Genomic DNA, 142,526 nt, shown 5'->3' with positions numbered 1-142,526 from the left:
GTGTCAGTGAGTGAGATCCTTGTTTTGTGCAGAGATGTGAAACATATAAATTGTCCGGTAATTTGTCACTATGGTTTAAGGCTGACAGGATATCAAAAGGATTATTTTAGTCAATGTAACCACATTGCATTAGTACGTGTAATGATATTATGGTAACAGGCGTTTAATCATATGAAAGAAAATGCTGTGTATTCTCTATTAGAAGCACCAAAAAACATTTAGTCAAGATTATTAAAGGTGAAGTGTATAGAGTTTAAGGCATCTAATAGTGAGGTAATAGTGCAGAATGAAACCATGTGAGCACTCTTCATCTAACCTTCACCTTCCAACTGTAGAGGCGACCTTCAGGTAAAGCAAAAGGTCAGTGTTAGCTGATAGCTGTATGCACTGTATGGTTAACTGGCAGCTGTACATATGGATGCAACTCAGGGACTTACCACAGGGAGTATATTGTTGTGCAATAGTGCTTAAAAAGTGTTACCATAGAATGGTGTGCCTTTATGCACTCAATACATTTGGTTATCAAAATAAAATATAAAACATTAATATTTAAAATATTAATATTAAATCATAACTTGAATTGGTTAAAGTTCTCGCGGGGCACCACCCTTCATAGAAGGGAAAAGATAGCCAATTTATTGATTAAGATCAGTCTCATTTAGATCTAGTTCAATTAGAAATCTCAATATATTACCATTAAAGATTATATAATGAACAGGGAAGTCTATGGAGTTCTTAACAGGGTTACTGTTGGCAAAATTCACTTATGCAATATTAATGAAATAACAATTGTGAAAGAAGAACATTTATTATGAACATAATAAAGTATAAAAACACAAATTACTAAACAATCAAACTAACTAATGACTAACTGACTAAATATGAGTGTGTGTGTGAATGTAAATTACGGGCCTCCCAAAATGGCTGACCAAATTTCACATCTTTCTAGAATGCTTTCAAAATGGTAGTTTATCCCCTAAGATAAGAGCCCCCCCCCCCTTCTTCTGAGGTGGCTTTACGGGGGTAGTTTTAATTAAGTGGAGACTATGCGTGTGTCTGTGTAGATGTTAATCAGATAATGCAAGAGTCAGAGAGACCTACAAAGGAGGCCTATGAAGGGCCTAACTAACAATTACTTTCAAATAACTTGTTGCCACAATATCAAAACACATATCAAACTTATAAACACACACCGATCAAATAAACAGACTTGCTTAGCATAGTATAATTATTAAGCCCAGATTATGTTACCAGTCCGAGGGAAAGGGGAAAAGAAGTTGCAGTCCAGTTGCAGTTCTGTGACGTCTCCTGGGTTTGTGGTCGTAGAGTTCTGCATTCGCGATTCTGTCGAGCCGTGTGCTCAGATGCTTGTTGAAGTTCTCCTGCAGGACATCGCGTCGCTACGAGGAGTTTTGTAGAGCTTGAAGGGCGAGGAGATTTCCTTGAGAAGATGAGCTGGGAGCTGCACCTTTGACCTCCGGTAGTTGGTGGGAAGAGAAGATTAGGCTGGGGCAGCCAGGCCCTCTCCTCAGCAATGCAGGAGAAACGGCTGGAAAGCCCTGCTGTCCTCGGTGGGTGGATGGAAAAGAGAGCTTGAGCAGCCTTCCGCCCTCGGCGGGATGGAAGAAGAGAGGAAGATTTTGGGAAGACCTCTCCTTATATTGGCCCCGGTGACCTCACAGGTCTTGGACCAGAGTGACCAATAGGAGTGACCCTCGTGGTTCTTGACACCTTTGTGTGACATTGCCCAGATCACAGGAAATGCAGCATCCTGTTACATCCTGGGAGACGGAGTTCCTTGACTGTCTTAAGACAAAGGGAACATGTGGCACTCTGGGAGACTGAGTTCACTCCAGAACATGCGGCTTGCTTGTTTCAAGTTTGACTGAAGGAGGCCTGTGGTTTGCACAAAAACCATGTCCCAACAATATATATATTCATATATATTAGGGATGCACCGATATGGAAATTCTTGGCCGATACCGATACCGATATTTAAAATAACAATCTGGCCGATAGCCGATACCGATACCGATATTTGTTTATTTTCTTTTTGTTGTTATTCATTCACCATTTTGTGCCAGAAAAATAATTAAATCATTATTTAAAAAGCACTATTTAAAAAATGTTCAGCCCTTCATCACTCTTATCTTTTAATGACACAAATTGAATCAGATTTATGAAACAATCTTTGATCTAACTAAACTTTATTTAACAGAGACATATAATGACAATTTTTCCGCAAGTTGAAATGGTTCCTTGGGATCTTAATGAAATGACTGTAACATATTTTGGTCAAAATACCACAAGGATTATTTAAAACAGCACCTTTTTACCCTGTCTAAAACAGCCCTGTTAAAGTATCATTATAGAGAACGCTCTTCTCATTCTTTTACGGTAGCAGTATTGCCCGTTTATTAGAGGTGTTACGGCTTCTGTGTGTATGACGTATGTTGTCAATTCCCTTGTTACCTGTGCATGAGACGGATGAATAGAGCCGGTGGACATGAGAATAAAGTACTTAAGCAGACGCTACGCTCATACTTTTTACACCAAGTTACACTGCGTGAGTCAAGATAACTTAACAAGCCCTCCTCAGTTTTACCTGTTTTGAGTGTCGGGCAGAAATCACATCGCGTCAACACCAACCGTGGCCCTTCGCGATGCTTGTTTTAATTAAACAGTCGGATTCCCCTGGTCCGCACCAGTTCTCAGTCAGCTGCTAGGCGCCAGCCGGAGGGTTCCCCCAGCGGTCGCCGTAGCTGAGGTGATCTGCGAGAAGGGCCCGACACGCGTCCAGAGTCGCCGCCGCCGACCGCCGTACCCGGTCCCCCGCCTTCCGCGATGGACACCGCCCAGCGGCCCCAGAGAAAGAAAGCCCCCGCACCAGCGACGCCGTTAGGTGCCACCGGATGAGGACCTCCCGGTGCCGCACACTGGGCCTCTGGCCGCGGAGAGGAGGGCGACGGAGCGACTGCTCCCCCAGCTGCGGCACGTGCCCAGCGGTTTTACAACAAATATGAACATCGGCCAATGATATCGGTGAAAGTCAAGTTTATTACCGATAAGCCGATATCAGTAAACGAGGCGAATATCGGCCGTTACCGATGTTCGGCAGATAGATCGGTGCATCCCTAATATATATATATATATATATATATATATATATATATATTTGCAACTGCAAATTGTAAATTAGTGTTAATAAGTTAATGTGTTTTATATGAACCTCAGTTTTGTCTGTTTTTGATACTAAAATCTGCCTTTTCACACCCATGAGGTAATGTTATTCTGACAATCTTGACAAAGTGTGCACTCCGAGCCAATTGGTCACTAGTTGAAGGAGACTACAGAAAGTTCCCTTTCAGTTGAAATGCTAGATTTTACTATGAATACCAGCTTATCCTGCATGAAACATATAATTGTGGACGATCCCATAATCACGCATTCTCTAAAGTGATTTCGAGTCTAAAATTCAAGCTACTTTCAGTCGACATCACGGAAAACATCAAGCTGTATTTACTCTGTCCTTAAGCTGTATTCTTGCATTTGGTTAATTATCAACAAAAGTGGTGCTGTAGGATAAACATATGATTTGTACAAAATAACAATAGAGCAGAAAAGTTTATAAAATCTAAATTTGGACTTTAAGGAACTGCATCAATCTTGAGTAAAAGAGAAACTAAAAAGAGGATGTGAAAATCATTGAAAGGCTTTCCTTGGCATTACCATACCATTACACCAGACAATTGGGTAATAGCCCCCACCCAGATTATTTGGAACCTGGTTGGGACACACTCGACAGTCAACTCTCCCTTCCTGCCAACATTTCCCCAACAACCCGATTGCTTAGATACATGCTGCACAACATCAGGAGAATACTTACGCCTCTCACTCTGAAGGCGGCACAGGTTTTGGTCCTGGCTCTTGTCATCTCACGCCTAGACACTGCAACTCCCACCTGGCTGGTCTGCATGCTAGTGCCATGCAGTAGCTTGACTGGTCTTCAACGTACCTAGGTTCACTCACACTCGACGCTCCCTTCAATTACCAGTGGCTGCCGCATCCACTTCATGACACTATTACTTGCGTACCGTGCTGCGAACAGATCGGGCCAAGTCTACATCCAGGACATGGTCAAACCTTACACTCCAACCCGTCCGCTCTGCTCTGCATCTGTCCCACATCTTCCAATGTAGGCACCTTGGTTAAGAAGATGATATCTAATAAAAAGACGTCAACTCTGGTGTTTATATTTAATATAATGTTTAAAAATATTAATAATAATTAAGTTTAGTTGCACTTATATGGCACTTACATGTAAGACTTTGTAGTTTGGCTGTTAAAAAGCTACTTTGACAGCTAGAGGTTTGTCATTGTGTCCTCTTTGTGTGCCAAACACCCAGGTCGGACTCATTGCTGGTCCCTGAAGACGAAACAATGTGTTGCCGCTGTCCGGCTGCATTGCACCATGATAAAAAAGATGCTTTAAGAAACAGCTCAGCAAGAGTCGCCTTACGGTAATTGCAGGTTTTATCTAGTTCAGTTTCTCCAGCTGCACGTTTGTGAAGTGTCAGTGAGTGAGATCCTTGTTTTGTGTGGACATGTGAAACATATAAATTGTCCGGTAATTTGTCACTGTGGTTTAAGTCTGACAGGATATCACATAGATTATTTTAGTCAATGTAACCACATTGCATGAGGCGTGTAATGATATTATTGTAACAGGCGTTTAATAAAATGAAAGAAAATGCTGTGTATTCTCTATAAGAAGCACCAAAAAACATTTAGTCAAGATTATTAAAGGTGAATGTAGAACTTTCCAGCAGGTTTAACCATTGCTTTACACATATATATATATATATTAAAAGTGATGAATGTTATGATTTGCTTCTGGGGTATTTGAGGAAACAATTGTGTGCATTTACTCCTTACTTTTGGAATGCAGGCATATTTATGTTATAATTCATATATGTTTAACAATGCCAGGTTATAGGTTTGTTTGTTATCATTCCTGGTCTCCAGAGAGTCTGGGTACGCATGCGTAGGTAGTCACAGTGTGTAGGTGGCCACGCCCTTAGGTTGCGTTTCAGTTAGTTGATGGTCAGGACTGGTACGCCTTGCCGGTGAGTGATTAACATGTCTAGTAATGTACAACAAGAATTAATAACGTGAACGTATAATTTCATTTGGTTAATTCTGGGTTGGTGTTTGTGTTCTGTTTGCAGGTTTACAACCTAATGTTCTGATGTACTGATGTACTTAAGTACTGACGTACGGACGTACTAAATGTCACTAGCTAGCGGTAGCAGTTAGGCTACCTAGCGTGCTTGTTGTGTTTGCGAAAGCAATAAAAGTTCTAAAAGTGACACGAGTGGTATCCGCCGTACTTGGCCTGACACCCTTCCAGTGGGGAATTTATTAGACTACAGCAGGTAGCTAATAAAAAACTGGACAGTTGTAAACCGCTATCGGAGCCGTGCCAGGAAGTACACGGACCCCGAGCGGAGGATAGCCAGCGCGGAAACGGAGACCCGGAGTCTGGAAAGAAAGCGGCCGGAATTACGCCACTAGAACGGAGGAGCCGAAGCCAAGAGCTAACGGGACCGTTAAAGGGCTGAATAATTCCACAACCGTGAGTAAGACTGTGTGGATAATATAACAGCTGCAGAGTTAAGAAAGTGACTTTGTAAACAACGCCGCTACCTGCCAGAGCAGCCGGCAAAAGACGTGTGTGCCGTTCGCGGACGATCCGTTTGTTTAGAACGATTCTTTGAACGGATCTTTTGTGTGTGCCGTTCACGGACGATCCGTTTGTTTAGAACGATTCTTTGAACGGATCTTTTGTGTGTGCCGTTCGCGGACGATCCGTTTGTTTAGAACGATTCTTTGAACGGATCTTTTGTGTGTGCCGTTCGCGGACGATCCGTTTGTTTAGAACGATTCTTTGAACGGATCTTTTGGACGAGTCATTCATTTTGAACGAATCTTTTGAAGAAGTCCTTTTGGAAAAGGTGATTCTAGTAATTCTGTACACCTAAAGAAGACAAAATGGCGGATAACAAGCCAGATCTAGAGAGCTTAAAGCGGAGGCGCTCCATTGCGCAACGAAACTTTACAACACGAATGAACCGCCTTGAAGTCAGTACTGGCCGTTTACGTGAACTTGACTTGTCAGAAGAGTTAATGAGATTAAAGGATGATTATGACAAACTCCTCGATGTCAGTAATGAATATATCGACGCACAGGGCCAGATAGACCCTACAGGTGGCGACAGCGAGTTGCGGGACGCCCTGGCGCGGAGAGACGCCAGTGAGCAAAAGTTCCTTGAAACTGAGGGCAAGATCATGGAAATGCTGTGGTCCAAGTATGCAGCGCCAGACATAGACGCTCTTGTAACACAGTTTGAGTCTGCTTTTGATCAGTCTGAGGCGCTCGGGAAAGGTAAAGTAGTGCCATGGGCGCGGCAGGGGTTCGAAAGCGGGAGATTGGATAGGAAACTCCATGGACTCAGAGAGGCTGTGTACACTTGGAGAGACTACCGGCCGCATGGGAAGGATAAATGGACGCTCTTTTTATCATTGAGAGAGGACAAGGAGCAACTGATGGATGAGTGGACATGTCAACGTGACAATGAGGTTAGGAAGAGGAACAGTACAGAACAGGATGAAGATGGAGGAAGTGGTGACGTGGTCAGTGGGCATGTCACAACAGCGAGCGACAGCCTTACAGCTGCAGGTAACATCACTTTCACCCAACCAGTAACCCTTGCTATTGCTACTCCACCTGTTAACACCCAGCCTGCTGTTGTCAATCCGCCCCTTGATGGGCAGGGAACTGTATATATTGCGAGCTCTCCTTCATTCATGTCCACTGACAGGGCAAGCATCACTACCAGCGCTGCTCAAGGAGCTACTGTCACTAGCCGACCTCAGAGCAGGTATGTAGCAGCTACCACACACAGTACTCCCCAACAGGCATTACAGCCCACCCTACAGTCACGATGGCCTGAGGATAGACTTGGTGTCAGTTTCGCCCATCCTCCAACCCTTGCCAGCACGCCACATCTGTTGAGCGTTCGTGCCGCTCCACCCGTCAATCTCAGCATGGGACAAAGTAGTAGCATGCCACGTAGCGACCCTGGTACGTGCGCCGGTGGGGATAACAGCTCTCAATGGGCCCGACCAAAAATAAGACTCACACCCATAAGTTTACCTAAGTTCTCCGGGGACAGGAGGGACTATTGGCGCTGGAAGGCTGAATGGGAGAGTATCCAGGCGCAAGCGGAGCCTACAGGGTCATGGGAATGCAAGAAACTTCACTTGCTAGACAGTATAGGAGAGACTGTGAAGAGTGAACTCAGACTGTTGCGTTGCAGGGATGCAAACGATATCTTCAGGGAATTAGAGAACCGTTATGGTGATAAAGCGCAAACGACAGAAGAAATCATGTTGGAGTTACAATCACGACCTGCTGTAAAGGACCACCAACCATGAGAGACGTTAGAGTTGATCCTAGCAGTGGAGAGGGCAACATTGGACCTCACAGACCTAGGGTGCACAGACGCTATACAGAATCAGCTAGTGATTCGGTCTTTAGAGAGTAAACTCCCCAATGTCATGAAAAGAGAGTGGCTCATGTGTGTGAGAGACCCTGTTAATAACGTCCACCCAGGAAACCGTTTCGACAGGTTCTTGATGTTCCTGGAAGACCAAAAGTCGTTGCTCGTGAGGTTGGAGCAGTTGCTGCCCAGCAAGCCATGGCCTGCTAATGCTCCTGAGAGACCAAGCTACCGGGAGAAACCAGGTGACAGATGGAGAGAAAAGAAGTCGTTCACTAAGTCTACAGCAAGTGAAGTCAAGAGAGATTCCAAGCAGTTACCATGTGCTGCGTGTGGCGATGGAGAACATGGAGGTAAACTGTTTCGCTGTCAAACTTTCAGGAAGGCCAGTCTGTCAGAGAAGAAAGTTCAGCTGAAAAAGGCAAAGGCATGTACAAAGTGCCTGGATGTTCACGGGGTCGACGGTGCCTGCACTCTAAGGTTCCTCTGTCGTAAGGAGGAGTGTAAGAAAGGCGACACTCCGGTGGACCACCACTATTTCCTCTGCCCTAAGGCACCAACAAAGAAGGATGCTGCTAAGAGGGAAAGCAAAGCAGAGGAAAAGAGGGGACCTCGTGGTCCGACAGAGGAGCAGGAGGCTGTGTTCGCCGAGTTGGGACTGACTCCCCGCCAGTTGGAAGCTGTCCGCAGGGCCTGTACCAACAAGGCAACGTCGAGAGTTTGTTCTGGCAAGGATCTGATAGAACAAAGTGATTTGAAAGAACATCCAGTCCTTATGATGCTAGTACCTGTCACGTCGAAGAGAGGAGACAGTCTTGGAGCCTTGGTCGATCTTGCTTCTGACACCAATTACATTACGCACCAAGCCGCGGAAAGACTTGGACTGGCCGGTGAACCAATTTCCCTTGTCGTGTATGGTGTCGGCACGATGAAGGTGAAAGTTGATACAAAAAGGTATCTTGTAACAATAAAAGTGTGGACCTCACGAGGAACCCTGAAGTTCCACGAGATGAGCTGCTACGGTATGGAAGACATAGCCAAAGTGGATCGAGTGGTGAGATCGGAGAGGCTGGAGCAGTTTTTCCCCGAAGCTAAGCCGGGAGAACTGGCCCGCCCAGAGAAGATCGATCTATTGATCAGTACTCGAGAAGGTCGATTAGCTCCACAAAGACTGCAAAGGGTCGGCGACCTGGTGTTGTGGGACGGTCCCCTAGGCAAGACGGTGAGTGGTGCGCATCCGGAGCTCTTCGAAGAAGTGGAGGTGACTACATGGCACTCGAAGACGCACTTCGCACACTCTATGAGGGCGGTAGCCGTCAAAGTTGAAGAACACTCCATGGGAAGGCCAGGAAGCCATTTGGAACGAGAAAGCAGTGTGGAGGTTCGAACGACAGCAGCATGCAATAAAGAAGTCATTGAGTGGCTAAAATGGGATAGCATCGGTGCTGCCTGTGATCCTACCTGTGGAGGGTGTCGCTGTGGAAAGTGCCCACCTGGAGGAAAGGAGATGTCCCTTGCTGACGAGAAAGAGCTGGAGATAATAAGGGCAGGTCTAACCTTCAGAGAGAGTGACACCCACAGCGACCAGCCACATTGGGATGCGAAGTACCCATGGAAGGAAAACCCAGCCTCTCTTCCCAACAACCGAAAGGCTGTGGAAGCAACTTTCCTGAGGGCTGAGAAGCGGCTCATGAAAGACTCCCTGTGGAAAGAAGCTTACATGGGGCAAGTCCACGAGATGGTGGGGAGGGGAGCTGCTGTTAAGCTTACTAAGGAAGAGATGGACAGCTGGAATGGCGCCGTGTGGTGGGTGAGCCACCTAACCGCACCAAATCCCCACTCAGTGACTACGCCGGTGCGCCTCGTCTGGAATAGTAGCCAGGAGTTCAGAGGGGTGAGCATGAATAGCATGTTGCTCAAAGGTCCAGACGTCTTAAATCCCATCAGAGCGGTGCTCCTCAGGTTCCGGGAAGGAGAACATGCAGCCATCGGAGACATCACCAAGATGTATAATTCGGTGTGGTTGGAGAAACAAGAGGTCCACGTGCATCGGTTCCTATGGAGAGACTCACCGAAAGATGAGATTGAGGATTATGCTGTCGTGAGGGTGAACATGGGAGACAAACCAGCGGGGTGCATCGCGCAGGTTGCCATGCGAGAGACCGCAAAGTTGCCACAGTTCTCTGATATGAAGGAGGAAAGAAGAGTCATTGAGGAAGACTCCTACGTTGATGACCTCCTCACGTCCCACAATGACCCACACTGTCTAGACAAGATCCTAGGGGGAGTGGAAAAGATACTGACAGCAGGAGGCTTCTATCTCAAGCCCTGGGTCAGGTCTGGTCAAAGTGGGAGGCGGGACGGGACAGAGTCCAAGCCAGTAACTCTGGTGTTGCCCAACCAGCTGGGGGAGGAAGATAACAAAGCCCTGGGGTTTGGTTACATCGTGCGAGACGACAAACTCTTTGTGATGGTCTCCATCAACTTCTCCAGAAGGAAGAAGAAGATGAGAACTGAGATTGACCTCACTGAAGAAGAAGTGGAAGTAAAGACACCGAACCCACTGACTCGTCGTGTTCTACTGAGTCAGATCGCCGGGCTGTATGACCCGATCGGTCTAGCAACACCTGTGAAACAAAAGGGAGTGATCCTTGTGAGAAGAGCCTTCCAGGAAGCTGGCAAGCTTACTAAAGACACCTGGGATGAACCTCTGTCTGACGAGCTCAGAGGGAAGGCAATTGAACTGTTCAAGGAGTATGCTCGTCTGAGTAGCATCAAGTTCCACAGAAGCCTCACGCCCTCCGACTGGAGGGGTAAACCTTGGGGAATTACATTTTCTGACGGGAGCTGTGAGTCCTATGGCGCTGTACTGTACTTGCGATGGGAGACGTCAGATGGTGTGGTCACTAGGCTGGTAGAGTCAAAGGCCAAGTTAACCCCCCTCGACCAGAAAGGTGACGCGGTCAAGGCTGAGGTCTGCGGGGCTGTCTTTGCTGCACGTCTAAAGGGATACGTATTGAAGCATGGACGATTGGACGTGGATAAGTGGTACCACTTCATTGACAGTCAGACGGTGCTGGGAGCCATCCAGAGAGAGAGCTACGGATTCCAAACATTCTTCGCGAACCGAGTCGGAGAGATTCAGAAGGCTGGGCCCGTAACTGACTGGTGGTGGATACCAGGCGAGGTCAACATCGCTGATCTAGTCACGAGGGGGTGCTCTCCCGAACTACTGGGTGAGAACTCTGTGTGGCAGAAAGGTCCCAAGTTCTTGTCTAGTCCAGTCGAGGATTGGCCCATGAAGTCCGCTTCAAAAGTGGCAGCTGAAACTAGGGAGATGGTGAGTAAACTCCAGAGAAAGGCCTTCTCGGCAACCCTCACCAGAGCTCAAGCCAAGAAGTTGTTAAATCCTGACAGTCCTGGTGGTGAAGATCCAATAGTCACAGATGGAGTTAGTGGGGCTCCAGCGTCTTTAGAGAATGGGCTGAAGTTGACCTCAACTGAGACCAAGGAGGCGGAGATGCTGTGGGGAGCCACGCTCATAGACCAAGTGGATCCAACAAGGTGCAGTTCTTTAGCTAAGCTCTGTGGAGTAGTCGGTTATGTCCGTAGAGCCGTGAAGAAGTGGCTGGCCTGTGTAGGCAGGGCCTCTATGCCAGCAAAGTGGGAGGCAGTACTGACAGTAAAGGAACGCAAAGCTGCATTCCAAGACCTATGCCTAGCCGCCCAGACGGGAGTCACGTTTCCTGTGACGACGCTAAACAGACTTGTTGTCAGCAGGGATGATTTTTCAGGGCTCCTGAAATGCTATGGTAGAGTCCAGGCCATTACTCAGGAAGAGACCGGTGTGCCCCTGGTCCCTTACAATGCGTGGATCAGCACCCTTCTCACACGAGAGGCCCATGAAGCTAACCACGAAGGTGTTGCTGGCACACTCCTCCGTGCGAGGTCTAAAGCATGGGTGGTGCAGGGACCAAGGATTGTCAGAAATGTCATTGACTCCTGTATGCACTGTCGAAAGGCCAAAGCGAGGATGTGCAAACAGGTGATGAGTGTGCTCCCCCTCGAACGAACTGAACCAGCCGCACCCTTCGAGTTTACGACATTGGACCTTTTCGGCCCCTATGTTGTTAAAGATACCATAAGGCGAAGAACAAAGATGAAAGTCTGGGGCGTGGTGTTCAGTTGTATGGCTTCGAGAGCAGTACATGCTGACATTGTGGAAGATCTGTCGACAGAAGGATTCCTGAAAACATACCAGCGCTTCGTAGCTCTCAGAGGTCACCCAAAAAAGCTCTGGTCGGATCAAGGAACCAATTTTGTGGGCGCCAGGCCAGTATTACAGGGGCTTTATGAGTTCCTAAGAAGCATCAACAAGGATCAGATCCAGAAGAAGGCGGGAGTTGAGGGAACCGACTGGATGTGGGTGTTTCACCCAGCGGACTCTCCCCACCGAAATGGGGCAGCTGAGGCAGCTGTCCGTGTACTCAAGAGAGCGCTAAGCAGTGTTGGCGAAGAAGGTAACTTGACGGCGCTAGAGTTCCAGACCCTCCTGTACCTCGCTGCTAACCTGTCAAACGAGAGACCAATCGGTGCCAGAGCCCAAGTACAAGATGAGACCGTGGAAGTCGTCACTCCCAACTCTCTTCTGCTCGGTCGCGCAGGACCCAGTGGGGACTCCCGAGGGTTTGAGTATCCAACGTACCCTGTCGTGCGACTGAGAGCAATACAGATCGAGGTCGACAAGTTCTGGAAGCGGTGGAGCCAGCTGGCGGGTCCGGGCCTCTACATCCGTCAGAAGTGGCACACGCCTGCTAGGAATGTTGCAGCGGGGGACCTGGTGTGGTTAGCTGACCAGAACGCACTGAGGGGCCAGTTCAGGCTGGGTCGAGTCGTGGAGGTGTGTCCTGACGTGAGGGGCATAGTACGAGATGTGAGGGTGAGAACATGTCAAAGCTTTCCAGTTTTTGGCGGACAGCCCAAGAGAGACCGAAGTGTGGAGAACTATCCCTCCACCATCCTCCACAGGGACGTTAGGAGGTTGGTGGTTCTGCTTCCAGTGGAGGAGCAAGAAGATACTTCCCCACCATGGTGTGTTTCGGTTGGTAAAGGACAGTAAAGGATCCCCACCATGGTGTGTTTCAGTGACGGATCAAGACCCCCCCACTACCATCCTCCCAGAGGTTGGTGGTGTGTTTCGGTGAAGGATCAAGACCCCCCCACTACCATCCTCCCGGAGGCTGGTGGTGTGTTTCGGTAAAGGAGGTTGTGATGTCATCAAGGACAATGTGTGTTGTTTATGGACATCAAAACTTCTATGAACCTATAGTTATTCATGTCCAAGAATGCAACAGTAAGTTATGTGCATGGTTGTGGAATGAATTTCACATGGGAAAGGTTAACTGTTTCGGTTATAGTGGCCTACTTGAATTCTAGAATCAGTAGGCCAAGTGGGAGGTGTAGAACTTTCCAGCAGGTTTAACCATTGCTTTACACATATATATATATATATATTAAAAGTGATGAATGTTATGATTTGCTTCTGGGGTATTTGAGGAAACAATTGTGTGCATTTACTCCTTACTTTTGGAATGTAGGCATATTTATGTTATAATTCATATATGTTTAACAATGCCAGGTTATAGGTTTGTTTGTTATCATTCCTGGTCTCCAGAGAGTCTGGGTACGCATGCGTAGGTAGTCACAGTGTGTAGGTGGCCACGCCCTTAGGTTGCGTTTCAGTTAGTTGATGGTCAGGACTGGTACGCCTTGCCGGTGAGTGATTAACATGTCTAGTAATGTACAACAAGAATTAATAACGTGAACGTATAATTTCATTTGGTTAATTCTGGGTTGGTGTTTGTGTTCTGTTTGCAGGTTTACAACCTAATGTTCTGATGTACTGATGTACTTAAGTACTGACGTACGGACGTACTAAATGTCACTAGCTAGCGGTAGCAGTTAGGCTACCTAGCGTGCTTGTTGTGTTTGCGAAAGCAATAAAAGTTCTAAAAGTGACACGAGTGGTATCCGCCGTACTTGGCCTGACACCCTTCCAGTGGGGAATTTATTAGACTACAGCAGGTAGCTAATAAAAAACTGGACAGTGAAGTGTATAGAGTTTAAAGGCATCTAATAGTGAGGTAATAGTGCAGATTGAAACCAAGTGAGCACTCTTCATCTCACCTTCACCTTCCAACTGTAGAGGCGACCTTCAGATAAAGCAAAAGGCCAGTGTTAGCTGATAGCTGTATGCACTGTATGGTTAACTGGCAGCTGTACATATGGATGCAACTCAGGGACTTACCACAGGGAATGCTTGACTTTCAAACATCAACAACAAATGGTCGTATTGCAACTCTTAGATGAATAAATGCTATGACATATAAAGAATAAGTTCATCATAAAATATGTAAATACTTTTCAGCGTAAAATAAAAATCTACCCCAGATGGTGCAGAAAATCTATATGATCCAAGAAGTTTTTTTACAGTTACTGTACAATAAGCCCTAAAGGGATTGAACGATTTTTCTGTGCAATTGTGGAATGACGCCAATATAACCTTAAGAAGGTGTAATTCTAATCTTTGCCAAAATCTGAAGGTTTGCTTAATTCGTCCGGTTTACGTCTGCCTCATTGCATCGGTTTTGTAGAAAAGGGAAACTGTAAAGATTTAACATTTGGTAAAGGTAGGGCCAATGTTAGTGACGGTAATTAGTATTTAGATAGTAAAAAACACAGACATTGTGAGGAAATATCAGCAATAGCTTCCATATGCTAATATAAAAATAATGTTATTAATTATTTATTAATATATTAATAATAAACTTTATTGGTATAGTTCCTTTCATATAAGAAATGCAGTTCAAAGTGCTCAACATTCAATGTAAATAAAAACATGTTCAACTGTAATTCAAAATAAGAAGGTAGCAGATTTAAAGAAACATAAGAACATATAAAAAAAATGTTTTTAAATCAAATTAAAATAAAAAATAAATTTTATTTTATTTAGTTTTTAAATGCATTAAAAGTAGGAGTATGGACCAGAGCAAGATCTAGTTAAAGGCTGAAGGAAGAGAGAAGTTTTAAGTTTTCTTTTAAAGACGTTCACTGAACTAGCTTTTGTGATATCTAGCGGCAGTCTGCTCCACAACTTCGGAGCATGATCTAGGATATTCTTTCTTCTGTTGTTGGGAACCTCTGATAGACTTGCTGCAGAGTGTTTAAGAGACAAAGTAAAGTAGAAAGTAAGCTACAGTCTAACCTGTGTGGCCCCTTGTATGTAGGGAGGAGAACCAGGAATCATACCTAACTTTAAGTAGCATGTAATTACCACAAGGAGGAGATGTTACCCTTCGTATTTATCACACAGCACCTTTAAAAGCTTCAGATGAGAATAGGAGACAACTGAAATATAATAATAATAATAATAATAATAATAACAAAAAGCCACACATTTGATAATCACCTTGAAATATATAGTATATGATATAACACTCAGGAATGGACCATTCTGTATTAGTATATTTTACTAAGTGGTAATATATTCTCATTCCTTCTTTCACCATTAGACAAGAAAACATATCTTCATATAATATCACAATTTAAATCAATTTCAATTTAATTTGATTATCCAGCACTTTAAAAACAAAGTTAGAAAGATCTAGACAAATAACAATCACACCCAAAAGTAACAACACATCAAAATTAAATTAAATTAAATTAAAATAAATTAATCCTGCGCAGTCCACTTCTGCGCAGGAGGTGCGCGGTTCACTTCTGCGCAGGAGGTGCGCAGTCCACTTCTGCACAGGATGTAAATACATTTTTATTAAAATTATATTTTAAATAAAATAAAAAAAACGAATAATAATCCTTAAAATATCAATAGGGCCTCACCGTCTCTCAGTGCCTGTCAGTGTTCGGGCCCTAATAATAATAATAATAAGCAATAAATAATCTCACATAAATGGAGGCCATTCCAAAGAGACACAAAGTAAAACAACCACCCACAGTCTTTGTGTAGAATAAAGCATCATGTTGTATTCTAATATTGATTGCTGTTATGTACACCATTAAGTAAATACCTATATGCGCAGTAATGAGGAGATTCCGTGTATTTAATGACAGGTGGTGTCGTGCCGTTGTTTACCCTGTGGGGGTCGGGCGAGCCCCGGGCAGCTGGAGCAGCGTGCGACGGCAGCAGCAGCAGCAGCAGCAGCAGCTGAATCAAGCAGACGCGGAGGAAGTGGCGGTTAATGCAGCTCCACACCTTTCCGGTGTAGCAGCGCCGCGACGACCAGCTCCACTTCCCGGAGAGAGACGAGCGCTGGTGGGGTTATCGAGGCAGGAGGGGGAGACAGGAGGTAAATCACCCGGCCTCACATGCATCCTTACACCCGGGCGGACGCGAGCCCGACGTTGTTCCAGCGCCGCTTGATTTTGTATCGTCGGATATGATCAGCTAACCGTCGCTAGCCACATAGCATACGCTAGCTTGCTAGGCAACCAAGCTAGCTCGTGTTAGCCGTCTTTAGCAACCATGAGCGGTAGCCGGGTAATTTGGCATGTCTGACCCTCCCTCTCTAAATCTCTTCACAGGGGGACCAGAAGTGGAGTCTCACGCGTGGACGCGTGTGTTGCTGAGTCACCGAGGATTGTATTTTTTTATTCCGGAGTGGACCCCCCCCCCCGTCCAGCTTCAGTGAACGCACCCGGCTCGGTGGAGTAACCGCAGAAAGCTGCTTTTTCTTGCGGTGAAGGGAACAAGGGCGCAGCCGGCGAGGAGGACATAAACGCCAGAAGAAAGTCACAAGTGCCGAGGCTTTTCTCCGGGCCTCGTTCTCTCTCTCTCTCCCACAAACACACACCGTGTCTGACATCTGCAGCTTTGACTCACCACGGCCTGTGTGTGTGTGTCTGTCACGCAGCGTTTTGTAGATTTTGGCCAGACACAATGAAAGTCAGGCAACACCTGCTGCCAAGTTGTTAGTGTTCAACCAAGCCATGTTGTGTGCAGGGCCTGACAACAGTGTGCTGCTCTGAACATAGATGTCCGAGCACTTCACCGGATCCTGACGCACAGACTCTCCAAGAAAAGGACCCCGAAGTATTGTTAGGTTTAGACATGAGTGTGCAGTTTTGACTCCCCACCCCTAGATGCTCCCTCTAGTTATGTGTTCACATTTAAACCCTTAATCAAACTGAAGCTCTAGATTTGAAGTCAATCATCATCAGCACTGTAGCTGACATTTTTCTCGTTAGGAACAAAATATTTATGCACAAGAGTCCAACATGGGGAAGATGCTGTCAAAGATATTTGGCAACAAGGAGATGAGAATATTAATGCTCGGACTCGATGCTGCTGGGAAGACAACGATCCTTTACAAACTGAAACTCGGACAGTCTGTCACCACGATCCCCACGGTCGGCTTCAACGTGGAGACCGTCACCTACAAGAACGTCAAGTTCAACGTGTGGGACGTGGGAGGTCAGGACAAGATTCGCCCCCTATGGCGACACTACTACACGGGCACCCAGGGTCTGATTTTCGTGGTGGACTGCGCGGACAGGGACCGCATAGACGAGGCGAGGCAGGAGCTCCACCGGATCATCAACGACCGGGAGATGAGGGACGCCATCATCTTGATATTCGCCAACAAGCAAGACCTCCCGGACGCCATGAAGCCGCACGAAATCCAAGAGAAGCTCGGGTTGACCCGCATCAGAGATAGGAATTGGTATGTTCAGCCCTCCTGTGCAACCACAGGTGATGGACTATATGAGGGCCTGACATGGCTAACCTCAAACTACAAATCTTAATGATTGAGTGCTGACTGTTTTAGGTCAAAACTGTAATAAAGTTGCAAGTAACAAATAACTTCTCAAACTGAGTATGGTTAAGAAAAAGTTGATGATTTCCCCATTTATTTTTTAATACCTTTACCCCACGACTAATTTATGTTAAACTGGGATATCTGGTTTACAGTTTGCTTTTTGCTCTGTAGCAAGCTTAAATCACATTCTATGTTTTTTGGGGGGCTTGATTGATGAATATTGGAATTGATCGCTCCAAATGTTAAAAAGCCACAGAGTTCACCGCCTTTGCCTCTTCTTTTTCCTGTTTTATATAATTTTTCTAACGGAGCGGAGGTTTTTATCTTTCTCGGACTGTGGCTTGTTTCAAAGTTCTTGGGCCTCTGTTGCATTGAACTTGGATCTTTGTTCTCTTTCTTCCAAGGTGCGATCTTTCATGTCATGTAGCCTCCTTGCAAAGACTTTGACACAGTACTGTGATGAAAAATATTTCTTCTCAATGGTATTGACAGCTGCGAGAGGAAAAAATCCACCATTGCTTAGATTTCATTGTCATCAGTCTTGACATCAGAGGGAAAAAATGACTTTGGACATGTTTCTTCAGCCCTCCCACTCCCCTCATGTGGGCCATAGTTAACTGATTGACCTTTCTTGTCACGTCCTGATACCTAATTGTTCTGAATATTCAACAACTAGGCCTCCCGTAACTTAAACATGCTTGTTGGGATGCATTTTGAATAATGGGTAACATGTAGTCGTTGACTCTATCTCTCCAAAGGAATGTCTTTCAGCTCTGAGCGCTCTCAATCTGATACCACAGTTGATTAGTCTCAGTATTGGGACATTATATGATAGCCTATATCTGTAGCATGAGTACGAAAGTACATTAACCCTACATCAGAGTCCATCTGTCGTGCAGTCAGAGGGAGCTGTGGACCGGTGAAATGTTGACTGACACCTTGTGTTGCAGCTCTTACTCCTATTTTGACTGAGGGGAACCATGTACAGAACAATGTCATTGTAATGTCTTATTAAAAAAGTGATTTAAAATCTGTTACGTCTCTGTGTTTTTAAGGATTAGAGGTAGCATAGTAAGATTTGTGAGAGTTTAAACTTAAAAAGTATAATAGTTTAATTTATTAAAAAGAAAAGTAGCTGAATTAATGAAGAGTAATTAAATAAAATGAGAGACTAAAGAATGCTTATAGTTCAAAGTCTGCAGTGTTAAAAGTGATGTTTAAAAAAAGAAAGGGTTTATGTCCTCCCTCAGTTGCCTCACCCACAAATAGGAAAATGTAGAAAACAGGAAGTCCAGCTGCTGGAACAACAGAACCACATGATGGTCTACATGAGACTCAGATGGGCAGTGAGAGAGATGATGTCCAGCTGAATTGAGAATTCTTTTTCTATGTTGTATGTTGGTTGTGAGCCAGGGTGGAGCCGAGGCTGAGCTGCTGGCTGTTACTTCCTGAGTTCACTTTTGGTTGGGACTGGCAGTACATAAAAAAAAAAAGTCAATTTGTTTTTATTCAACAAGACTGGAAAAAAGATAAATGTCAGAGCAATTGCACAACGATGAAGAAGTTATGATATTATATAATTTGGTGTTTTACTCCATTAAAAGTTGATCTGAGTTTGTCAGTTAACTACAAGTGAATCTATCAGAGCCACTACACCACTGAGTCACAGAGGAAGAATCAGAAGTTTTAGTTTCCGTTGAAGCTGATTAACGCCTGTGTTTTCACTTCTAACAATGACGGGATTGATGCTGACAAGAAGCCTGACTTACTGTGTTTGGGGCTACAAGAGATTAGTTCGTATTATTCCCCCGATTTCCAAGGATTTTTTCTGTTCAGCGTCTTTTGCTCTGTTTTACACATTTACAGAAAAACTGCCTCTGGCAAGTTTGCATCTACGAGGCTGGGTTGCACATCCTGTGTCTCTCATGCATACAACAAACAGATGTTTTGCAGCATTCAAGCTGTATCCTTGTGTACACATGCATGTGTCTGCGCCCACGGACCGTTTTGGGCCTTTAATCGTGGTGGCATTTTGCTGTGTGGAAAATCTGGTGCTTGGCAAGTTGCTGCAGAGGCCTCAGGATGTTTGCTTTAGGACCGCAGAGGTATCCGACAGACGGGTCCACACCAGTACGGAAGATGTTTCACACAACCTATGCACCATCATGCAGCCTATAAAAAGAGGACACACCCACCCACAGTGAAACTATTCACCACAAACAGTACAAGCGGAGAAGGTGTCAGAGCTGAAGTCCTCCCATTCAACGCTTATGGCAGCTTAATTGGGCTGTAATGGCCACTTTGGTTCCCACCACTTCATTTCGACCATATGATGGTCACAGCTTTATTCGGGGCAAGGACAGAAACTGTAAGCACGTTTGTATGAACGCTGCTCTGTAAGGATGAGACCTCCTGGCCCTCCTGTTACCCCCCATGCTGCTCGGCTGGAAGTTACAGTTCCTGAGTGTAGAGGTTAGGAAAGATTTTCAGGTCATAATAGGAAGCTCAGTAAAATGTACTCTGTGTAATGATTCTCATATTTCTCGCTTGTAAAGTGTCAAGCATTTGCAAAGGTGTGTTTTATTATCAAAGCAACAGGAACTTTAATGCAGTGGTTCTCAAATGAAGGCCTGAGTACCCGTAGGGGAGCTTGACACACAGCCAGGGGTCTGTGAAAAGTTTCTAGATTCATCTGTTGAAATTGTTAAGGTGTATGGTTTTCTGCGTCAATACAAGACTAAAATATTGACATTTCCCTGGTGTTGTTCTGCAACATGGATAATCAATAACAAGGGTCGCTGACCCTGTTGTCTTTTCCAACGGCTGTTGTGACGTTCAATTTTCTATTTTACAATGATCTAACTGTTTACATGTGTAGGAGACATATTGTTATTAATGTATTATTCAAGCGACCTGCAACAATTCCTGTGTCTAGCATGGGGTGTGTATCCCCCCCCCCCTTTTTACATCAGCATGAGTATTGACTTGGATTAAAACTGATATAGAGCTGAAATGCAAATGTCGATAGAGATTGTTTTAGCCTGAAAGTCCTGTTTTTAAATGAAAACGTAGTATTATGGATATAGCCTAAGTAGTGTGAACATGCAAAAAAAATGTGAAACTATTCTATGGGATGTACATGAGTTAGTCCTCAGTATGTATTCTATCCTGTACGAGGTCCTTGTCTGAGAAAAAAATTGCGTATGACAGATTGTCTTAAGCGACCGCTGCACTTCTTATTTGGGGCTGTCCCTACGACAACTGCCTGATGGGATCTCTGCCAGTGTGGCCGGGTGTTTTTGGTATCACACAGGTGACTGAGGGGGCTGAAGGTTTTCCATTCAGTTCCTTTGCTGTGATTTATTTAAAAAAGGAAGAGAGGCCAGAAATCGAAAGAGTCTTTATGAGCCAATTTCTGCAATACTGGAACACACACGTAATTTGTCTCTCACTTTGTCGCAATGATGGCTCACCCCTCAACCCAACAAAGATTTAAAAGAGCTCAGGATTAACTGTGCTGAGTGGCATTACAGATCCACTCCTGATGTGACGGCAGACCCAGCCGTGGTTATGTCTGTGGTTTTCAGGGGTGTGGTTTGTCCTCTTCAGGCATCTTCACTTCCTCTTCACCCCAGTTTCAGAGTTAGTATTTTGAGCAGGTATAAGACAACACTCAGTTCTGACTGTGGGGCTGTGAGTGCAGTCATTGCTGGGCCTAATGTGGGCCTACAGTTGGTACAGCGGCTACACCCAGCTCGATAATTACTGGGGGATTTGTGTTGTGTGCAGACACACGCACGCTGGTGCACAGAGGCCAACACGGTTATTAAAGCGATTTATTTATCTAGCGAATGTCAGGAGGAAACACCTACTCTGCAAGCCACAGTTCAGGGGCTGCTCCCCCTCAAGGACAGCGAAGCAGCCTCTTTGGTTACGAAAACCTCTGTGTGTTCTCTGTGAAGTTCACTCCTCTGCACCTCCAGCTGCCTCCTCCACCGAACGGTTAACAATGAACTCACGCAGAGCTCCGAGTCAAACAGGTCCGGAAGTGGCTGCAAGTTGTCTCAGGTTTCCTGCTGAAAAAAAACACAGTAAACGCAACCGGTTGCATTCACAGATGCACGCCTTCCTTTCATTAGGTGTGACTGGTTTTAACTGCAGGTGTTTGAGAGTTTTTACGTTTTCACATGAGGCTTCACCGCAGTGTGAACCCTCCCTCGAAAAAAAGCGAGGCTCTGAAGTCCAAGGTGCACTCTGGGCATCTGTCCAAAATACATTCCATTCGTATCTGCAGCTGAAGGTGACTCGCTGTGGTGGAATTATACTTTCAGACGACCAGAAAATGATTGTAAGGTGTTAAAGAGTCCAGATGACACAGCCAATTTGTGTTTTAATGGATATATAAAGTGGTTGTACAAGTTTCAGCAGCTGATAATCTCCACTTGTTGTTTCTCCACCTTCCAGTCGAGGTCCCGATACATTCTTTCAAATCTCTAATATTTATATTACACGATGTGATACTGTCGATGGATCCACTTGAGGATTGCAGCTGTGTGAGAGTGGGAACTATTTTGTCCCTGGACTCTTATGCTGTGTTTTTCCAGCTGTAACACTGAGTGTAAAGTGAATTGTGGCCGAATGACATCCATCGTACCTTCAGATGTAAGTCGTATTTCAGTAAAGGAGGGGGGGGGCTGGCATTATAGCTGATGCTGCAGCTCGAGTCCTCCTGAGTATTTTGACTGCGAGGGATTGGCTGCGAGGGAATCTAAGTGCATCTCGGCCCTGAATCAAATTGACATCCACTGCGTGTTTATGAGATCACTTGTTTGGTCACTGTATTTGCCAGAGGCTTATTCATACAGGACACAGATTACTGACCTCAGCTCTGTGGCATGTGTTGTTTTGGCTTTTACACAAGTTCCTCGGAGAAACACTGAACTGTGATTCTGATGCCGCAGTGCACAGTCACGTAAGACAAGAGTCCTTCAGCCAGCTGCCTTATCTGCCAGCCACATGGATTCACTCACACACAGTCTGACAGAATGATGAAGATCAACGCAAAGTAACCTCAGAAGGCCGCCGCCGCCGCCTCCTCCTCCTCCTCCTCCTCCTCCTCCTCCAGCAGCAGCTTGCCAACGCACTGTCACGCTCCACGACCGACTTCATCTGTGTATCCGACAAGATCACAGTAATTACAGTAGAGCCAGTGTTTCGAGTGACAGTGTGTCTGGATTAGACAGAGACACTTTTGGAGGAAATCTCAGATCCATGGGAAGTGCTGCTGTTGTTCAATCACACACACACACACACACACACACACACACACACACACACACACACACACACACACACACACATTCTCACAACACACACACACACACACACACACACACACACACACACAGAGTCCAGATTCAGAGTACTGAGAAGTAATGACTCAGCGATAGAAATGCTACACACACATGCTGCTCCCCTCCCCTCGGTGCTGGGCCACCACACGTCCTGATGATAACAAATGCACCATTGCACTGGAACATGGCCGTCACAGGGAGGTTGGTATTTCTAGCAGCGTATTGACGCTCACATTTTTACAAATGCCATGGTGGAGATAATCCCTCATTGATTATATACGTGTGTGTGTGTACTCATTTACTTTTTTACGTCTTTAGGACCTTTTCCGGACGAGTAGATCTCGTGATTTGTGGTTAGGTTGGTCATTAGGCATTAACTGGTCATGGTTAATGTTAGGGATACAGTTTTCATTAGGCTGCCCACAATGAATGGAAGACAATTCAAAGTCTTCCAGCATAAACACTGACCTTGTGAAGACTGGCACACCTCATTAGGACCAAAGTCTGGTCCTAATGAGTTCAAATTTCATGTGTGAGGTCCTGGGTAAGGAGCCCAACCCTACCCCCCTGCACTCTTGCACTCTTATATTTTTTATCGCTTTCTTTCCTTTCTTTTTGGGATAGTTAAGGTGAGGATAAGAAGCAAGGGAATACATTATACCAATGAGTGTCCTCACAAACATAAAAGTACAAGGTTGTGCGTGTGTCTTTGTGTGTCCAGCACTCACAGCCAACTGTGACTTATCGAAGTAGTCAGTGTTTGTGTTTTGTTTATTGATAAATGTCATTATTCAAATTCTGTTGAAGCAAAACTGAAGAGAGTTTGTCTGATATTCACTCATGTGTTTGAAAGCTTTGGATAAAATCTCATTGTGATGTTATTATCTCATTTAGGGGAAATGGAAGAAGGCAGCAAGTGTTCACAATATTATCACAGTACTGGGTTTGGGTTCCCTCTCCACTGCAGCACAGCTGTCTTAACAGCACCCCCGCCCTCCTCCTGTCCCCCTGCAGGGGGGTTGGTGTGAATGGCAGGGAGGGGGGCAAGGGTGGAGCCAGCATTGTGTTTCTATAAAGCTGGTGGTCCCACCAGGCTTTGCCTATCTGGCACCGTACCAGCTCTTGCTTTCAAATCCACTGACGAAGAGGGCCACCAGTTATTAACGTGGCAGTGTCTCATTACTGGAGATGGAGATGGAGAGATGAGGAATACAACACTAATCACATGCTCTAGTTTTTGGAATGCACCTCTGGCCTGTTGTCTCTTAAAGTTCAGCTTGTCATGTGACAGAGAGAAGGGCCAGCTCTCTCTTTTTTGCAGGAGCGGAGGAGTCACACATTCACACAGCCCGCATTCTATAATTAATCAGCCCAGTTTGATGTCTATTCTTGAGCCACTCCCTGATAGTTAGTGAGGAAATGAGTCGCTCCTTTCTGGAACAGTGTCCCTCGGCTCCAGGCAGCGTGATGATGGCGACACAAAGGACCCTCTGTGTCACTTGGCCGTGATGCATCGGAGTGGAGCGCACACCATGCAGGGCAGGCTGCTGGAGTCAGGCCCTCCTCCGTCCCATCTGGTTTGGAGAGGGGCGGGGGGGGGGGGGGGGGGGCTGCACTGCTGCCTCATGTTATCTGGTTTTAAAGGAACCTGCAGGGGGGATGCCACAGGGGGCCATGCAGATGTGTTATGTGTAGAATGTGCAGACTGGATTAGAGAATTGCACATGAAGCACCTGCGTGGTCATAAAAATGATCCACACACAATTTCATTATCCGTACTACAAAGAACAGGCAGTGTTGCAGTGGAGCTCCCTGCAGGTTCATTCAGTTATTGTACTGTCTCACTCCTGCTGCAGGTTTTCCACACAGGTTAAGAGTTCTATCCACTAACAGCACCATCTGTTGGCAGAAAAAATACCTATTATGCTCTTTCTGAATTTATATTTATAAGTGAAATACATATTTTCATCAAATTAGAGAGGATTAGATATATGATGGAGTCATATAGTAATAAGATGTCAGACCCCTTCCTCAAGTACTACGGAGAGCTGGACTTCACAAATATCTGTGAAGGGTTAATACTTTATTATCATTACATTTTGACATGGCAGACGACAGAACAAACCAACTACTGTTTGTGAGTCTATTGCCCTTTTTTGATTTGATGTTCTGCTTTCTTATATATATATATATATATATACACTTGAGGTACCTCCTGAGAGTAGCTTATTCCCTAATGCATCCGTCGACTACATCATTAAACCCAACAACTGGCATTTTTGGTATAAATATAAACTTATATGTATTTCTTTATTTTGAAGTTCATTTTTTCCGGCTTTTACCCATGTGCACTTTTGTTTGTTCACTATTTCACTGACATTGTATTCTTGTGCTATTTGAGAAAACAGTAAAACAGCTTCTTTTAGGGAAAAAAAGGAAGATGAAACCCATTCGGTCTGCAAGTTTAAAGCACATTTACCACATGATAAGTAAAGAATGCCTACGCTCACAATCAACAGTGAAGTGTATGGGAACATGACAGCGACGCCACTGCTTCACTGTGGGCTGTCCTCATTTATTCCCTGCATTCCCCTGTAGTGGTAGCCTAATTATCCAACCTCAAGACTATAGCTACACAACTTGAATTATCTCTGACGTTTGAGGCGGAAGAAAACACCAGAGAGACAGAGAAATAGATTCAAAAGGATTTGACTGGGAGTGCTTTGGGACGACAGAGGGATAAAATGTTAACATGAAGCATTATAGACCTCACAATAACCCTTCTGGGACCTGTCCCTTGCTACTGGGGGACACGGACTTGAAACCGGCTGTGAGGCAATTGAATTAGCTCGTCTTATCCTGGTCAAGTTCAGAGGAGATCTTAAGAGCAGGCTGATACCAGTGTGGCCGTCCAGCTGATCCACGCAGGAGTGGGAGGGCAGAGGAGGGAGTGATTATATTAAATGATCCTCTGCAGGTGTTTCTAATGTCTGTTTTTAAAAAGGCTCTGAGGCATTATCACTGACCGAAGCCTGCAGGGATACGTTCATCAGAACTATGATTCACCCGGACCACACCTCAGTGTTTCTCCAGTAAACCTTTCAGAATCACTGTTGGGACACACGGGTGAATAATGAATCTATTCGTTGGGGCAGGACGTTTGTGAAATATTGTGCATGAAAGTGCTTTTGCTGAAGCGCATTGGATGACAGCTCTGATGTTTTATGTGAGGGATGGAATGTGGAGTAACTCATATGCAAAATAAACTAGAATGGCCATCAGGAGAGCTCATACAGCCGCAGAGGCCAAACACTCCCCTTAGATTCATAAATTGAAGAACACAAGGTTAAAGAATATGATAAAAAAATTCCTGGATCCGCATCATAAGTTCAAGGGTTCTTCCTTGACCGATACATGGAAATCGTTTGAGAAGTTTTTGCGTAATCCGGCTGACAAACGAACAGACAGTGATGAAAACATAAACTCTGTGGTGGAGGTAATAACCTTCTGATTGTGATTAGAGGCATTGCTTCCATTCAAATAAGAAATATTTTCTGTTTCATGGGTCTGAGGCAACATGTCGTCACAGATGTTCCTGACAAGATCATTTCATGCAAGTTATCTTTCTACTCCTGGATCCCTACAGAGAAATACAAGAGAAGTATCTTACAATTATGTTTGCTAGATAATCAAAACTTGTTTCCCCATCATTCTACTATAGAGTGATCAGAGTATTTAATGGGAGCTTCAGTGTTAACCACAACCCCAGCCAACATCCGCATTAACATTTTGATTTGGTCGGAGCGTTGGAGGCCACCCTGCTCATTACACTACAGCTCCACTGTGTAAACAGAGTGCAGCATGAAAGGCGGCGAGGGGCCCCTGCATGCCTGTGGGAGTGTGGGGCGTACTTCATGGTTTATCCCTGAAAAAGAGCCATAATCTTCCAGCTAATCTAGAGCTGGGGTGGGAATTCCCCTTGCATTGAGGGCTGTAGCTGTCAGACACAACTCTGGCTTAATTTTTTTTTAAAGTGAGAAATCTAACATAAATATATATATATATATATATATAGATAGATAGATTGAGAATTTTAGTTATTATTTATTCTCCCATCTCTCAAGAAGGGTTTATCACTTTAATAATATTGTCTACACAACTATTAATATAATATTCAGTTGCACACTTTGAGCGTGGCTTGAATATTACTAATCTAATTGCAGTTTTATTGCACAGGCTTAACATTTTGACTTTTGGATTTTTAAACAACTGTCTGCCCCTAGTGCTCCAAATGGGAATTTACATACCTCATTCACAAATCTGACTGCAGCCTATCAGTCAGTATTTACTCCTTATTATGGAGGGTATCCAGAACATGTGAGAATATTTTCTACTTCTGATAAACATATGATGTGCATATTATTATCAACAACCAAATATTGTATTTTAAATTATGAACAACAGAAAAATGGCAGTGCTCATGCGCAGTCAAGTACTTTTTTCACGTTTTAATTGAGTGCAGTTAATTGAGGAGTTAGCTCTGAATCGAGGAAAGAGTAGAGACGTCTTCTTGGGTGACCTCTCCAGGTTAAACAACTCATTTTTATATAAGACAATCCGCCTGTGTGAAATGTCTGTGCTTGCACATGGGCCACGAGGCTGCCATCTGCTGTACCTTCACAGTCCTGCAATTACCCAGACCAGAGAATCTGGCTGATAATATCACGTATTTAAGTAATTTAATTCTTACATTGGGGTAAAAAAAATGTATTCCAATCACACACCAGGACGTATTCACTGATATATTTAAAAATATTTAATGATAAAAAAAAATATGTAGAAATGAAGATACACTGAAAAGTCTACCCACACAAACTTCAGCAGACAAACTTTCAGACTTTTTTCCGGATGTGCAGGATGTGGATGTCTGGACTATTGAACTCCGGGTCTTGTTTGTCTGAAGGGATCTCCTCAAACCTGAAGTGTTGTTCCAGCAACTAGAAGATGACACAAAACACCACAGGGACTAAAGAGATGAAAACTTCCTTAAATGTATATTTATTTGCTGGGATTAACGAATTAAAAATACACTATTTGATGCTCACCTCAAAAAATTGCCTCTCCACTTGTGGGTTGACGCCCTCGGTACGCTGCTCATAACAGCAAATGATGCAGGTGTCGGGTCCGGAGAGAAGCTTCAAGGTTTCCACAAGTGGAACAATCGACTATGGAGGAATAAGTGATGAGTCACAATGAGAAAAAAACCGCACAACAGTTTGTTCTTTCTTTAGAATTATGTTAATGATGGTGACATCTTGCAGAGTCAGTGGAACTGAAAGAAGAAAACTGGAATAAAATACCTGCTCATAATAGATGCAATCCGCCATGAGGACATAATGTGGAGAAGGCAAGAAGTCCGACACATCTTCACCCCTATAAGGAGGATGGAAATCACCATAGAGTCAACGGTTTATGTCTTACTATAGATTAATCATGCCACTGTGATGTACCTTTATGAATGAAATGCAACAGAACATAAAATAGGAAAAATACAAACCATTTCAGTACCTTGGCAGTTACGGATCCACCGCTGATGTGAGCCTGGTTCTCCTGGATGTTCACTCTCAGGAGGGTCTGCAAATCCTCCAGGTCTGTCACAGTCACCTGAGCTCTGTGGGAATTAAGATCTATCGATTATTGATTGTGATCAGTTAAAGTTATATTTGCAAATCAATAGGAGCAGATGGATGTGTAGCTTGACACACTGACCGGTCCGCCTCTCACCCCAGTGTCGCTGCCATCAGACCGACAACTCCGGTCCCAGCTCCTAATTCCAGCAGCCTCCTACCGGCCCACACGTTCACTCCTGCGGACGGATCGTGAAACTGTTTCGTCTCTAAATATTTGGCGAGAACAATGGCCGCGTCCCAGACCACACAGCCCACATCCCCCAGGTAGCACTGCTTCACTTTCAGGGCACAGCCGTCGTTCTTCTCGATTTCTCGCACAAAATATTCATTTTCATCAGCGTCCGCCGCCATGTTTGTCCGGGCAGGAACTTGAAAGAGAGAAGTTCCGGTGTGCGTTCATCTTCAGAATAAAAGCATGGCCTCAAAACAGCTGTGGAGCATGACACAGGATGAGACCAAATTAAACTCATTTTTATACAGACTAATCTCTACCTAACAAGCAATTTCAACTGTTTAGTACAGAAGTGCACATCTATTCATAAGAAATCACGACAGAAGATTAAGAAAACACAACAATGACACCATTCACATAATCACAAATATGTATTTACTACACAGGATAATTAGAACAAACCTCTTTGTATTAGATTTGAGTCATTCCTCGGGTTGATATTAATGTTTTTATGGAAAACATAACGTTTTTTTCCCAATCCCTTCCATGTCAAGTGACCCAGTGATTCTAAATATATCCAAATTCGTATCACTACACTGCATAATTAGAACAAACCTCTTTGCATCAGATTTGAGTGCTTCTGTTTAATATTAAAATATTTATAGAATGTGTATGTTTATCTTCCAAATCCCTTCCATGTCATGTGACCCAGTGGATCTAAACCAAAGCTGAATTGTGATATTACAATTGCCTACCCCACCTCACTGTCTAAGTGCCCCTGAGCAAGGCACCTTACTCCCCTAACCACTGCTCCCCGGGGCGCCGTGCATGGCTGCCCCGATAAATAGGACGTAGCTCTTTATAATGGATTTAAGTGCTTTTTCTGTTTTATTCTAATATTTTCATGGGGAAATAATTTAATAAATTAAAATAGCTTCCATGTCATGTGACCTAGTAACCACACCAATGGCGATAAACATGCGCAGTGACACCTACTGGCGGCGGGAATTTGCACAATCATCATGCTAACATTAGACAAGTAAATGCTAAGCTAACCGAGGAACTTCTTCTCTGTTGTCGGCCGCGTATTTAGAGTTGGACGTGATTCCTCCATTGACCTGTCTGTAAAATGATTCGCAGCAGCACAGAGGAGGTGACAACCGGCGGTGACGCCTCAGACAGCGGACACACCTGGGCGGCGTCCCCGGTGGACAGAGCCGGACTGAACGAAACCACCTCACACGGTCCCCGCTCCACCTCCTCCGCTTCATCCCGTCAGAGTTTTGATGGAGGCTGTTCGAGCTCCGGCCCCAGACCCACACTAACTCCAACCGGCCCAGGTAAACTGATGGAGGAGTTAGCAGGTAGCTAACATTAGCATGAAACCGTCTCCTTGACGGGTGGAGCCAGAAAGATACCACAATATGTGAACAATTCACTGTCAGGATGAAGACATTTGTCTATGTTTTGACTGAATTCATTTTCTATATTCATAATTGTTTAAATAACCGGGAAAATTCCAGATTCACAACAAGAAATGGATGGACTCCAGACCAAGTGTTAAACCGAAGACTCTTGAACTACATCAATCTTTCTTTATTTTGTGTGTGTTTATACTAGGGCTGGGCAATAAGGCCATGTCCCATCAGTCGATGTTGAGAATTATTAATTCATTAAAAATCATATTAAATCCCATTATTATATCTTCTAAGTTTAAGCACTAATGAGGACTTTCTTATATTGCTATTGATGACATTTATAGATATTATTTTACTGCCCAGTCCTAGTTTATACTGTAATTGTGTATGAGTTCCCTAATAAACAATACAACTTCCGGTATCCATCCACCCATTATCTATACCACTTATCCGTTGAGGGTCACATGGGGGCTAATCCCAGCTGCTGACCTTGGGCGAGAGGCGGGCTACACCCTGGACAGGCTGTCAGCGCATCACAGGGCTGACATATAGAGACCAACAACCATTTCATTTCAGATATCAAGTATCTATAGTTTGTCTTTCAAATGATAACGGGGACACGTTTGTTAGACTGTCGGACTTGTCTCTGGTCAGCGCACTGCCGTTGTATTTAATGACAAACGCCTCTCCTTGTATTTCCCTGCAACATAGGTCAGTTTCCTCATGGCGTCACAGGGGGAAGGATAAATCCATCAGTGTTTGCAACCACTTCGGACAGCTCCTCCTTCCGCAGCCATGTAGGAACACCCAGACTGAGAAGGACCCCTGGGGCCGCAGGCACACATCCTGCACAGACACCACTTACTGATCACACTGGTACTTCTTAAATTATTCGTAGAGTAAGGTGAATAATTAGCTGAGGCAGAGTTTCTCATTCAGTTTTCTCTCCTTTTTTACACAGCAACAAGTTGCTCCTCTGCGACTACAACCTCTGCTGCCTCTGTGATTGTAGCAGTGGTCGAAGGGCGTGGTTTGGCCAGGGGAGAGATCGGCATGGCCAGTCTCAACTTGAAATGTCCAGAGCTTGTACTTTGTCAGTTTGCAGACACTGGGACGTATGCCAAGGTAACCCATTCATTATAATATACAATAAACTACTATATTACATTATCTCTCCGCACTCAGAACTGACTCTGACACAGAGGAAATTCATGTCACAGTCATGTATTCCTCTTTTTTTAAGGTCATAAACAAGATTCACATCCTGGTGCCACTGGAGATACTGATGCCAGACACGGCGAGTGAGAAGGGAAAAGGGACCAAGCTGTTCAAACTCATCACTGAGAACTTCCCGGTACCAAACCACAATAGCTGTTATCAGTAAAACACCATTCTTTCTAACAAATACCCATTTTAACACAGACACTCACCCACTAATGTCCTTTCATCCACTCAGTCATTTACTCATTCTTACATTGAATTACTGTTACCTGGTTAAAGTGTATCCCATCTGTTGACATAGTGTGTCTATGGTGTGAGGTAATGTCTTCACGTCTCATTCATGTTCTTTCAGTGTGTTGCTTTCACTGCGATCCAAAGGAAGTATTTCAATGAGAGAAAGGGACTGGAGTACATTCAGCAGCTGTGCGCTCCAGAATTTGGCACCGTCCTCATGGAAGTGCAAGCTAAGTACGCCACTGTTTACAGTAATCCATATAAATAGTTATACTGTGGCACTATACAGCTTTTTACTGTCTTGCGTCATGATATTTCCCCAGATATTATTGCCTGGCAGCTGCAGCTGCTTTGCTGAAATACTTAGAGTTCATCCAGAACTCTGTCTATGCTGCCAAGTCTCTTAAAGTGAGCTTTAAAGGGAGTGAGCAGACGACCATGATAGACTCAGCATCTGCCACCAACTTGGAGCTGGTGGTCAATAACAGAGACCACAGGTATGATGAAAAGTAATGGCATGGACGTGAGAGAGTTGTACTTATATGCAGTGTCTGTGTGATGACAGATAAATTCAGTGGGCCTCTGTTGTTGCTTCTCTGGATACAGGAGCGAACATTCTCTTTTAGGAGTGCTTAACCACACAAAAACCCCTGGTGGTGCTAGAAGACTACGCTCCAACATTCTTGAGCCTCTGGTCGATGTGGACACCATTAACATACGACTGGACGCTGTACATGAGCTATTACAGGACGAGGATATCTTCTTTGGCCTGAAAAATGGTGGAGGAAGCACAATCAGTTTTCAATCACATATTAAATACTGTTATGTGAGCGCAACACAAGGGATTTGAATATCTGTTCTTTTACCCCCTCCAGCCATCGGTCATTTCCTTGACATTGACCAGCTGCTCTCGGTTCTCGTCCAAATCCCAAAGCAGGAAACGGTACGTACCGCACTTCAATTAGTCATGAGTGCAGAGGAGGGTTTCATTTCAGTGGAATGTCCTCACGTGTATGCGGGAATTTGTTTACTTTAAAATGCTGACCTAGCTAAAAGCCACAAATTCAGCACACTTCAAGTATTGTTCTGTCTTTTTCTTTTTGCGCCCTTCACAGTATCAAATCAATTTTTCTACAGGTTCAGGTTGCTGAGGCAAAGATCACACATGTCATTCAGCTGAAACACACATTGGATCTGGTGCCAAGGTTAAGGGTCTGTACATGTTGGTGTATGACATCAGTTAGAATTCATCCTACTGTCATTTATTAAATAGAAAAAAAGCTGTTTACTTTTCCTTTCACTGTTACGTAGTTATAATAGTAATGCCAACTCCTCTCAGATGGTGTTGAAGAACTGCAACACAGCTCTACTTAAAGCCTACAGCACCTCGCTGGAAGACACCAGGTACTGAACCTTCTGCCTGCGAAGTAAAGTAACTACTTGAAAACTGTCTACACGTGACTTTCACTGTGTGTTTCTGTTTGTGTCCACCTCAGGTTTGACTTGATCCTAGAGCAGATCAAGACAGTGATTAATGACGACACGACCTACCTGAAGGGGAGTCTGAACATGCGCACTCAGAAGTGTTACGCCGTGCGACCAAATGTCAACGAGTTCCTCGACATTGCCCGCAGAGCCTACACTGAGATAGTGGACGACATTGCCGGTGTTTGTTCTGGCTGTTAAGCAGATATGGTTGTCTTTTACAGTGATTGTAAAAAGCATTCATAGGTCAAAATGCCCATTAACTATCCTAGTGTTCCCCAGGGCTAGTGAACCAAATGGGGGAGAAATACGGCTTTCCAATGCGAACCAGCTTCAGCACAGCTCGAGGATTCTTCATCCAGATGAAGCTTGAAGGTGTGGTTCTGCCTGGAGGGAACCTGCCTCCAGAGTTCATCAAGGTACGGTCCAGCACAGATTCAGTAAGAGACCACAGACTAACAGATTTACAAAGAAAGTTGAACAGCAGCTTTGAATGAAGGAAGCTAAATTTTCCCTACAGTGGTCATAGTCTTTGAATCACAGAATGAAGAGTGTTTCATCACTTGTCACCTCAGGTATCCAAGCACAAGAACAACTACGGCTTCACCACTGCAGACCTGGTGAAGATGAACGACCGCTGCGAGGAGGCCCTGAGGGAGATCTTTCACATTTCTTATGTGTGAGGAAATCATGATCCTGTGACTCACAAACACTCACAGTAATGTACCGAACACGTTTCACTGTACCGTATGTTGAATGACTAACAAATTGATTTGTAAGGAGGTTGTCCTCGGCTGCACAATTTCTTAGCTGCGTAATCACAGTATTTCTTTGAATTATTGATTAGCTGGGTTAGTCTGATCAATTATTTGTGCGGTATTATTTCCCACCATAGATGGATGTGATTATGCAGAGGTCTTAAAATGTGGAGCCTATTAATTTTCCAAGTATATTTGAAAGTTACTCGGTTGCCAGAGATTTGAGGACCATATAACACAAAATTATTCTCCACATATAACATAAAAACTATATCTTAGTGGAAACAGACCAAAATAATCAATTATCAGCTCATTCATTAAAGATTGGTTAAGTTTTCATCTTGTCAAACCTGTCTAGATAGATTTTTATACTCCTCTTTTGTCCACCAGAGGCTGCTCTACGTTTGCCCTAATCTCTCCAGTGCTTTACGCCTGTTCTCACCTCTCTCTATGCAGGGTGATATGTCAACTGCTGAGCACCGTCCACGAGCACATCCACTGCCTGTACAAGCTCTCTGATGCTGTCTCCATGCTGGACATGCTGCTGTCACTGGCTAGCGCATGCACCATCTCAGACTATGGTAAAGACCAAGCTTTGTTACTGTCCATCAACAAGTCAGTTAAACTATGAAATGAACCCTCAGGTGTGATCTATTGACTGAGGGAGTACTGTGTGCACATCAGGCAGCACCTGGCCAACGTCCCACATGACAGCCAGAAAGGTCTCCGCAGAGGTGGACGCTCCGCTGGTTTCTTTTTCTGTGTGTGTGGGTTGTGGGCAGCACCAGCCCGATCAGCCACGTGGGTGGGGAGCGCTGGCCCTCAGCTGTCTGAAAGCGTCTCTCCATAGACACGTGCTGACGGCCTGCCCCCTTCCCTCGTTGCCAGCTTGTTCTCAGATCACCCTCGTTACATAAATGGCACTAGTGCGCCGACAACTCTTCCTAGCAGAGGAGCTAGCTGCATTTAAACACTGCAGACTCATCTCTCAGAATTCTGTTATTATACTGTGAAATCATATATGTATGAAATCAGATACTGTAATTTGGTATGTATTTTACCCAGAAAAGTTATAAGAGTCACAGTATATAGCTATATAGGTTTGTAATTTTACAAAGTAAAGTAATTTTTCGATTGATTTGTGTTTTTTTTCCTGCTGTGTCTGCCAGTGCGTCCAGAGTTCACAGACACTCTGGCAATAAAGCAGGGTCGTCACCCCATACTGGAGCGAATGGCTGGACAGCAGCCGGTATCGAACAATAGCTACATCTCAGAGGGCAGCAACTTTGTCATCATCACTGGACCCAACATGAGTGGCAAGTCCACCTACCTCAAACAGGTGGCGCTGTGTCAGATCATGGCTCAAATAGGTCAGCAGCAAACCTTTCAGCATCACACAAAAAAAAAAAAGTCTACTTTTAGCTTTTTGAGTAAATCTCCTTGTGTCATTGTTCCAGGATCTTTTGTTCCAGCTGACTACGCCTCTTTTCGTGTTGCTGATCAGATTTTTACCAGAATTGGTGTCGACGATGATTTTGAAACTAACTCTTCCACCTTCATGTTGGAAATGAAGGAAGTATGTTTCGTTCTTTCATTATATATATATATATATTTATATATAAGAAAATATAAAATTATCATTGACTGTACAATTACTCCCCAAAGATCTCTTACATCATCCACAATGCAAGTGACAGGTCCCTGATCATCATAGATGAGTTGGGACGTGGTACCGGTGCTGAAGAGGGCATAGGCCTCTGTCACTCAGTGTGTGAGTTCCTCCTCGGTCTCAAGGTACGGTCTCAAGTATTTGCCATTGTTGTCATGTAGCCACTCCTCTCGCTAGGATTAAAAAAAACGGACAAATTAGACGCCTGCTGTTTCAATCAATCATTTAACCCGTCATTATCTGATGTGGAACACCTCTTAGGTCAACAGTAAAGCAGAAATACAAGACTAGTGCACGTTGCCCTGTGTTTTAATCTTCAAGGCGTGTGCTGTTTGCAGGCGTTCACCCTGTTTGCCACGCACTTTCTTGAGCTGTGTCAACTGGAGTCTCTTTACCCAAACGTGGAAAACCAGCACATGGAGGTTCAGCACACGCGCAGTGTTAACAATGACGATGAGAGTGTGGTGTACACGTATCTGCTGAGTCGAGGATGCTCGGAGGAAAGACACTATGGTACAGAATTGGTGAAATCAAAGTGCGATTCTGTTGAAATTGGTTATTAAAAAGTAAAATAGCTTGTCTTTGATTTTCTAGGTCTGAGAGCAGCTGAAATGACTGCCCTCCCTTTAAGTTTAATCCAAGAGGCAAAGATAATAGCCTCTAATGTCAGCCAGCAGCTTTTGGTATGTTTCACAAATATCACACGTTATCTCTTTTACCAGTTTAATTTAATATAAACCAGTCTTTAGCCTCTTGGGACAGATGGCACTCGTGTTTTATTTGTTCCATAAATAATCCTGATAAATATCAGAGAAGTGCTTGACAAGACCTTAGGTGTGTCATTAATCTTTTAGGCCAAACATCATAGTGATCCAGAAACACAGAGGCAGAGAGCTGTGTACCACCTGGCCACTCGCCTCCTGCAGGCTGCCAGGAACTCCAGACTGGACCCAGACAGCCTGCGCATGTATCTGAAAGGCCTGAGGAAGCAGTTTGAGGCAGAGCTGCAGGCCGCAGGGCAGCCAGAGTCCATGGACGCAGAGGAGGAGTGACTGACTCAGCTTTACAGAGGGGAGGGACGGAGAAACAGCATATCACTGAGCATTTATTTATATTGGCTGGATTTGAGATCAAAATAGATTTACCTGTAAACCAATGGCCATCTAAGTTGCCATTATTACAAGTCTAACAAATGCAGTAATAGAAAAATAAATGTATCTTTTATTATTTGCATTAATTAGCTCTTTTGTGTTTATCTGTCTTTTTGTATATTATATTTTTTCATCAACTCATGCTGCATCGCATGTGGTTAGCTAACACACTGTCACTGGTGTGTATGGAAAGAGGGGGACCAGAGAATATCTGCTTCTTACATAATATAAAAATCAACGTTCAGGTTTCTTCAATAAGCTCCTTCAGCCAGGGAAAAATTTACATTACCAGATATTGGTGTGTTTGTGTTTTTCATTAAACAAGCTAGTAAAGCAATTGTTTTCAAAGCAATTAATAAATTGAATTTTTGTTCAAGTAGTCCCTTAATCTATCAATTATTTTTCAGTTTCTTTTTTGAAATAATTTTTGGTTAGTGGATTAATCCAACGTTATCCTAGCAATCAAAAACCATAACTTCCACAGTTAATGTTTTAATCGGGTTAAATGCATATTAAAGGCAATAACAGACAGAATGTAGGCAAATATGGCTATGATCTAATTTGGCATCAAAGCCGGGGGTTCATTAAGATGTTTACTGATATAGACACACACAGATCATTTCAATCACATTAACCTATTGTGAGGAGCACTTGGTCAAAATCTTGCATAATTTCAGACATTTAACACTGTTTTTAAAGATTTTGACTTCTTACTCAAACAGCTTCCTTGGATCAACCCTTTGGTAAGTAGATTATTTTCCACCTGACACTTGTTGAATTAAGCAGATTAAGTATGTTATTAATTATTAGAAAGTATGCTGTTACAATTTGAGCTTGGGATAAAAGTTTGGGAAAAGATATTTGTATGTGCCATTAGTAGTTTTATCTTCATATATATATCTTATTTAGGATATAGTGTGGTCTTATTTTTATTGCGTACAATAAATATATTCATAGGAGTAGTATTAGTGATTGAAATAAGCAATATTTATTGGTCTGTAATGTATCTTTGTTTGAAGCAGTAGTTTTAGCATTGGTGGATTTTCAAGATTAAATGACTGAGCTTGATGAAACTTCTGTAAACCTTTCTGCTACATCCCTGGGAACTGGCTGTGTGAGGGCATATGTGGCTTTGTGTCTAAATCCCGTCTTTCCTATTCTCCTGACAGACGTGAGAAATCATTATGCCTGAAAATGAGTTTGAAATCATTGAAGGGGAACTGATCAATTCCCCCACTACAACATACGAGGCACAGAAATTCCTGGGCTGTGGAACCAACGGACTGGTCATCCAATGCAGGGATGTGAGAACCAATGACACGGTGGCAATAAAAATGTTTAAAAGGAAGACAGACATTGAGTTTGCGAAGGAAGAGGAGGAAATCTTAAGAGCCTTGGAGGACCTCCACTCAGAATGGTTCAACGTTGTCAGATTGAACAGCTCATTCACCTACAAGAGCCATTATTGTCTAGTGTTTGAGCTCCTAGACATGGATCTGCTGAAATTCATGAAGATCAATCCGGGTAAACGCCTTCAGCTGAAGGAAATCCGCCCCATTCTGCAGCAGGTTTGTTTTTTAAAATGAAGTTCTTCCACTGACTGCTTTGTAGGGTGAAGGCTGAACGAAAAGGTGTCTGTTACATTATTTTATTTAAATAATGATAATTACAAAGATAAGTTAAATAATGTCCTTAAAGTCTAGAGATGGTGACTTGTGGAGGACACATGGACACCTTCAGTTCTTCCAATCATCACATTTAGTGTGTACAATCACTAGTGCTATGTATGTTGGTCTATCTCCAAACTATCTTATTAACCTGATCCTATAGTCGACTGTACGACTTTGGAATATCTGACTAATACTCAGTTGTTTCGTTTTTGGCTGCCATCAATGAATATATGTTGTTGATGAAATGAACTCAGTACTTCATGATTGTTATCATGTTATTCGTGATTTCAGCTGGCTACATCATTGGACTTTCTGAAAAGCGCAGGGGTCGTCCATTCAGATTTAAAGCCTGAAAATATTATGATGGTGGATCATGTCAGGCAGCCACTGAAGGTTCAAGTCATTGACTTTGGCTTAGCCTGCAACAATCCTGAGGAAAAGATAGGACACACCCTCCAGACCTTGTATTACAGGTATGTAACTGACAGTACAGCTGTATACCTGGGACAGCTGTGTTTGCTAAACTAAACAATTACAATTTAAAAAAGACCTGAAGTACTATATTTGTGTTTCTCGTCTTCTTCTAAGATCTCCTGAGATTCTGCAATGTGCACCTTTCGACGAGGCCATCGACGTTTGGTCGCTAGGCTGCATTGCTGCAGAATTGCTTATGGGCATGCCACTGTTCCCTGCCCAGGATGAGGACAGCTTGGTCAGTATCACCTCACTGCACTGCGAATACAACAAACAGGCCCATTTCTGCCGTGATGTTGATATATATCTATATACATATATAGATATAGATATATATTTATTCATTTTTAATCGTTACACACTTGATTAGAATAGGGAGAGAGTTTTCAGTAGAAGATCACTACTTTCTACTGTTTTATTAATGAGACAAACTAGAGACACTTCATCCAGATGTCTCAGTAATATAAGGGCACCTGATGTACCTGATCAACACTGATGAGTTTGCAAACTTGAACTAAACTAATTCTCCCGACATTGTGTTTTCTCCACAGATGAGGCTAATTAGGTTAAGAAAGGATCTGCATGAGAGATACCTCACTCCATACTGGTTCTGGCCAATACACTTGATGGAAAGCAGATTTATGGTAAGAAATTAGTTAGCAGCACTTAGCTGTGTCTATAGCTCACTAATCTAGTGTCTTTCCTTCAGTCTGTGTTTCTTTTCCCTTGTCATCCACTGCCTCGGGAGCAAACGATCTCAATGAAACTATTCTTCATTTCAGTCAATAGTATCAATTCTCGTTTGTGATCAACAGCCTGGATGAATTTTTAATGGCACAACATACCTTTTGAAAAACATTTGGCTTCATAATCCAAACACATGTAACAAACAATGTTTTTTTCTCATCCTGTTAAAGCAGATTAATCAGTCCTCGGGAGAAGACGCCAAAGCTGAACACTGTGACCTGGAGAGCTTTAACGATCTACTGGCACAGATGCTTATGACGAATCAGTTCGAAAGAATTGACCCAAGACTAATTCTGCAGCATCCATTCATGTCGATGAGCCACCTTAAGGGACGGTTCAAAAACAGCCTCTAGTGAGTGTGTGCTTAAACGGTCTGTATAAATCTGTGCTGACAGATAAAGGTAAAACAAAAAATTTTGATGAAAGGAGACTATGGTGTTTGGCCCAGCAACTTAATTTGTCTTCCAGTACAAAATCGTCTGAGGGTCTGATGGACATCTGCGAGGAACAGAGCTATGGCGATGGAGCACATATAGACCACACGGTCCTGCAAATGTCCCCGAAGGAGGACTCCTTAAGCAGCCCAGCCATGGAGGGCAGCCCTGCTGGGATGGGAGGGGAGAAGCATTCCTATTCCTTCTTGCAGAACTTCATCAGCAGTCGGAAAAAAGAAGAAATTAACGCAAAACTGAAAGCCGGGCAAAAGGTGGGTGTTTGAAATATCTCCCCGTCTTGAGCATTTTATATGGTAGAAGAAAAATTGAGCATTTTGGTAAATATTCTCTTTTTTTGCCCAGATTTCAATGGGAAGAATGATAAAACTCTCATTAACTGTAGAGCTGCCCCCAAGAGAATTTTACAATCTGCATTTTAGTCAAATGTCAAACCGCTGCTTTGAGATCAAGAGTTAAAAAAAATGTATCCACTTCACAGACCAGTCAACTCCAATCCCAGATAAAAGGGCCCAAGTGGGAAAACGGGTCCACCACAGTCCCCAAGAAGAAGAAGAAGAGGGACGACCCGACATCCTATTGCAACCCCGCAAAAAAGAGAAAGATGACCTTCAAAAAGAGCTGACGGACTGTCAGAGGCAGAACCATTTAGAAGCTGCCACCTCCAAATCAACCCAGGTGCAGTCCCTTAAGAGCATGAAGAGGGACGAAGAAGAGCTGCCAGTGTTGGACCAAACCTGCCCAGAAAAGACAAAGAAATTGGTTGAAACGCGGTTAAAGTGTCATCTGACAAACTAAACGCCAAAGCGTTTCCAGATAAGTTAGCACTTTCTGGTTGGAGGACGACTGTTCTATTGTCATATATTGTAAAAATGTGGTGGTTTTGTTTGCCCATGTGGGATATGACAAGAAATAAAAATTGCTATACCTAAAAAAAAATTGAAGAATTTAGTTTTTATTGCAGAGCAAATACTGTCATAATGCTGCTAATACTGTCCTGAATGAGAAGTAAACCTACATACTCCTATATTTGATATTTATGAATTGATATACTTTATATCATATTTTTATGATTTTTAGATTTTTAGATTTTTAGAAGAAAAAAAAGCTTACTCGTTAAACAGAGAATTTTGTTTCTCAACTGGATGCAATACGCTTCCGTAGAAGTGTCTTTTAAGAAATATTAAAGCTCGGTAGTCACATGTCTTCAGACTTTAGGGAAGTGCAGTGACCACTCCCCTGGATCGTTTTGTCTATTTAAAAATGTTTTTATAACGAGGATGTCCCGAGAAGGCGGGGCCGTCGCTCGGCCAATCGTACGTCTCCGCTCGGCGTGCCCCGCGTTGCAAAACAAGCGTCCCCTCGTATATTTTTTCATCAACTCATGCTGCATCGCATGTGGTTAGCTTAGCTAACACACTGTCACTGGTGTGTATGGAAAGAGGGGGACCAGAGAATATCTGCTTCTTACATTATATAAAAATCAATGTTCAGGTTTCTTCAATAAGCTTATTCAGCCAGGGAAAAATGTACTGTTCTGCCCCTCAAATATATGTTATGTTTAGTTTTGCAACAGCGCCCCCTTGGGGAAGTTCAGGCATACAATATTGCCAGGGGTCAAGTTGTAAATCACCCGGATGTAATCCGATGTTAATTTATCTGCGTCATATGTTATTTATAGACGGCAGCTCCACTCGTAATTTGTGTCATCCTTCTACAGCAGTGGTTTTCAATAGGTGAGGCGCGCCTCCCCTGGGGGGCGCCAAAGAGCCAAAGGGGAGGCGCGACACGAGACACTCGCAAAAACAAAATACACATCTGTATGCAGCTCTAGTGATATCGATAATTGTGCGTGCGTGTATTAGTTTTAAAATGCATCGTTTCCCTGTCCCAAGTCAACAGGAGTCAGCATTAAGGGAGGAGACAGGACCCAGCAAAAAACGTAGGAAAAATGATCTTGAATGCGTTTCTGGTTGTCTGTGGAGAGCGAGTTCCCCCAGATCTCCAATAGGGCTATGGAAGTCTTAATCCCCTTTACCTCCACGTACTTGTGTGTGTGTGGGTTTTCCACACTGACCGTGATTAAAAACAAATACAGATCAAGGCTGCAGGTGGAGGACGACTTGTGTATATTTCTCTCTGCACTGCAGCCCCGCATCGAACACCTCTGTGCATCAAAAGCGAGGCCTCATTGTTCCCACTGATATGGACGATTCAATTGAAAGTCAATGTTGTGTTGTCTTGAATCCATGAATTGGGTGGGCCATAGGGTTGATGCCGCTCGTAGCGCAAATGATGTGAATTTGACGCATTTTGTTTGTTGTTTAAATTTGAGGTTGTACGTGGCTGAAATCGTTAACAAATTTCATGAAAATATGTGAATCTGTTCGATCTGATAATATGCCGTTGTCGTTCATTGATCAGAGAGTTGTCCATTGTGCAGATTCTTTTCGAGACGATGTGCATCTCCTTCAAATGTGCGCTTAAAGCCCGGTCACACAGCACCGATCAGCCGTCGGATGTCGTTGGTTGTAGCTTTGGCGATTTGCTGTTGCAAAGAATCGTTTATGAATGCACTTTTAAAAAAGTTGTGGAAATAAAATGTCTTCAACATTACATTTGATTAGTTATTGAAAATCATCATTGCCTGGAACACACAAAAGATGGCATTTACTGAAGAGGCGTGTGTGGGTTAGGTCAGGCGGACGGGATTCATTTTTTTGGAGGGGAGGCTCGGCTGTCCTTACCTACTCTAAGGGGAGGCTCACATTCACCCAATTTGAAAACCCCTGTTCTACAGGTTAACGCATCGTCTTTTTACAAATTTCATTAAAGATCACGAAAATACCTACCGTGGAGTTTTTTGATTGTTTAAGCTGGTTGGATAGTTAGCGCCCGCGCTAGCGAGACCGACACAGTAAAAAGACGGCATTACAGCCGGTACGGAGGACGACGACATAAAACTTCAGGAGCTACGCAAGGAGCTAAGCGGCTAATCGGCGAGCTAAGTGGCTAACAACGGGGACGTGGACAGCCTTCACGTCAGCCTACACGCCAGCTTACCGCCTCATCTGATATCGATATATCAACAGACTTTGAACGACATGGACAACTCAACTAAAGTGAGTGCAGCGGCGAGCTCCATGTGCTCGAGCGCATCACGGGCATCATCCAGCTCAAAGGCTGGTTTAGCGGTGGCCATGGCCAGAGCAAAAGCTGACGGTGCACAAGCTAGAGCAGCACACTCCAAGAGGGAAATCTTGGAGTCGAGCTGAAAGTCGAGCAGGCACGTATACAAGCTACTCTGGATGCACTAAAGGAAGAAAAAGAAAGAGATGCTGACATAGCTGAAGCCAACACGTTACAAGCTGGTTTATTAGAACTTGATGTTGAAGTGCCCAGCAGAGGCTCTGGTCCAGTGTCACAGGAAATTAAATCCCAGCGCACTGCTGATTATGTGGAATGGCAAGCCGGCACAAGCACAGGTGAATTACCTATGAAAATAAATGACATTGTTGCCCCTCATCACAGTAAGCCACAAATAAACAATGATGATGATGTCAATCCAACACTGCATTCCCCAAGCAAAGGTCTTTCAAAAACACAACCAGCTGCCCCTGCCTACACTACGCCTCATCACACATCACAGGCTCCTGAGGATCGTGGATCAACACCACAACAGAACATTTATGATTATTCCCCACTTCCTGAGCAGAGAACGTCTTATGGATCCAGTTATAATCAGCCCCAAACAACTATCGATCTGGCTAAATATCTTGCACGTAGCAACCTAGTAACCTCAGGCCTCACCACATATGATGACCAACCAATGAACTATTGGGCGTGGAAAGCCTCCTTCCTGACTGCTAATGCTGGTTTAGATCTATCTGCTGGTGAAGAGCTCGACCTGCTATTCAAGTATCTGGATAAAGAGTCAGCAGAACATGCAAGAAGAATCAAAGCAGTCAACATCAGAAACCCAAATGCGGGACTTTTAATGGCATGGGAGAGACTTGAGGAAATATACGGCTCACCAGAGGCTATTGAACAAGCTCTCTTCAACAAGCTGGAAAACTTCCCAAAGTTCACAACAAGAGACCCACAGAGACTCAGAGAACTAGCAGATCTGCTGTTAGAGCTGGAATCCGCAAAGAGAGATGGCTCCCTCCCAGGCCTGTCATACTTGGACACCTCCAGGGGGGTAAATCCAATCATTGAAAAGCTCCCACACAACATTCAAGAAAAGTGGATGTCTTTTGGTTCAAAGTACAAACGTGATCATCGTGTCAGTTTCCCACCTTTCTCTGTATTGGTAGACTTTGTACGTACAGAAGCAAAAACTCGCACTGATCCCAGCTTTAATCTCTTCACGTCAGTCTCTATGGAAAGAAAGAATAAATGGGACAGACCTGTGAAAATGCCTGTATCTGTGCACAAGGCACAAGTTTCACCTCCAGAAAGATCTGAGTTCAGAGATGAGAAGAAATCAGCAGACCCGGACAAACATTGTCCCCTGCATAACAAACCACATCCTCTAAGGAAATGCAGAGGCTTTAGAGAAAAGAGTCTAGAGGAACGCAAGCAGATTTTAAAGGAAAAATATATATGCTTCTGCTGCTGCTCATCTACAGATCATCTCGCCAGGAACTGCTCAGCCGAAGTCAAATGTTTGGAATGTGGGAGCACCGGTCATCTGACAGCGCTCCACCCAGGACCTCCTGTCTGGAAACCTAAGACGTCCCCTCCCTCTTCAGAGCATGGCGGGGAGGAAGACAAAGCAGATTTCCAGGAGGTCACATCAAGGTGCACACAAGTGTGTGGTGAAGGAGTAAGCTCCAGAGCATGCTCCAAGATATGCCTCGTAAGCGTGTATCCAGCAAGACACAGAGGAGAGGCCAAGAAAATGTATGCAATGCTGGATGAGCAAAGCAACCGCTCCTTAGCACGCTCCAAGTTCTTTGACCTTTTCAAAATCTCAGGGTCCTCTTACCCCTACAAATTGAAAACATGTGCTGGTCAAACAGAAACAACTGGCAGGAGAGCCTGTGGGTTCATCGTGGAGTCAGCAGATGAGAGACTAAGTTTGCCTCTACCCACACTTTTAGAGTGCAACCAAATTCCTAATAACCGCTCTGAGATCCCTACCCCGACCGCAGCACGCCATCATACTCACCTGAAGAACATCGCCGACGTGATACCGTCCCTCGATCCGGACGCTGACATACTCCTCCTACTGGGCAGAGACATTCTCAGGGTCCACAAGGTCCGGGAACAGATAAGTGGTCCAGGAAACACTCCGTTCGCTCAAAGGCTGGACCTGGGATGGGTTGTCGTCGGTGACGTGTGCCTTGCAGGAGCCCACAGCCCATCAGAGGTGAGCAGCTTCAAGACGTCCATCTTAGATAATGGTCGGGCCAGCCATCTGCAGCTATGCAACAGCCAAATCAGGGTAAAAGAGATCTTCAGTCAAGCACCTAAGCATTCACATCATGCGGCACTGACCCCCACATACTGCTCAACGACACATCGTGATGACAGCTTAGGACAAACGATCTTCACTCGAACTGCTGATGACCACAAACTCGCGCCATCAGTGGAGGACATGATGTTTCTCCAGACCATGGAAGCTGAGTTCCATCAAGACAGCTCGAACAGCTGGGTGGGACCATTACCCTTCAGGTCACCAAGAAAAAGACTGCCTAATAATAAAAAACAGGCACACAACCGCCTTGTGTCTCTGCGGCGCACACTCGATAAACGGCCGCAGATGAAGGCCCATTTCATAGAGTTCATGGAAAACATGCTGAGCAAAGGACACACAGAAGTTGCTCCTCCTCTGAAACAAGGACAAGAGTGCTGGTATCTACCCCTGTTTGGCGTATATCATCCTAAGAAACCGGATAAGATCCGTGTGGTTTTCGATTCCAGTGCAACATATGAAGGAGTTTCACTCAACGAGGTCCTGCTCACAGAACCTGACCTCAATAATAGCCTGCTAGGTGTACTTATGAGATTCAGGAAAGAGCAGGTGGCCATTACTGCTGACATAGAACACATGTTCCACTGCTTTGTCGTGAAGGAGGATCATAGAGATGTTGCGGGTGGAAATCAAGGAGAGGAGTCGTCGTTCTCAAGTTGAAATTAAGCAAGTTTATTCAGAGGTCACAGGTCAGGAAAATGCGGTGTCCAGCAATTGGACATGCATGGGTCTCTAGTTCTATGCAGAAGGCTACACAGGAAGAAAGACGCTTAAACAGAGTGCGCACATAGATTATATCCTCTTGGAATGTCGCGTGATGAAGATGTCGTACGTGCACTCCGTTGTCGTGGTTACCAGAGGTGATAATGTTGCTGTATCAGTGCAGCTGCGTTAGTGTGCTGTCTGGGAGAGATTGTGGGCCAAGGTCTACTCACTGTCTCTGTGCGAACTGAATCAGGGAGCTGGGATGTGTGATATAAAGTGTTGACTATGAGTATGGTTTAAGGAATATATGTGGTGTATCAATAAGAGTATGTATTATGTGTTTGGTGTATGTCAATATGTGTATGTGTTATGTGTTTGGTGTTTGGTGTATGTCAATAAATCCCCCTTTCCACACCTGATAGGTGTGGACATCACAGGGAAGGCAAAGGGCAGAAAAGGGCAAGGCAGATAAACAAACCCAACTAAAGCCATGAGCAAAAAACACAACACCACAAATAAAATCAAAAAGAAACCTATACTCACTAAAACCCCAAAAATATAAACGTCAAAACATAGCTGTGATCAGAAGAATCACAGCCATCAAAGCTTGTGTCGAGAAGAAGCTCCCTTTCCTCCTAAGTCCACAGTATCACTTGTAAGGGAAAAGTCAACCGACCAGGTTTCCCACTACTCTGGCCTTGGCAAACAGGGAGTTTGCTACAGCGGACTGACCCAGAAGATAAGACACAGAGGAGGATTTCATATCTTTTTCTCACCACTTTAATGAAGCACCTCTCCTTTCTGTGGTCGTGCCCTGGGCCTGACCCTGTGTCTGAGTCAAAAAGAGGGGCTGTAAACACTCAAAAAGGCCAATTTGGGTCAAAACCGTGTCCAGAATAGGTTCATACATCACCATTTGGGGCTATGTGACTAATCAGGGGTCAGAGCGACTGAGGGGACAGTCTGTAACGCAAGAGCAAAGGCATGGTCAATATCTGGTAAGTTGTCATCATCTGAGCAAAAATGATAAGAAACGCAGTCTCTTATGTCCCTTGTCTCCTCAGAGTGTGCTGGCAGAGGCAGTTGTAATGCACGTTCAGTGTCATTCTTTTGTATCGCATAGTCTATGACACGGATGCACAGGGATGCGAACAGGGCTATGAACACTGCGACAGATAGTATGAAGGCCGCAACCAGTTTAGACCATTTGCCAAAGAATTTAGTCATAAAATCATCCCATGGTTCAAGCCAGAGTGTTCCTTCATTTCCACAGAGAGTGAGTGCAGTCTATGGAGTGGTTTAGATAACGTATCGTCTGCGGCTGTGCTGTTGGGGATGAACGTACAACATTGTGCACCTATCATAGCGCAAACATCTCCTTTCTTTTCGAACCATAGTAGATGAAATACAATCAGGAAAGCGATAAAGGTGGAAAACAGTACTGTCCCCCTCAACCCACATAACCCAGGGTGTCTGAAAGGATGCCAAGGTGTTTGCCTTGGTTCCATTTTTTTTCTTATTTTTTAATTAAAACACTTGCATGATACTGTGGATTTAGAGAGAAAATGTAACACAAGAAAGAAAATCAAACTGTAACACTGGTTAAATGCTCAAAATTAATAGAAAAATAGAAACATAAGGAAAAAAATAAAACTCCGGCGTCGGTTCACAGGTCCCGCCGAGAGGATCTTTATCAGTGTGTGAGAGGGGGTGTGGTGTAGCTCTGAGAGGTTGCTAGCACTTCAGGCTGTATCAGTTTTAGTGTGTCCCAAGTTCTGTGTGCTTGCTTAGGGAACTGGAGCGCTTAATGCCAAAACATAGCTGTGATTAAAAGAATCACAGCCAGCAAAACAAAAATGTAAAAACAAACAATTCAATTAATATAAAAGCGTCAACACAAAGCTGTGATTAAAAGAATCACAGCCAGCAAAACAAAATTAATAAAAGTCAATAAAACAGAGCATTTCAACAACCAAAGAGAAGAGCTAGATTCCCCTTCTCATCAAACCTCAGCATTGCCGAACAGATCAGCTGTTATTGAACTTTCACTGGGCTCATTTCATCGGAGCAGCAACTTCTCCAGACTAAAAACAAAAAAAACAAAAAAACATTGTTATCTCATTCTCACAAGGCCACAGTTGCGGATGAAACTTTTGTATGGGTGTAAGTGGCTTAAATATAATACAAACAGAGAAAGAAAAGAAAACAAATTGCACATTAACTGTACTTAGAGATGGGCTTTAAAAGGACACCTTAATGTGATGTAGTGAATCACTCATCCTTGAATTTATATTACGAATCCAATTAGTAACTTATGGAGTATTAAAATGGTCTTTACTATTAGCCCTGCTGTGTCAGGTAAAAATAAAATAAGATGTTAAATGATTCTTCTTTTTGTAGAACTTTTGAGGCCAAAACCTTTCTCCTGTCCTCTAATAGATTAGATGTATTGGAAATATCTGAAACAACAAATTTGTGCCAAAAAGTGTAATTTTAACAATTCAGTTTGGAATTCTTTACTTCTGAATGAAGCCATATTAAAACAAACAAACAAACAAACAAACAACATAGAAACAAACAACTACGCCTCTTTGTGATCTTAACGCCAGTTGTAAGCTGTAAGGCTTCTGGCCCTCCCCCTTTTCACCTTCTGCTGTGCACGTACAAAATCTTTCTATCCCACTTCTCTTCCCCTACTTTCTTTACCACTCAAGTTTTACATTCTATTATCCATCTCAGAGCAAGATATTACTGAATTGAAACATCTCACTCCTATAGATCTTTCTTATTCCTAAACATAGCTTTATCTTTCTCGTCCCTAGTTCATCTCTCAAACCTTCAGTCAACATTCTTAATCTTTTTCTTTGGCAAGTCCTTTACACATTTACCCTCACATCCATACATACCACATACATCAGATGGCAGGCGTATATCGCCTCTAGTCTAGATTTTGTATTATTTCTTTCTCTCTCAGTCAGACATTTCCCTCTCTGTCTCAGTCAGCAAGCTGACCTTGACTCTTTTTCCTCTCCTCCTCCATTTTTTATTTTTTTTATTTATTTTTTTTCAAATTAGTTCTTATTTCAGCCAATGGGCGGGAAGGTGAAGGTGCTGGGGTACAATGTGTCAGGTGGTGCCAAGGTGCGCCTGATTTACCTTTGACCTGGGCCGAGTGTGAAGTAACCTCCTTCACTTCGTACGGTCCAGTCCACCTGGGTTCTGGCCACTTTCTCTTGTGAACCTTAACTCTTACCCAGTCACCAACTTTTACCTTCGGTCCTGCAGCTGCCTCCGGATCAGTCGCCAGGGCCCTGGAGACCTGATTGGAGAGAGCTACAGTAACAGCAGTTAAAACCTTCATATAACTTGACATTTCAATGTACATCCAGGGGTGGCACGTGACCTCCATCCCTGGGTGGACCACGCATAACAACTCAGGTGTGTCTTACCGCCTGGGGATGACCTCATTGTCATCAACACCAATGGCAGGGCTTCAACCCATGTCATCTTAGTGTCTGCACAAACCTTCGCAATTTTGGTTTTCAATGTTTGATTGGCTCTTTCTACAAGGCCTTGTGACTGTGGATGATACACTGAGCCAGACTTGTGGTGTATGCCGAAGGCAGCCTCTACCTCTACTCAACGGGCTGCGCCTCAGCGGTCTCCCCCACAGTCACTTCTTCTAATTTGATATCTCTTTCTACATATAAACTTTGATAGTCCAATTGTTAGGCCCTTCCATTCCCTTTTTTGTGAGATTTGGAGGGCCTGTGAGTTAAACCCGTAGCGACATGCCCACACACAAACCCGTTAAGGTGCTTTGTTTTACAGTGTGTGTCGTCACGCCAACCCCCACATCATCCACCGTCGTGGAGCTATTTTACAACATGGGTCTGGCTGAATTTTAACTCCTTTTTTTTTTTCTCAGCTACTCTTACACCAACTCATTTAGACATATTTTACAGTGTAAGCTGCCGGTATCTTTTTCTCTCAGCTACTCTTACACCAACTCATTTAGTCATATTTTACAGTGTAAGCTGCCGGTATCTCTTTCTCTCAGCTACTCTTACACCAACTCATTTAGTCATATTTTACAGTGTAAGCTGCCGGTATCTCTTTCTCTCAGCTACTCTTACACCAACTCATTTAGTCATATTTTACAGTGTAAGCTGCCAGTATCTCTTTCTCTCAGCTACTCTTACACCAACTCATTTAGTCATATTTTACAGTGTAAGCTGCCGGTATCTCTTTCTCTCGGCCGGTATCTCTTTATTAAATATAGAAAAACACAATTGCTAAATACACAGCGTTTTCAGACCTTTCTAATTACTATTCTAAATTTAGCATATGCAACTTGTACTCACCCTCAGTACTACTGATCAAAAATTTGGTTTTTTTCCTATCATGACAATATGCAGATTTCAATTAAATAGGCTCTGCTTACCTTTTAATAGTACAGCGCTGTTTTGATCAGGTTCCCGAGGAGAGACAAGCCACGCAGGGCGGTTCTTTCCCGTCCGAGAGACGACCTCCTCCCCGACTGGTTGATTTCCACTCCGCTCTTTTCAATCGTATAAAACCATCCTCTGCTACCATTTGTTGCGGGTGGAAATCAAGGAGAGGAGTCGTCGTTCTCAAGTTGAAATTAAGCAAGTTTATTCAGAGGTCACAGGTCAGGAAAACGCGGTGTCCAGCAATTGGACATGCATGGGTCTCTAGTTCTATGCAGAAGGCTACACAGGAAGAAAGACGCTTAAACAGAGTGCGCACATAGATTATATCCTCTTGGAATGTCGCGTGATGAAGATGTCGTACGTGCACTCCGTTGTCGTGGTTACCAGAGGTGATAATGTTGCTGTATCAGTGCAGCTGCGTTAGTGTGCTGTCTGGGAGAGATTGTGGGCCAAGGTCTGTCTCTGTGCGAACTGAATCAGGGAGCTGGGATGTGTGATATAAAGTGTTGACTATGAGTATGGTTTAAGGAATATATGTGGTGTATCAATAAGAGTATGTATTATGTGTTTGGTGTATGTCAATATGTGTATGTGTTATGTGTTTGGTGTTTGGTGTATGTCAATAGAGACTTTCTCCGATTCCTGTGGTACAGAAACAACGACCTCACCTGCGACATAGTGGACTACAGGATGCGTGTCCACCTCTTTGGGAACAGTCCCTCTCCTGCTGTGGCCATCTACGGTCTAAGAAGAGCAGCCAAAGAAGCAGAGGCAGACTATGGCAGTGACGCAAGAAGCCTTGTTGACCGTGAGTTTTATGTTGATGATGCTCTAAAGTCATTCGATACTGAGGAAAAGGCCATCAGTGTCCTCAGGCGAGCACAGAAAATGCTTGCAGCATCTAACCTCAGGTTGCACAAGATTGCATCAAATCGCCCCAGGGTCATCGAAGCATTCCCACCTGAGGATTGTTCCAAAGATGTAGAGGGCCTGGACCTCTTTGCTGATGAGCTCCCCACTCAACGTAGCCTTGGGCTGTCTTGGAACATGCGCACAGATGCTTTCACGTTTCAGATCGCAGACGATCAGAAGCCGTTCACTCGCAGAGGAGTATTGTCTATGGTAAACAGTCTTTACGACCCCCTTGGATTCCTTGCACCAGTCTCAGTGCGTGGGAGGCTGATACTCAGAGACCTAACCATGCAAGCAGAAGGCTGGGACACGCCACTCCCCAAAGACATGCAAATGGACTGGATCAGGCGGAGAGAGTCACTCCAAGATTTACAGGAACTCCAGATACCACGCCCCTATGTATCTTTTTCTACTGCAGGTGCAAAATCGAAAGAGCTCTGTGTCTTCGCAGATGCGTCAGTGAAAGCAATTGCAGCTGTGGCCTACATTAAGGTGACAAGCCATGCAGGACAAACTGAGGTCGGCTTCGTCTTAGGGAAAACAAAGTTGGCTCCCCAGCCTGGACTTACAATCCCGAGACTGGAACTATGTGCAGCTGTACTCGCAGTGGAGATCGCAGAGCTGATAGTCGCTGAAATGGATGTAGCATTCGACAACATCACATACTACACCGATAGCAAGGTTGTGCTAGGATACATCCACAATCAGTCAAGAAGGTTTTATGTGTTTGTCCACAATAGGACCCAACGCATCCGTCAGTCACCATGTCCTGGCCAATGGAAGTACATCCATACGGACCTAAATCCAGCGGATGTCGGATCAAGATCCGTGCCACCAGCTCTCTTAAAAAGTACGTCATGGCTCACAGGTCCAGCCTTCCTTAAGGACATGTCCTCAAACCCATCTAAGTCTGAAGAGATTTACGACCTCATCGATCCTGCCCTTGACTCTGAGGTACGACCTGAAGTGACAACGAGCATCACACATGTAACCAAGCATGTGTTGCACCCTCAACGCTTCATACGCTTCTCAAAGTATAGCAATCTTGTAACGGCAATGGCACACTTGATCCACATAGCTCGCTCCTTCTCCCACTCTGCCAACAATAAGTGTCATGGGTGGCACATCTGTCACCCAACGGAGGAAGAACTGACAAAGGCCAAAGTGTGCATCTTGAGAAGCGTCCAAAACGAGTGGTATGAAGAGGAGCTGAAATGCATAGCCTTAGGATCCAACATTCCGTCCTCCAGCAGCCTGTGGAAGCTGCACCCTGTCGTGGGTAACAACGGACTTCTGAGAGTAAGAGGTCCCATAGGTCTCTCAAATCTGAAAATAGAAGAAACTCATCCCATCATCATCCCTGCCCGTCACCATCTGGCAACCCTGTTGGTCTGTCACTATCACGAGGAAGTGAAACATCAGGGAAGGCATCTCACCGAGGGTGCTATACGAGCTGCGGGATTGTGGTTGGTAGGAGCAAAACGCTGCATCAGCAGCCTGCTCTTCAAATGCGTCACTTGCAGGAAGTTAAGAGGAAAGACAGAGCATCAACAGATGTCCGACTTACCAGCGGAACGATTGCAGGTAGCACCTCCCTTCACATACATCGGTGTTGATGTCTTCGGACCATGGGAGGTTGTCTCACGACGCACAAGAGGCGGACATTCCAATTCTAAAAGATGGGCAGTAATCAGAATCAGAATCAGAAGTATTTTATTGCCAAGTAGGTTTACACCTACAAGGAATTTGCTCTGGTAATTGGTGCTTACAATTAACATAGAAACATAAAAACTAGGGCTGTGAAATGATTAAAATTTTTAATCAAATTAATCACAGGTTTCTATGGATTAATCATGATTAATCACATTACCGATTTTCTCGGAATATTTTTGTGAAAACAAGATTTATGACATTTAACTTTTCTTTTGTGCTGCAACTCAGCAGTTCTTCAGCAGTTATCATTGCTTTTCCATATGGAACATTAATATAATCTTCATCCTAAACAATATTCGGGCTCCTTAGCCATTGTGTGGTTGAATAAAACTTTTTTTTTTAAATCAAACAGAAATTATTTGAGCTTCTTAGCCATAGGATGGTTGACGTTTTTTTTATATTTTTTGTCACACAACCATTAACCACACCATGATACAATCTAATGCCTCTAAAGGCCCTCTTAGCTACTCGGTCTTTAGCCAGTTGGTGAGGCAAACTAACTTGTTCAAATTCTCTGACAGTAAAGCTGACCGCTTCTTTTGCACAATGTGTCCGGCGAGTGACGCCGGGTTCACACCGGACGCGGTAGCGACGCCGAAGCGCCGCGCATTACTAATAATACCACATACTTCTGCTGTTATCAGCCTGCAGTAAAAACGGCATTTAATCATTTTTTTTCAAGCATATACTTACTTGTTGCTCCAACATTAACTGCAACAGCGTCCCAACATGTGTCTTTTTTGGTGTTGTCTTTATACAACATATGCTGAGAATCAACAACTCAAGTTACTTCTCCACTTCAATGATTAATTTAATGTCATCCATGTTGAAGAACTTCTCCGCTGTTAGCTCCGGTAAATGTCGGGTGTCGAGGGTAAATTACGTATTCTCCACTCAAGCCTATGTGGAGAATACGTAGCCCCCCCCCCCCCCCTCTCTTTTTTATCTTTATGACTGTTTGTGTGGCTGTAGTGGATGGGCAGAGGGGGACATTAAATAATGTGGTTGGTAAAAGTGGTAAAATTAAAACTCCAAGACAACAGAACGTGAATACAAAGTATGGGATGCATATTTGATCATTTATATCATATAAAATATGTCATCTATATCGTTTAAAATAATTTTTCAGTGTGTTTCCTGTCGCGATACGCTCGCGTCAAGCGGAAAAAATAGACTCGACGCCGAAACGATCACTTCACGGCGCTAGGCAGCCGCGGCACAACGCTACGCTTCAGCCTCCGGTGTGTTCAGCGCTGCGGTTTAACATGGGAGTGGATGGGAGCCAGAGGATTGGCGCTGCGCTTACGCCTCGCATCGGCGTCGCTTCCGCGTCCGGTGTGAACCCGGCGTAATGCAGAGGCGGCGGAATTGGAAGGTCCTTCTGCGCATGCGTTAAATGCGTTAAAAAAAACAAACGAATTAATCCTGTAATTTAATCATAACGCGTTAACGTGTTATTTTTCACAGCTCTAATAAAAACGCAATAACATAAAAACTCAATAAATACAACATACATAGGAAAAGCAATACAAAATAGAAAACCAGTATATATTTACTCACTGTTTACTTCTTATTTACTCACTTTTTTCCAATATCTATAAAAAGTAACATTTATTTTGACATAAACATTTCTGAATAAAAATATATAAAAGATAAAAGATGTAAAAAGTGAAGTAAAAAGTGATATGCAAAATGCAAAACAGTAAACAGTGTCCGATTGCAATATGCAATGTAATGCAGTATAATATAATATGATATGATGTAATGTGTTAATTTAACACATCCTCAAGGTGTGGGGGCGGAATAAAAGTCTGAGTCAGGTGGGGGTCCCGGGCCTTGTTGATGAGGCCAACTGCAGCCAGGAAGAAGCTGGTCTTGTGGCGGGAGGTTTTGGTCCTGATGGCCCGCAGCCTGCAGCCCGAGGGAAGAACCTCAAATAGTTTGTGACCCGGGTGGGAAGGATCAGCCACAATCTTACCTGCACGCCTCAGGGTCCTAGAGGCAAACAGGTCCTGAAGAGATGGCAGATTGCAGCCGATCACCTTCTCAGCAGAACGGATGATCCGCTGCAGCCTCCTTTTGTCGTTTGCAGTGGCAGCAGCGAACCAGATTGTCACGGATATGGTGAGGACCCAAAAGCAGCACAAGCAGACTAAATACCAGTCGGTAATGACCTTTATTGTTCACTGCAGTTTTTAACAGTTCAAACAGTGGCAGGGTGAAAAGTCTTTGCTCATAGTGATCATCTGCGAGATCTGAGCAGGAGCGAGCCTGGTGTCGCTGACTGAAGGTAAAGTCAACAGCTGATGGGTTACCTAGCTGGCAGACAGGTCCAGTGTTGAGCTGTGTAGCCACAGAGCAGAGCAGGAGCGTAATCCGGAGGGAACAGGCGAAACTCGTGGTCGAAGACAGAAGGCTGAGGTAATATCCAGGGCAGAGACGAGGCAGGCAGGTCGGCAACAGGTGATCAGTCCGGGGAAAGAACGCTGGAAAGTCAGGCATGACACAAGAACAATCTGGCACTGAAGCAGAGACAGGAGCAGGCTTAAATGCAGCCAGGGCTGACACAGGTGTGGAGAGTTGCCCTGATGAGGAGGTGTGGCTGACTGGCAGAGTGGAGCAGAGACATGTGAGTGGAAAAATACCAGCAGACAGGAGATGAGCAGACTGTGACACAGATGGTGATGGAGGAGGTGAGGATGGACTCGATGATGCCGGTGTAGAAGTGCACCATCATTGTCTTTGGCAGGTTGAATTTCTTCAGCTGCCGCAGGAAGTACATCCTCTGCTGATCTCTTTTGGTGATGGAGCTGATGTTCAGCTCCCATTTGAGGTCCTGGGAGATGATGGTGCCCAGGAAGCGGAAGGACTCCGCAGTGACGACTGGGGCGTCTCTCCGGGTGATGGGGTTGGGTGGGGCTGGGTTCCTTCTGAAGTCCACAACCATCTCCACTGTTTTCAGAGCGTTGAGCTCCAGGTTGTTCCGGTCACACCAGGTCACCAGATGGTCAATCTCCCACCTGTAGGCGGACTCACCCCCATCAGAGATGAGCCCAATGAGGGTGGTGTCATCCGCGAACTTAAGGAGTTTGACGGACTGGTGACTGGAGGTGCAGCTGTTGGTATACAGGGAGAAGAGAAGAGGTGAAAGAACACAGCCTTGAGGGGAACCGGTGCTAATGGATCTGAATTCAGAGACATACTTACCCAGCCTCACGCGTTGCCTCCTGTCAGACAGGAAGTCAGTGATCCACCAGCAGGTGGAGTCAGGCACACTCAGCTGGGAGAGCTTCTCCTGTAGCAGATTCAGGATGATAGTGATGAAGGCAGAGCTGAAGTCCACAAACAGGATCCTGGCGTAGGTTCCTGAGGAGTCCAGGTGCTGGAGGATGAAGTGGAGGGCCATGTTGACTGCATCGTCTACAGACCTGTTGGCTCCCTAGGCAAACTGCAGGGGGTCCAGGAGAGGGTCAGTGATGGCTTTGAGGTGACAAAGCATGAGGCGCTCAAATGCCTTCATCACCACAGACATCAGGGCGACGGGTCTGTAATCGTTGAGTCCAGCGATCTTGTTTTTTTTGGGGACAGGGATGATGGTGGAGGTCTTGAAGCAGGCTGGTACGTGACATGTATTCAGTGAGGTGTTAAAAATGTCAGTAAACACCGGAGACAGCTGATCAGCACAGTGCTTCAGGATTGATGGAGAGACAGAGTCTGGCCCGGCTGCTTTGCGGGGGTTCTGTCTCCTGAAGAGTCTGTTGACGTCCCTCTCCAGGATGGAGAGAGTCGTCGCTGTGGTAGAGGGGGGGAGGGACTTAGAGGTGGGAAGTTGTGGAGAGGTGGAGGCCCTTGCTTTGGTGGGGGAGCTGCAGCTGATGGGCTGTAGTGTTGTGTCATGGGGGATGGTTTCAGGACTTTCCCATTGTCTTTCGAAGCGACAGTAAAACTCGATCAAGTCGTTGGCCAGGCGTGAGTCGTTAGTGGAGTGGGGGGCTCTGGGCTTGCAATTTGTAATCTGCCTAAAGGCCAATGTATGCTTCTCCGTTTTGACGGACACGGACAGATAGGACCGCCCTCTCCAACGTGGAACGCCCTCTCCGTGCCTCTCCGCGGCTCCTCGCAGAGCTTTTCGTGCAGCTCTCATTTTTCTAACTACACGTCGAAATGACGGACAGCCCACGGATAGCCCTTGGCTGTGATTGGTCCGCTAACGCCAGCATTTTGGAATGGAAACTTCCTGTTCCATTCCCTACATCACAATAAACCAAAATCACAACTACGACTCTATGATTAATGTGACAAGTGTGTTAAGCCAGCGGCGTTGTCCGGCTGACGGTGGCTGGTTAGAGCACTTACAGCATGTGTGTACGGTCACATGAGGTTATAACGAACTTTCATAACGGGGCTAGCGGGCTAACCACCATGCTAACTGCGGTGGGAACAGCGCAAAAACCCGCTGACTTTAATCCCACGGCTGTCATGACACTGTTTCTCAAACACCGTCAGGTTAGAAGCAAACACTTGGTAGTAGTTAGTATCGGGTGTCCGTGCTGACTGTGTGTGGAAGCTGGGGGGGGGGGGAGCTAGCTGCCTCCGTGTAGCTTCAAGCTGTTGCAGCTGTTGAATTAGCAACGCAGTTTGGAAACAAGACCGGGGTACCGCTGCGCTAAGACACGATAACATAAGCATTTTGACCCGCTGGGTGTCACTTTATTCAGCAAAAACTGTCGTGTCATCAACATCCTTTTTCTGTTAGTTGCCATCGTTCACTGTGTGTGAGGAGCCGGGAGGACGTAAATAAACCAGCGTGGACTTCTTCTATATACCTCATGAGGTAGGCTTCTCTAAGCTCGACTTCAGTTGCGCCATCTACTGTTCTGGCGGTGAATTGTTTTCACAACAAAAAGGCTCGTAGAACTATAAATCAAAAAGGGTCCGTCCGCTCTGTCCGTCCGTCAGTCCGCAACGGACTCGGAGAAGCATACTGAGGCCTTAAGCCCTCTCCAGAGTCATTGGCTGAGAACTGTTGTTGAAGTTTCTCAGAGTACAGTCGTTTAGCTTCTCTCACCTCCTTGCTAAACCTGTATTTAGACTCTATATACCTGACTCTGTCCCCGCTCCTGAACGCCTCTTCCTTCTCCAACCTTAACTTTTTGAGTTTAGCTGTGAACCAGGGTTTGTCATTATTGTAAATCACCCTGGTGCGTGATGGAACACAGCTGTCCTCACAGAAGCTGATATAAGAAGTCACAGCCTCTGTGTACTCATCTAGACTATTAGTAGCAGTCCTGAACACATCCCAATCTGTACAGTCAAAACACGCCTGAAGATCCTTCACAGCTTCACTGGTCCACAACTTTGAAGTCCTCACAACAGGTTTACAGAGTTTTAATTTCTGCCTGTATGCAGAAATCAAATGGACCATGACATGGTCCGCGAGTCCCAGTGCAGCCCGGGGGACGGCGTGATAAGCACTGCTTACTGTGGTGTAACAGTGATCCAGAATGTTCTCCTCTCTGGTCGGGCATTTAATAAATTGTTTATATTTGGGAAGTTCACGGGTGAGATTTCCTTTGTTAAAGTCCCCGAGGACAATAACTAAGGAGTCCGGGTTAGTCCGCTCCACACACAGTATCTGATCAGCCAGCATGCGTTGTGCCTCTTGCACGTTAGCTTGCGGTGGAATGTAAACACCGACCAGAATGAATGAAGCGAACTCACGGGGGGAGTAGAAGGGTTTGCAGTGAATGAAAAAATATTCTAGATCAGGAGAACAGTGCTGTTGAATCACTGTCACATCGTTGCACCAGCCAGAGTTAGTGTAAAAGCAGATACCTCCACCTTTCGTTTTGCCGGAGAGCTCTGTGTTGCGGTCCGCTCGGAAAAGTTGGAAACCAGCCAGCTGCAGCGCAGAGTCCGGTACAGATCCACACAGCCACGTCTCCGTGAAGCACAGCACGGAAGATGAGGAGAAGTCTCTGTTTTTACTAACTAGTAGCTGGAGTTCGTCCAGTTTGTTGCACAGTGAGCGCACGTTGGAGAGGAATATTCCCGGAAGCGCTGTGCGAAGTCCCCGCTGGCGGAGACGCACAAGAGCGCCGGCCCGTTTACCTCTCCTCCGCCGCTTCACCGTGTGAACAAAGGTGAGCGCACCTTTGACCAGAATGTCCAAAATATCGATAGTGTTCAAGGGCAGTGCACATCGAAGTTATTGAGGCAATGAGTGCCAGCAGCTTCATCAATGCCTTAAGGAGATTCTTCGCAGTCAGGGGCCCAGCGAAACAAATACGGTCAGACTTTGGCAAAAACTTTGTAGGCGCCTCTCGAGAGTTAGAGATGAACACTACTAATCTGAGCTTCAAAAATGTGGAGAAGTACCTGAGTACGAAGAACTGAACCTGGTTGTTCAACCCGCCACATGCGTCCCACATTGGTAGCGTATGGGAAAAGATGATCGGAATCTCCCGTCGTATTCTGGACTGCATGCTGCTTGAACACAAGAAGTGTCTGACTAGTGAAGTCCTGGTAACACTCATGGCCGAGGTGGCAGCGATCATGAACGCAAGACCACTCATCCCAGTGTCATCAGATCCAGAATCACCTCTCATCCTCACCCCAGCAATGCTTCTCACCCTCAAACCAGTCTCTAGACCACCTCCTCCAGGCGACTTTACAGGAGCGGACCTCTTTAAAGAGCAGTGGAAGCAAGTTCAAAACCTGGCTGACACCTTTTGGAGTAGGTGGAGACGAGAATATCTCAAGACCCTGCAGTTTCGTCACAAGTGGCAGTCGGAAAGGTCAAACCTTCAAGACGGGGACGTTGTTCTCTTGAAAGACAATCAGGCTCGGAGAAACGAATGGCCCATGGCCATCATCACAAAGACTTTTCCAGGTAGGGATGGACTAGTTCGGAGAGTAGAGGTTGAGGTCCTCAAGGACGGAACTAAAAATACTTTTTCTTGTCCCGTTACAGAAGTGGTCCTGCTTCTGTCTCCAAAAACGGACTCTTGTTAAGTGATATGGGATCTTTAAAGACCCCAGACGGGGAGTGTTCTGCCCCTCAAATGTATGCTATGTTTAGTTTTGCAACAGCGCCCCCTTGGGGAAGTTCAGGCATACAATATTGCCAGGGTTCAAGTTGTAAATCACCCGGATGTAATCCGATGTTAATTTATCTGCGTCACATGTTGTTTACAGACGGCAGCTCCACTCGTAATTTGTGTCATCCTTCTACGGGTTAACGCATCGTCTTTTTACAAATTTCATTAAAGTTCACGAAAATACCTACCGTGGAGTTTTTTGACTGGTTAAGCTGGTTGGATAGTTAGAGCCCGTGCTACCGAGACCGACACACTGTCACTGGTGTGTATGGAAAGAGGGGGACCAGAGAATATCTGCTTCTTACATAATATAAAAATCAATGTTCAGGTTTCTTCAATAAGCTTCTTCAGCCAGGGAAAAATTTACATTACCAGATATTGGTGTGTTTGTGTTTTTCATTAAACAAGCTAGTAAAGCAATTGTTTTCAAAGCAATTAATAAATTGAATTTTTGTTCAAGTAGTCCCTTAATCTATCAATTATTTTTCAGTTTCATTTTTGAAAATTTTTTTGGTTAGTGGATTAATCCGTCGTTATCCTAGCAATCAAAAACCATAACTTCCACAGTTAATGTTTTAATCGGGTTAAATGCCATAAAAAAAATGGGCCATTATTTCGAGATCTTGAATCAGCACTTATGCAAGGCACTGTATGTGGGTACCTGGGACTGCGCACCTGCTATATTAAACTGCAGTACTGAGCTGTACCTAATAAATTGGCAACTAAGTGTATTCTGTGTATGTCTGAAGTGTAGTGTCGCTGTATGAAGAGATAAAACACATTGTTTAGCAGAGTTTCCAGACTGCCTGAAAATCTGTTCGATTAGAGCAGGGGTGGGCAATTAATTTTCCCGAGGGGCCACATGAGAAACATGGACAGTTGTGGAGGGCTGGACCAATAAGCTGAACTCAATTCTACTCATATTAATTTGATAAGCTTCTACAGGTAAGAGTAAATGTTATGGTTAGGCAATGAAAAAGTGAGGCAGGCAAAGTAATAACGCCAACAATATATCACACTTTAATCAACATTTACAAGAACAGTTGTGAACAAAATATGCACATCTTTTGCAGTATTCCAAAGATCAGCTTTAAATTAACTGTATACAAAGTACTATTACTACTTGCATTTAGTCTAATCACCCCATTTGAGGTGGATATGCGAAGGACAGCTGACAGGTGATCATCAGTGAGAGAGGATCTGTATCTGGATTTGTTAAACTTCATCACAGAAAATGTTTGTTCACATATGTCAGTAGATCCAAGGAGAACTAACATCTTCTGAGCATGCCTCCTCACGTGTGAAAAGTTCACCTCTTTGAGAGAAGAATACAACTCCAGCAGTGATGCTGACTTAAAGTGCTCTGCCAGCAGTGTACCTGCAGAGGTGATCAACTGATGGTGGGGCTTCTTTCAGTGTTGGGATGTGGTTGAGAAAGTTACCCTCCAACTGGCTTGAATGAAACTGCAACTTTCTCATGAAAGTCTCACCAGGCTGTACATTTCATGTTCACATAGGCCCTTGCCTTGCAGTTTGGTATTTGGCTCATTCATTAATGCAGTGACATCAATAGCAAATGCAAGATCTTCCATCCAGTCCCAGAGCTCTGGGATGTCCTTGCCTTTCTTTTCACAAAACTCTTGAATCTCTTCTCTCAGGTCCCATAGAGTTTTAAGCTCTTTGCCCAGACTGATCCATCTGACAGCTGTGTGGGAGCCTATGTCCCCATGTTCAGTCTCATGCTCCTCCAAAAGTGAAACAAACTGTGTGTGATTCAGCTCTTGCCCTGATAAACTTTACTAATTTAGTTACAACATCAGTAACATAATTCATTTTTAGCACTGACTTACACAACACCTCCTGATGTATAATACACAGGGTTCATACACATTTTGACCCAAGGATTTCCATGACTTTTCCATGACTTTCAATAACTTTTAACCAACTTTCCATGACCAAACATTTTGTGAGATCTCAGTGTATACATGCAACCATAACTTACACAGTTAATGTTTTAATCGGGTTAAATGCCTGAAAAAGTTATGGGCCATTATTTCGAGATCTTGAATCAGCATATACAGTGCCTTGCATAAGTATTCACCCCCCTTGGACTTTTTCCCATTATGTACTGTTACTAACTGGAATTCAAATAGACTTAAATAAACTTTTTCCCGTTTGATCAACAAAACATGCATTGTACTTTGGAGGTGCAAAATAAATTTTATTGTGACACAAACAATAATGAGAACAAAAAAGTTGACATCTGTTGGGTGCATAAGTATTCACCCCCCTGTGTCAATACTTGGTAGAACCCCCTTTCGCTGCAATTACAGCTGCAAGTCTTTTGGGGTATGTCTCTACCATCTTTGCACATCTAGAGATGGAAAGGTTTGTCCATTCTTCTTGGCAAAAAAGATGAAGCTCAGTCAGATTGGATGGAGACCGTCTGTGAACCGCAATCTTCAAGTCTTGCCATAGATTCTCTATTGGATTGAGGTCTGGGCTTTGACTGGGCCATTTTAAGACATTAACATTCTTTAATCCAAACCATTCCTTTGTAGCTCTGGCTGTATGTTTAGGGTCATTGTCCTGCTGGAAGATGAACCTCCGCCCCAGTCTCAAGTCTTTTGCAGACTGCATCAGATTTTCTTCAAGGATTTCCCTGTATTTGGCTCCATCCATCTTTCCCTCTATTCTGACCAGTTTCCCTGTACCTGCTGAAGAGAAGCATCCCCACAGCATGATGCTACCACCACCATGTTTCACTGTTGGGATGGTGTGCTCAGGGTGATGGGCAGTGTTGGGTTTTCGCCACACATAGCATTTTGCATTGAGGCCAAAAAGTTCAATTTTGGTCTCATCTGACCAGAGCACCTTCTTCCACATGTTTGCTGTGTCTCCCACATGGCTTCTGGCAAACTCCAAACGGGATTTTTTATGGATCCCTTTCAACAATGGCTTTCTTCTTGCCACTCTTCCATAAAGGCCAGATTTGTGGAGTAGACGACTAATAGTTGTCCTGTGGACAGATTCTTCCACCTCAGCTGTGGATCTCTGCAACTCCTCCAGAGTAACCATGGGCCTCCTGGTTGCTTCTCTGATTCATTTTCTCCTTGTCCGACTCTTCAGTTTGGGTGGACGGCCTCCTCTTGGTAGGTTTGCGGTTGTGCCATATTCTTTCCATTTTCTTATGATGGATTTTATGGTGCTCAGAGAGATGTTCAAAGCTCTGGATATTTTTTTATAACCTAACCCTGCTTCATATTTCTCCACAACTTTATCCCTGACCTGTTTGGTGAGCTCCTTGGTCTTCATGATGCTGTTTGTTCAGTAATGATCTCCAACAAACTCTGAGTCCGTCACAGAACAGGTGTATTTATACTGAGATTAAATTGCAGACAGGTGGACCCTATTTACTAATTATGTGACTTGCAAATGTGACTTGTGAATGCAATTGGTCGCACCAGATCTTTGTTAGGGGTTTCACAGTAAAGGGGGTGAATACATATGCACTCAACACTTTTCAGATTTTTATTTGTAAATAATTGTGAAATCCATGTAATATTTCCCCCCACTTCCAAATGATGCACTATTTTGTGTTGGTCCATTACATAAACTCACGATGAAATAAATTTTAATCTGTGGTTATACCATGACAAAATGTAGAAAAGTCCAAAGGGGGTGAATACTTATGCAAGGCACTGTATGTGGGTACCTGGGACTGCGCACCTGCTATATTAAACTGCAGTACTGAGCTGTACCTAATACATTGGTAACTAAGTGTATTCTGTGTATGTCTGAAGTGTAGTGTCGCTGTATGAAGAGATAAAACACATTGTTTAGCAGAGTTTCCAGACTGCCTGAAAATCTGTTCGATTAGAGCCTTAACACAGACTGAGTTTAGGTGGAGCCGTGTATTGTGCGTTCTGGTTTAACATAAAGCCGATGGTAACGTCGCTCCTATATCTATGACGTCACAAGCCTCTGTTTCTACTTTGTTTTATTGGCGGGTGGCAACCAACGTCAAGGTGAATTACCGCCACCTACTGTTTAAATCATGTTTCACAAATATCTACATAGGCATATTAAAGGCAATAACAGACAGAATGTAGGCAAATATGGCTATGATCTAATTTGGCATCAAAGCCAGGGGTTCATTAAGATGTTTACTGATATAGACACACACAGATCATTTCAGTCACATTAACCTATTGTGAGGAGCACTTGGTCAAAATCTTGCATAATTTCAGACATTTAACACTGTTTTTAAAGATTTTGACTTTTTACTCAAACAGGTTCCTTGGATCAACCCTTTGGTAAGTAGATTATTTTCCACCTGACACTTGTTGAATTAAGCAGATTAAGTATGTTATTAATTATTAGAAAGTATGCTGTTACAATTTGAGCTTGGGATAAAAGGTTGGGAAAAGATATTTGTACGTGCCATTAGTAGTTTTATCTTCATATATATATCTTATTTAGGATATAGTGTGGTCTTATTTTTATTGCGTACAATAAATATATTCATAGGAGTAGTATTAGTGATTGAAATAAGCAATATTTATTGGTCTGTAATGTATCTTGGTTTGAAGCAGTAGTTTTAGCATTGGTGGATTTTCAAGATTAAATGACTGAGCTTGATGAAACTTTAGAAAAACAATAGTATTTCTGTCTTTAAGACTTAATCCTCTAGTTGATTCAGAAACCAGGGCGGATTTTTTTTTAATTAAGGAAAATTATGTCGTCAATTCAGAAAACAGATTTTTTACAGATTTTTATTTGTAAATAATTGTGAAATCCATGTAATATTTCCCCCCACTTCCAAATGATGCACTATTTTGTGTTGGTCCATTACATAAACTCACGATGAAATAAATTTTAATCTGTGGTTATACCATGACAAAATGTAGAAAAGTCCAAAGGGGGTGAATACTTATGCAAGGCACTGTATGTGGGTACCTGGGACTGCGCACCTGCTATATTAAACTGCAGTACTGAGCTGTACCTAATACATTGGTAACTAAGTGTATTCTGTGTATGTCTGAAGTGTAGTGTCGCTGTATGAAGAGATAAAACACATTGTTTAGCAGAGTTTCCAGACTGCCTGAAAATCTGTTCGATTAGAGCCTTAACACAGACTGAGTTTAAGTGGAGCCGTGTATTGTGCGTTCTGGTTTAACATAAAGCCGATGGTAACGTCGCTCCTATATCTATGACGTCACAAGCCTCTGTTTCTACTTTGTTTTATTGGCGGGTGGCAACCAACGTCAAGGTGAATTACCGCCACCTACTGTTTAAATCATGTTTCACAAATATCTACATAGGCATATTAAAGGCAATAACAGACAGAATGTAGGCAAATATGGCTATGATCTAATTTGGCATCAAAGCCAGGGGTTCATTAAGATGTTTACTGATATAGACACACACAGATCATTTCAGTCACATTAACCTATTGTGAGGAGCACTTGGTCAAAATCTTGCATAATTTCAGACATTTAACACTGTTTTTAAAGATTTTGACTTTTTACTCAAACAGCTTCCTTGGATCTACCCTTTGGTAAGTAGATTATTTTCCACCTGACACTTGTTGAATTAAGCAGATTAAGTATGTTATTAATTATTAGAAAGTATGCTGTTACAATTTGAGCTTGGGATAAAAGGTTTGGAAAAGATATTTGTACGTGCCATTAGTAGTTTTATCTTCATATATATATCTTATTTAGGATATAGTGTGGTCTTATTTTTATTGCGTACAATAAATATATTCATAGGAGTAGTATTAGTGATTGAAATAAGCAATATTTATTGGTCTGTAATGTATCTTGGTTTGAAGCAGTAGTTTTAGCATTGGTGGATTTTCAAGATTAAATGACTGAGCTTGATGAAACTTTAGAAAAACAATAGTATTTCTGTCTTTAAGACTTAATCCTCTAGTTGATTCAGAAACCAGGGCGGATTTTTTTTTAATTAAGGAAAATTATGTCGTCAATTCAGAAAACAGATTTTTTACAGATTTTTATTTGTAAATAATTGTGAAATCCATGTAATATTTCCCCCCACTTCCAAATGATGCACTATTTTGTGTTGGTCCATTGCATAAACTCACGATGAAATAAATTTTAATCTGTGGTTATACCATGACAAAATGTAGAAAAGTCCAAAGGGGGTGAATACTTATGCAAGGCACTGTATGTGGGTACCTGGGACTGCGCACCTGCTATATTAAACTGCAGTACTGAGCTGTACCTAATACATTGGTAACTAAGTGTATTGTGTGTATGTCTGAAGTGTAGTGTCGCTGTATGAAGAGATAAAACACATTGTTTAGCAGAGTTTCCAGACTGCCTGAAAATCTGTTCGATTAGAGCCTTAACACAGACTGAGTTTAAGTGGAGCCGTGTATTGTGCGTTCTGGTTTAACAGAAAGCCGATGGTAACGTCGCTCCTATATCTATGACGTCACAAGCCTCTGTTTCTACTTTGTTTTATTGGCGGGTGGCAACCAACGTCAAGGTGAATTACCGCCACCTACTGTTTAAATCATGTTTCACAAATATCTACATAGGCATATTAAAGGCAATAACAGACAGAATGTAGGCAAATATGGCTATGATCTAATTTGGCATCAAAGCCAGGGGTTCATTAAGATGTTTACTGATATAGACACACACAGATCATTTCAGTCACATTAACCTATTGTGAGGAGCACTTGGTCAAAATCTTGCATAATTTCAGACATTTAACACTGTTTTTAAAGATTTTGACTTTTTACTCAAACAGGTTCCTTGGATCAACCCTTTGGTAAGTAGATTATTTTCCACCTGACACTTGTTGAATTAAGCAGATTAAGTATGTTATTAATTATTAGAAAGTATGCTGTTACAATTTGAGCTTGGGATAAAAGGTTGGGAAAAGATATTTGTACGTGCCATTAGTAGTTTTATCTTCATATATATATCTTATTTAGGATATAGTGTGGTCTTATTTTTATTGCGTACAATAAATATATTCATAGGAGTAGTATTAGTGATTGAAATAAGCAATATTTATTGGTCTGTAATGTATCTTGGTTTGAAGCAGTAGTTTTAGCATTGGTGGATTTTCAAGATTAAATGACTGAGCTTGATGAAACTTTAGAAAAACAATAGTATTTCTGTCTTTAAGACTTAATCCTCTAGTTGATTCAGAAACCAGGGCGGATTTTTTTTTAATTAAGGAAAATTATGTCGTCAATTCAGAAAACAGATTTTTTACAGATTTTTATTTGTAAATAATTGTGAAATCCATGTAATATTTCCCCCCACTTCCAAATGATGCACTATTTTGTGTTGGTCCATTACATAAACTCACGATGAAATAAATTTTAATCTGTGGTTATACCATGACAAAATGTAGAAAAGTCCAAAGGGGGTGAATACTTATGCAAGGCACTGTATGTGGGTACCTGGGACTGCGCACCTGCTATATTAAACTGCAGTACTGAGCTGTACCTAATACATTGGTAACTAAGTGTATTCTGTGTATGTCTGAAGTGTAGTGTCGCTGTATGAAGAGATAAAACACATTGTTTAGCAGGGTTTCCAGACTGCCTGAAAATCTGTTCGATTAGAGCCTTAACACAGACTGAGTTTAAGTGGAGCCGTGTATTGTGCGTTCTGGTTTAACATAAAGCCGATGGTAACGTCGCTCCTATATCTATGACGTCACAAGCCTCTGTTTCTACTTTGTTTTATTGGCGGGTGGCAACCAACGTCAAGGTGAATTACCGCCACCTACTGTTTAAATCATGTTTCACAAATATCTACATAGGCATATTAAAGGCAATAACAGACAGAATGTAGGCAAATATGGCTATGATCTAATTTGGCATCAAAGCCAGGGGTTCATTAAGATGTTTACTGATATAGACACACACAGATCATTTCAGTCACATTAACCTATTGTGAGGAGCACTTGGTCAAAATCTTGCATAATTTCAGACATTTAACACTGTTTTTAAAGATTTTGACTTTTTACTCAAACAGCTTCCTTGGATCAACCCTTTGGTAAGTAGATTATTTTCCACCTGACACTTGTTGAATTAAGCAGATTAAGTATGTTATTAATTATTAGAAAGTATGCTGTTACAATTTGAGCTTGGGATAAAAGGTTGGGAAAAGATATTTGTACGTGCCATTAGTAGTTTTATCTTCATATATATATCTTATTTAGGATATAGTGTGGTCTTATTTTTATTGCGTACAATAAATATATTCATAGGAGTAGTATTAGTGATTGAAATAAGCAATATTTATTGGTCTGTAATGTATCTTGGTTTGAAGCAGTAGTTTTAGCATTGGTGGATTTTCAAGATTAAATGACTGAGCTTGATGAAACTTTAGAAAAACAATAGTATTTCTGTCTTTAAGACTTAATCCTCTAGTTGATTCAGAAACCAGGGCGGATTTTTTTTTAATTAAGGAAAATTATGTCGTCAATTCAGAAAAAAACAGTGGATTAATTTTGGTGGTGGGGGGGGGGCTTACTCGTTAAACAGATAATTTTGTTTCTCAACTGGATGCTATACGCTTCCGTAGAAGTGTCTTTTAATAAATATTAAAGCTCGGTAGTGACGTGTCTTCAGACTTTAGGGAAGTGCAGTGACCACTCCCCTGGATGCTTTTGTCTGTTTAAAAATGTTTTAACAACGAGGATGTCCCGTGAAGGCGGGGCCGTCGTTCGTCCAATCGCACGTCTCCGCTCGGCGTGCCCCGCGTTGCAAAACAAGCGTCCCCTCGCCGCCTGACGGTGACCCGCCCCCGCTAACCAGAAGCAGCAGATCCGGTTACGGACAGAGAAGCAGGCAGGAGCTGCTGCTGCCCCGGGAAGTCAGCGGCCGCCGGAGTCACTCTGCACACGGCAACGCCATTTCACCTCTGGCTGCGGGAGCGTCGCACTCAAGCTACAGGTATGTGACAAGCAGCTGCCTCCTCCGACATTTTGTCATTTTCTTTTCAAATCCAAATCAACGGCGGCTCGTCCCGGTCTTTGCGAAGCTCCGTACCCAGGCCTGGGAACGGCCCTCAGGACTCACCCTTAAGAACGGAGCCGCGGAGCGGGTCAGAGATTTTAGGCGACGGGGAGGCTGGGTCACCGGCGAGAGGAGGCCCGTGTGGGGCAGCGATCCACGCCTCCACACGGTTCTCAAAGCTGGGTGGGGAGACACAAACTTGGGCGTCCCTGTTCACATTTTTATCGTTGATATCCACTTTTTTTTTTTTTTTTTACTTTCTCTGTGCTAAAAATTGAATTGGCCGGCTCAAGATATTTGGCTAGCGTTTATGTTAGCTAGCTCATTCATAGCGCCGACGTGTAGCTCGTCTGAACTTGAGTGTCCACAAACCTTCTTCTGTGCTGATCTAACTATCATTTAAACCACTCAAACGCACGGCCACGTTGAGACCCCACCGTTGTAAGCATTCCGTGCCGGGCCGTGTTGGAGAAGTGAGTCCCCCGTCGACATGTGGGTCTCAGCGTTCGCGTTTTCATGCTTCGTTTCATCATAACGTGTGACTTGGGAGCTAGCCTGGAAGCTAACTGAGCTAGGAAGATTAGATCTGCTTTCCCAGTGATTACAGGCTGTATCTACAGGCAGTCTTTCCTCAGAGGAAGAACAGCTGCCATTACGTGTCAGTAGTCTCTGTAAGTCTGTACGAGGCCGAGGATCTGACACGACCTAGCATGCTGGGACATTTAGTTCTCAACCTGAGTGGTCGGAACATCAATTTAGTACATGGAGGTTCTCCTGATCTCCCCCTCTTTCTTTTGGCATGCTGTCAGTTCTGTCTTGTTGGCATTATCCATTTCCTTGATGATTTAGATAAACTCTTATCTATGGTGTCTTACTTAAATTGGTGTCTCAGCTCCAAAGTTTCCTTGTTACAGCCTCCTTGGAAGGATCAGAGCCTTTCAGAGTTACGCCTTATTGTTAATGTTTTCCTGTAAAGCCGGATGATGTCTGTATATATATATATACTTTGCCTCTGTCTGCTCACTTTTTACCTGGATACTGATAAAGGCCATGTGTCAGATTATAATCATTATAGTTGAACTATTCAGACATATTTATTTGCCATTGGTCCTACTTATCACTACAAACTAGATTATTTTTAATAGCCTGTAATCCCTATAACTATTTGGATTAAAGTTGCCGACAATATACAGTAGAAGTTGTTTCATAATTGATGTAGCTCAGGAATTAATACATATCAATAGATTATAACCATTGTGGCTCTTATTCGTCTTAGTTTTGTTGCCTGAACATAATGTTTTCGCCCAGGCGCTAGTCTCTAACAAACTGTGGATTTTGTGACCCTTACACTTTCCAAAGTTATTCACTTACTCATAGACAAACATTATTATCCTCTTAAAGTGAAAGTTTATGTCGTGACCTAGTTTTCCCCAAGTACTGTCTGTGCTGCTTTTTGGGTCCTGGTAATCATCAGGAGTTCCCTCTGTGTCCATGCCTGCCAAATCAAGAGGCCCGTCCAGCCAAGTGGCCAGATTCCGGGGAGCCAACAGCCCGAGAGTGCTTTGTCCTCTGGGCTCATTCTGATGCTGGGACAAGGCTCGGGCTGCACAAGGAAACTCACACACCTTCCACTCTGCACTCTGAAAGAAAGCACGCAGGCTTCACATTTTTTTTTACAGCTCCTTACTACTTACTCCACCCATACTTTATATGCCAAGAGGCAATGTTGCTTTAAGAGTTATTTAACAGCTTCATATGGTCTGACATGGACCTTTCCTAAACATACAGTAACGGTTACATAAGAAAATTATTTCCTGGTTTGGAAGCCACAGAAAGTAACCCGTTCCCATCTCAGTACATACTGTTCCATAGCTCCTCTTTGTCGTTGGTCCTGTTTTCTTAAAGCTGCATAGTGGTCGGGCTAGTTCTTGTGCAGGTTTTAGACCGTCCTATTATATACTGCCCAGTAGCACTAGTGCTTGGTTTATCTATTAACATGAGGCTGTATTATAGGACTGACACAACTTCTTATGAGACCACAGTTTAGGAAACACTTTACAGCAGACAAGCAGATAATAATACCTCCAATAAAGTCTTAATGTATTCACAATCCTCCTCACAATTAACATGATTATTGTCATAATGTTGATGAGTTTGCCCCCAGCTGTAGCATAATGAGTATACATAGAAATGTTGAATGTAAAACAAATCATAATCAACCAGTTAAATGTATTTGGGTGATTCAAGGCCCTTCTGGAAATGTTATATAACAAAAACCATTGAGAGAATGGTTTTAGAAATGTTATGTAATTTGGACCTGTGTATTTGTTACGCTTGGAGGAAAAGCTTGAACTAGAAAACGAACATTTTAACCCTTCAGGTAGTGATACTGAGATGAAGCTTCATGAAGCATAGACACTTTCCATCCATCAAGTCAAATGGACAATAAATGTAAAACAAGCAGAGTGATTAAAATGACACCATGGCTTTGGTGTGTGAAGCTTTGAATTGAATAAATTAATGAATGATGTTTGTGATGCCGATACATAAATTATGAAATTAATAATATGGTGTCCATTGCCCCTTATATTTAGAATCGCACGCCAAACCCGCGTCCAATTTCCTGACTTAGTCACGTGATACGGCCGGCTCGCGACCATAGGCTCGCGAGGCTTTGAACGTCACCACATACGTCATCAACACAAGCCTAGATACGCCCTCCACAAAGATCTTCCTGGATCACTCGACACGCTTCGAAGCCCCGACCTGGAAATACGCATCACTAGTTCTGAGGAAGACGTATTGATCCGAGGTTTTTGGAGATGGGAGTGAAAACTGAGTCGACATCAAACTATAGCCTAAGCCTTTCAGTCCCCAGGAAGCCCTGCAGTAGAAAGTTATTCTTAAATGTATTATCATGGGTAATCTCCTTAATCCAAATTACTAATGAGGTCTGCTTGACGACAGTGACTACCACGCCACTGGCACGTTTGTTGGGTACAGGATGGGATTGTGCAGCACGTCATCAGGTCACTCACTGTTGCTGACGTTCTCTGCTGATGCTGTCACCCAGAGCTTGCTATGTAATTGCGAAAGACACTGATTTCCAGGTTCATTATCACTGATTGTGAAAAACTGCAACAACCATCTCAGTACTTGTAATGCAACCTTGGCATCTGGGGTGTGACCATGCTGATTAAACAGAAAAAAGGGTTGGTGAAGTGTATGGAACTGATGATGACCAGGTTAAACCCTTTGAAAGACAAATGCAAAGAAGATGAATGCCATACAACTTCTTTTATTATCTAGTTGGCAATCATAATGAAGAAGAACCCATTGATAAATCTCAGAATTAACAAGAATTACATCCTACAAATAGCTATTGAAGCTCAAATAAATGGTTTCAAACTGTACAGTGATATTTGCCTTAAGTCCACTTCATCTTAGAAGCCATTGTGCAGGACTTTGTTTTTTTTACCAGATAATGGCAAATTATCAGAAACTGCTAATGCTTGCAATTGTTTGGTTTTATAGTGACTTCTTGTGAGCTACTAGACACATTGTGTGTTTTATATTATTTCTTCTTTATCTGCATTGATTCCATCCTAGTTCTTTCTTACGCCATAGCAATGACTGTTTATGCCGCGAGGAGACAACAAATGCATCGTTCCTAAGAATATCTTTGCCAGATGCTAAACTGCTGAAATCTCAGGCCCTCTTGACTCTGTAAACTTTGCTCACGCTGGAAGAGGAACCTCCTCTCCCTAGGCTTAAAGTAGGCAGGGGCCCAAACTGCAGCTGCATCAGACCTCAGCGGGTGACACTTGCATGTGGATGTATTTTTGCCTCTCGCAAATTCATCCTGATATGAGTTTGGAACACCACCATGTCGTCCTTGTGGGGGCTGAGGAGGGGAAGTGACTAAAACAGGCTGTGAGCTCTGTTCTTTTTAGCCTACTTGTCTCTGATACGTTTGACCTATTTTATAACCTTCAAGCCAATATGGGTGGGAGTGGTTGATTTTTGTTACCATTTTTCAACCATCTTACAAATGTTTCAAAATTCTATGAACCTATATAAAGGCAAAGAGGGTATCAAGCTTTGTGGCAGGAGGAAGTTTTGCCCTAATTGGATCATATCACTAAAAGAAGACGGGTTGTCAGTGCGACACCTCTCACTTACACCCTCTGAACATGAGTGATGTATAGACACCTGTTCACACGTCGCTGAATAGCCAGGGCTAGTAACAGCGCTTGACCTGCAAACAACATTCTCTCAAGAGCCCAGGCAGTTGCAGCAGGATTTCGTTTGGATAGAATGTTAGCAGCAAGCTGAATTCACAGAATCATGAACAGTACATCAAAACATTTAGCTCTTATGTTCTTCACTGCATTTGAATAGCCTTTGCTTGCATAAATCTGTTGCCATAATGTCAAACACACGCTATATGTTAAATATTAGCAGATGTATATCTTTGAATCGGGCAGATCTGCTTTATAACTGTTGGTGTTGACTGTGCTAAGTGGGGTCTGGTTTCCCTGTGTCTTTTTTCTTTTATTTAGAATGGCGCTGGATATCTATGACTCGCAGTACCTGCTCATCCTGGCCCCTTCTCTGGTCATCGCCCTCATGTTCCTGTTCTTCTGGCTCTTCATGAAGGAAACCTCCTACGATGAGGTGCTGGCCAGGCAGAAACGTGACCTCAAGCTGCCACCATCCAGGCCAGACACTCGTAAGAAGAATGAAAAGAAGAAGAGCAAGAAGAAGGAAAGTAACAGCGGCGGAGGCAGTGGAGGTGGCGGAGGAGAGTCTGAAGAGGACATGCGTGACTTTGATATTGCTGATGGCGCCAACAATTCCACTCTAGAGGGAGAGGAGGAAACTGAACCTGTGGCTGCACCAGATCCTTCTCCACCAACTCCTACTCCTTATGTGGCTGCTCCGCTGGCAACTGAGGCTCCTGCCGGTCTAAGGGAGAGAAAGAAGAAGGAGAAAAAGGCTGCCAGGGCTGCTGCAGCTGCCGCCGCTGCTGCCGCTGCAGCTACAGCTCCGTCCGTTGAGGAGCCAGAAGTGAACGGATCCAAGCCGGTCAGCCGCAAGGCCGAGGCACCTCTGGCTGCGAGCAAACAGTCCAGCCCACCCTCTCCCCAGCTTGAGGTTCAGGTCCAGGTCCAAATGGCTCCTGTTCAGGCTCAGACACCTCCTCAGATCTCTGGGAAGAAGGAGAGGAGGAAGAAGCAAAAAACAGAGCATGGTAAGAAAACAAGAGTGCGGCAATGTGTTGCTGTGTTTCTTTGGAAAACAGAAAATTCAAACTACTAGTTTCATTCAATAAATACTTTTCATCAAGTCACACTGAGTTTATCAAGAAAAGTGTGAGTAGCTGCATCAAGTAAATAGGTTAAGCCCAGGTATTTTATGATGTTTGAAAATTGTCTTTTGGTCACTCTCATGGCACATCGTCTGACAGTGACAGTAATCTACCTTTGCTTGTCCCTTTTCCAGTGGATGAGCAGCAGCCAGAGGTTAAAGCAGAGCAGGCTCCAGCTCCAGTCAAGAAGGAAGTTCCCATTGTGGCTGAAACCAAGGTTCTGGACGGTGCAACCCCAACTGTTACTGCTGGGAAGAAGAAGAACTCTGCCAAGAAGCAAAAAGCCGAGCATGGTGATAAGGATATTCCTCATGTTTAGTTATGTGTCTGTTTCTTAAAGATATGTGCTGAAATAGTAATCAGTTGTAATCAACCCTTTTATTCTCAAATTCAGTAGATGATGCCCACGTTCTGGTTGACTCAGCGGCTTCTGCCAACCACCAGGCTGCTCAAAATGACGATGCACCGTCCAAAGGGGCTGGAAAGAAACAGAAGAATGAGACTGACAAAGGTAAGATTAAAATAACAACTCTGATAAAGTCTTGGTTTCTTTTTCTATTTTATTTTCAGCCATACAAACATCTACCTAACTCCCGCCTGTGTCTTTTGTATTTTAACAGAGAACACAGAGGTGAAACTGAAGGAGCTGCTGTCTGGTCTGTCCAGTCTGGCTCTGTCGGAGGCCGAGGCCGTCAGTGTGCTGGCCCTCCTCAGGGAAAAGAGTCCCGGTGCTTTGGATGCCTGGCACAAAGTGAGACATTCATAAGTGATTCATTTGAATCAGTTGTTTGTGTAAAAGGGTCCATATGCAGTTGGCAGGAGACCTGGTAATTTTAACTAAATATCTATCTCTCACTACCAGTCTGCAGCCAGGCCTGACCCAGCTGCCCAGGAGAGAGAGCGACTCCTATCAACCTTCCAGGAGGAGGCTTCCATTGCCAAGGACAAAGTGAAACAACTCAGCCAGGTCTAGATACCCATGTTTTCTCAATGAAATGCACAATATGATTAGTCGTCAGTCTCCAGCTCATTATTCATACCTCAACAATTCCTTAGCTTACAGCAATGTGCCTTACATGCTATATAACCTTGCACTGCAGGAGCTTCACGTGGAGAAGCAAAAGACAGGAAGGGTGGAGGCCATGATGAGAGAGCAACGTGCAGCCATGGAGAAAGAACTGGGTGGATTCCAGGCCAAGGCGCAGGGCAGCTACCAGGACAACCAGACCATGCAGATAAAGGTGAGGGCTTTAGTTTCTTGTTTGTCGCGAGATTGATTCAGTTGTGTTTAAAAATGTGAATCACGTTCTTCACAAGACTGCATGGAGACTGAACCTTATTGTTTGCACAGTTCCAACAGGTGAGGGAGCAGATGGAAAGCCAGATCACTCGCCTGCAGCAGGAGAACAGCATCCTGAGGGACGCGGTCAGCTCGGCCACCAACCAGATGGAGAGCAAGTCAGTGCCACATTACAATAGATACAAATCTACTGGTCATACCGTGCGATTCAATTCATATTAAAATTTCAGCTCATTGTCTTTGTATTCCTATTGTAACATTATAGATTGTTCCCTTTAAAGACTCTTGATAATGCAGGCTATATATTTTATAATTCATCAACCTCTTCTCTCTATAGAGCCCCATTAATGGTTGTCAAAACACATTCTTGTGTGTGTGTTTCTTGATAGGAATTCAGCAGAGCTGAACAAGCTGCGTTCTGAGTACGCCGGTCTGATGAAAGAGCTGGCAGACAACAACGGCAAGCTGCAGCAGGAGGAGCACCAGAGGAAGTCACTGGAGGTCAGCTACAAGCAGAACGTGTCCCAGCTGGAGGTACGCTAATCCAGATGTACAATGTGTTTATTTAGACCCTGCCTCAGTTTCCCCAGCTGAGACATAAACGAACTGAGCGACACAAAACCTGAGTATTTCGCACAGCTTTTAAATCAGGTCGGAGGGTGTGGCAGCGTTACCAGGGAAAAGGGAGGAGGGTGTAGTGGAAATCCTGGGGAGGGTTGTGGGAAACAGAACCTGGGCTTGGAGGATTGTGTTGGCTTTGGAAGCAGGAATGTTTGAGGCTTTGTGCAGTGTATAAACAGCCCTTTCCTGCTAAACACCCACATCAGGCTTTCCTGTCTTTTCACGATCAAAGATGGAAATCTAAGTTGCTGGCTCGAGTCTCAGCAGAGAATATGGGAATGGGATGCTACAAAGAAAAAAGATGTTTCACATGTTTTGCAACGTAGAGTTACCTCTAACTTATTAAGACAAAGGGTGCTCTGTTTGAATTCTTGAAGAAAAAGACGGGCTAGAGATTCCTGGTCTTGTTGAAATTATGATGGCGTTTGTACAGATCAAGCGTCACCAACTACCTGACAAAGTTGGTATTGTCAGTAAGAGAGAAGAATATGGAAATAATTCAATATCTTAGTTCTAACAAAACCAGATTGAGGGTTTAAGCTCCCTTACGTAGTTCACGTTTACTTACGCAACTGGACTTCTTGGGTTTCTGAGTTCTGGCTCCCTCTCAAAAGCACAAGCATGTCCAATTATCCATGTTCACTTGCCCGACTCGTGAAGCTCTCAGGTAATGTTCAGGATAAAAGTGAATTCATTTCCATTTATCTCTCGACCCTAAGGCCCAACTGCAGGATGCCAAGAGACGCTGGGAAGAACTGCAGAACTTCCTCCACAATGTTAATGCTGAGAGAGAGAACCTTCAGGCCTCTAAACAAGGTATCAAAACATAATATGCCATTGTTGAGAACTCTTACACAACTAGGTAGAGTCAGATTTCCTTCAGCATCTCAATTTCCGTGTGTGCATGTTTGCAGAGCTCCACAGCCAGATGCTGGCAGCCGAGACAGAGATGAACAACAAGAACAAGGAGATCCAGACTCTACACACCAGCCTGACTGACGCCATGGTCTCGAAGGAGCGGCTTGAGCAGAGAGTGAGGGAGCTTATGGAGATGTCCCAGCACAGTATGCCTGACGACTCACTGCAGGAACGTGTTCAGGTGAGTCACCGAAACATTGCATACTCAAAATCATCATAACAAAATTCTCTATGAAGCAGAGCAACACTCACATCCAGTATTTGCTAACACTGACAACACTGTCTTTGTTCTAACAGGAGCTTATGAATGAAAACAAGGTATTCCAGGTCCAGAATGAGAATCTGCAAGCCCAGAATGAGAATCTGCTAGCCCAGATGTCTTCACAGGTATATGGGTCAACCTCCTTTACCTATGTTTAGTAAGACTAATCCCCCCCCTGTAAATTTGTAGGCTAATGAGATCTCTTTTCTTCTCATTTAGGCTACTCATTTCTCTCACATCGAGGAGCTACAGAAGCTGTAAGAAAAAAAGTCTTACATTTTCAGATAAAATGATTATATTTAAAGTTTGCAATTTTTTCATGTGTTCCCCCAACTCTTCTCCATCTCTGACCAGATTATCTGAAAAGGAGTTGCAGAGGAAGAGTCTGGAGGATTCTCTAAATGCTGAGAGGAGCTGTATGGCCGGTAGAGAAACTGACATGCAGGTATAGTCACAAGAGTGCATCATCTGGACCTATACCAACATTGCATGGGTTCATTAGTTTGCAGGAATTTGTTCTACAATGTGCTGAGCAGGAAAAAGGATGAAAACAATGCACACTGCCCTGCCAGAATGAGGATGGGCTGTTGTACATTGACTGCTGCCAAGTCCATATATCTTATGAAATTGTTTTACAAATATAAAACAGAATTAGGTGCGCCATGACCATGTTCAAATATCATAAAGTGTCAGAGCCTGTGGTTTAAATGTATAGATATTAATGGCCTATCGTCTTCACTTCCTCAGGCCATGCACAATGACAACATGTCAATGAAGGCAGAGGTTCATAATCTGCAGGCACAGATTTCTGATCAGGTTAGTTGTCCCTTGATATTTTAATTTGCTCCAAACGCCCTTATGTTATGTGAGGAATGTGTTCTTCTTTTTGACACACCCTCTCCTTCTGTCTGCCATTGATTCTCCTCATGCAGACTGCGTCCCAGCTGGTGTTGGACCAGTTCCAGAACAGGTCTGTGTGAGAACTGGGACATATTTTTAACCCTCCCAACTGGTTAAACTTGTTAATCCGTGTTAATTAAAAATAACGTAGACCTTTGTAAAACATTGCTTCCTACCCAGTGTCCGGGAAAAAGAGGAGAACATGAAAACTGTGGAGGACCTGCTGGAGAAGGGGCTGATTGAAGTGGCCAACAAGGAAGAAGAGCTCAAGGTATCGGTTTCCTCCGGATTTAGAGAGACAGTGACAGATCTGCATTTGACTCGCATCAGCATCTTTTAACTGACACTGCATTCTGTAGCTTGCCTTGTAATCGCAATCTGTGATGGGTCAAAGTTTTAAATCCATTATTTTTCTGATGTAGGCTGTAAGAGAAGAGAATGAGGCACTAAAACAAGAAATCGAGAGTCTTAAGGGACATTCGGCAGAGCAGGTAAGTTGAAATTAAATCTGCATTAAACTGGATTTCGTGAGTCTTGCATCTTATTCTGTAATATTTTTGTTCCCCCCCAAACCACAGGCCTCATCAGAGTCAATGGTGGAGGAGCTCCAGAGCAAGTAAGATCCGTGAAGTATGCTTGTACACATGTGAATAGGCATCATGCAGTGTTTCCCTCAGAAATGATTCAGTCTATAGCGGTAAAACAGGAGCCCCTGCCCATGCACACAGTTTTTCGGTCACATTCGACAGAGCCTGAGTGACGGGTACACAGACTAGAGTAGTTCTAGATAATTAATGGGAAACACTGGTTCATGATAATGTATCAGTTACCTAAGTTTTATGTTCACCCACCCTTGTCCACAACACATGCAGACAAGATGGATATAAAATGATCTAGGTCCAATCATTTGGTGGCAGCAGCTTAGCAAACAGCTGAGATGAAAAGGAGATGATTTAAGTCATAATCGCATGTTTCAAAGTACTCGTTGCTGTTAGGGAATATATCAAAACGTATTCCTCATGGCACCTCAGGACACTCCCTAAACTCACTCACGATAGTATTCAGTTTTCTGCTGCCACACGTGGCTGTACAGGATTAAATGTAAAGATAGCATTATACATGTAAATATCAGCAGATGTTTAGAGATTTAAAATAGTTCTGTGCCATGAACCCATGTCTCACTGTGCTTTGTAGGGTCCAAGAGAAAGACGTGAAGCTAAAATCAATGGAGGAGAGTTTACAGACAGCACAAGACTGCATTTCTACCAGAGACAAGAACGTTGAGGTTTGGACTTTTCTCTGATCAATGAAATATTAGGTTTAGGCATTGTACTTTTGGACTCTTGTTTGAAGCAGGGTTTTTTTCTCCCAGTCTGTGGAGCAGCAGTTGGCCGCCCTGCAGGCAGAAATGGAGCAGCTGAGACAGAAGGAGATCCCAGATGAGCTGACCAACTCAGCTGCTCACCTCCAAGAACTCCAGGCTCAGTGAGTTAACCCAACAGATCACCTTGCAGTCCTCCACTGTAGCCTTGACATATTGGTCTAATGATGAGCAAATCTAACTCACAGCCTCGTGGCGAAGGACCAGCAGATCCAGATGCTGCAAGCTGAGCTGGAGGCACGGACTAAAGACATGAGTGAGAAGATGGAGCAGGTGAGGGAGGCTTTCAAAAAAACTGAGTGCAAAGTGTGACACATTTCCTGGTTTAAATCGAGAATTTAAATACTCTCAATTAAGCATTTAATTAGATGTATTAGGATAGTTGGATTTTGCAGATGGAACTCTCAATGGTATAATTGATGTTAAATTTAGATATCAATTTTGACAAATGAGGTCAAATTCAGATTTTAGTCGGTTAAATTGTTTTGTTTTGTTTTTGTTTTCCTCAAACAGCAGTTGCAATCAGCAGGGCCAAACCCAGAGCTTCGTGCAGCGTGAGTAACATGCCACGTCATATTATTACATATTTTTCTTATGCAGGTAATACACCTTATTACACGATCAGGTTTATAACAAGTCGTTATGTTGCCTTTCAGGTTGTCAGAGAAGGAGCAGCAGATGGCAGATCTGCGGGGTGAGGTGGCGGAGCTGAGGGACTCGCTGGACCTGCAAAGGAAGAAGAACAACGTAGGTTATGTACTGTGACCACCTGAGCTATATAAAACCAGTGACTACTGTGGTCTAGCCCTGCGAGATATCCACCCTATCTTGTGTGGTACCCTGAAACCGCCCTGTCACAAGCACCTGACTGTAAACGACCACACTCCCTCTTTTCCACCGCCACTTAGTCTCACTTCTTTTATTTTTCTTTCTTCTTTCAAACAGATATTTTAAAGCAGACTAGAAAGATGTATTTCACTTCAGTTGTGTTTGCAACATGATTTTACACATCAGTAGATGTCTATTTTGATTTGGATTGTTTTAAAGCAGAGTGTCACATAACAAGGCTTCCATCCTACTCTAGTTATGCTCTCCTTTGGCCATGACTGTTTGAGCAAGCTTGTCTGTGCTTGTGGGTGATTCAGAGCAATAATCATCTGCATACCTCTTATTTTATTTGGCATACTTGACATGAAAAGCATATTTATAGGGACAGCATTGCATTCATTTAAATAGTAAGTGCTTACAGAACACGTTACTATACTTTTTTGCACGAGGTGTGAGACTTGGGCTCTCGATGTGATTTGCTCATCCTTATTTTTAGCCGTTGGAGTATTGGGAGGAAAGCTGAGTGTAGTGATTTTTGAGAGACATGCATTCGGTGTGTTATTCTATCAGTCTGTATTAAAGGGTCACTGAATACATTCTTCCCGAGGCTGAACTGAAAGTAGTATTTTTCTGGAACTGACCAAAACAGGAGCTCCGGGAGAAAAACTGGAGTGCAATGGAAGCTCTTTCTGCCACCGAGTCCATGCTTCAAGGAAAACTCAGCAAAGCTGTCAAGGTTCGACAACCCCACCGCAGCCTACTTCACTCTAGTTCCAATCTGATGCTTCCCCCCTCAAATGATCTTTGAGGGGGGAAGCTTCTTATTTCCAATCCTTTTTTTGCCATAATTGACTCCGTGAGATTTTTCTCCCCCCACCATCATTCATAAAAAAGCTGCATACTCATTTACCTCACTCTTGCCCCCTTTGTGTTTAGGCCTCCAGTCATTATTTGGCTGTATGGTGAGCTGATGGTACATACCTGTAGAATCACAGACTGTATGAACTTAATTATTATTTTAAGCATACATAATTTTCGAAATATTAAAGATTTTGCCTTAAGTCAGGCTGATGGCTTGGAAATGAGTGTGCAGAGACTTTTAAACGATTTCATTAGATGCCGTTAGATTGAGAATCATTTTGCAACTTCCTGTCTTTCTGTCATGTGTAGGGTTGCAAAATTCCGGGAATATTCAAAGTGGGAAACTTTCCATGGAAATTAACAGAAAAAAATTGTGTGGGTAATTTATACTAACTGTATTTACCTTGTCATATACAGACATAAATATAGACATTTTGTTTTGTCATAGGCTGATTTGAACCCTGAGGAAACTTTGGACACTTGACTATATGCTTTTGGATCTTTGTGTCATTCTTAACATAGGTCTTTGCATCGTATTTGCAAATGTACACAGCCTTTCCTTCTACATTGGCTGGGGTGAAATGCCTCCACACATGAGATAGTGCACGTGGAGTGTTCTGTAGAATAAGATGAGAAAAACAGCTTGTAAAAAAACACTAATGCAATGCCAGAGATATAAATAGTTGGCCAAACAATTGGAATCGTCTTTAAAAATATTTACAATTGATGGATAAATGAATAGAAATAGGCTAGATGAACAGATGAACATCCTCAATCAGCATGTTAATATATTTCCCCCAGTTATATCATCGAAACTTACCTGACTAGTCCTGCACACTACAGCAGGCCTCAATATTTACCGGAAATTTTCAGCCCCTTTGCAACCCTAGTCATATGACTCATTTCTCGCATGATTTCCCCCATTCTGCTTTGTAACATCCATTGTGTCGACATCACCAGTTAATCAGCAATGGAAAATCTGTTGAGTTCACTTTCATTTCAATGTAGTTGATCACTTTTCAACGATGTATGATCATTCAAAACTTTTTGCTGAAATGCAACAGTATCCATATATTTCTCAATGATCTGTTTTCAATAGTGAAACGTATTTTTTTCCAAGTACAACAACAACTACAGAACATTCCATGTGCTTGGAGTCTCCTCATACAGACATAGTGAGCTACCAGATAGCTATATATATATATAAACCCAGTCCGTTACAATATATATATATATATATATATATATATATATCAGTGACGTGTATATTTTTGCCATCCCCCCCACACACACATACACTAGCGAAGGGTACATGCTGAACCATCAACACAGCAGCTGCTCCTCTGCCATCGGTGTACAGTAGAAGCCAGCTTCTCGTAGCTGAGCCTGGGTGTTCCTTGGCAGCTGTTGTGTACTGTCAGTGCATGCTGCATGGCTGAATTCAACACTTGTCTCAGATCTGCCTTGTGACACAGTGTGTTAATGTGAATAGTGGTCGCAGTGCCAGCTGGCTAGCGTTTGGCATACCTCTTCCCTCCAGGCCTCAGAGTGACAGTGCATGATGGCGGCCCATTGTGGCAGGACTGATAGCTACCTTTTTTCTTATTTCTTGAAGAGTTTCAAGGTGCTTAGTGCAGTTGGAGGAAAGCAGATTGATGCACTTGTGGTTCGAGGAGGATTTTAGTACCGGGATATGCTCAGAATCTGAGGTTGCAGACATTTGTTGTAGGTGTGGCGTATTTAAAGATGCTGATGTTTGCTGCAGCTAGTTGCATTTGCGAGTGAGACAGTGTTTATCCCAGTGCCCTACAGTTATCCTTTAAAATGCTACCTAAATCAATCCTGTGACATTGATTGGAGCAGCCTGATAAATGAATGAATGTGTCATGACTGGTTTAAAACAAGATTATTTAGATTAGAATAAGGGTGGTGGTCATATCCGCTCACATGACCACTGGAACCTGTCGTCAAATTGACCAAATTATTTAAACAGCCAGCGTTCAAACTCTCCATACATTTGTTTTTGCCCCTTCCCATCATTGTTTAGGAGAACGAGACAACGCTGGCAGCATTTCAGGCCGAGTGTCGAGATGTTCTGCACAGACTTCTGCCCCATGTGCCTCTGCCCACTGAACAGGTATGGATTTTATTGGACTTTTTTCTCCGTCCAGATTTTGTTTAAATATGCCTCTTTACTTCGTTGCAATTTTCCTCCTGTGTGTTGATTTTGTTGGTTATCTCCTTCCTTCTAGAACCACGAGGAGTGGCTTCACAAATTCGAGAAGACAGTAGCTGAAAACTCAGCTGCACAGTCCGCCCCTGCATCAGGGGACTCTGAGGTAAACAAAGAAGAAATGTATAAAGTCGAGCATAATTTCTTTTTGTAGGCATTTGATATCAACGACTCTTTCTCTCTAACCAGGGCATGGGTGAGAAGCTGAAAGAAGCTGAAGAATCCCAAAGGATCCTACAGAAAGACTGTGAGACGTACAAGAAGGTGTTGGCAGAGACGGTGAGCTGCGTTTTTTGCGCTACGTTCACAGTTGCCCAGTTGTGCTGTATCTGTGATTAAACTGAGCTGTGTCCATAGGAGGGTATCCTGCAACGCCTCCAGAACAGCGTGGAGCAGGAGGAGTCTCGCTGGAGGTTGAAGCTGGATGCGGCGCAGGGCGAAGCCGGAGAGGTATGTTATTCAGGTTTAGCAGGATACAACTCCCAGGTCAAATACCAAATCTCTAATGTGATATCAATGCTGTGTGTTTTCTCTTTTTAATGCATCATTCTTCTTATTTCCAATCCTATAGATGAACCAGAAAGTCACAGCTCTGGAGCTGGAGATTGAGAGACTAACAGATGGAGCAGATATGGAAAATGTGCGTACTCTTGAAACACGCTTCTCAAACATTTCTTTCAAACTCAAAGCCTTCTGCCATTTTAACTGTTTTGTCTCGGTTGGCTGTGTTTCTGAACCTCGCCTCGTTCTGTAGCTGAGAAGAGAAAAGCAGCATTTGGAGGCCGAGCTGGAGAGGGCAGAGCGTGAGAGCGCCACCTATGTGACAGAGGTCAGAGAGGTGAGCAGAAACTGGACTTGTTCACCTCTTTGTTGCTTGTGATCCTCCCTCATGCCACAGCTTTCATCCACCTGTGGCAAAAGGATGAGCTGCGTTGTGCGTCAATTACATGGGTATCTAAAAGTACCCAACATACCCATTAAGTATTATTATACTAAAGGAACACATAGTGAGCTCTAGCAGAAATTGACTTACCCCGCTTACCAGACTAACTTAATTGATGGCCGTTGGTTATTTACAGTCATGCAGAACCCGATCCTGTGCTTAATTTATTGCCACACGGCTGAATATTAAGAGGATTCCCTTTTTGTAGATGCGTAGACTATGTGCTAGTTGTGCTGACCTTCACATTCGCGGTCTCACCTTCATTGAACACGTTATCTCGAACTTAATTTCAGCTCAAAGATCTGTTGACCGAATTGCAGACCAGACTTGATGGTTCAAATACAGAGGCTTTCAGACAGAATGAGGAGGTGAATTTGGTAAGAGTTGCTCACCCTCTTAGAGCTAGAGCTAATTTTTTTTTTTTTTTTAGACCTGTCCTTATTTTACTCAGCGGTGGCTCTACACTGCCTGCCACAGGAAGGGGGGTGTTCTCCCTCTTCTGCATCCATGGGTCATCATCCCTAACCTCTGTACACATGGAGTCGTGTGAAGCAGCAAAAATCTGAGCTTATGAATGATGCCTCGCCCTCACGCTTGGTGATGCTTTCATACTAACTCTTCTCTTCTCCTCCCTGCACTGGCCCTCTACTCACTGCTGTCCAAAGGCTAATTTATGCTCAACGTTAGAAAGTGGCGGAGCCTTCTGTCCGTACTCTGCATTGTTTTCGTCCATATTTGTTCACGTAGCCTGAAAGGTTACTGATAAAATGCAAATCATGGGGTTGCAGTGTAGCCAATAGTTCAAGTGACACTATCATTGGAGAAGAGGAAAAAACCTTAACAATGGTTTTTGAAATTTGGTTTATAAGACAGTACAGTCATCTGTATGTTATTTTGTTCTAGCACTTGGTTTTATGGCCTCACAGACAACGTGGCCGCTTTGTCCTCTTTCTCTAGTGGATATGTTGCTATATAACCATGACAAGGTAAAATAGGCCGTTTAACTATGTAGGCAGTGTTAGTACATGGTTTGAAACGGACGCATCTCTTTTCGTACATAAAGGCTGCATAAATGAGCTTTAACACACTGGCATACTTGTGGACTTTTCTCGTTCGCAGAGGGCAAAATAATTCTCCATTTGCCACTGTTATCCCCTCCAGCTGTCTCACAAACCTTCTGTCGCTGTTTTGTGTCTTTGTTTTGCAATCTTACAGTTTGTTACATATGTTGGCTGCACTCAAAACCACAATAGCATTGTGAAAAAATGCAACTTCCTCATTCATTTCAATCAGTGCTCAAACAAAGAAGAAAAGGTTGTTGCGCTGTTCAGCAACAATGCACTGGACAATCTGGTTCACACAAGTCAAAAGTCTTTGTAGGTTACTTTGTAAAGTAAGTGATGACTTAAGAAATTACGTTTAAGTTCACGGGTGAATGATGAGTCTAAAATAGGATTGTGTTGCGCTAAACTGGACTTTCTTGAACGGGATTCATTTTCTCTCAAATACCTGAAGCAAAATGTCCATACTGACGCACTCTTTCACACTGGGCTACTTTTAGTTTGATTGTGGCTGAAGTAAGACAAGATTGAATCCGTGCAAATATTTAAGCACTTTAATATAAGATGAACCCTGTGTTGGCTCAAGGTTTTGATTATATTTACATGCAATGATGTGATAAGTGTCCGTTTTAATTCCAGCTGAAAACCCAGCTCACTGAGACTCTGTCCAAACTGGAGGTGGAAGAGACCGAGAGGCAAAAGGTGGCTGGTGATCTGTATATGGTAAGAAGGTTTATTTATATTTTATTACACTTCTGATGTGTTTGCAGCTTCCGGTCACATTGTTAACAAGTGGAACGTTCTGGTTCTTTGCACAGGCCCAGCAGTCTCTTGATCTGATTCAGGGGGAGCTCTCAAATGTGACGGACAATGCTGATGGCCTGATAGAGAATAGCAGTCCGTCATCACAGGGGGTGAGAGACCCAGGCACTTTGGGTTGTGTAGCAGTTGGTGGTTTGTGTTATTCGCATGTAGGTGGTTGCACCAACCTCTTAACCTTCTGTGCTGTTTCTGACAGGAGGCGATCGACAGAAAGGAGAAAATGACTGCAGGTCTAAACCAGACAGTCCGAGACCTACAGCAGTTGCTACAAGGCGTCAGCCAGAAACTCGCCAAGGGACAGGAAGGGGTAAAGCCTACACCGTCTCACATCGCACAATAAACCAACATTACAGTATCAAAGTCTTGTATCTTTACTTATAACACACAGCAATTCAATGTGAAGTCTCAACATTGTACATGTGTGATTTGTTCCAGGTGGCTGACAAAGATCTGCCCAAGGTATAGTGAGAGGAGGATCCACGCCCATGCAGCCACCCTGACTGCCCCTTAGAGGCCACATATGACCTTTGGTCTCATCACTTACCACCATTACACCGTACTGTCACATCCAGCCACCTCCCCTCTCCAAACCTCTGACACCTCACCGGCACTGTATGCAGCTGCCAACTGGCTGAGGCGCTGGCAAACAACTCCCAGACTCACTTTTGGCCATAAGGCAGCAGGCAGATGATACTGTTAATTCCAAACACTGTACCAAAACACACACTACTCCACTCCCACCACATTCCTCTTCTTCAGCATCACAGCCGGTTAATTTTTATTCTAAACTTAATACCACATCCAGCATAATTTAAACAGTGTGGCATTCCTCTTTAAAATCTGTATTTTTCATTGAATACTTCATGCAGTAGTTTCTGTTGTTCAGAGGGCAGTGATACAAATTTCCAACTTGGGTTTCAGTCCTTTTTTTCCTTAACTTAAAGCTGTCTTTTTTTAAATGTACCATTAGGGCCTGCTGAAACACACAATGTTGTCTGTTCGTTTCCTGATAAGAAAAACTGTCAAGACCTGTGCATATTCGTGCATTCATTAATTCATAGCTCGATGCATACCATGGCTCAGTATTGTGTGGGAGAGGGAGATCTGTTGGGGTCTCAGCATATCAGATGGGTCACTAGGTGACTGTAATCATGGAGATGATTGACAAACTGTAGTCAGATCTGTACTGCAGCTCCAGAGAGACAGAAGTCTGGGACCCTGGCTGGGGAAGGTCCAGGTTAGCAGTGTAGAAGTTTTTAAATCCTGCTGCAAGTTCTCTAGGAATAAGTGTCCCATATCATCCGTAATCAACACTTGCTATATTATTGCTAAGTTCATTAACACTGAAGTGTATGTTCTTTTTGTAACTGGTGATGTTAATAAAAAGGGATGCTTGATAAATCAGTCCAGGACCTTGTGTTGATTATTTTCCTCCACTGCACTTCTTTTTCCCTTCCACTGTGGGGCAGCACACAGCCTCAGTAGAAATTGCAGACTGATGTGATTCATACAGGAATGACAAAGCATCTGTTCATGTAGATTTAGCTGGGAGCTATATTCTGCCTGGAAAAAACATTCATCTGACTTCCTTGTACGTGTTCCTCATGCAGTGGTGTATGACGGCAGAGAAGCTTACGCTTGGCAAGCCTCAATTACAGAGGATTTGGGGTGTGACCAGTTTCTCGTGATTGTAACATGCTGTATAATCACCCTGGACTGTTTATTTTCTCAGCTCCTGCATGAGGTGTTTAAAATTATTTCCCATCAATAAGATGTCATTGGAAAGGAGGGGGGAACTAGAGGCTGAAATAATCCAAAGTTTATCAAGGAGAACCTCTGCCTTGGTTGTCATTTTGGAAAAATAATTCTGGGAAGAATATAACAATGTGTTTATATATAATATGAACATAAGAGTAATACATAATATATATCGGCTTGTCTGACTGACATCTCTCCCACTTAAAAATCAACCTAGACAAGACCCAGCTACTTTTCCTTACATGGCCAACTCTGTGGTAGACCCCACCCAGACTGCTAGGAACCTGGGTGTGACACTCGACAGTCAACTCACAGCCAACGTTGCTGCAACACCCCGATCGTGTATATACATGCTGCACAACATCAGGAGGATACTGCAACTCCTCACTCAGAAGGCAGCAAAGGTTCTAGTCCAGGCTCCTGTCATCTCATGCCTAGACTTCTTCCTCGTGGCTGGTCTACCTGCTATTACTATCCAGTGGTTTATAAAGTACTTGAAAGCCATACTTGAGAAAAAGTACAGATATCTTACCTGAAAGTGGCTCAAGTAAAAGATATAAAGTCACCTGTAAGAAAATGACTTGAGTCTTATAGTAGCTCATATTAAATGTGCTTAAGTATCAGAAGTATGTGGTGTTGAAATGTATCAAAAGTAGAAGTACAATTACCACAATTAAAAATGCTACTTGCTTTTCATAGTAGGCCTACACACAACCTCTCCAGGCTTTATTTCAGTTGACAAACAAAACAAAAATATACATTTACTGTATAATTTTACAAAGTTTTGACCCCAGATGCTGAGGTTCACAAAGATTATAATTTGTAACGAGTAATGAGGTGTCCAATGTCGATGTAACGAATTAAAAGTATATATTTTCTCTTTCAAATGTAGTGGAGTAAAAGTGGAAGTCCTGATGAATATAAATACTAAAGGAAAGTATAGATCCTCCCAAAAAGTACAACTGTAATAGAGTACTTTTACTCCGTTACTTTACACCACTGCAGCTCATCCAGAATTTAGCGGCTCGACTGGTCTTCAACCTACCTAAGTTCACTCACACTACTCCGCTCCTCCGTTCCCTTCACTGGTTACCAGTTTGGCCTTTTTTAAGCTAATGTACTCACATGATTCTTGATGTTCTGGGTTTGTAACCTCATGGTTAAATGCTACGTATTGCAAATTGCTTTGGATAAAAGCATCAACGAAATGATATGTAGTGTAATGTTTGTGCTGTGTTTTCATCTTTTCTTCTAGCAGCTTTCCATTTTGCTGAAAAGAGAAATATCGATTCTGTGCCACTTGAACTGACTTGACTTTCCCTAAGAAAACTCCTGCTCTCATCTTTTGCATGTTAAAAAGCCTTTAAAACAACAGGGCTGTTGTGCAGGCTGGAGGGGAATGGGAGGAGGAGGTGGATCGGGGGGGGGGGGGGGGTCAGGTCAGGGGCGCGAGCAACATGGGATCAGCACATTCCTCACATTCTCCCACACTGTCATGCTACAGTCAGCTGATTGGAGATCCAGCTTTTGCCTTCATGGAAACCTCGCGACGAAACAGGTGGAGCCGCGTCTCCGGCATATTTGTCACCGACTGGGTCGTAGGAGGCCGTTCTGTGCGTTTCTCTAAGTGCACGGTCCGCCCTGTAAAGTGTCTGAGCCCTAACATACGATCATGAGTTTAAATGTGATCCCTCGGAGTATAATTAACACGCTGCTGGCAACGAATCCACCGCATGATGATCTCCAAGCCTCATGCGTGAGGTTACACTTTGTCATACACTTGGAGACAGTCTCATGATTTCCATCGAAAGTCTGATGTGTTCACGTCTGGCAAAGAGCAGTGAGGAGATTAATAGGGGCTTTGTCTTTCTGACGTCACCATCTGACTCACACTGTTGCTGTGCTGTTTAACTTGTGGCAGGAAGCGGGTGCCCTGCATGCTTGTCGCCTGATAACACAACAAACATAGACTGGCACTTACACTGTTGCCCCGAGCAAGACCATAACCGCGACTTTTACTTAACATCTCTATATAGAAATTGCATGGGGCCATATTCCCTTACCTCCTTCTCTATCTGTCTCTAAACCAATCAGTCAAGGCAGACGGCCGCCCGCCCTGAGCCCGGTTCTGCTCGAGGTTCCTTCCTCACTGTCGCCACGTGCTCGCTCATGTTAGGACCTGTTGCGTCTTTGTGAATAATATTAAAAAGACTCCAGTCTAGACCTTCAATGTGTGCTTAGTGCCCTGAGATAACCTCTGTTGTGATTTGGCACTTTATAGTAAAACTGACTTGACTTAACTTGACACAGGGCCAGTGCAACTTCAGCAAAGTAGCCCACTCCCTGCATCTGCTGTCCATCAGTGTGGTATGTGCTAGAGAGTCTTTGATCCCCACCCCCCCCCCCCAACTATACTGTGTGTGTGTGTGTGTGTGTGTGTGTGTGTGTGTGTGTGTGTGTGTGTGCATACAGGAGGGCGAGTCAAACAGACACAGAAAAGACTGTAGTGCTCTTTCACAGAGACAATACCCAGTGGATGAAAGCAAAGCGGAAAGAGACAGTGACACAAAAGAGCAGTAAACATTCATTATACCCACAGCTTTAAGGCCGGCCCCCAGGCCTGTAGTTAAAGGCCTAATGCTGCCTGATCCATGTGCCCAACTGCTGAAGACGCTGGAGTTCACTCCTTTGTACTATTAATGGACAAGTATGTGGAGCTATGAACAGAACCAACGAATGCCACGGATTAATCCAAGTTGTATTGGTTACAAATTTTAATATACATCAGGTGTGTCTTGCTGCAGTGCAGAGTTTTAGTTGCAGGGTAAAGAGTAGGGAGGTGAGTAGATCCACAGGCCCCCAGTGACACCCTACTGCCTTTTGTTTTTATGTCAGGTCCTATTGCACTTTGTAACTGAACACCAGTTCAAACAGGGGGCCATAATTGCAGAGGCCTAGGGGGCCGGTAGCAGCGAGGGCACCTCCAGCCATGTAGATTCCTGTGAAAACAAGACAAGGGCCGTAAAGTGTTGATGAGATTGCCAGACCAGAGTGGAGAAGTGGCACATTCATCAGAAAGGCGTGACAACAACTGGACATGTGGGATCCTGGAGGTTGAGAGGTCGTTGAAGTCCTCACTTGAGGTGTAGGCATTTGGTCGCAGTATAAAATCTGAGGGTCCGTCAGAGTAAAAAAGATTTCAGTGGACAGTAAGGTAATTACTGGGTTTTGAGGATTCTATTGGATCTTATTGAATTGTTCTCCCATGAAAAGGCATCAACTGGAACAATGGGATTTTACAGGAAAAAAATACCAGCATACGCCTGTGGGCATGAAACCAACTTTATCCAAAAGAAAAGATGAAAAAAGGAAGCGGGACAGCAGCGTGACGTCTTCAAAATGAGCAATGCCAATGTGGAAATAAATCTTGCAGAGGTTGCCTAATCAATCACAAGCATTAGCCAACTGCAGCAGTCATAATCAAATAAACCCTCTGAAAGGGTCCTGGGGAGTCACCAACAAAACAAAGCAAATTGGATTCCGCCCCTACTTTCACTTTGCTAAATTATCTCTATATGTTCCAGGGGATCATCATTTCCACCATGTGACTCTTACCCCTCTCACTGAGGCCTGTGTGGCTTTATAAAGAGGGTCACATCTAATAGAACTGATGGGATCCTTAAAACTATTTGCTGAGAGGGAAGTTTGCTCTTTGATGAGTATACTCGGGGGAGGGTGTGTATAAAACCCCTTTCTTCAATGTTTTAGGAAACTGGGAGCGATGCAAACATTCAGGAAACTCATGATCCCTGTAAGAATCCCCAGATTGTACCCTTTGTTTACATAACACAAGGGGCGAACCATGTGACCATGTGAGGTGGTGCGAGGACGGATTTGTACTCCAACCTCGACAAGTTGGTTTAGTTAGAAGTTGATTCAATGTAATACAATGTTTTTGTTGTAACAAATACGCTCAAACGATTCTACCCAACATATAATTGTCAGGATAAAAGTTTGAGGTGAGAGTTGCTGCGGAGGCCGCCCCCCTGCACAAAGTGGGGAAGAAGAGAATGGTACGCCCCGGCCCTGCTCCTCGCTGTTTTCGTACGCGCTTCAGTTCCGATTCGACCGCCAACTAAGTTACGTTTTGCGATGTCACGGTGAGGAACTTTCCGCACAGTTAGCTCCCAGGAACAAGGAGAGCCTCCGCAGCCGCACGCCGCTGGGACGTACGACCTGAGATGAGCTCGAGTCGCGTTGTACTCGAAGGGAACTCCTGGTGACTCCTGAGCCGCCGCCGCTATCACCGTGGGGAGAGGACGTACCGCGGAGGAGCCTCATGTTTTCGTCGAGCCAAGAGGAGCACTGCGCCCCGTCCAAAGACCCGGTGAAGTACGGGGAGCTGGTGGTGCTGGGGTGAGTCGCGTCCGGGTCTTCCGTGTATGTGTGTCTTTATTTGTATACCGCTACGACACTTTTACAGGTGGAGGTGAAAGCGAGTGTTCAACTTGAGGGAGTTTCTTTCCGAGCTAACTTAGCTGCGCCACTCGTACGTTCGTAAGAATTGCGAATTTGCGCGACTTCGACCAAATCCGCCAACGATTTATCTTACAAACTCAAAAGCTGCGTGGAATAACACATACAGTCAAGCCTGGGAAATGTGTTCGCTCACGTTAACTCCTCAAACCGGACACGTGCACAATCACGACTGTGTACGTTTTCCCCTTTCAGGCCAGGCGACGTTTCACCGCCTCACAACCGGGAATTACACAGTCACAGGTCGCTTTACGTTTCGTGAACGTTTCCGATGAATAGACGCGTCCACAGCAACTTTTTTGAGCGAGTCAGGTGAAATGAAATCTCCCAGTCAGCGGTTCTAGCCCGGGCTGCCTCGCTACTTCCCACCATAAAGTTGGATTCGTAGGGGTTGAAGGAATTCGGAAGTGGTAAAGGCCCCTTCCCCCTAGCCCCTACTGTTCTTCCCTTTTCTTTAAAAAACACATTTGTGGCTCAGACCACACAACTGCACATCGGGTCATTGTTTGTTTTGTTTTCTGAAAGGCCACATCTGACTGATTGATTATGGCTGCATTCAATAGATTGAGATCACATGTTTTGCTCAACTCGATACAAAAGTTGTTTTCTTTACATTCTCTCAGGCTGCTGGTCACATGGTCAAAGTAGGGGACCTTAACTGTTACCAGGTTTTTACAGTACCAACACTTGAGTGGGTGATATAGACAAATCACGTTAAACTGTATATATATTATATGTATGTATGTTGGAACGTGTTTGAGGATCAATGAACTCGATCGCATTTTGCATTGAAAAGCAGATCATATGCAGCCAGATAACAGTGATCAGTATTTATAATATTGCCCACAAGGGCCTTTTATTAAATAATATCTATACCACAGTATGGATGGTACGGTAAATTATCCATATTTCTATTGCGCTTTTCTAGTCTTGATGGCCACTCAAATCGTTTACACTACAGTACTTTACAGTTACAAGATACTTGGGTAGAGACTAAGTTGTATTGTCTCCAGTCTACATTGTCATTTTGCCCTTCATCAGAGATCCTAAACTCTCATTGACTTTAGACTTTTCTTTAAGATGGTGAATACAATGAGCATCAATGTACTATGTCGCTATTTTTAATCTCACATGTCTGTACTTTTGGTCAAACTACTTCTTTAGTCAAAAACTCAAATATATTCTCCCTACAGTAAAGCACAGAAGCAGAAAAACCCCAACAGCTGAGAAGCTGGAACCAATGACTGAAAGGCATTTTTCCACCAAGAAAAAAGACAAACAATTGCTCACATTGACTGTAATGACTGTTTAATTTGCTGTCAACTTACTATTTGTTTCAAATGTATTGTTGGGTACTGAAAGTTCTCGTCAGATCCCTGGTCAGGTTTTGTTAACTTTACCGTCATTCGATAGATGCAAGTAATCTGACCCTGTTAATGATGCACAGTACTTGCATAGTGTCGAGACTGTAATTTGCTATGGCTTAATTTGTCTTTGTTTATATAAGTTAACCTGACGCCTTTCTAAATAAAAAACATGTGTACTTCTCACTGGAATTACAAAGTGTCCAACAATTGGCATTATTATTTGTTGAAGTGAAATTACAAACCATGGCAGCTATAGACTCTACATGTCTCATCCTGCCACAGACTAAACACTGGCGAGGCATTTTCTTTGTTTATGTCAGAACCACGTCAAACCCACTTCACTGTGGTTTTCTGAATGTGTTCTGGAAAAAACTGCAGCCAGTTATCATTGTAAACAATCATGTTTGTATTGATAAACTGTCAAGGGCAGCGGCTGCAACAGATAATGGAAAACACCTGCTGCGTCATCAGTGATTGGAGTTTCAAAACAGAAACTGCTTTGAAAGTTATAACAACTTTACTTGACTATTTTAGGTGTCTGTGCTGGCTTGGATCACATTTATGTAATGTTTGATGAAAGCATTTGTCATGAGATGCATATGAAGATTATATACAGAGCATGGTAGAGGTTGTGGTTTTGTCCTTCGCCCTCCACCCATACACTCACAGCCATACTGCTTATTACAAGGGACAAAAGTGCTGACTGCTTATTACCGTGGGCTGCACATGTGGTGCGTTCAAAGCGGATGCTTTTGTGTTCCCTCTTGACATACAGGCACATATTTGAATCAGATGTGATGGGTGTATAATCACTGCCATGTCATCACATCCCATTGATAAACCCGATGGTAGACAAGATAGCTAACAGCTTGGAACAAAGCTTGTTTGAGCAGCAGTTCCCTCAGCGGTTTGTTGCCATGACCGAGGTGGCTCTTATTACTTGCATGGCTGCCCCCATCTCTGCCCGGGTGGATTGGTTTGGTGCTGGTCCGTGAGAGGAGGTGGGGCTGGTGCTGTGTGGGTATCCTGGAAATGAAAGGATGGATTGATCCGGATCCAGCTTTTGCTTCTCCTCAGTTTTCTCTGTCCATTGTGGCCAAGAGACTGGGTCTATTGATTGAGCCGTCTCCCTTAAGAAAACGCTCTGTAAGGGAAGTGGACAAATCAACTTCAGCAAATCTTTGGTACAAACTGGTGCTGATTTTGCGAGCTGTGATGCCTCTTGCACTCGTCCAGGGAGAAGCGTTATCCTGCTGCCTTCCTCAACTCAAGGTCAGAGTGTAGATGAAGCGGGTGTGGTGTCCGTGTGTCAAGTGCAAGGTCAGACCAGTCAGACGGATACTCGAGGCCATGGCAGCTTGAATCTGAGTCAGTTGACTGATGCTCTTCTTACTCATACTGCCATCTGGCTGCCTCCCATGTACTGAATATGAATTTGATAAGTTTGTAATGACCTCATCTAAAACACAAGCCACTAGTCTTTATCTCCTCATAGGCCATCTTTTGTGACCCTCTAAATCCACCCCGCCTCCATGTTATGCTAATGGTTGTTCCAGCAACTCTTCATATCGCCTCCTCATTCCGCAAACACTGGCCTTTCCTGTTAGTATAAGAGGTAGGAGGTGCTGTCGGCTCCTTAGTTCAACCCTGGAGTGAAGGGGATACGCCAGAGTCCTCTAATCCCTGCGCCTAAATTATTGGAAGGTAATCCGCTGTCTGTCTGGCACAGGTCAAAAGGTAAAGCGATCACAATTGTTATGAGCACAGCTTTATAGAGCCTGTCCTAGCTAATAGGACAGAAGCCTTTCCAGGCTGACATTGCATTGTTCCTGAATGCATTGATGAATAATAGAGAGCGTGTGTGCCATTTCTCAGGGAGCCATGTTTAATTCTGTCTGCAGTTAGAATCTGTATTTAGGAGGAGAGTTTCAAGGATGGGATTGATGCAACTGGTCATCATTATGTGTAAAGTCCCCATGAAATTAGTTTTTACTTTAATCTTGGTGTGCTCCCTGTTATGTTAAAATCATTGACATCAAAATTAGAAGTACAGGCTAAAGACAGGGATATGGGTGATGATTTAAACCTTTAAAACAACATTATAGTTTTCTTTCCACTATCATATTGTTTTTTGTCTCCTGCTGTCCATGTATTATTTGGAATTCTGTCCACAGAATCATCTGCATCTCCAGCTCTCTGTGGGTGACTTGTCCTACAGGCCAGCTTTGTACTGATCAGACTGGGACCATGTGTTTTCATGCCTGACCAGCCGTGTGTAGACATGGGACAGGTGGACTTGCTTGCAAGGGAAGTGGGGAGCAGCAGCAGAAGGAAGCTTTGTTTACTACTGTTGCATTTGTGTAGCAACAAGATTTTGTCGAGGGGGGTTGGGGTAGTTCCTTTATGAAATGCGCTGCCTAGCAAAATCAACGCTTTCAAAACATTTATTTCTGTTTTGTATAGTGTCTGTTCAGCACACTGTGGTTACATGTGAGTGTGTGACAGAAGGTCTGTGTGTTGGATGGAAGTAGAGCATGGGGTGTCCCAGCTGTAGGAACCAGCCGGTGGATGGGAAGAGGACCAGTGCTACCGGAAGGGTCTCCTTCATTCACAAGGAGCATCCGAGGGTAGAGGCCTCGCAGCATAATGAAAGTGCAAAACCAGAATCTAGTATTGAGGAGTGAAAATAGAGTTGTCTCTTTGATGCTTCTCCGCTCGTGCTGAGGCTTTGCAGTTGAGATCTTAGAGCATTCAGTATGTGTGTGTAAAATTCTGCTTTGAGAGAATGTGTTGAGCCAGTTTTCCGCCCAGACACGCGAAGTGATAGCAAACCTGACGTGCAATTTAAAAACCTGTTCCTGCCTGGCCGAGACAGCGAGCTAAAAAAGAACAGCTGCCGTTTACACATAGCTAGCTCGCTGAAATTACAAGCGCCAGAGTGCATTATGTAACGAGACTTTATCCAAGGTAATGCTTAAATTGCTAATAGGGTGCATTAGATTGGCAGTGATGTAATGCGCGGCAAAGCTCCTTTTCAAAATGCACAAATGTTTCTAATTCTCTGTGTTTACTGGTTACATGATCACAAGAGCTTTTTCCTGTAAATCTCATTAGACACACCTTTTTTTCTGAGCTACAAAAACTGTTGAAACATTTTCTTTGGGGATAAAAAACTAACTGAATTTGTTGTGCTTTCCCTTCACCCTGCCCCCCTCTGTAACAGGTACAATGGCTCTCTGCCCAATGGAGATCGGGGTCGACGGAAAAGCAGATTTGCGCTATACAGGAGGACCAAAGCCAACGGTGTTAAGCCGAGCACTGTGCACATCCTCAACACACCCCAGGCCAGTAAGGTACAAATCAGATCATGAGATGAGTCAGGGATTTAATGAAGAGATTTTCAGAGAGTAGTTACACATTTCAGTTTGACTTTTTAATGTATGTTTTCGACAAAATCATAACCGCAACTGAGTGATGAGTAATGCACTTTGGTACTTTCATATTTTTATTGAACTCAGCTGATTTTAGATCTTGGAAAAACACAAGACTTTCAGAGCAGCGGTGTGTTTTCTTTTCAATTATTTCAGTAGCTTATGGAACATGCAGTAAGCCCCTTTACGTTATTGTTGGCAGACCTTAATGTTGACATTTCCAGTACAATACAGGCAGTTCCTAGCTGTGCCTCAGTGGCTGCCAGAAACTGCCCCATCCAGTATAACATGTCTGCCTCTCCTGCATTCCTGCCTTTGGTTCCCAAGCAAAACTGCTAAACAAGCTGGAGGACCTGCTTACCTCTGCACCTCTGTGGGCCATTATTTCAAACATTTGTTGAGAGTGAGGCTCGCTGGCTGAGGGCCCCAAGGTTCGGGTTACTCTCACCTTGAGGAACTTGACTCCTAAATTCTGCTTAGAGGTCTCTACTTGTGACTCTGGAGTTTTAATCAGTAACCGTGCGTTGTTTCTTTTGTGTTTGTCCCTTCTACTTTAAAAAAGTGTATTGCTGCCTGGCTCAAGAGCAAAGTGTGCTATTTTACACTGTGAGTCACAGATTGTTTCAGAGCTGGAAACTGCTGTTACCTTCCTTCCCCTTTTCACCAATGTTCCTCTTGGTCACACTGCTGCCAGGCCTGGGATTAGAGGGTGAACTGAGGAGGAAGTTTTTGCAAAAGGCTGGCCCTCCACTCCACTATTTTTGACCATGTGTGCACACATGGTCAAAAATAGCCATTCCTTAAGAGACCAGCAGCGTGGTCTGCTTGATTTGAGATTAGCCATCTTTTTACAATATATTTTATAGCTGTCTCTTTTACCTACTCCTGTTCCTTTACCGTGTAGCAGCCTCATACATATAAACACTCTGCGGCTGAGATGCAGAGAGGGAAAGCTCACGTGTCCCTGCACACTCTGGTGTTCATGACAGATAACAAGGAGCTCCCATGATGCCACTGCCAGCTCCCCTTTTCAACCTTTGCCTCTGGTTTCTCATCTCCCCACTCTGAGTTACTACCATTTGTGTGTGCGATTTGTTTGCGTTGGCTTTGTTTTGAGGTGGTTGGTTGGGCACATGGTTGTGTTTTTATTTTTACTCCTTCAGCTCAGGGAGGAGGTGCGTGACATTTTGGAGGCGTGGTGTCTATACAAATATATCTTTCCATTTGGAGCGCGTATGAACTTCTTTTAGCCGTTGAAACAGGTGCAGCAACATTTGTTTGTAACTGTGCAGACGAGCGGAGGCTGCATGTGATGACGCCATTTGTCCCTGTCTGTCTGTGATGTTACAGCAGAGAGTGGCAGTGCTGATGACCCACTTTTTCTCCCTCTCTGTTTCCCTCCTGCACGTGACAAAGAGACAGGGATGGGGGGGGGGGGGAGGCTGTTTTGAAAATGGAATTTAAAGATTAGAGTGGGATGATAGTGGCATGTGGTAGAGTGTAGATGGGAGCTGGGCCTGAGTGGCTTTAGCCCACACTTCCAGACGAGCGTGAGTTAACTGAGGTACAGTGCTGGGCAGTTTATGGTCACTGTCATGGGAGTGTTACTTCACCCGGTTTTCTTTGTCCGTCTTCAAGAAATTCCTGCCACAGGGGTGTAGGTAATAATAATATAATAGGTAATACTGATATAATATATATAATCCATTTATCAAGTCAACAACCAGCTGTTGTGGAATTATAGATTGAAAGCCATGCACTTTAAATAGCTGGGCTGGGTTTCCCCCTGATCTTTTTATTAACCTCAGCAATGATACAATGATTGCAAAGAATAGTTCCTGTTTGTGAACCTGTGGAACAGTCACATCTGGTGTTAAAGCCACAGACCAAGACGTGAAAACAGACCTCTATGACACAGATAAAAAGACAGGCGATGTGCGCATACTTATGTCATCAAGATAAAATGCATTGGTTGTGTTTAATATGTGTATAATAAGTTGTTCATTTACTTTGATTTCAGGCTGTGAACTGTAAAGGCCAACACAGTATCTCCTACACACTGTCCAGGAACCAGACAGTAGTGGTGGAGTACTGCCATGATAAAGACACAGACATGTTTCAGGTAAAAAACGCTTCTTTGAGTTGTGACCTGTAGCTACAGTAAATGAGTCGGGGGTATGACACCACATGGGCACTGAGCAGCGAGATCCTGGTTAGCCATTCTTTGTTTTGCTGCATTATTCCTTTCAAATGAAGGCACAAAATATCCCCAAATCCTTAAATATTATGTAAAATACAGTTAAAAAGCCAGTTCAATTGCACTTTTGTATGCAAGGATTGTTTTGGATCCTCTACATTCGTTTTATTGCACATATTATGATCTTTCCCCCTCTTGAACCTAGTCATCTACAAAGGGAGAGTGTTTGTGTGTATACTCAGCTGTTCTGTCTGTAGCATTAATCTGAATGTACATCAAGGAGATGATGACAACAGGGGGAGGTTAGCACTGAAGACACATGCGTCACATTCAGGCCTGTATTTATTCTCTTTCTTTTAAACACTGAATAACTACAGATAAACACAATAAAGAGAATGGTAGTCTTTCAAAAAAGACTTGAGATTTGGAAAAAAATAAGGAAGCGAAAAAGGGAAATGTTTATTTTTACCTCTGTTTGTTCAGCTTTTGGATTGTTTGGACATGTTTTCAGTGTGGAACTCTGTGGTCTGTATAAAATAAGACTGAAATATTCTTTTTTGGGGGGGAAAGAGAAACTTTTCTTCCCCTCAGAGATGTAGTGATATAACAACATGCTGCTGTACAGAACTTTGTGTCCCAGTGTATCCTGTCTCAGCATTTTTTTATTACACTCGCACGCACACGGCAACGTGATCTTGTGCGTTCATTCAAATGTCAAACTGCCACAAAGTGTCAAAAAGACTGAGCAGCCAGGAATCGGAAGAGTTCAGAGTTCAATCGTCTGCAGGGAATTAAAAAGAAACCACTGCCAGCGTCCGTGTTCATGCCAGTGTATCGACAAGAGATCACAAGAAACTGCACAACAATATGATATGATATTGATTCGCTATTGTGTTTTTAGATTGGGCGTTCCACAGAGAGTCCCATAGACTTCGTGGTGACTGACACAGTAGCAGGAGGCCAGGAGGGAGAGGAGACTCCCATCACACAGAGCACCATCTCCCGCTTCGCCTGCCGAGTCGTCTGTGAGCGCCTCCCTCCCTTCACTGCCCGCATCTATGCAGCCGGGTTCGACTCCTCCAAAAACATCTTCCTTGGGGTAATTACTAGTTGGTGTATGATGGTAGATGTTCAGAATCTTTATCTCCCTTGCAGCCTATATTTGTAAGCACAGAAACACGTACTTTATTTTTATTTGTATTGGTTTTATTAATTTTATTGATGTTTTTGATACATTGTTTTTTTTGTCGTTATGTTTTTATCTCTGCTGTGTAAGGTGAACTTGAGTGCTCTGAAAGGCGCCTATCAAAATGTTTGCATTCTTTTTGTTATGCAAAGAAGTGGAATTTCACACAGCATGCATCAGTCTACATCCTCTGTGCTGTCTGTGTCCCCTACAGGAGAAAGCTGCTAAATGGAAAAATCCTGACGGTCACATGGACGGCCTAACAACCAATGGCGTGCTGGTAATGCACCCCAAGGGTGGATTCACAGAAGAGTCCAAACCCGGCGTATGGAGAGAGATCTCTGTTGGTGGGGACGTTTACACACTGAGGGAGACCCGCTCAGCACAGACCCCCGGCAAACTGGTCAGTGCCTTCAAACGAACCCTGTACAGCAGCTTTAAATGTCACTGTGACATATCTGAAGCACCACAGAGTATTAAACTCGTATACTGTTAATAACTTGTGTCTGCTACATCACCCTCTGCAGGTGGAGAATGAGAGTAATATACTGCAGGACGGCTCCCTGGTGGATCTATGTGGAGCTACTTTGCTGTGGCGTACAGCAGAAGGCCTCTTCCACACTCCCACCCAAAAACACCTGGAGGCTCTCAGGCAGGAGATCAACGCAGGGCGGCCTCAGTGTCCCGTAGGCCTCAACACACTCGCCTTCCCCAGCATGCAGCGCAGCCGTGCCCTCTCCTCCCTGGAGGACAAGCAGCCTTGGGTGTATCTGGCGTGTGGCCACGTGCACGGTTACCACAACTGGGGCCACCGTTCAGAGCACGAGGCCAGCACCACGCGGGAATGTCCCATGTGCCGGGTGGTGGGGCCGTATGTACCACTGTGGCTGGGCTGCGAAGCGGCCTTCTACGTGGACACAGGTGCCCCCACACATGCCTTCGTACCATGTGGACACGTGTGTTCAGAGAAGTCCGTCAAGTACTGGGCGGAGATCCCTCTGCCTCACGGCACCCACGCTTTCCACGCCGCCTGCCCCTTCTGTGCCACACAGCTCAACCTTAGTAAGGGCTGTACCAAGCTAATCTTCCAGGGCCCAGTGGACTGAGCGGAAGGTTCCTGCTCTGGCAGAAGAGATTAGATGGGAATGCCAACATGCTGTGAATCTGTTCAGATTATTTTGTGCTTTCTTTTGTTCATGTAAACCAGCTGTGGGTAGGAGTAAGTCTTCTAAACCTCTGGTCATATACTGTGGATTCTGCACAACAGAGAGCCACTACACATTGTTCAGGGCCTCTTGGGGCTGTTTGGATGGCCACTGTGGGATACAGAGATGTGGAGCACATTGGACCACAGATCCCCGGTTCTGCCAGACTGAAATAATGTTTTCAGCTGTCCTGCCAACCAACCGCTTTAAATATGGCTCCAGCACTGGGCTGTTAAACTACAATGCCTGCTGGTTTTCCATCAGAGGGCAGTAGGATTAAGGTTGTAGAAAGAATGAATCGTTTTTACTCATGAATCAGACTCAACCAGATAATAGCAAGCAGAGGTAGTTGGGGAAGGAAGGATTTAAAGTCTAGTTCCTGAAGGGTCTGAGACAAAGTTTTTACAAAGCCAGACAGCTGGACTGTTGGCTGGGAGAAACACCAGGAGAAGTTTGGGGCCTAATTCTAATGGATGACTAGTTAATTGCTCCCCATAAACCTTTCAGCCTTAACCCCTGATCCAAACCATGTAACTCCAGAGGTGGCTTCCATTTACTCAACAAACTTTGAGAGGGGGTATTTGTCATTTAACAGTGAGGATATTTTTTCATAAATGAGAAGATATTTTATTGAAGGCAAAGAAAGAAATCATTTTTCATACAGACGACAAAATAAAATGACAACCCACACGGATTCTCCACCACATTTTTATCTGACAGAAGAGGTATTTTGCTACACTGAGGCCCTTGTACTGTTTCCTAATGCAAATGTTAATATATTTTTCTCCTGCATAAATAGTGTGTGCAAGAATGTTCGGAGTGTGTGCGTGCATGTGTGAGTGTGTGCGCGTGTTGGCCTGTGTGGGTGCCCACGGGCCTTTTGGTTTGCATCGCCCTGCATCATCTCCACCCAACCCCCCCCCTCCCTTATCCCCCCTCGCTGCGATCTCGCCCACCTCCCAAAAGAGAGAACACAGGAATTAAATCCAACCACGCAGGGTCTGACAATGAATGTACACATGCACATTGACTCTCCTCACTGGTGGTGCTTCACATATACAACCTGCTTACTCATTATCTGTGCTGTTAAAAGTACAGGTAATGCCTATTGGAACTGTGCAAGCACAGGACATAGCCACGCCTGCTTGCAAGCCGACTAGCGTGCTGCGCCCCCTACCCATCACACACACACACGTACTGTATTCAGTCTGCACTGTTGTTAGCTTTATCCCACTCTGGGACTGATCCAATGATTTCTACGCTCGTAAACCTGGGCACGGTCTCAGCAGCACTCAGAGATTATACCAAATATAAGGAGGAGCTGTTTTTCTCTCCTCACATGCAAGATGTAAACCCAAACTGCTGCTGTGCCGAGTGTTGACAGGCTCTGGATTACAGTCGAGGCTGTTCACTTGAATGCACCAAGCTCAACGGGGAATAATGATATTATCGCACACAAAGCCAAACTTGGTGAGGTTCCGTCGTGTGAGGATGAGTCGACTTGTCCAGAACAAAGCAGCAGATGAATTGAAACTAAACAATCTGGGACGAATCTGCACGTTGTGCGGGGTTAGCTTAGCAGACTGTGCCCATATGTTAAGTGTAGTCGCCAGCATTAATTCTGACACTAGTTCATCAAATACAATAGTGAGCAATCAATTTATGAGTTGTGACAGTCAAGTTTGTATTTTAGCATTGGAATATTCTCCCAAAGTTGTAAAATGGTGTATAAAGAGATGCTAAGGGACAGAGTCTTCACTAAGACTTCTGAGACTCCCTTAAAAAAAAAAGATGGCATCTCCACAGTAGTGGTCGAGTATTTTCCCTTTGTGGTTCTTTCCTAAGAGAAACATACTAAGCATTCTTAAAAAGTATCTGCAGCATTACGCCTCACTCAAATCACAGAGCGTTTCCGAATCGCTCGACTTCTCCAGGTTTTATGTAACTGCCGCACCGGATTGAGAACTAAGCCACATGCCGTACAGTAGCATTCCTTTCTAACACTTTCAGCTCCGACACCGTGCCCGCTGCGTAGGACCGCGTTCTGTAACAGCTGCAGAGTAGCTGCCTCAAACATTCCTCCTTGGTAAACATGGGTGGGGCCCTCAGTTCACCCAAGGGCTTGTTCTATGATTTTTGTCTCCTACAGGAACTCTGTACACAAGCCATACAAACGCACTGATGCTCCCAATGCCTCTTTTGCAAAGAATAAAATATTTTTTAAAACACGCCCCAGTGAGTCGCTTTTCTCTGATTTTGGGCCTGATGACGGTAATGTTCTCGGACGCTGCTTTAAAAAAATAAGGTACAAGCAATTATTGAGAATTTTCTCCTGTTTTATTCATCCGCTGGCTTTGAACTGCAGACGTCTCCGCTGCGATCCCACAGCACAGCGTACGTTTTATCACAGTTACATACGTGTTTCATCATTCTCTGCTATCTTGGTCAACAAAAAGGCTCTGAATGTTGATTAGTGCCATCAAACGGTATGTTTTTAAGATAAGTGAAAGAGTTTTCTTGAAGTGTTTTTTTTTTCTTAATTCCTCCATTTCATATTCTAATCTTATCAACCTTATCTTAATGTTTACCACAGGAAGTGATTGCATGAGAAACCCATGGTGTGCTGGTCAGGCTGTAGTTCCCTTCTGTAGCCGCCGGAGGGCACTATTTCCTCAACAATAGAGATATTGGCACCAACTACAGAGCCTGCGGCATCCAGGAGCCGAAAGCACAGAGCTAGGAAATTGAAGTTTGATGTTTTTTGTGTCTAAGTGTAAATGCATCTGAATGAAGATCTGAACTAAATAAATTGACATGCCTCTGTATACAGGCCTGAAAATCCTCTATATGTGCAATTAGTGGACTGGGCGTGTGTGTGTTGGGGGGGGTCTATATATTTAGAGTTGACATAAATCCATAGCATTTTAAATGTCTTTGGCTTTGCGTTTTTCCCCCCCAAATTAATTATACTGCCTTTAGATTTATTTTAGTCCTAAATCCAGGAGTCGCACATAAAACATTCCCAGGAAGAAAAAAAAACTATTCATTTGTGAGTAATTTTTAGCTTTTTATTTTTCTGTGCATGCAAAAAAAAAAGAAACATTTTTCCACGACAACGGCAGTGATGACATTTTCCATCACTTTGCTTGTGACTTCATCTGCTCTATAATAAGGGCACATGAAAGGGATTTAAATACATAACATGTCAGTTAGGCGTGTGGAGAGAAACGGAGCTGTGGGACGCCGCGCTTCCTAATTAACATTTCCGCAGTAGATGTGAGATGAGTTCATGTGTCGGCACACTCGCCTGTTTTCCTGAATGACAGAAGAGACACTGAAGGTGACAGCATGCTAATTTCAAGATCGCTCAGTGGCTCCCCTGCCTTAAGCAGGGCAGGGTTATGCAAATAAAGTGCAATGGTACAATATTTTTTTTATTTATTTCTCCAGCCAGCTTCCTGGGTGAGGAGTAAGATCCATGTGCTGCACTGATGCTTGTCTGGTTTGATACGAACCAAACTCTATTATCACCTTTGGCATCCTAATTAACTTCTCGGAGTCACAAACAACACTTTTCAAAGAACTTCATTTCACTGGATCATATTTCAGCTGCATTTATATTTGGATAAATAGCAATTGCCTCCATATGTTTCCTCTTGAAGGGAAAGGGAACGGCACATGATGTTCTCAGGCTCCTCGCAGCCTCAGAGGGGTTTTCAAACAAGACCCACAATGCACGATCAAAGCGCTGCAGAGGAAACACGACCGCTGTCCAACCCCTTAAAAACCCACATATCTTGCTGGTTTAATGTGGACATTGGGAAAACAGCACACACCAGAGGCACAGCTATGATATTTGGACGGACAGTTTGTGAAGGGAAGGAGTGAAGTGGGGAGAGATGACGTCTTGGTGAACACATTTGAACCTCTGCTTTAATTTAGTGCTGCACTTCTACAAAGATGAGGAATCAGAAGAGACAGAAAGAACTGGAATGGCAGCTCAGCTTAGTGGAGTCCACTAAGGCCCAACAGGCCCCTTCAATTCAATCAAGCTGCATCAAAACTCACACACTCATAAACATCAGGTTCCAAAATGTTCTTAATTTCTCTCATCAACATTCTTCAATTATTCCCAGGAAAAAACTATATCTCGCTAATCTTGCTTAGACAATCAAACAAACAACTGGGCAGGGGTGAAACATTGGCAGAGATATCATCAAAACTGAACTGAACTGAATGCCCTGACAACCCCCACAAAATCCCATAATGCAACTCAATGGCACTTTTATCAGTGGCTGAGTAGAAGTGGTCAAGAAGTGCAGACTGAACCGTGTTGCAGTCTTTCAAAGACCTGAAGCTTTAAGCGACGTTTACCTTGATAAGAAGGGAAGAGTAAAGATATGTGAATTCACATGGAAGAAGGAAGGCTGTGTCCAAAACTTAAATTTTTAATCTTCATTTACTTAGCGAGAGGTTTTGTGATTGATTCCATTACTGGATACCATTACTTTCTACATTAACTGTGAGCAGACCTGATCAAACAGACCATACTCATAGAGGCCACATTACAAATGTACACAAAGATTAAAACTATCATGAACACATGAGCATAAGCAAACAAACGAGGACACAAAACGGTCTCATGAGCCTTTGCTCTTATACTTTGAAAATCATATGTAAAAGTATCTACAGAAATGTGTTGCTGTGTGGTCCTGCTGTGTTTCCTCTGTCAATGCTGATGTTTATGCATTAAACTAAATGACTGTGGGGAAAGAATGGCATCATGAAACTATTTTAAAACTGTTTAGATTCACTTAAAAATGTAAAACCGACATTTCCTTCTCAAGCTTTCCCCCTGACAACACATTATATTACAGTGGAATATAATGTGCTGCAGTTAAACTGTCACCCTGTTCTCAAAGTTCAATAAGCTGCATTTGAAGGGTTCCTCCCTTTACTTTCCTCCCTGAGACCAAACATGTGAGATGCCACAGGTGTCTGCGGGGCCGAGTGCCAAGCTGTCAGCAGGACACCTCCGCCTGGCAAGGTGAGGGCTGTAATATTCACCTCAATTACCCAGCATGCAACTGAGGCAAATTATACGCAGATCATCATCTGTAACTGGCAGATAGGGCTCTTCTTCCACTCGTGGCAATTAAAGCAACAGCACATACAAACCGCTCGGGAGCAAAACATTTAGTTTTTTAATCTCCGGGCAAATTGGTCTGCCGTGAGCCCGGTGGCACGTTCGGTTGCCGCTGTCACCTCCTCACTGCTCCTGTCCTGTGTTGGTCAGTCGTGCAGATTGTTTTCATCATTTGCGGCACAGATATTCGGCTTTACTTTGTCCTCCGTCCGGGCCAGAGGTCAAACTGCTCACACGGGACCGGGCGTCGGAGCCGATCTTGTCTTTTCCTATTTTTCTGCTGTTGCTTCTGGGGGGTGGGGAGGTTTGCAGCAGTAACATTACAAAGCTGTGTGCTGTGCAGTTTGGAGAGGATTATGATTATATCAGGCCTATTTACTATTTCATGTGGCTCTTGATGATGCTTTGTGCTCGGGCCTACTCAGCTTATTACTTTCCCAATGAATAACAAATGAGTTGTCAAATAAAAAGGCAAGTAAACACGGGCTAAAGAGACACTGATGCCAATATTTCACTCGAACAAATGAGGAGGGAAATCAACTCCTGAATTCAAGCAACGACAGTGGCGAGGGAGCGTTCACGTCTTTGAACCCGTCATGGCCTCTCTCTCCCGTCTGCTCTTACGCAGGCACACGTGGCGTCTTGCCTACTCATCCAAACAAGGGGCCAAATTACTTTAATTATGGAGTAATTGCAGTCTTGTGTTAATTAAATCTTTATCAGTTGAAGTAAGTGGATTGCTCCCACATGGAAACCATGCAGCGACGTGATGTCTTGCCCCCCCCCCCCCCCGCCCCTCCATCTCTGTCTAAACATGTCTTTTCTTTACCAGTCTCACCCGGCTCTCCCTCACTCCCTCAGCCCTGGGTCTCGCACTGGAATGATTGGGATTATAGCGTAATTTCGGGGGGGAAGGAGAGTTGTTTAACCAACTCTGTTAGTAGCCAGCTGACAGAGCTGCCCCCCCCCCCACCCCACACCACACCCCAAAAAAAACTATAACAAACATGATGGCGCCGAGAGACAGGGAGTGTCCTCCACTGGCAGATGAGACACACGATTAATCCTTGGTTCCTGGTGTTTGACAAAATTGAATCCTCTCATTTTAATTGCTCTCGACTAGGTGTGCTGCTCCGGGCGATGGAAACAGGAGCTCTCTGTGTCCGTCCCCTTGTTCTCCGCAGACTATTTTGTTCCATTGTGCAAAGTGCCGATTATGGTTGGCTTTATCCTTGTCATCTATCTTATTTAGGAACATTTAGATAGCCACATGATACAAAGGGACAGCGGTCGGCCTTGTTATTACGTGCGTTTGAGTCCCCTGCTTCCTGTAATGAGAACAGGATCACAGCAGAGAATTAATCTCTCTGAAGACGTGCTCACCGGTTCAAGGCCTCACTACATGGACACTTTGCCGGAAAGTGGCTTGTTTTGTTGAGCTCTAGAGGCTTTTGATCCAGGACATATCAATACAGCGCGTGTGTCTCACAGCTTTCGCTCCACAGTTTTTAATAATGATTATAATACATTTATTTGGTGGCGCCTTTCTTAAGACCCAAGGACACCTCGCAGTAAATCACATACAAACACAAGATTAATGAACTCTTTGTGGAGTTCTGGCCTCTGGGACGTATTTTCCATGTTTACTAAAACAATAACTGATGCAATTAATTATTTTTTAACCGCAGACTCATCAGCGTTGGCTCATTTCCTGTGAAGACACGTGTGTGAGTGTGTGTGAGAGAAAGAGAAAGTAAAATGTTTTGACACATACACAGCAAACTCCTGCCCTTCACAATTTGTGTAGACTGGCATGAATGTGTTCAATTTCAAACCAAGGTCAAAGAAATAAACATTAACAGTGACGAAAAACAATGTTTCATATGTAACTGTTTTATTTTATTACATTTTATCACAAACACGACTTGGACTTTTACTGATAAATGGGATCAAACAGTAGTAAATGGCGAGTTTCAGCCACACCATTTGTATTGCCTCGTGGTTTTTATTGGGTAAACATCTTTAAAAACCCAATAATGCTCTGAGTCCAGCATACCAGCAAACATCGACTGAGACATAAACATCACAGAAGATTTATAGTCAATGGTTCTTATTAGCTCAGAAGGCAAAGACACCTAACAATACATAAAAGGTTAACAATGGAATTAATGAAGTAAAACCAAAGTTTAAAATCGAATTAGATATGACAGGAGAGAGTAGGGTGAGGTCATGTTGGATTCAGAAAGATGTGTTTGATTTGAGATTTCGAACAGAATCCAGATAGAATCCAGCTGATGGATGTGAGCTGGTGTCCAGGATGTTGCTTCAGGTTTTTCAGAGTAAAAGAACACAGTGATGTTTTTGCAGGATAGAAATAAGCGGATCCCCGGAGTGACTTGGCTGTGAACAAGTTGATGATACATTAGACTTATATATATATTCCTCATTGGTTCCAACAGAACAACATTCATACATCTTAATGACCATTTTTCACTGTCTACTGTGTCAGAATGTGCCTAAAATCTAGTATATTCATATATTACTTAATGTCATAACCTTTATTAATCCACTCTTATTCATACAAGCACTGTTGTTCATTTGCGGTCCCTGAATCACAAATGCACAAATGCAAAGGCCACAGTTTTGTCTGATGGACACTGTCGGCGCTGTGCAGAAGCGAGAATGTTTATGTGACGACGCACGGCTGGAATTGTGGCTGTGAAGCAGATTCAAAAAGGGCTTAAGTGGATTACACCTCATTTCAAGGATGCTTAAGGTAAGATTAAAACAGATATGGGGTAAGTGAGCAAAATACAAAATCAAATAGATTGAATTTCACTCAGTGGTCTCGTGAGCCGCTTGCTCATGCATGCATATCCTGTTTGTGTTTGGGAGCCTAAAAAGAATCAGCAAATGGTGTGAGACAATATGTAGATTGTTAATGTAAAAATGTGCACACACACGCACACACACACATAAACACACACAAACACACACACACATGCGCGCACACACGTTTCAAACAACAGTTTTGCTCTGTTGGACCGTTACAATTCACCATTAATGCCCTTTCTTATCTCATGCTACAAATCCCCAGAGCCGGAACATTAGAACTCTCTAATCACACACACTGGCACATATTGAGCATGTGTACATGAACTCTAGCACCACACACACACACAAACACAATCACACACCTCACATATAATCTGAAAAGATAATGAATTTAATACCACTGCTGTTACAGTCAACTAATGTTTGTTAATAGCCTGGTGCCATATGGAACGAGGGCCTCAGCCATGAGGGTAATTCCTCTTTTTGGACAAGCTGTCAATAAAGAGGGGCCTTGCGTTTTCTGGACGCACGGGGTAGAGGGAGGGGGGGAGGCTGGGAGGATGTGCCTAATCCAGCAGACTCTCTAATGATCCCTCCGCCTCCGGTCCGAGCCACAGGCCTCGATGAATGTGCCTGCAGCCTCGTGTTTATCTCGGCTATCAGAGCGAGAATATTCACTTCCTCCATTCAGGGCTTGAGCTGCAGTGCAACCGAGGCCTCTGGTTGTCTGTGTGGCGATTGGGAGGCGGAGGGGGGGCGGTGGTGCTGGTGTTGGGTGGAAGCAGTAGTTTTAAAGAGAGAAGAGACTTCATGACGTGCCTGATTACCCCCCACCTCTAGCCATCTTCCCAAATTCACTGCATCTCCTCCCCACATCCCTCTGCCAGCACTGCAGCCCAGCGGATAACCGAGCGTGGATTAGCAGTGACATCACACTGAGGAGACGGCTGAGCCCGAGTGTGAGGAAGCGTGAGCGCTCGGGTGTGAGTGTGTGTGTGTGTGTGTCAGATGGGAGTTATATGTGTGTGTTCAAGACTGATTAGACGGCGAGGGTGGTGGTGAGAGGGAAGCGAGGATTAGAGAGCCATCCGAGAGTTGGCTAGGTGCTGACACCACTCCACCTCACCAAGGGCTCAATTTACTGAGGGATCAGACTCATTTACGGTGGGCTGGGATTATTATCAGTTCAATAGGGCAATTTCTTTATTACAGTCACCCTTCAACCTGTGAAATGTGGACACTTGTGAGACATTTATGAGTGCATGTATCTCGCTTCACTTCTAATCTGGTGCCTCGCTGCTGTAATTAATGGTGTGTGAGCAGCAGGTATAGCATAAGCTCTAATGATCTCTCCTATACAAGATCTAAAGGTAGAGGGTCTCTTTATATACAGGCAGATAACAATTGAACTGGTTTTGATTTGTTTTTTAGGAAAGTTTGGTCACCAAAAAACCATCAGTTGAGATTTTCAAACAAATCCATCCATCGCACACCAGAGGGCCGTAATGATTATGGCTTTTCTAGGCCTCCGAATTTGACAATTCAGGGATCTCTGTCGCTGAGGTTGCACAGTCATACTCCATCCTGAGCACTGTGGTCGCCCAGCCTGATGTTTCTGGACATCCTGAGGTCTAGAATCAAATTTAGAGGTGACTGAGTCTTTGCAGTGGCTGCTCCTAATATCTAGATCCGTTTATCTTCATATCTGAACCACTCAGACCCTGGTGATGTTTAAATGACTGCTAAAACACCACCTCACCTGCTTTCCTTTTCAAGTAGAGACCTTGATTCCATCAGCTATCGTGCCATATATTTAATCCTCAAATATTTATGATGTTTAACGTTGTTTTTTGTATTTTCTAATCATGCTCTGTGTTTATATATTTTCTCAAAACCTTTTATTGTTCAGGTTCTTTCAAACATGCTTTATGAATGAACTTTTGACTATGTTTAAGTTTGGATTTACCTAGGATATCAACACTCAGTATTGAATCAATGCATTGATTCTTAAACTAATGCTAATTACTTTCATGGTTCATTTAGCTTGTTAGTGAACAGACACATGATGAAATAAGACATGATTCAGAGCTAACGATGTGGGTTCACTCTTTACTTTAGAAACAGCAGCTGAGCAGAAAACCCCTCAATCATTCAGCTGCTCCAGAGCTTTTGATCAAATCACACGATCTTCCTCAGCAGATGATTTATAAGAGGGAAAATAAGAAATATAAACGTTGAGAATTCCATGAATACACTGATCCAAAATATATTGTTTTGACTTTGGACACAGGCCTGGACCACATTCTTCAGAGTATCATCACTTTTCTTAGATAAACTCAGGCACACATTAATAAAAGGCCTAAAATAAACAAAGCTGAAAGATACAGGTAAAATAGAAATAGAATCTATTGATCCTGAGGGACATGTAGGCATCCAGTAATAAAAAGTGAGACTGAAGTCTAGCCACCAAAAAAGATGGATGTGCTAATTGAGATATTGACAATACAATGTTTTAAGTATAAAGTGATTGAAAGACACAATTACCCGAGGCAGAGTATTGAATCCAAATATAAAATATATAGGTTATATATAGATATATATATTTTGTAAGTGTTTTGACATGAAGTTAAAACAGTAAAACATGTAACAGGTGAAAAGGCAGAACTCTGTAACTATGTCCCTAGATTTCACACAGAAGAGAAGCAGACCCCCCCCCCCCCCCCCCCCAGGTCCGTCTGATGAGGAGTCTCCACTTTGAACGAGGAGGTCTGAGACTTGTCATCGCAGGTTTCCCACGGATGCGCTCCACGCACGAAGGGGAAAACACTCGTCCCCTCCCTGCGCCACTTGCGTTAATGGCTTAAAAAAACTACACACCACTAGTCTACGCTGCTGGTGTACGTTTGAGGAATGGCGCGTTTGCTAGTATCGCGAGTTTAGCTCGTCGGGCGCGGCTGCTAACCCCGGAAGCGACCGCGTTAGAGGAGCTAACTGCTAAAACTACAACATTTAAACCGAAGTCACTGTTTTGCGTCACGCTGACTTCATGCAAGCTGCAGTCCGACACCTGTCTTCGGGTAATCGGTCGCTTCTGAGTCCCGTTTAACGTCTCCAGCCCTAAATGAATGGGAGCTGGTGGCATTGGCTCGTTAGCTAGCGGTTGTTTGAGAACTATCGGTGTTCAGTCTCAAATCAAAATGTCGGCGGACACACGGAGAAGCTGGATGTTGACCGGGGCCACGGTCGCGTGTGTCACCGCACTGTATGTGCCCTGTGTCCAGAGGACGGTCCCCGGGGGAGACTCAGGTTGGTATTAGCCTGCTAGCTAAATGCTACTGGGGTCATGTGGCTTTGTTATGTTGCCGGGTAGCCAATCACGTGCGGCAGCAGCGTCAGTGGTGCTGTCCGTGGTGCTGCAGCTGCAGATCACAGACGACATTTGTAAATGTAAAGATCCACCGGGGGAGAAATATCTTTTCTATGGACATCTGAAACAGAAAGCGATTAGGAAAACAGAAACTCACTAACATCTCTAAAAAAATCTCGACTAAAATAAACTAAGAGTTTGATTAGTAAAAGGGAATTTGAGTCTAAAGCTTAAACAAACAGAGGATTTAAGTTACAAATTGTATAATTCTATGTATTACTATTCTTTTAATAAACCAAACATCTAACGTGTCAAATTGTCACAGTTGTTGCTGCATTGATTGTGTTTTTTTCAAGTGTGTATTTCAGCCATATTTATTCCCAGTGTTAATAAATAATCCCAGTGTTGGATGCACTTCATTACATTTCCATGTAGACAGGTCTGTTGAAGTATCTCAAGTGTCACTGGAAAAGATACTGCTAAAAAGATAAAGATAAAGTAACTTTATTGTCAATTTCTTCACATGTTCAAGACATACAAGGAATCGATAGGACGCTTCCCACTCTCCCACGGTGAAACATATAAAGTGCACAGGCACAACAGATAAGACAAGACATTTCCTAATACTAAGTAAACATACAGATTTTTAGTACAGCAGCAAAAGGTTCTCTAAAGTGTAAACGTAGTGATAAAAGTGCAAAAAGTACAAGAGACAGTCTGTTGCTGAGTCCTGAGTGATTTTTTTGGGGGGGATTTCAGCTTCCTGTCAGACTGGAGGATATGGCTGGGGGAAGTGAGGGGAGAGAATTTAGCTTCCTGACAGCTTGGTGTATGAAGCTATTTCTGCGTCTGGTGGTGCGGCAACGGAGGCTCCTATACCTTCTTCCAGAGGGTAGGAGGCTGAACAGACCATGAGCGGGGTGGCTGGTGTCACTCACAATCGAGGTAGCTTTCCGGGTGAAGCGGGTGGTGTAAGTGTCTTGCAAGGAAGGGAGAGGGGCACCAATTATCTTACCAGCTGTGTTAACTATGCGTTGCAGTTTTTTCCTGCTGTGGTCTGTGCAGCTACTGCCCCACACAGTGATGCAGCTGGACAGGATGCTTTCAATGGTGCCCCGGTAGAATGGGTTCAGGATGGGTATGGGAGCTCTCGCTCTCTTGAGTTTGCGGAGGAAGTAGAGGCGCTGCTGGGCTTTCTTTGACAGTGATGCAGAGTTGGTGGCACAGGAGAGGTCCTCACTGATGTGCACCCCCGGGAATTTGGTGCTGCTCACTCGATCCACAGCAGCACCATCGATGGTCAGTGGTGGGTGTTCAGTGTGGCTTTTTCTGAAGTCAACCACAATCTCCTTTGTCTTGCTGACATTCAGCAGGAGGATGTTGTCTCTGCAATGGGTTGTCAAAAGGTTGACCTCCTTTCTGTAGTGGGTCTCATCTTTCTTGGTGATGAGACCCAACAGAGTTGTGTCGTCCGCAAACTTCACCATGTTATTGGTTCTGTAGGTTGGTGTGCAATCGTGAGTCAGCAGGGTGAAGAGCAGCGGACTGAGCACACAGCCTCGTGGTGCCCCTGTGCTGAGTGTGATGCTGCTCGAGGTGTTGTTACCGACCTGTACTGCTTGTGGCCTCTCACTGAGGAAGTCCAGAATCCAATTGCAAAGGGAGGTGTTGAGCCCCAGCTGGTCCAGTTTACAGATGAGTTGTTGTGGGAAAGTACATTTACAGTTATGGAAACAACCTTGAAATTGATTAAAATGCCAATGTATTTTTTCTATTTTCTGGATCTTTAAAATTGCCCCTTAAACAGATTTACAATGAAACTTCATAGCCTATTTAGTTTGAAGTAGATCTCACTGTCTTTAAAAGGCTGTGATAGTGTGATTCAAAATTGTAATAGACTGTTTTGACTGTTTTGAATGCCACAACTGAATAAAGCATCAAGTAATATTAAATATGTGTTTTAAGTCTAAGAAAAAGAAGTGAAACAACCTTATTGTATGGTTAACACTGATGGAGGTTGTCTTAACCCGTTATAGAGAAAAAGCATAATCATGAACACAACATCATTAAAAAAGCAGGAATATTAATACAGTTATGTGTCATAAGGTCAACTGTTAAATCATATGACTGTTTGAGCCCAATTGCTTGAATTGTTAAGAAGAACGACTTGAAGTTTATTGTCACATGCACCAAATAACTTAACGTAATCAGAGCAGTGAAATTCTTATGACCTGGCAGGCAACATCTGATGGGCAATACAAGATAAAAAAATAACATAACATATAACATAGTAAAATATAACATATAACCTAGTAACATAGTACAACAACAACAATTAATCCACATTATTTTTATCCAATGATAATTATGACCAATCATTTGTCGTTCACAAAATTTAAAAAAAGTTAACTTTGTCTAAATTTCTGCCCTTTTTAAAGATCTGCAGGAATGCTCCCTTGTCTGTCTTCACAAGGAGTAAATAGCAGCGTACTTTTATTTTTTTTACCGACTGCACTGCAATACTGGGTCATGGAGACACCGTTTGTAATGGCAAAGCATTGTTGACAGCCCTTGACTCGCGGAATAATTTAGCTTGTTTGTTTACATTCAAAATGATGTGCGTATGCATAAATTCAATTTGCACTCTTCTGTAACAAGGCTTAGCACTGGACACAACATGTATTTCCCTCAGCACCTTCCTATGTGGTAGGCCAATGTGTTCTCCGGCGTTCGTGTAATGCAGTTTATGAAGTAACGCATTGCACAATTACAAACTGTTTAGAAGTGATAGCAAGGTTACAAACTTGCAAATGTGGACTTGAGGCCATGAAGGCTCTGCTTGTTAGGTTTGCACTGCTCTGGCATGCAAGCTGCTGCGGAAAGGGGAATGCACAATTTGCAGAGTGAAAGCATATGAAAAGCTCGGCCAGATATGGGCAAGCAGAGACGAGGAGAGAGCAGGCAATTGGAGCGCTGAGTAGCCCTGCTGCTTGTGTTGCTGTCTAGTGAACGGGGGCCCTTTGAAAAAAAAAATGGCCAGCCCCTTCTCCACAGTCTTTAGGGACGGTGCAGGATGCCCGCTCTGATAGTGCCAGCTGAACACCCTTCCGAAATTCTCCAGGTCTCCGTCTCTGTGTCCTAATCTCTTTAGGTGTGATGTGCCCTGGAGAGGCTTGAGCGCAGCCCCGCGGGCATGCTGTTGTCTAGGAATGTGGAGTGTGGAAATGATGGGGATTATGGGAAGACTGGTGTGGGTGCCCATGCTCCTCTATCACAAAGACTCTTGGCATCCGTACTGCTACCCCGTCGAGTCAATATTTTGCCTTTTTAGCGCAGGGGCTGCAGAAGCCCATCTCTGTGGTACTGAGATGGATGCTTTGGCTCAGTATTAGTTTGAGTTTCCATGTTGAATGGTGCAAGCGTCTGCTACTACTGAGGGGGAAATGAGGGAAATTGAGAAACTGACGAGGGGAAGTGTGATATAAAGTGATGGCAGCTAGCTGGCGGCTCATGTCAGGTGAAATGGAGCTGTGAAAACATTTAAGCTGTGCAGGTGGAGGAGTTCTGACTTCATGGTCCATTAGACTGATAAGAGTTGGGGCACTTCATGTGGCAGAAATTTAGGCATCGTAATTCACTGTATCGGCAAGGTTGCAAAACACACGAAGCAGCCAATGCCATCTGAAACTCAGCCGCTGTTCTATCACAGTCGTCGCTGCATCATGGCCCATGTTCATGTGAGATTAAATTTTTTAAGTTTAAAATAAATTTGTTGTGAGCCAATGTAACTTCTAACACTATAAATCAATTCATTTGAACCAGTATTTTTAAACTCTTAAAATAAGACAGCGTTCAGCTATTTAATGTTGTTTCCCCCCCAGGTTATATGTTGTATATCAATCTACTTGGCCTCCTATATAGATTGGATGCTGGTGAAGTGATTTGAATGTTTTTCTGTCACTGCTGCAGCAAATGAGGCCACAGTCTTTTGGCTGCTGTGGATGGAGGAGACGACTGCCCATCTAGTGCCAGTAGAGGGAGCCGTCTCAAACCCAAACATTTATCAATGTCATTTAATCTGAACCAAATTTCAATTTTCATGAGTGGGAGATGAAAACATTGGGTGAGAAATCAGCATAATTTGAAACGCTCTGGGTACATTAAAGCTTCCTAAAATAGCTTTTAGGGGGTTTCTTTTCACTTCGTGCTGCGCCTCACACAGAGCTTGTCAAGAAATTGTGCAAACGGCTCTTATTTTTTACAGCTTACCTCATTCTGTGACTGTCACCGGCAACGCTGTTCTGTTTGTGCCCAACGGACTAAACGAGACACTGAGACATTGGGAGTGTGGGAGCAGGAGAGAGGCACGTAGAGCAGCAGAAGAAAGAGGAAGGGAAAGGACCCCGATGCACGGGGAGGATGGGACTTCAAGCATTATTCTCAGATCAGCATATGTGTGTGTCTTTGTGTGACAGTGCATTGGCGAGGGAGTCTAATGGTTTGTGTGTGAGCGTGTGTGTGTTTATATCTGTATGCATGTGCTAGAGGAGGGGAGGGAGGCATCAGGGGAGAAGGGAGAGATGAAGAGAATGAGCGTGCCGCTTAGGAAATGTCACACTGGGAAGATTTGCAGGTTTTGATCCTGGCAAATTAATGCAAAACCCCAGTGCAAGTATTTGATTTGGGAAAACTTTGGGAGCAGTCTTGTCTCTTAATAATAATTATTGGGTTTACATTAATTTCCTCCCCTATTCTCTTCCACAGGAGAGCTGATCACCACTGCTTGTGAGCTGGGGGTAAGTATTAGCTGTATTGTTTAATCAATTCACTCATTAACTTTTATAAGCGTTAAGGAAGTTTAATTAAGCATGGGCAGAAAGGAGATTAATTTACTTTCAGTCCACAGGTTTTTCCCCTTCTTTTCTATACACTTATTTTACTAAGTTGCAAATAGAGAATGCCATAATTTGCAACCCGTTCCTCAAATCCAATTAAAGTCAATGGTAAGGCGATGGCTTTTGTAGGCTTTGCCTTATGTACGGTATAAGGCTTATTATATCCACCCCTCTTTTTTTGTGTGTGTGTGTAAGCCGCGAAGAATGAACTAAATCGGGTTAACAGTTATAATAAGTTTTATTATTTAATAAAGTTTATTACGCCGCTGTGATCCTTTTAGGGAGGCTGTGTCGGTGTCACTATGCCAGTAATCCTGCTGTTAGTGCTGCAGTCCGTGTGGCCTGTCTGTCTGCCTTTCAGGCCTCCCCGGGGCCTTGCAGGCCATCCCCGGGCCCCAGGCAGCTGGCCCCCCCTTCTGATCCCCAGAGCTCCACGGCTCTGCCTCCCCATGTTCCCTGTGGCCTTTGTCCCTCAGTTGTCCCGCAGCAGCGTATATCTGTCCTCTCCTGTCGGCCACACAGTCCCTCCTCAGACATGCACAAGTCACCTACCTGTCTGACGGCACCACTCAATTCACCAAACTCTCGGCTGAGCTGCTGTCATTTCCTTTCTCTCATTCTCTGCTCTCCTATTTTGCTTCTCGACTTTTTCTGACCTTCATGTTCCATCCACAACCCCTCTCTCAGACTGTGGCGAAGTTGCTTGTGTTAACTGAATGTAACCAAAGAGCATAGTAGGCTTGCAGAGTTTGAGGTGATTGCTGAGGTAGTCACCCTTTCACCTTTCAGCTCTGTGCTCATTTTGAGGAGCTGTCCCTTTTCCCTGCCCGCATGGCTCGTGTTATCAGCGCCCGCGAATGACTCTGTGTTTAATAACTGAGCCCTTATCTGGGTGGAGGAGACTTAGCAGCTAATTGCTGTGATTGCCGAGATCCCCCAGGCGAGGATGACTGCGGCTCGAAGGTGGTTTGGGGGCTGGGGCTGGCGAGCCCCACGTGCTCTATCGCGGGCTCTGGGGAGCTGCACTGTCCTTGGGAAGAGACCAGAGGAAAGAAGTGAGAAGGGGGGAGGGGGGGGGGGGAGGGCTCTGGTATCAAAGCAGTCACAGTTTGCGGTCAGGCCGGGCGGGATGTGTGTCACTCCTCTCTGTTACTGTGGCTCTTCTGCACTCAACTACGGGCATCTATAGGGGGCAGGAGAGCAGCTAGATTTATGAAGGGCTACGTACAAAAATATCTTTGACTTCTATTTAAATCTTAGTCAGTGGTCACATCTTAAATTCTGTTCTAGCTTTGTATTCTGTACCACATGTGCACATTCAGTATCTCAGCCTGCTGCCCACTCGAGCACATTTCAGTGAAACATTACCTGTTTTATGGGATGTTCTCTTGAACCTCTGAATTCCTCTCTCATTGTGTGTCTGGATTTGAGATGCTGACTGTGTCATTGTGTGTGTTCAGGTGGCTCATCCTCCAGGATACCCCCTCTTCACCCTGCTAGCTCGCCTGGCCATGTTCTTCCTGCCATCCCTCTCTCCAGCCCACAGCGTCAACCTGATGGGTAGTCTCCTGGGGGCGGCAGCTTGTGGTGCCCTCTGCATTACTGTCTGCAGGTAGGCCCGTAAATATATATGATTATGCTTTCTTTTTCCACAATATAATAGATGTATTTGTGTTTCCTCTCCTGCCATTATTCAGAGGCTGCAAAAGCACACACATTCTAGTAGACGTACAGATACTTGAAAAATGCAGAAGGCCATTTCTACCGGCTGCAAAGCAAAGTGAGACTATAGTTTGAAGAGTATTTAAGACTATTAACCACTCTTAATTAAAAAAAAGAGAACACAAAATGCTAAAATCAGGGATTGAAGCAAGAAAGATTTATGAGCATTAAAAGTTGTCCAGGAGTAAATTTGTGGGACAGAGAATGATTTGTTGTTGACATTGTTGACATTATCAGCTTTATTGACTGATTCTTCACATTCTGCCATATCGTTACTCCTTGTCATTGACATATGCGCCGCACCTCTTCTCTGAAGTTGAGTCTCCCTCACTATTCAGATTTTTCTGGATAAGTCTTTTATGCCGTATTACATATGTCGTGCGTGATAGGCACTGATACATGCAAAACAAGGAATCATCTTTTCTGTTTTAATGTCCCATCCATTTAGATTGAAATGTGTATTAATGTTAGAAAGGACTTGATTATTCAAAACAAAAAATTAATAAAACTAATGAGCCTGTTTTGCCAAGGTAACGAATTATAAAGTACAGATATTAGTGGAACAATGTAGAATGTAAAAGGAAAGAGATGTCAGAAAAATAAATACACAAAAAGAAAAGAAAATCTACTTAAGTACAGCAGTTTTTTCTTACTATGTGACTTCCCTCTTCTGCCTTCAACGGAATAAATATATATATATATAAGGATAATTCCCCAAAATAATGTTCTTGTTAAATTGTTATTTTATGACTCAAGTCTTCACACTGGATTTATTGTCACAAATCTGAACTCACACAGTCACACACAAACATCAGCCTGCTCAGTCAAAGTCAAATATCAGAGTGAAGTAACTAAGATTTTTGAGAGGTGGGGGTCTTTAAACAATCCCCTCATGACTTTTTGCATCTTGATGCTGTCTGGGACACAGAGTGGTATTTTTGGGTCCTGACTTACTGCCGGTAGTGTTCCTGATCCGCTGTTCAGTATTCAGGAGCAGGGTCCAGCCGCCCTCCTCTCTCCCACCACACTGCCCAGCCTGTTTACCCATCAGCCACCCGTTGTGAGCGTGCGTGTGTGTGTATGTATATCACAATTATCGTACCCTCCAGCACCCACGCCGACATCCCTGTTCTCCTGCTCCCCCACTGCCCAGCACGCTCCCAATCCTGACACGGCACGATTTCTAATCTCCCCCTTCTTGCCTCCTGGGTCTTAGAGGAACAGGATCACTAACGCCGCTCCTCCCTATCCCCTCTCTCTTTCACCACCTCTCCCCTCGCTCAGTCATGAGCCCAGTTTATGCTCTCTGCATTGCATCTACCACCCTGCAGTTTCGCCTGCTGCTGACCCCATCATGTAAGGAGTATTTCACCCTTTGCCTCTTTGTGTGTGTGTTTATCTCGCACGGTTGGCCAGAGTACCTTACATCATCCTTTTGCTGATCTTAGTGATTTTCCACATTGCTTTGTTAGTGGCAGCTTAGTGTCAACATTTTTCCTTTTTGTCAGTGTTTATGCATACTGGGACATTTCCAAGCATGTCATATACTTCTAATTTAGTCTCCCAGAATAGGAATTGTTGAATGTGATGTAATTTCTGGACCTGTACACCACGATAGCCTGGGAGGGAGAGCGGGTGAAAATGGAGTTGTGTTCCGTGCTCCGTCCTGCATGGGCCTACTTCCTGTGTGTTTGGCCAGTGTGTGCTGGGTGGCAGGTGGTCTGGAGTAGGTCGGGCTACAGGGTCAGCCCTGCTGGAGTAGGGCAGGCGCTGGGGAGGAAGTGCTCCTCAGGGGACTGGCCTTGAGCCCAGGCTGCATCAGCCTTGGACCCTGTCCTGCCTCACTGCTCCTCAGAGGTGAGTCAAAACCTGCTGGATTCAACCTCTCAGCCCGGGAACAGGACAGGTGAGACGAAAAGAATAAGAGAGGACGGAAAGAAAAGAAGCCAACACCGGGCCTTTTTAGAGAGATTTCTGGCCATGTATCCCTACTGCCCCCCTGGTCTTAATGCATTTGATGAGTTAGCAGTGAATTGGGGGATTGGACACAGCTCTTGGCCAGACATTTACAGACACATATTTTGAGGCCAGAAAATATCCATGCAGTCTGGATGATATTTGGCTGCCAGTGCACATGTTAACTGTAGCCCTTTTTGTAATCTCTGAGGATTTAGATCCAATTTTGGATTAAGTTCAAGTGAAAAGTCATTATTAGGACCTCCAACCTGACCCGCCCACCCACCCTCAACAAGGGTGGATGGGTAGTGAGGACTTGAGCCAGACCACAGTCACACCAGTCATATAAGCTCTTAAGTATGAACATATAATCTACGCTTTCAATTGGAAAAATAAGCATAAAAGGTTTTAGTCGTTATCTGTTCAGGACCTAGTTTGGGATGAGCTCGTGGCCGTGGATCAGCTGGCAGACTCTGCCTGGTGAGGGGTTACTGGAGAGGGGAAATTATCAGAGGTGGGGGTGGGGGTTCCGGATGGTCAAGACCTCCCTCTCTGTTCTGGCACAGAGGGCATTGGGTGCTCTGACCATACAGAGAAGACTGGCATAGATGTCGGGCCACAGCCCTGCAGGGACTCCCTGGCCCAACCTTTTCCTCAGATGAAATGCCAAACCTGACCAGTCCACACCCGTCCATACCTGCCCTGTCTTTGCAGTCACACCGGTTCACTCTGTCTTTCCCAACAAACTTAAATCCTGAAATGTCTTTTGTGCTTTTTGTCCCTGTGAGACCCTCATAAACTTTTCCCCAGTTTTAATTTTTGGGTTTGTATCAGCTGAGGAGTAGGCCCCCCCCACCCAACCGCCCACTCCCAAACAAATCATCGCTTTGTGTGATTATTTTCAGATGGCAAAATGTAGTGAAGTTAATTCGGGTACTTGAAGGCAGTTTCTCTCCAATAGTAAATTGTAGACCTTGAAATTCATCTGGAATACACCCAACATGGCAACCCTTTGATGTATCAATTTAAATTAGTCGGCCAGATTGCCGTGTTTAATGTGGGGGAATGTAAGTTGATAGGCTTGGAAGCCACTTCTCTCTCCTGCGCAAGTTAAAATGTAGCTCTTAGCCTCCCTTTGATTTGTCAATTACAGTTCTCTTGGCTTGATCATATGGTTTGATGGCCAAATTGCATGTCTTGTTATGTTTTCACACCATGGCCTGACAAGCCTTTGAGGATGGTGGACGTAATGATAATTTCTATCGATTGCACTCGACGGTTCACAGAAAGCCACATTTGGCCCATGGAACGCTGAAGGCCTCAGCCAAGAGTCTCTAGAGGAATGCACCCTTCATAGCGGGATAATCCAGACAGCTTGGTTTTCTGCGCTCTCTCTCGTTTCACAGTTTATCTGCTAAAGCTGCTCTGAATCTCTGCTACCTGAGAGGAATCTCTCTCCATTCCTGGGCTTATCCTGAGAAACCGGGAGCAGACACGTTAGCGCGCTGACAGCCGTCGGAGCAGAAAAGCAACCTTGCAATGCTCAGTCATCAGCACTTTTCCCCCCGTTTGATCACATGATTGCATAACAGTTTGTTGAGCACATCAAATGTGTCGGCCTCTCTCCGTCTCCTTGCGGCCCTCGGAAGAAAACGCACCCCTGCTAGGCTCTACTCGCTGGCCCATGTGGCACAGCTGATACCTCAGCGGACCGGAGGGTGGGCGTGGTGCCACCCCCCTGCCTTGTGCTGCGTCCCCATCTCCTTATAAGAACCTCCACCATATGGTCCTGATGGTGCTCTCAGTCCTTACTCGTTTATTCCACAGGGGTTGAGACAAGTGTATCTTTTCGGGGTCAAGTCAGGAGCGATGCGTAGGGACGTGTTATAATTCTGCAACCGTTTGCAAAGTTTCAGACATTTTAACTGTAAGTTGTGTTATCTTGGAAACAGCTGAATAGTTCTTGTTGGACAATGTTCTCACCTCTCCCTGTAGGTGGCAAGATGGCCCCTCCCTCTCACATCCGCTAGGGTTGGACCAAAAATCTTTCCCCCCAGTGGCAGCAGAGAAAACACCCATTCCAGTTTTCCTCTGTAAATACAATTTTAGGGTTGTCTGTTTAAAAGGCCCAATCTCTGGACCTTTTGTTCCATTTTCGCAGTATCTCATTGTTCACATTGTAGTCCAACAGACCTCCTTCACTCCCCCCATCCTCAGCATGACCAATGGTTCCCCCAGGACTCATCCTCTAATACAGTTAAACAGATGTTTAATGAAGATGTTATTTCCTCATTACTGGCTACGGGATAGGGATAGAGAGGAGGAGGGAGGAGAGTTAGATAGACAGCAGAATACACTACCAGTTTAATATTCCTTTCGCCCCTGGGCCCGAGATTGTGTCTGCCTCGGACGTCAATATTACATTCCTCACCCACCACAGGCAGTCTTAATAAGGCACCAGGCTCGGAGACGGATCAGACTCGGCAATTACAATTCACCCAGAATTAGTTAATGGAATCTATACAGCAACATTTATGTATCAGTGGTGTGTGCCTAATGAATTTGTTGGAAAAAGGAGCAATAAAAATGGCATTGCATAAACACAGGATTTTTGTAAATTGTTTTTTTTCTCTCTTCCTGTAATTTCTGTGTGTTGGGGTGGAGATTAAGATGGCATTCTGGGGGAAATTGTCATGTCAGTGGCTGCATTGTTTGAGCAAAATTGTGGTGATTAATTTTGCATGCACTGAGCAGTGGAGCGCTCTCCTGGAGGAGGGGTGTCGAAGCAGCAGAGCCGGGTCTCTTATTTACCCTCTTTGCACGCAGGCGTCCTCCTCGACACACACTGGATGAGGCAGGAAGACGAGAGGAGTGCCTGGTGTGGTGATTGGCTGGAAATCAGACTGTGACAAGCAGTATTTAAACACAGTATTTAAAGGCACTTAGTAGAAAGGATTAAGGATGGGAAATACTGCAAAAATATATTTTTTTTATCTTAGTTGATGATATTCCTTATTTTGGAAGGTAATTTCACAAGATATTATTTTTGGGAATGAAAATGATTGGGTACAGACGAAGTAGATGTTCACTGTGTATTTCAGTCAGAAGAGCTGTGAATGTGATTTATATAATGATATTAGTGTTATATCTATATTGTGTCTCGGTAACATAACAGAAATGTATGTCATTATCATAGAAAGTCTACAGTTTGTTAGGGATAACCCTATTGATTTGCTTGTTACACATATAAAATGAAAAACCACAATAATATTATTTTGTTGATCTTTAATTACAATATGGATATTCCACTAATTTAAAATTGCATTTTGATAAAGGAAGGGAACTATGAAGATATTAATTAAAAAATATGCGATCAAAATCACAGCCTCTAGGTCATGGTATCAATCCTGCTTTTACCACGATAGAACTCGGTAACACATGTTTTCTTCTGAAATGTGTCGTCTTAAAACCCGAACTCAGCATGAGTATGTTTTCTTACTTTGAAAAGTTTTCACTTCTCACACGCTCAACAATTTCACAAATAAACTGAACTAGTTTTTGTAAAATTCATCATGTGCCCATTAAAAACAACAGAACTTTTTAAAATGAAACCCAATGCTGACATTGTTATGACACTGAAAGACAATAATACCGAAATGTTGCTCAGCCCTTATCTGTGCCCTGACTAGCTTTAGAACACTTCATAGTATTTTACTGCCGTGTTTGATCTCAGTTACCACTAACCGCTGTCATATAATAGCTACTAAGTACCCTGCCCGTTATCCTGGCCAAAGATGAACCCTGGAGTGTTGGTGGAGGCCAGCTGGAAACCTAAGCCTCCGCCCGAGCAGGCCACCTCCTCTCTCGGGCTCACTACCCTCTTCAGGAATGTGTGATTCTTTTCCAGCGCTGCTTCCCCCAAACCACCGCTCGGTTCGAGAACAGTGCGGTGCTGATCCGCGATGGCACAGCTGTGGTATTGTCTGCTCCCCGGGGTGGTGTGTGACAGTGGCTCCCTTGGCCAGCTCCATTGTGGAGCCTCATTCAGTGCAGAGTGCTGGTGTAGGCTTTTTTTTGTGTGCTGTTATTTAGCACAGGCGGCCGGTGCTGGCACGTCTCAGGCCCATACTGTAGAACTGAGGGGGTAAACGAGGCAGGTCCCTTTATGACACTTGAGCGATTATACACAGCTTTTGTTGTGTTGTGTCCTTGAAGGGGACATTGTTCACCAGAGCCTGTTGTATCTTTGTCATTCATTATTTTTTGTTTACCTTTTGATCTTTCCCTTTTTAAACCTGCTTTTCTCATTTCTACTATTTCATCATTTTCATTCCGTATGTCTAACTTTCAGCTGACTTATTAGTGATTTTCTTTTGTAACCACTTACATTAGTTCCAGGCTTGTGCCTTATTCCACATTTAATGCATAATATTTGTCATTTAGTTAATTACCCGAGTGATGACACAGACGTTTTGGCAGCGTGGATCAGTTCAGGGTAGAATAGTCTCGCTGTCAGCTGTGTTATTCTCCTGCCATGTCTCAACCAGGCCATTGTCATTGAGCCACAACATTTCAGCACAGCGGCATCCTGCACCGCATTGAGTTGTGATAACGGGGAACAAGGCTTCACCGGTGTCAGAATGTATCCAGCTTTATCTGTGCGCCCTGGGAGCAGCCTGGCCTGGAGAATGAGCTGCGCAGAGCGGGCTGAGAGGCTGACAGGGACTCAGGTGGTCCGACGCAGACAGACAGGTCATTTACAGGCTGCGCTGTACACACACCACTGGGCTCTTACGGACTGACAAGCTCTAACAGAGAGATTTGTCAGGCACTCAGGGAGAATAAAGAAGTCGAGGAGCAGGAGTGTGTGTGTCTGAATATGTGATGAGTGCTGCCTGGCTATCAGATGGGGCTTTCAGAGGCAGGAGGAACAGACTTGGTGTAATAACCCAACTGTGGACCCCCACGACTGCTCTGAACCCCGAGCTGCCCCCAAAACCAGCCCCCCTGCTAGGTGCATGAGCCACGGGTTAATTGTCATGCAGGGAGGTAAAATTATGGGTGCAGAGGGTCCCTGCACCTCAACAAAAGTCCCCGTCTGCCCCCCCCCTCCCCATTCCGCACCCGTGTTCATCCTTCCTTCAAGTTACAACTAATTCCTGGAGCGGTGCAGTGAGAAAGGCGCTGCTATCTCTTATTAAGACCCACTCCCAGACTCCCCATCAACACAGTTCTCCCCCCCCCCCCTTTTAAGTGCGTGCACACACACACACACACACTCATCCGCCGAGCTTGCCTTATAGTGAACACAGAGGAAAAATAGTGGCGAGTAGCAGAGAGAAAACCCAAGAAAAAAGGGGAAGTAGTCAGCAAGCAAGAGTTTTTTTTTTCCTACCCTTCTCTCGCTCTCCCTTTCCTTTTTTTCCTGATTTACCGCACTTTCCTCAGAAAGCTCCATTGTTCCCCTAGCCTAAGTCTCATCAGGCCTTTTGTGGCTGACTATCACAGCGGCAGGCAGAGAGCTGGAAATGTATAAATGGTATCATGCCTTGTGATTAATGGCGGTGCTTATGAGTCAGGTCTGATAACAGGCCTGCTCTCTACTCAATTTCAGATACCGTTAATGGAATCTGTCTTCTGCGATTGTAATGTGAGAGCGCCTAATTTGCTATGGAGCTTGAAGCTGTCACCGGCAAGGGATTGTGGGGTCATAAGGGACCTGGCAGCCGTTTGGCCTGCAGCTTGTATCTGCGGTGCTGAATAGAGCAGCTCTCTGCCTGTCAGTTAGCTGATAGGCTGATGAGGACTCTAAGCCACTCCACACAATGGCGGAAAGGGCCATACTGCCTGACTTCCCTAATTGTCGAGGCTGCTCATATTTCAGAGCCAGCATGCCGGGGACTGGGCTGACTTTTTTTTTTTCTCTCTTTTCTCTTTTTTACCCTCTCTCTTCTTGAACTTATTTCTTCCTTTTTTCTATATTTCATCCTTCATCCCGCACACTGCCTCACCCCTTTAACACACACTCTGCACTGTTTTGCTTTTCTTCCCCTTCTCGCCACCATTTGTCGCCCCTCTCGCTCTCTCTCTCTCCCCCTCTGTCTCTGATTTTGGTAAGTGGTGGGTCTTAGCGTATGACAGATTATCCCAAGTTTGCTTCAATTACCGCAGAGGAGATGGAGACAGTACAGGAGAGGAGAAAGGGGGGGGAAACTTTTGTGCGCACATTATATTTAAGAAGCTGAGGATAAAGTACTATCTCGACCACGGTGGTTTCGGTGCCAGTCTGCTCCAGATCAACCGGCTGCTGGGGAGGGAGTTCTCTCTCATCATGTGTGAATTGCCCCAAATCACTGAGAATGTTTTTCAAGGTCTCGTCCGAGAAGCAGACTTGGGTCATAGAAAGATTATAATGGGTCCCCAAATTAGTCTGAGGGAAGTGGTGGCTTTTAGAGTGTAGAATTTTATAAAATTTTAATTTTATTTAATAATAAAATACCGAAAGCCTTTCATACAAATAGATGCCCAGGCTTGGTTAATTTTAATATTTTAGTTTTATTTTAGATAACTTTTTGATGGTTGCAGCAACACTATAGTAAAACATTTATGAATGTTATTAAAGATAAAATAGTTGCGGACCCACATATTTCCTGGTAAATCAGTCAGAGGTCTTTCTGAAGTCATGTATAATAATGTAGGTCTCCTCTCTCTGACTGTCAGGTTGGCAGGTCCGGGCCCTGGCGCAGTGCTGACCGGAGGCCTGTTTGCTGTGTCCAGGCTGAGCTGGCAGTGGTCCATGGTAGCGGAGGTTTTCACCCTCAACAACCTTTTTGTTGGTCTGCTCTTCTTCTCCATCGCCAGCTTCCACTGTGCTCAAGACGCCAGAAAAAGGTCAAAGGTAACATGGCAGAAAAACAACTCTAGACTGGAGAACTTCTGTCTTTCTCTTGAACTCCCTGTGCTGTACTGACCTGCTTGCCCTCATCAGATTGCACATTGGGGGGCGCTATGCTGTGGCTTGGGGCTCTGTAACCAACACACCCTGGTGCTTTATATAATGGTCGTCATTCCCTGGGTCTTTCACCGACTCCACTCTCATCAGGTGAGTACTGCGGCCTCATGAAAACAACCACACATAGAAAACATTTTAAATCTGAACAGTACTCATTCAATGTCCCGGCTCCTACAGTTTGCGCCCAAAATGTACTTGACAGCGTGTAAATAGCGTGATAGAAAAAGTGCGGTGTATAGAAGCATTGTATGAATGTGACTTTTACTTTGAAACCCTTTGAGTGGTTGATAAGACTAGAAGGGCTCTATTTAAATCCAGCACATTCACAATACAATACATACATTTGTTTTGGCTCTATGTGGAGTAATGTAAAGATGCTTAATATACAGTAGATACACTATTTTTAACATAAACTTTTATTTAACCTCTTGAAGTGTTTATTAAAGTGGGCTCAGAGAATCACTTTATTTTGTTAGAGAGTTGTTAGCGAAGGTCCCCAACTTATGAACTGACATAAGTTTAATGTTAGATTTAGTCTTTCAGACCGAGTTGAGACCTGATATTAATATCCGTCCAGAAATCCAATCCTGAGGAGTGGCCACATTCTTTTTGCTGTGTGAACAAAAATGTGTCCTGACCTGCTATAGTCTCATAATGAATCACATGTGTTTTTATGTTCTTCAGTGATCATATGTGGATTTGTTTGTTGCCTCCATCACAATGTCAACACATAAAAACACACAATGATTCCTGTTTTATTTTTTATTTGATACAATCTGTTTTCATAGTAGATCTGCATGCAGCTCAGTAATTCAATAACGTTGAGGTTACAATACCGGGTCTGACCAGGGCTTCAGACGGTCTAGCAGGAAAAATAATGGTTGTGATTGTGTAATTAGTTTCCATTAGTCTCCTTATCTTTACATGTACTGTGTAGGTATACACCATATTTTATATTAAATACCAACATTTCTATGTAACAAGAATAAATCTAAATGTTAGACATCTGGTTTCGGGGAACGTCAACAACTTAAACGACATGCGTCTCATGTGATGTTGACAGGAGCTGTCATTACGTGTCGCCGTATCTCTGGGAGTGTGTTTCCTCGCCGGCTTTCTCCCGTACATCTACCTGCCAGTCTCCTCCTACCTCAACACAGCGCGGTGGAGCTGGGGCGATCAGACCACCCTGTCAGGCCTGCTGGCTCACCTGCTGAGGGCTGAGTACGGGACCTTCAGCCTGGTACATGCTGCTTACCCCTGCCTGCCCTACCCACCTTATATGCACCCTTTTTATTTTACATGCAAGTTTTTTTTTCTTTTCTCGTTTTTGTTGGTAGGCAAAGACTGAGAGCTCTGTGAACATCACCACTATGCTACAGTAAGTTTATTTTTTACCATTTGCCTTGTTCACACATTGGAATCATTAAAAACAACAGTATTTCCTATACTGCACACTCCCTTATTGATTGGCACTACCATAGACAGGTAGATAAAAAGATGGATGACATGAGAGCTAAAAGTGAAGCCAAAGCATCTCGATCCCCATCTGGTGGCTGGTTACAGAACCGTTCAGAAATCTAGCCTCCTCCTTCTTAGAGGATGGGACATGGACCGAAAAAAAAATACATCAACTACCTTTCACAAAGATGGTTTCTCTTATTTTAAGTTGTTCTTGATGCTATTTGGTCAAGTTTTTACTGTTTTAATCAGTTGTCTGATGCTATTAAAAATAGGGTGACTTATCATGATTGACAGGTGACACTGACTCTTGATTGGTGGAGCATGTGTGTCTGTGTGACCTCGCTACCACGGCTCCATCCCCCAATCGCTACTGCACAGACTCTGGGCGTACGATTTCTTTGTATCCAAGATATTTAAGCTTAATATCTGGATAGTGGGAGGAAATAGAAACGTGTCGTCTATTTATAAACACAGTCTATGGTCATGACATTCCATGTTGTCTGCATGTGCAGCATAGACAATTTAGTTATGGATTTATTATTGTTTACAGTTCTGTGTCTTTTTATCTTTGGTGATTTGTTTCCACCTAAAACGATTCTATAGATTCTAAGATAGAGTTGGAGAGAGACATGAGAGGAAACTGGGTGTATTTGATCCTGGCCCATAGAGGGCGCACATGGTTCTAGAAGTGGACTTCCCGAGCACACTCGCCACCGGTTCTGGTGTTTCACGCAGATTTAACCATGATCACAGCAGTCTCTTCAGAGAGCCCAGTCATTTTTGCTGCCCATCTCTTTCTCTCCCCTTCTCTCCATCTCTCCCTCTTTTTCCCTCTCTCCTTCTCTCTCTCTCGCTCTCTCTCGCCAGCAGCTTTTGTTCTTCCCATTCAACTCTCTCTCTCCCATCAAAGCAGAACTGAACCTGCTTAGAGGGCCAAATCGCTGTGTTCTGTTTCTCCAGCAGTTTGAAATGATCACTCAGCTCTGGTCTTTAAGCGTGACAAGCTGTGATGACAGACACTGCAATAGAGCTGGAGAAATTGTATTTTTCCACTCCAGCAACCCCCCCCACCACTCCCTCCCTCCCCCAAAACCTCCTCCATCCGATTCCCTCCCCTGCTCCCCACTTCCACTACCACCTCCGCCGCCGCACTCATCCCACTCCTGGTATCTTCCTCCAGTTGACGGGATGGGGGTGCGTGCGCGTCTTAAGACCCCCCACCATGGGCCCCCCTCCGCCAGACGCCCACCCCCTTGCTGTCGCCCATGCTGCTTGATGGACAAGCACACCTTCAAGATGGGGAAGAGAGGCGAACATGACAGGCATATCGCACTGGCGACGTAAACCCACTGGAGAAGCTGACACACACACTCACAAACACACACCATGAGCACATTCACACATAGTGTACATCGGGAGATACAGAGACTCAATAAGCTGTCAAATAGAGATGGGTATTAAGGAAGAGGCAGGAAACTATCCGCCTGCTCTGAGCAAGTGCTCTGTGACTGACAGGCGCTGTGACAAGAGGATGGGGCAGCGGGGGGGTGGATGACAAAGTCATTCGTATCTGCCAATCCGATTGAAAGGAGGAACATACAGTCCAAGGAGTTTGTTTTGATAGGGGATGGAGGGCATTTAATAATTGGTGTCCTTGACTCCAGTAGCAGAGAGGGTAATTGAGCTTGTCTACGGTGTCCATCATGTGTGTTAATGTGTGTGTGTGTGTGTGTGTGTGTGTGTGTGTGTGTGTGTGTAGGGCCCAGATGGACCACTGCCTTGCAGACCTCTCCATTCCCGTTTTGGTGCTGGCAGGAACAGGCCTTCTCCTCTCCGCGTGGGACAGGTAGGATCAGCGAGACGCCCGGCATGCAAAACAGCAAACTCTGTCACACACATCTCAGCAGCCACTTCAACCAAAAATATAATCCCCTGGAGTAAAAGGAGGGAACAAAACCACTGACAAAATGCTGATCTCAGAGAAAAAGAATACAAAACAACACTGAGGCACCTAACTGTCAAGCTGTCGTGACGCTCCACATTCACGTCAAGAGGGGGTTGATGTGCGTTTTGGATCTTCAAAAACATGTTGGTGTGTAGAGGTAAATTGCTGCTTGTATGTATCTGCATGTGGCAGAGTGATCCAGTTATTTCTTACAGTAGTTACTGGGGTCTATTGGGTGGAGCTGATAAAGACTGTTCCGGCCCTGGAGGGCACAGACCACCTCCCTGATCCCCCTCTCCTGGGGCGCACTTTGATAATCCTGGCTTCATTCACAGAGATGAAAAAGAGAGAGGTCATTTTCTAGGACACCAAAAGTAAAACATGCAAATGTATCTAACACTGGATTGTTGAGTGGAATTGCTGTGGGACATATTGGGTCAAATATTACATTTTTAACTTGCGCGTAATGAGATCTGAATTAAAAACATAGAAATTTCGATATTGTGTGTCAGTGGCCAGCCGGTTAAAACAAAACTCAAATCAGTCTGTTGGCAGGAAAACCAGAAGTCATTTTATCTGTTTTGAAAATGCTCTTCAGGTTCAGATGATGGTTTGTTTTTGCCACAAGGGCAACGACATGTTTATTTTGTGTATAAGTAGATTTTACAGCTGTACTGTAATGACTGTGATTCAGCAGTTGGCACCACCTCATTTTGACTCAGCCTGCATCATTCACCTCTTAGCTGGCTGGTGTAAACATTTGCTCCTTGACTCATAATATTTTCAGATAATAATCAAAACAGGTATATATATTTTTTTACAGAATATACACAAGGTACTACTTTAGATTGTGTATATTGAAATATAAAGAGAGTCAATTTTTTATTATTTTCACAAAGTGATTATGAAAGCAAGAACAGTATTTGTAGACTAAATAATTTGTGGTTTTGTGTTTTCCTGTCCTAGGACGTGTCGCTCAGTGTCCTGGCTGATTGCTGCCATGTTGGTTGTCTACTCACTGTTTTTTGCTTGGAGAGCAAACCTGGACATCAGGAGACCCCTGCTGCTCGGAGTGGTGAGTGAAGAGACACATTCAACTTAGCTGTTTGCTATTGTTTTTATCTGCAGTGGTCAAAAAATGTACATTGTGAACATTACAGTTGATATTATTAGATGAAAGTAATATGTGTAGAGGGCACAGATGGAAGGGACCTATCCTGAAACACGTAAACAGACGTACCTGAGCTGATCCTGACCAGGATTCAACATGGGACTGGACTAACAGTGCTTTTAAGTGTTAGGTGCATTTTCCAACTTGTTCATGTGTTTTGAAGTAGGAAGGTGGGAAAAAATATGGACTCTGTTCAAACTGTTTTTTATTTATGTGTTAAGAGCATCTGAACAACACCTTGAAAACATCTGTCCAATATTTGTATAGTAATGAAGAGCAAAGAAAAAGGATCAGGTGTGACCTGGCCTATCAATGATTTAAAACTTGTGAGAGATGGACATTCAGTTTGCAGATGACAAAAGTGTAACATTTGAGAAGTTCACATTAGATCTAACAGATTATTGTTGCAACTTTAGGTGGCATTTAGGTTCCCTGTCAAGAACAAATTTGTCAGATTAATCCAACACCACGTGAATGCACCATGAGATTCAAACTTAAAGAAAGTACTGGTGTTTGTGTCTGTTTGTCTCATGTCTGTACACATGTGTGCGCTCACTTCCTGCAGGTTGAGCGTTTCTGGCTGCAGAGCGATGCCGCAGTGTGTGTGCTGGCAGGCCTCGGCTTGAAGCAGACTCTCACCGAGCTGGAGAGGAGGCTTGGCCTTGGGGGGGTGTGGAAGACCACCGGCTGGGTCCTCACTGTGGCTCTGCTGGGACAAATGCTGCACAACAATCACAGGTGCAGGTTGTTACAGTACCAAACTGTGAGATGTAATTAAAACTTACGATGTCTTCCATACATATTAGAACAATAATGTATGCTTTTTATTCTTTACCTACACAAATGGAATCAAATGAGACTAGTCAATTGATGTTGAGTTTTAAGATATATGTTGGTGTTGAAATGCATTTGGGAGTGAAATTACTTTTGACTTATTACTGATACTTATTCAAAATAAAGTAAAGAATCGTCTTTTTACATTCCCCATTTTCATTCTATATCTCAAATCCAATGGTCTGAAGTGTAGGGCAAAAAACAATCGCTAGATACTAACAGTTCCATCACTACTGCTTAGTAGTTGCAGTTGAATTAGTTTTTATAACCGACAAATAATGGGTGTGATCACAATAGATCAATGAACTTGGAAAAAAAAAAAAAATATATATATATATAATTTAAACAATGGTCACACATCATTGCTAGATCTAAAAGGTTTTCTGCAATTGCAATAAATACCTGATACCATCAGTTAAGCATTTGTTCAGCAGATATTTAGTTGTATTGTACTACTTCTAATACAGTATTACTGTTGCCAAAAAACTGGAGCCAAATGTGTCCTAAGTGACTTTTTAAGTACTTTTGTGTAGTAAAGTTGAAGTGCAATAGAAAAAAATCCCCCCTCTCATTCTAGTACCTTCTAAAATTCCCCTGCACAAGTTTCCCCTGAGTCAACCCGATTTGTTTCTTATTGCTTCGTGCTGAAGGTCTGAACTCTGCGTGTCAGGTTTTTCCCTGCTCACCCCATGGTAAGGGCTAAAGAGCGGCACGGTTAGCACATAGATTCCTCTCACAGAGCTCAGTCTGAGATGTTAGCTGTCCGAGGAGGCAGATTACACCATCGTACTGCCGGGGAGTGCCAGACAGCCATCACTGAGCGGCTTTGATCACGGGGGAGAGCATGGCCTGTGCTGTCAGACCCATCACACCTGTCTCCCTGTGATTCGATAGGCAGCCAGAGCCCGCTGCAGAAGGGAAGGGGCGGGGGGCACTGACAACTTACCCTCAGAGCACCTTAAAAGCCTACCTACACTCACATACACACATACACACGACTGTACGCATCACACACATTTCTAAGCGGGGTTGAGGCCGCGCTCGACACCCTTTAAACGCAAGTAAACACAAGTTGTGTTTCGATGATATTATACTGTGTTTGCTGTTGATTTCAGGGAGTGCGATCAGAGCAGGAACAGTGTGGTGGAGCGGTTCGGCAGGGAGCTTCTGGGCTCCATCCCAAAAGACTCCATCATCTTGACGAGAGGAGATCTGCCTGGAAACTCCCTGCGCTACTTATACTACTGCCAGGGTGTACGGCCTGACGTCCGACTGGTTGACCAGGAGGTCAGAGCTTTGTCTGTCTGTGTATTGTAGATCTTTGAAGTTTTTATATTTCACACAAATACGAGCACTTTAATTTCAGGAGTCAAGATCAATTAGTATTGTTGACTAGGAAGTAATAGAAAGCATATTGTATCGTGTATTAGATTTATTGTTGTTAATACAGTTAGAGATAATGAGGAATTATATGTATGATACCATAACTCACATCTCTTTTGGTTTTCTTGTTGGAAATATAAAGCTTTAGATCCTTAAGAAGGATTGTTTTTTGGGTGAAAAATTATATTTTATACATAAATTACAGCCTGATGTTGAATAGACAAAAATGTCCTGCAGGCTTTCTAATTATGGTACGGAGTCACTGTGTGCAAAATAATAGTATATCTTTATATCAACATCCTAAAGGGATTGTTGGCCTAAAGGGCCAGTAAATGTTTTAAATAAGGTGAAAACAATACCCTCCATCTTTAGAGTTAAGTAAGGAAAGTCAAACCTCTTCCGTAACCTCATGTATAGAGGTTCAGAATCAGTTAATTGTCACACATTAAAACACATTTAAAATACGTGGATGCAAAAACCGTACCCCCCAGGTCAAAACCGAAAAGTTGACATATATTAACAACACACAAATTAGGTGAGAGTAAAAGCCACTAAACAAGTCAGTAAATCCTTTTCTTTATGTTAACTAGACACCGTGTTAATTTACGCTATCACAGTGGATGCAAAGATTTGAACCGAGTTGGGTGGTACCCTTTCTTCTTTTATAGATGATGACATACACTTGGTATGTGGCCAAGCTGGGGCAGCACTACCCCGGGGTCCACTTCCCCGGCCGCTGGTGGGACCCGGTGCACCCGGAGGAGAAAGACACCTTCAATCTGGAGCAGTTCCTGTCCCGCAACACGCAGTGAGTCACTGGAGGGAGCAGAGAGGGAGTGAAGGGACGGTCTGAACAGATGAAAAGAAGGATGTTAAATTAAGAGAGAGACTGAGGCGGGAGGGCAACAATGGTCCAGATGAACAAGTGGGTGATCTGACGAGGCAGAGATCAGAAGGACGGTCGACACGGAGGTGAGTGCAGGGAGAAGATAAGCCTGTAGAACTATTGAGGCCATAAAAGGAGTTTGATGAACTACAGAAGTCTTCTAATCTACTTGATTTGCTTAAACAGTCTCTGGTGGACTTACTGCTGCTCCCTGCTCTCACATTCACTCCTCAAGGAGAGAGTGAGACTCAGGCACTGGCTGGAGAGCTGTTAATACCAAGCCCACCAGGGGGCAGTGTTTGCCAGGCCAACGTGTCTGTCTCTCACCGGGGCAACACTGACCTGTGAGATTAACCCTCGGTGCTCAAGGCTTTGGTTAGCCGCACAGAGCTTGAGAGACCTTACAAGGGTTAGGGATGGGAGGGAAGGTTTGTTTACATGTTGTTCCTGTGTCCCATCATCAACAGTCACCTGGAGAAAATAACTGAGGATGTGAAAATGCCTCCATCTGACTATTTGTATCTGGGGGTGTTTCTGCAGGAGGGATGTTTTCGCCTGCATTGGGCTTCCCGATGGAGACCCGAGCTGGGAACGTAGCTTCACTCGCTGGCCAATGGGTGCGTGTGAATACTTGGTGCCGAATCAGAGGCAGTTCAACCCTGAAGAGTGGGCTCATCGCACGAGCAACGTCTACAACTGGAGCGAGCCACACAACAGGTGCAAACACAGACAAAAACAATGAGTAAATCTGAACAGGTTCGTGTTTTTAATCACATCCATGGTTTTCCTCTTTTTCTCCTTGGTCAAAGCGTCCTGGTTAAAAAACAAATAATCTTGATCCACAATGTCTGACAGTGCATTAGGCATCTGCAGCAACTCAGTGAGGTTATATGATGTTTAGTCTATCAAATAACAAACGTATCGATTTCTTGAGCATCATTTTCATCCACGTCTCCCCAAAGTTCAGCCTGGCACATTTGACGTATAATGAACCCTTTGAAACCTGGGAGCTTTAATAAAATTGGAGATAAAGTTCAGTGTGTTTAAACTCTCTGGCTCCACAGCGTGAGTTTGCAAAGACTATTCCACTGGTGAGTTGTTGAGGTTTAAAGGGGCGAGATTAGCAGGATGTAAATGTTGGAGGCCTACTGTTGGCTAAGAGAAAAAAAACAAATCCGTTGGCACGTTTAAAACAACCCATGATCTTCACAAATAAATAGATTCATTGAGAGAGCACAATAGACCCCTGCAAATTAGTCATCGCCATGTGTTTTATCACCGACAGCAGAAAAGATCTACTTACCCCCTCATCTCTCTGTGGTCTTCAGTGATCCTTCCTCAGACTCCACAAAGCTTCCCTCAGCGACGTTGTCCTCCTCTGTTCTCCGTGCTGTGATCCAGCTCTTTGTGAATTCAACCAGTGCAAGACATTAGGCCCTCGGCCACTTGAAATGAGACTGAAGATGGAAAATAATGAGTTTCTTATTGCGTTTTGTCAATAACTGTGTCAAAAGTGGAATTAGTCAAAGCTCTGTATTCTGTTGCCGTTGCCAGCAGCCCTTCATTCACTCAGATATCCGCAGCTGAATACTGTGACATTATTTCCCGCACCCTCACGACAAGCGTGTCCGCCGATGCCCACGAGCCAAATATTAGCTCGGGAACCTTGCTAAAATATTCTTTTGAAGAAGAGGTCAAGTGTTTACAGTCAACAAAGTGAAAAGGGGGAAGATGTGGTTTTACTCCATGTCTAATGTGCTAGCTGGTATTGTTGCTCGGCAAACATTGATGTTTAGTGAATCCGAACCTGCACAGTTGAGAGGAACAATATATTCACATAAATAATCATTTATAGTTAGTGGAACTGTGCACTAGCCAAACGCCTGAAGCTGTTTAGATTGAATGTTTTTTATTTCTTCTTCATGTGTGAACAGTTTCCATCCTGCTTCCTGGGAGCGTGTCGCCAATGAGGAGATGTGGCAGGCCAGGTACGCAAAACTTTTCTCCAGCATACTTAGGCTTCCTCTTTGGAGAGGTTGTGTTCTTCAACGTGCAGAGAGAATGCTGTGTCACGATGCGTACCAGCCCACCAGAACATCTCCATAAACCAGTCTGGTGTGGTAGAGCATCTACATCTACATGTACATTCTATTTGGTGGTGGCATCTACATAAATCACTCCATTGGAGTGGTGCGTCTGAAAGTGTGGATCTGCATGGCTCATCCATCCAGCACTTAGCCCTGAGCCTGCGTGCTTTGTTTCAGGATGAAGACGGCTTTCTTTCTGTTTGACCTGGCAGAAAGAATGCAGGGAGAGGGGAGAGCTCGCCTCTTTGAGCTGTCTTACACTGTGAGTGTGACCTCCACAAACACAAAACATTACTGATATTTATCATAAAGGTGCAGGTTCAAGTGCCACATGAGTAAGAGAGTGACATTTGTTGGCATTACTTACGGTAACACCTGTGTGTGTGTGTGTGTGTGTGTGTGCGTGTGTGTGTGCGTGTGCGTGTGTTGTGTGTTTGTTTTCTGGACAGCTGTATAAGGAGATTGTGGAGGCCCACTCGCACTACCCTCCAAACTGGGACAAGAACTTGGCACTGGCCTGTGAGAGGCTGCTCCGCTCGGGTCACCGCGGCTACACTCCAGACAGCCTGCTGACCTGCAGTACCCGGCACTTCACCCTCTACCTGGAGAAGGAACCCACAGATCCCCAGGCTTCCGCCATACGCTCGGCCATTACTCAGCTGCTCAGAGAAAGAGACGGACAGAGCTGGGAGCACATCCAATGAGGAGATCCAGGGGAGACCTGCGTGGAGTTGGAACACCTCATAGACTTATAGACTGATGTAGTGGCGTGGACGTGACCAAACTGGACCAACAAGTACTGGTCTCCTGTGAATCTAGTTTGTTCTAGTTACAAAACAGAAGGATGGAGGGAGAAGGACTGAGCCATGCTTCGTTTAATGACTGTTTACAGTTAACTCGGGACAGAGCTTGACTTCAGGAAGCCTCGACTGACCCCAATCAAGCTGTGCGTGCTCCCCCTAAACTCACCATTCGATTGCTTTATCGTTGCATCTCGTTCTTTTCCCCCCCTATCCTCTCTTCTGGTGATTATTTAGCCTCAGCTGCTGCTCTACTTCTCTTTTTCCACATTAGGATGGCGAGGCCAAGATTGAGGGAAACCCAATTTGGGGGCAGAAATGGGGGATTAGAGCCGTTGTTTAATCTCGGACAGACTTGTGCCACAGAGTCCTCACTACGCACTAACAACACGACCTACCCGCCTGCTTGCCCACCCTTCAATTCATCCATCAGTTTATCTTAGATGGTCCTTGAAATGTTTTGTAACTAATGGATTCGATGAGTGTTTTTTCTCTCTCTTCCTTCCTAACCAGAGGGCTATAATCCCCCATGGATTTAAATGAAATGTGAAATGTCACAATGCCAGGGACCCTTTTAGAGGTGTGTGTGTGTTTATGTGTGCGCCCATGCTTGCATGTGTGTTGATCTGTGTTTGCATGTCTACATGTGTGCGTGTGTGAACATGCTTAAATCTCCACCCAAGCCTTTTTCCTGCCAGAACTGCATTCAAACGTAGTCGATAAACAGATCGGGACACTGAAAAGCAAAGTGCTTTGATCATCATGCATAGGAGAACCAAATCATGCAAACTCCAGGGGCACACATTCAAACGTACAACTGTCAGCTCTCAGGAAAATGGACTCTCTGCCCTGTGTTTACTTGTAAGACAGTGAGCATGCAAACTCGGATGACGGACCAGAATCGCTTGTCTTTGACGTGCACTCGGGATCACAAACCTTACGTTCACGTGAATGCTAGTGCCGATGCTAATAAGCCTTGTGGCGTGAAATGCGTCGAGCAGAGGTCGGCCCGGTGCGTCGCCGTAAGCTGCATGAACCACCGCCGAAGGAGCCGGCTGTCTGAGATACGACTAGAAAGCAAAGGACAGCTAGTGCATGTGTAGTTTTCTCAGAATGTAATCTGGCCTTTCTGTTTGCAGGCCTGGTTAGCAGCTGTCAGCTGGCTCAACCTGCTGCAGCACAGATGGTTTGGTTTTGTGATAAAAAAAAAAAGGGAAAACTGTAACTCTGCTTTCTACAGATTAAGATATTACAATAAAGACTTTTATTTTTATATATTATGGACCTTCGTTCTACAGTAGACTCTGCCTTTTTGGAAACAAATATCTATCCACAATAAATCTCTATACATTTGTTAAATTGAAAATAAAATCACTGTATTAAATCCAGTTTTTTACTTCACTTACATATTCATGTGTCATTTTCTGTGTCCTGTCTCCTGCCCTTGTGTTATTTCGTACTTTACTTTCTTCCTCCCCTTTGTCGTCCCTTGTCTCCCACCCTCTCTCTGCCTCCTCATCCCCTCTCACCCGGTCTTTCTCTAACCCCTCTGTTTCTCTGCTCTCCCCTGTCTCTGAGAGTCAGTTGCCCACCCTAAATCAGCAAGCTGCCGAGGATTGTGGGAACCCATGGAATCGCCGTGACCAGGGATGCAGGCAGGGAGCCACGGCAATGCTGGAATGTGGGGCGTCTGAGGAGATAAGAGTTGTGTGCCCAGCCAGGGAGCGGAGAGGGATGCAGTGAGAGAGGAGGGATGAGGCAGAGTGTGGAGGGTGAGACGGAAACGGGGAGAGAGCAGCAAGTCTGTGAATGGGGGGGGGGGACAGAAACACAACACCATAAACAGCCCAGAGAGCAAGACAGAGTGAGACGGAGGGAAAAAGAGGGGTGGGGGGACTTAGGGGGGCACAAACTGGAGATGGGAAGCCAGCCTTATTCCTCTTTGCATTTCATTTACATCCCTGGCCGTATCGACCAATCGGATTGGGAGCAAAGCCCAGGGCTTAGGAGGGGAATAAAAAGACAAAATGCCTTTGCTGCTCTCATCCCTCCCTGATAATACCCCTTCTGTTTTTCTTTTCTCTTTTTCTCCCGTCTATAAGTAGATACTGTCCGAAATGCCAGCGGAAAAGCGACACCTCCGCTTGCTGCGTATCTCAGATAGACCGAGCGGGAGCAGGGGCTGAAAAGACAGCTTTAGCAACTGGGCCTATCTCCTCTCCTCTCTCTGGCTGGATGGAAGCTCGGTGTGGAGGGAGGCGGAGGGCCGGGCTGTGTTGGTTAGTGTTTGGGAAGAGAATACAGGGTGTGAGAGGCATGATATACTGAGCTGGCCACAGATTTTGCAGAATCTTGCTCTCTGAAAAACTTTGCCTGCAGATCCCTCTCCTAAGCAGGACAAACCTGTTTCAAGGATGTTTACGAGGTGCCACCCATCTTTGTGGAGGTTGCCGGTTCCTCTCCACACGTATTTTTAGCTTGGGATTGTTGTTGGTGCACAAAGTTCCAGGTTCATGTGAACCTGCAACTCTTCTTGTCGTCTGGTTGACTCCTAATTAAAAGCCCTTCTTTAC

The 142,526-nt window shown here is 44.0% G+C and overlaps 7 protein-coding genes across 11 annotated transcripts; 6 read left to right on the top strand and 1 right to left on the bottom strand.

The window, feature by feature from the left end:
* The first annotated feature begins 15,791 nt into the window (after nt 1-15,791).
* arf6b (ADP-ribosylation factor 6b) lies at nt 15,792-18,432 on the top strand. The gene is made up of 2 exons (XM_053434898.1): nt 15,792-15,928; nt 16,164-18,432. The coding sequence occupies exon 2, from the start codon at nt 16,857-16,859 to the stop codon at nt 17,382-17,384; it is 528 nt and encodes a 175-aa protein (XP_053290873.1). The 5' UTR covers nt 15,792-15,928; nt 16,164-16,856; the 3' UTR covers nt 17,385-18,432.
* A 9,118-nt stretch (nt 18,433-27,550) lies between these two features.
* Nucleotides 27,551-28,816, bottom strand: vcpkmt (valosin containing protein lysine (K) methyltransferase). The gene is made up of 5 exons (XM_053435385.1): nt 28,537-28,816; nt 28,310-28,423; nt 28,113-28,185; nt 27,858-27,977; nt 27,551-27,749 (listed from the first exon to the last, which is right to left on the bottom strand). The coding sequence occupies exons 1-5, from the start codon at nt 28,791-28,793 to the stop codon at nt 27,645-27,647; spliced, it is 669 nt and encodes a 222-aa protein (XP_053291360.1). The 5' UTR covers nt 28,794-28,816; the 3' UTR covers nt 27,551-27,644.
* A 1,990-nt stretch (nt 28,817-30,806) lies between these two features.
* Nucleotides 30,807-36,454, top strand: msh4 (mutS homolog 4). Its single transcript, XM_053435383.1, has 19 exons — nt 30,807-30,908; nt 30,994-31,157; nt 31,276-31,386; nt 31,606-31,721; nt 31,811-31,984; nt 32,094-32,266; nt 32,363-32,430; nt 32,625-32,699; nt 32,827-32,891; nt 32,984-33,153; nt 33,255-33,391; nt 33,548-33,651; nt 34,187-34,311; nt 34,900-35,100; nt 35,188-35,306; nt 35,396-35,524; nt 35,738-35,912; nt 35,994-36,082; nt 36,254-36,454. Exons 2-19 carry the CDS (start codon nt 31,086-31,088, stop codon nt 36,449-36,451), a joined length of 2,301 nt encoding a protein of 766 aa, XP_053291358.1. The 5' UTR covers nt 30,807-30,908; nt 30,994-31,085; the 3' UTR covers nt 36,452-36,454.
* Nucleotides 36,455-37,712: 1,258 nt separating this feature from the next.
* LOC128451140 (homeodomain-interacting protein kinase 2) lies at nt 37,713-40,518 on the top strand. The gene is made up of 7 exons (XM_053434918.1): nt 37,713-38,118; nt 38,512-38,693; nt 38,809-38,932; nt 39,246-39,338; nt 39,612-39,793; nt 39,910-40,147; nt 40,375-40,518. The coding sequence occupies exons 1-7, from the start codon at nt 37,735-37,737 to the stop codon at nt 40,516-40,518; spliced, it is 1,347 nt and encodes a 448-aa protein (XP_053290893.1). The 5' UTR covers nt 37,713-37,734.
* Nucleotides 40,519-69,071: 28,553 nt separating this feature from the next.
* Nucleotides 69,072-88,174, top strand: ktn1 (kinectin 1). 4 transcript variants are annotated; one of them, XM_053434124.1, is made up of 36 exons: nt 69,072-69,206; nt 73,832-74,523; nt 74,775-74,933; nt 75,038-75,151; nt 75,261-75,391; nt 75,503-75,607; nt 75,741-75,881; nt 75,992-76,098; nt 76,330-76,474; nt 77,281-77,377; nt 77,476-77,660; nt 77,777-77,866; nt 77,961-77,998; nt 78,096-78,186; nt 78,489-78,557; nt 78,674-78,711; nt 78,822-78,912; nt 79,064-79,132; nt 79,220-79,257; nt 79,836-79,926; nt 80,014-80,126; nt 80,211-80,295; nt 80,536-80,576; nt 80,679-80,769; nt 81,500-81,586; nt 83,759-83,848; nt 83,964-84,050; nt 84,134-84,223; nt 84,302-84,394; nt 84,516-84,584; nt 84,699-84,782; nt 85,181-85,264; nt 86,588-86,671; nt 86,767-86,862; nt 86,967-87,077; nt 87,206-88,174. In XM_053434124.1, exons 2-36 carry the CDS (start codon nt 73,833-73,835, stop codon nt 87,233-87,235), a joined length of 3,825 nt encoding a protein of 1,274 aa, XP_053290099.1. In that variant the 5' UTR covers nt 69,072-69,206; nt 73,832; the 3' UTR covers nt 87,236-88,174. The 4 variants fall into 4 exon arrangements, with proteins under 4 accessions (XP_053290099.1, XP_053290098.1, XP_053290101.1 ...); XM_053434123.1 differs by having other exon boundaries at nt 75,035-75,151; XM_053434126.1 differs by lacking the exon at nt 81,500-81,586 and having other exon boundaries at nt 75,035-75,151.
* A 4,438-nt stretch (nt 88,175-92,612) lies between these two features.
* Nucleotides 92,613-104,680, top strand: peli2 (pellino E3 ubiquitin protein ligase family member 2). 2 transcript variants are annotated; one of them, XM_053434400.1, is made up of 6 exons: nt 92,613-92,944; nt 97,655-97,775; nt 99,883-99,984; nt 100,961-101,158; nt 101,460-101,648; nt 101,773-104,680. In XM_053434400.1, exons 1-6 carry the CDS (start codon nt 92,868-92,870, stop codon nt 102,349-102,351), a joined length of 1,266 nt encoding a protein of 421 aa, XP_053290375.1. In that variant the 5' UTR covers nt 92,613-92,867; the 3' UTR covers nt 102,352-104,680. The 2 variants fall into 2 exon arrangements, with proteins under 2 accessions (XP_053290375.1, XP_053290374.1); XM_053434399.1 differs by having other exon boundaries at nt 97,655-97,784.
* Nucleotides 104,681-113,186: 8,506 nt separating this feature from the next.
* tmem260 (transmembrane protein 260) lies at nt 113,187-141,354 on the top strand. The gene is made up of 16 exons (XM_053434589.1): nt 113,187-113,737; nt 118,563-118,594; nt 120,154-120,305; nt 129,092-129,269; nt 129,360-129,473; nt 130,447-130,626; nt 130,724-130,764; nt 132,607-132,693; nt 133,759-133,867; nt 134,529-134,701; nt 135,913-136,084; nt 136,849-136,988; nt 137,607-137,783; nt 139,001-139,054; nt 139,331-139,415; nt 139,603-141,354. Exons 1-16 carry the CDS (start codon nt 113,557-113,559, stop codon nt 139,855-139,857), a joined length of 2,130 nt encoding a protein of 709 aa, XP_053290564.1. The 5' UTR covers nt 113,187-113,556; the 3' UTR covers nt 139,858-141,354.
* Nucleotides 141,355-142,526: the final 1,172 nt, after the last annotated feature.

Source organism: Pleuronectes platessa, chromosome 11 (genome assembly GCF_947347685.1).
Source record: "Pleuronectes platessa chromosome 11, fPlePla1.1, whole genome shotgun sequence".
Classification (NCBI taxonomy): Eukaryota; Metazoa; Chordata; class Actinopteri; order Pleuronectiformes; family Pleuronectidae; genus Pleuronectes; species Pleuronectes platessa.
This window is presented reverse-complemented; position numbering and strand designations above follow the sequence as displayed.

Bases quoted from the DNA above. Each gene is read 5' to 3' on its own strand.
- arf6b (XM_053434898.1), top strand. From the start codon at position 16,857: ATGGGGAAGATGCTGTCAAAGATATTTGGCAACAAGGAGATGAGAATA.
- vcpkmt (XM_053435385.1), bottom strand. From the start codon at position 28,793: ATGGCGGCGGACGCTGATGAAAATGAATATTTTGTGCGAGAAATCGAG. The intron at 28,424-28,536 runs GTGAGAGGCGGA...TAATTCCCACAG, and splicing joins CTGATGGCAGCGACACTGGG to AGCTCAGGTGACTGTGACAG. The intron at 27,978-28,112 runs GTATTTTATTCC...ATTCCTCCATAG, and splicing joins ATTGCATCTATTATGAGCAG to TCGATTGTTCCACTTGTGGA.
- msh4 (XM_053435383.1), top strand. From the start codon at position 31,086: ATGGCCAGTCTCAACTTGAAATGTCCAGAGCTTGTACTTTGTCAGTTT. The intron at 31,387-31,605 runs GTACCAAACCAC...ATGTTCTTTCAG, and splicing joins TCATCACTGAGAACTTCCCG to TGTGTTGCTTTCACTGCGAT. The intron at 32,431-32,624 runs GTACGTACCGCA...ATTTTTCTACAG, and splicing joins AAATCCCAAAGCAGGAAACG to GTTCAGGTTGCTGAGGCAAA.
- LOC128451140 (XM_053434918.1), top strand. From the start codon at position 37,735: ATGCCTGAAAATGAGTTTGAAATCATTGAAGGGGAACTGATCAATTCC. The intron at 38,933-39,245 runs GTCAGTATCACC...TTTTCTCCACAG, and splicing joins CCCAGGATGAGGACAGCTTG to ATGAGGCTAATTAGGTTAAG. The intron at 39,794-39,909 runs GTGAGTGTGTGC...TTTGTCTTCCAG, and splicing joins CGGTTCAAAAACAGCCTCTA to TACAAAATCGTCTGAGGGTC.
- ktn1 (XM_053434123.1), top strand. From the start codon at position 73,833: ATGGCGCTGGATATCTATGACTCGCAGTACCTGCTCATCCTGGCCCCT. The intron at 78,558-78,673 runs GTTAGTTGTCCC...CTCCTCATGCAG, and splicing joins AGGCACAGATTTCTGATCAG to ACTGCGTCCCAGCTGGTGTT. The intron at 80,770-81,499 runs GTAGGTTATGTA...TGACCAAAACAG, and splicing joins TGCAAAGGAAGAAGAACAAC to GAGCTCCGGGAGAAAAACTG.
- peli2 (XM_053434399.1), top strand. From the start codon at position 92,868: ATGTTTTCGTCGAGCCAAGAGGAGCACTGCGCCCCGTCCAAAGACCCG. The intron at 92,945-97,654 runs GTGAGTCGCGTC...CCTCTGTAACAG, and splicing joins GGGGAGCTGGTGGTGCTGGG to GTACAATGGCTCTCTGCCCA. The intron at 99,985-100,960 runs GTAAAAAACGCT...TTGTGTTTTTAG, and splicing joins AAGACACAGACATGTTTCAG to ATTGGGCGTTCCACAGAGAG.
- tmem260 (XM_053434589.1), top strand. From the start codon at position 113,557: ATGGGAGCTGGTGGCATTGGCTCGTTAGCTAGCGGTTGTTTGAGAACT. The intron at 130,627-130,723 runs GTACATGCTGCT...TTTTGTTGGTAG, and splicing joins AGTACGGGACCTTCAGCCTG to GCAAAGACTGAGAGCTCTGT. The intron at 139,055-139,330 runs GTACGCAAAACT...GCTTTGTTTCAG, and splicing joins GAGGAGATGTGGCAGGCCAG to GATGAAGACGGCTTTCTTTC.